This window comes from Nycticebus coucang, chromosome 6, assembly GCF_027406575.1.
Source record: "Nycticebus coucang isolate mNycCou1 chromosome 6, mNycCou1.pri, whole genome shotgun sequence".
Lineage (NCBI taxonomy): Eukaryota > Metazoa > Chordata > Mammalia > Primates > Lorisidae > Nycticebus > Nycticebus coucang.
Window position 1 is genome coordinate 50,648,287 of NC_069785.1, and position 144,179 is coordinate 50,792,465.

Consider the following 144,179-nt stretch of genomic DNA (forward strand, 5'->3'; position numbering starts at 1 on the left):
ACAACCCTATCTAAAAATCGATGGCAGTAGAAATAAAATCATAACCTTTTTCATAAAAATATTAGAGTTCAGAGTGCTTGGTTTCTGTTGATGTCTATCCAACAGAAGTTTCCCATATTTTAAACTTAACAACTATATCATAGTCACAAAGATTAGTTGTATCAATGCAGCCAAAATGAAATGGAATTAAGGCAGTTGTCAAGATAACTCAGGATATCTGTGTGTGTCTCTCTCTCTTTCCCTCTCTTTCTCTATATACATATATAGATAGGTGGCTAGAATGGCCATATCTCTATGAAGAAGCACTTTTCTGCTACTCAAAACAAATCATATCTGCTTCTTCCATTATTAACTATAATATAGGTATATTATTCCAAAGTATCAATGTTTGGAGTGAAAGTTTTGGGGTCCAGACTATGTAAATGTTGATCTCAGTTGTGTCATTCATTCTGTCAAGGAAAAAACTTAATTTTTTACCTCAACTATACCAACTAGTTATCAATATAGATCCCTAATAGATGAAAAACTTATTTTTTATAGATTCATACTATGTTAGGACTGCAGTGGACCTCTGAATTCGCATAACCCTGTTCCCTCATTTTGTAAACATGGGAACTGGAATCCCAACAGGTTCTTCGACTCACTCAAGGTCACACTGATGAGCTCCGGTACAGTGGGAGGGTCTTCAACTTGCTCAAGGTCAGATTGAGGAGCTTCAGCACAGTGTCTAGCTTAATTGCACTATCCAGATATTAGTTGGTCTACATGTGGCCAAACTTTCCAACTGCTTCATTCAATATTTTTTCTCCTTCTGCCTTTTGTCTGATCATATCTAGAAAAGGGGCTAAAGATACATATAGGAGAGAAACTTTGATTCAGTGCCAGCCACTCAAGGGGAAACTTCTCTATATTTTCGCATTAATTCTTTACTTTGACTAAGAATGAAACCAATTTTGATATTGAATGTGAAGAACACCAATTTTATTTGCCATCCTTTAAATCAAAGTACTCATGAGCTTTTCTCTTAGCAGTAAGAGGAAAAGAATAAGATAAAATCATAAATGACTGGTAGATTTGGCCTCTGGAGTTTGTCATACACTGAACACAAACAGTCCTAACAGCAAAGATAGAGAAAGACTAGGCCAGAGAATTTGGGCCCCAGCTCTTTAACCAGCAAACGGGACAGACCAGTGAAGCAGACCAATCAATGCTCTCAGTGGCTTTCGAGTTGATTCTAGTGACATAGACACAGTCTGACTCCAGTGTCATATTTATTTTAATATTGCAGTGAAAAATGCTACTGAACAAAAATGTAATTAAGTCAATATCAAGCAAATTGCTTCTCATTTATTGTAACAAGAGGAACTTTTTTTTTTTTTGGCAAATGGTTCTGTAGTTAGAGAACATGAGGACACATAGAATTAATCTCCCCAATATGAAAATGTTCCCAAGTTATCAAGTTGAAAGGCACATACCACTGCCCCCGCAGTTCATTCAAGTTGTCTTTAGCATGTGAAATTTTAGTTGTGCTTTTAGCTTGTTATCGCTGTCATAGGACCTTAAAAAGTGACATCAGTGCATATGTATAGTTTCTTTTCAGATGGAGCAATTCTCTTCCTATTCTCTGGTTTTTATTTCTGCAGATCAGTTTTTGTTAGTTCTTTGTCTTATAAAGGATTTAGTCCATGATGTGTTCAGAAAGATGCACTTCACAGTTTGTGCTGTATTTTATCCAGAAGGAATGAACATTTGAATTATCTTTGTGTCCTAACACAAAATGGAGTTTCTTGAAATATCAGGGTGATGGTGCTTCAATATCGTCATTTGTTGGAACGCAAAAGTCCCAGATTATGATCTTTTCTCACTGGTTGTTTAAGGTTTACTTCCCTTCCAGAAGAGATGATTGGCAAACTATTATCCATATGGTATCTGATAAGGTGGCCAACATTATCAAATACATGATCCTTGGTCCTCACCTTGAAAAGGAAGTACAAATATATTTAGGTTAAATAATAGTTCTTCTGAAAGATACAAACCATTGACGGGTGTGATTAGATATATCCCTAGATATTTTGGTGAATATAGAAAAGTTACTTTTTAACTCTGTATCCCCCAGTAAATGATTTTCTCATTCTTTTTTTTTTAGACAGAGTCTCACTATGTCGCCCTCAGTAGAGTGCTGTGACATCACAGCTCACAGCAACCTCAAACTCTTGGGCTTAAGTGGTTTTCTTGCCTCAGTCTTCCAAGTGGCTAGGACTACAGGAGCCCACCACAACACCCAGCTATTTTGTTGTTGTTGTTGTAGTAGTTGTCATTTGTTGTTTGGCAGGTCCTGGGCCGGGTTCCAACTGCCAGCCCCGGTGTATGTGGCTGGTGCCCTAGCCACTGAGCTACAGGTGCCGAGCCAGATTTTCTCATTCTTAATTACCATTGTAAAGCAACTATCCCTACAGGTTAGGAAAATAGGAAGCCCTTGTCACTTAATCCAAATTTGTAACCAGCTTTTTTGCAATATTATTGTTTGATATACTCTATCATGTCACCATTTCTATAAATATTTAACTGGTTTATATACAAGTATGAATTGCAAGATTATAATTATCTTCCATTAAGCAGATCACTTCTATGTTACTCTGTCTCTGTAGGAAGGAGGCCCTTCAAGAGAAGCACTACTTCTTGGAAGCTCAACACTCCAGTCTCCTCCAAAAAGCCTTCTCAGACCTTTCTAATAGTCATTCATGTTTTTCCCACAGACTTCCAGTAGCTGATTCACAAATATTCATTGCATGGAGCTTGCTGCTGCATACCAAAGGAATACAATTTTCCCACTCTGCGCCTCCTCCTGTGGAATTTCCTCCCTAGTATTATTGTGTCCTTACCCTATGCATAGTCAGCAGACACATTGCTATCCATCATGGCTCCACCAGCTCACTACCTGCTCAGACCTATGCTCCCGTTTTGAGTGACTGGGAATCATCCCCAGAGGAAAGGCACGCAAGGCAGCACCTTGTTATGATGTAATTCTGCTAGATCTTCTACGAGGGATTGAGTTGTGTCTAGATATTGGTTTTCAATATTAAAAACATATATACACGTATTTATGGAAATAATTCACAGAATTTGAATACAGACTATGAATCACATAACATATATCAATGTTAAATGTCCTGATTTTGATCATGATACTGTGGCTATGTGGGACTGTATCTCTGTCCTTAGGAAATACACATTCAAGGATTTAGAGGAAAAGGGCACGGTGGCTTCAACTTACTCTCAAATGGCTCCGAACCTTGAAGAAGTTTTTTATCTCCTCCATCTTATCCCTCCCCCATCAGACCAATCCTGCCAGTCCCTGTTCTTAATTCCAACTCACCCTCTTTACTTCTCCTGCCTGCATTCTGGTTCAGGCTTTCACTACTTTTTACCTAGAAATCCCTAATTACTTTCTCTGTCCCTGGTCTTCCCCCTCTCTCTACTGATGCTGCATACAAACATCAAATTAATCTTTCTAGTACAGAGATTACAAATTCTGTTTTAGTTTGCTAGGGGATAGAGTGGCTATCTGCAGATCATTCTAAGTATTTTGAATTAAAAATAGAGTTCCTATGAAACTCTAGCTTTGTGACTTCTTTGGAGAGACTCAAATCTGGCCTCACTGGACCTCTGTCCCACTTGGCAGCAACTGGGTGGAGCTGAGTGGTGACTGCCCCTCTTATGCAGGAAACATGCCTTCCAGTCCAACAGAGCCCAATGTACCATGTGCCCACTTCATCTCCCGTTGAGCTTATTCACTTACAGTATCGTCCCAGCCCTGCAGACGTTTGTGGTTGTGAAAAACCCATAGAAAAACAGAATACTCTTCAGTATGGTAAAAAAAAAACACATGAGATCTACTCTCTTAACATATTTCTAAGTGTATAGAAGAGTATTATTAACTGTAAGTACTATACTGCACAGCAAATCTCTAGAATTTCTTCCTCTTGCATGACTGAAAGTCTATACCCATCTAACAGCTACTCTGTATTTTCCCCTCCCCCCTTCCCTAGCAAACACCCTTCTACTTTCTGCTTCCTTGAGTTTGTCTGCTTTAGACACCTCATATATATATGTGAGATGATGCTAGTATTTATTTGCTCTTCATGATGCTGCATTTTCCCCTGAAAACACAGCCTCAAATGACAGGATTTCCTTTCTTATGGTTAAGTAGTATTCCAGTCTATGTGAACACCATATTTTACCTATTCATCCTTTGATGGACCTTTGTTTTCACCTCTTAGCTGTTGTGAATAATGCTATAATAAATACACAAATATTTCTTCAACATCCTGGTTTCAATTCTTTTGGATAATTACCCAGAAGTGATGTAACTAGATCATATGGTAGTTTTATTTTTAATTTTTTGAGGGACCTCCAAACTGTTTCCATACAGCCTGTACAACTTTACATTCCTACTAATGGTACACTCGAGCTCTACTTTCTCCCCATCCTTACAAATACCGGTTATTTTCTGTGCTTTTTTTTTTTTTTATAATGGCCCCATCTTAACTCAGGTATGAGTTTATATCTCACTGTAGTTTTGATTTGCATTTCCCTGGTAATTAATGATGTTAAGCCTCTTTTCATATACCTGTAGGTTATTTGAATGTTTTCTTTAAAGAGATGTCTATTCAAGTCCTTTGCCCATTTTTAAATTGGGTTATCTAGGGGTTTTGCTATCAAATTTCTTGTATATTTTGCATATTAACTCCATATCAGATATACGTTTGCAAATAGTTTCCTCTCATTCATTAGTTTGCCTTTTCCCTCTGTGATTGTTTCCTTTGCTATACAGAAGGCTTTTAGTTTAATGTAGTCCTACCTCTCTAGTTTTGCTTTCATTGCCTGTGTCTTGGGGCATTTTCTAAGAAATCATTGCCAAGGTCAACGTGATGAAGTGTTTTCCCCAACATTGTCTTTTAGGAGGTTTATATTTTCAGATTTTATGTTTAATTCTTTAATACATTTGAGTTGATTTTTGTGTATAGTGGAAGAAAGGGGTCCAACTTCATTCTTTTGCATGTGGATATCCAGTTTTCCTAATGTCCTTAATTGAAAAGACTATCCTTTCTCCATTGTGCAGTGCTGGCATCCTTCTTAAAGATCATTTGCCCGTATATGAGTGGGTTTATTTCTGTGCTCTCTATTCTGTTCTACTGGTCTATCTCTGTCTTTATGCCAGTATGATAGTGTTTTGACGAATATAGCTTTGTAATATGTTTTTTATTTTAATTTTATATTTTAATTAACTTTTAATTAAAATCTTAACTGACTTGGGGGGGTACAATGTGATGATTTGATATACAATGTGGAATGCTTAAATCAAACTGATTAAAATAACCATCACCTCAAAAGAACTAAAAGTAAATTTTAAATGTCATACCACAAAAAATAAGTGAGGTGTAATATGTTTTGGAACCAGAAAGTGTGAGGCTCCTGCTTTGTTCTTTCTCCAGAATGTTTTGGCTATTCAGGGTTCACTGTGATTCCATGTAAATGTTAGGATTGTTGTTTCTGTGTTTATAAAAAATGCCACTGAATTTGATAAGATTACATGGAATCTTTAGATTGCTATGGGTAGCATGAACATTTTAACAATATTAAATCTTCCAATCTATGAACACAAGATTGGTGTTCTTTAATTTCTTCTGTGTCTTCTTTAATTTCTTTCATCAACATGTTGCATTTTTCGATGTACAATTCTTTCACTTCCTTGGTTAAGTCTATTCCTAAATATTTTATTCATCTTGGTGCTAGTACAAGTAAAATTGTTTTGTTAATCTCTTCAGATAGTTCATTGTTGATATATAAAAATGCAACTGATTTTTCTATGTTTTTGTATTTCCTGTCATTTTATTGAATTTGTTTCTTAGTTCTGAAAGTTTTTTTGTGGAGCCTTTAGTATTTTCTACATATAAGATCAAATTATGTACAGAGATCATTTTACTTCTTCCTTTCAAATTTGGATATGTTTTTCTTTTTCTCGCCTTATGACATTACTTTTGGCATTATGTTGACTAAAAGTGGTGAGAGTGGGAATCCTTGTCCTGTTTCTGATCTTTAAGGAAAAGTTTCTAGTTTTTCACCATTGAGTATGATGTCAGCTATGGACTTTTCATATATGGGCTTTATTATAACAGATTCAGGAAATTTCCTTCTATTCCTAGTTGTTTTTAGTGTTTCTCAAAAAAGTAAATTTTGTCAAATGCTTTTCCTGTATCTATGAGATGGTCATGTGATTTGTATTTTTCATTCAATTAATAGGTTATATTACATTGATTGGTTTTTACAATTGGATATTCTTGCATCCCAGAGATAAAGCCTACTTGGTCATGATACTACATATATGATCCTTTTAATATACTACTGAATTTGGTTTTCATTTCTTGTAGTGTTTTTTCCTGGCTTGGTATTAGGACAATGCTGGCCTCATAAAATGAGTTTAAAAGTGTTTCTTCCTCTTCAGTTTTTTGAAAGAATTTGAGAAACATTAGTGCTAATTCTTTAAATATTTGGTAGAATTCACCAGTGACCACCATTTGGTCATGGGCTTTTCTTTTTTGGTAGGTTTTGATTACTGACTCAATCTCCCGACTAGTGATAGACATGTTCATATTTTCTATTTTTTCATGATTCAGCCCTGGTAGGTTATATGTTTTTTTAAAATGTATCCATTTATTCTAGGTTATCCAATTTATTGGCATATAATTGTTCATAGTAGTCTTTTTCATCCTTTTAATTTTGTAACATCTGTAGTGGTGTCTTCCCTTTCATTTCTAGTTGTATTTATTTGAATCTTCTCTCTTACTTTCATTAGTTACCTTACCTAAAGTTTTGTTAATTTTGTTAATCTCCTCAAAAAATAATTCTTAGTGCCATTTTTCTATTTCACTTATTTCTGATTTCACTTATTTTTGTGCTGATCTTATTTCCTTCTTTCTGCTAAATTTCAGCTTAGTTTTTTCTCCACCCCAACCTTTTTTGGTTATTATTTGTGTGGAATGCATTTTTCTCTCCTTTCACTTTCAACCTATGTGTCCGTAAAACAAAAATGAGTCTCTTGTAGATAGCATGTAGTTGCTCTTTTTTTTTTTTTTTTAATGTAAGTGGGATCTTGCTCTATCACCCAGGCTGGAGTTCAGAGGCTAAGTCATAGATCACTGAAGCTTTGAACTCCTGGGCTCTCATGACTCTCTTGCCTCAGTGTCCTGAGTAACGGGGATGTCAGATATACGCCACTACGCCTGGATAAAATCTTATTTTTTCATCCATTTATCCACTCTGTATTTTGACTGGAGAGTTTAATTCATTTACATTTAAAGTAATCATTGATAGGGAAGGACTTACTATTACCATTTTCTTAATTGTTTTCTGTCTTATAGCTTTTTTGTCCTGCTTTTCCTTTCTTGCTCTCTCTCTTTGCACTTAATTCATTTTTTCCTGGTGACATGCTTTGATTCCTTTGTCATTTTTTGGTGTATCTTCTACAAGCATTTTCTTTGTGGTTACCATGAGGCTTAAATAAAATACCTTATAGTTATAACAATCTATTTTAGTCTGATAACAACTTAACTTCAATTGTATGCAAATACTCTATATTTTTATTTCTCCTCCCTCATACTTCATATTATTGATGTCAGAAATTACATTTTTCTGTAATGTATCCATTAAACTATTTTTATAGCCATGCACTGTATAATGATGTTTTGGTCAAAAAAAGACCACATATACAACAGTGATGGCATATAATTATAATAGAATTGAAAAATTCCTATCACCTCGAAATGTTGTTCTAAGGAATTAACCATGGGAGCTGTTGGAACTGGAACAGGAAAGTATAGCTGAAGAGAAGACAAGTGAAAGCTTTTCATTAAAAGAGAAGAGTCATCATACATTATCTCTTATAAGTAAATACATAATAAACATAAAAAGAAAGAAACCAAGCAAACCAGCAGGGACATATTTGTAAAAAGAGTGATACCTCCTGAAGAAGAACTACAGACAGGTCCTTCATGAGTACTCCAGAAGAATCATTGACTCCTTCAGAATAATTTCCAGTCCTGCAAGCTCCATTCATGGTAAGCACCCTAGATAGGGGTACTATTTTTTAACTTTTATTTCATATTTTTACTGTACCTTTTCTACGTTTATAGTCATGAATACTTAACATCTTAACACTGGTTTACAATTACCTGCAGTATTCAGTATAGTAACATGTTGTATGAGCTTCCAGACTAGGAGCAATAGGCTATGGCTTAGATATGTAGTAGGCTATACTATGTAGGTTTGTGTAAGTATATTCTAAAATGATGGAATCATCTAACACTATGTTTCTCAGAACATCCACATCATTAAGTGATGCATGATTATAGTTAGTTTTTATACTTGTGCCTTTTAACCTCTATAACTAGAATTAAAATTTATTTACATACCACTGTTAAGACACTATTACAGAACTATGTATTTGTCTAGATATTTACCTTGACTAGTAAGCATTATACTTTCATATCCTTCTATGTTATTGTTTAGTGTCCTTCTGTTTCAACTTAAAGGAGCCCTTTAACACTTCTTATAAGGCAGGTCTAGTGGTAATAGACTCCTTAGTTTTTGTTTATCTCAGAAAGTCCTACATTTCTCCTTAATTTCTAAGATATAGTTTCACTAGACATAGTATTCTTTCTTCCAGCATTTGGAATATATCAAATTCAAATGAGGGTTATGAGAAACCTGCTGATAGTCTTGTACATGACAAATCTCTTCCTACTGCTTTCAAAATTCTCTTTGACTTTCAACAATTTGATTATAATATGTCTTGGTGTTAATTTCTTTGAGTTCCTCATAGTTGGAGTCCATCTGGCTTGTTGAATCCAGTTCCTCCCCCAATTTGGAAAGTTTGGGGCCATCATAATTATTATTATTTTTATTGAGACAGAGTCTCACTTTGTCACCCTTGGTAGAGTGCTGTGGCATCATAGCTCACAGCAACCTCAAAATCTTGGGCTCAAGCAATTCTCCTTCCTCTGCCTCCCTTGTAGCTGGAACTATAGGCATGGGCCATTATTTTTTAAATAAGTTGTCTGACCCCTTTTTTTCTCTCTCTTCTCTTTGAACTCCTTTAATGCATGTACTAGTCTGACTGACAGTACATTACAAATCTTGTATGCTTTCTTTACTTTTCTTTTTATTCTTTTGTCTGGATAATTTAAAGGTGCTTGGGTTTGCTGATATTTTGGTCTTCTGCTTGATCATGTTTACTGTTGAACTCCTCTAGTAAGCTTTTCTGTTCAATTAAATGATTCTTCAGCTCCAAAATTTTGAGTCTGGTTCTTTTTTATATTTTCCTTCTCTTTGATTTTCCAATTTTTTTCATGGATTATATTCTGGAGTTCATAGAACTTTTTATGATGGCTATTTTGAATTCTTTGTCAGATAACACATATAATTCTGTTTCTTTAGGATCAGCTTCTGAGGATTTATTTTGTTTCTTTGGACTATGTTTCCATGCCTCTTTTTGTCTCATAACTTTGTGTTTCAATGCATACATTTGAAAAACTACCATCTCTCCCATTTCTTATGAACTGGCTTTGTACAATGGAAGTTCCTCACCAGCCTGCCTAACTACAGATTCTGGGGACCTATAAAACCTTTTCTGGGAAAGGTGACTTCTTTGGATCTATGTATTCAATTTTTCAGTTAGAAATGTTTGCTAATTTTTCAGGAGCTTGTAATCTCTTGCTCCCTCTGTGTTACTGCAAGTTCTCTGGTTCTACAGGAGCAAGTCACCCCACTCGCCTTTGTTCTCAGTGGCCACCAAGCATCCAAGGTACAACAGTTTCCCATCAGTTCCTAAAGTCATCCAAGACAGATACCAGCCCATCAGGCAACCCTCCAGAAATCCAAAATTCTAGGTGCACACTGCACTCCTCTCCCTCCTTCTTAGGGAGAAGTTTCAATTTATGCACTTTTCTCCTGATTGCCAGCTGCAGCAAGCTACCTTGTATTCTTCTTTTTCTCAAAGGCTCGTAGGCATCCAAACTAAGCTGGTTCCACCAGTACTCCATGTGAGGCAAGATAAAAACCAGTCCCTAGGTATCCCGCTGAAAATCCAAAACATAGATCAATGCTCCTCCCTACTTTTCCCCACCCTTCATGGGAAAAGTTATGAGATAGGGCATTCTGTCCTGGCACCAGGCTATGCTGAATGGAAAAGGGGCTGTTGCAGGTACAGTGAAATTTCTCTTCTTACCCAATTCAACAGAACTGTTCTCAGTTTTATGTTCACCTAAGGAACTATAACTTCTTAAATGGATTCTGTAATTCTCATAAATGGATTTTGGTCCATCTATAGTTGTTAATTGGTATTTCTGTGGGGGAATGAAGGCTTGGGTTTCCTATTTTGGCACCTTACTGATGTTACCACTCACATGGGCTTCAATTGCATCATCTTTCTTCTCCAAAACTGCCAATGTCTCTCCACTGTCCAGCAAATTAGACATTTTGGTCTATATTCCACCTTACATGATAGCTCTAACCTACCTTTCCAGGGTCATTTTCTACCTGCAGGCATCCTCTTCCCTGCCATAAAATCTTCTGTAGACTTAATACCATTCCATTATTATCTGCTCCAGTGGTTCCTTTCCTCTACTTCTAATATCCTCCTTTTGAAATTCTGCCTTCTATCAAGGTTCACCTTACATGTCAGAACCTACAATAGATTTTCTCAGTTTACCTCAACCAAAATTACCTCTCTATCCTGAAAAACACCATATGCTTTGGTTTAATCGTTCTTTTCTCCTTCAGCCTTACATTATAATTATTTAAGCACCTGGGGTTTTTTGTTTTTGTTTTTGTTTTTGAGACAGAGCCTCAAGCTGTCATCCTGGGTAGAGTGCTGTGGCATCGCAGCTCACAGCAACCTCCAATTCCTGGGCTTAAGTGATTCTTGCCTCAGCCTCCCAAGTAGCTGGGACTACAGGCACCTGCCCAGTTATTTTTTGGTTATAGTTGTCATTGTTGTTTAACAGGCCCAGGCTGGATTCGAACCTGCCAGCTCTGGAGTATGTGGCTGGCACCTTAGCCACTTGAGCTATAGGCGCCCAGCCTTAAGCACCTGTTTTATGAAATTATAAGCACTCTGAGAGTAAGTATTATGCATCTAATACTGTTCAATAGTCAAGTGTAAATCCCTATACTTCCATGTAGTTGGTATTCATTTAATTCACTGAATTGAATTGAGAAGAGCAGAAAGAAGCTTTCTTCTTCTTGATACTCCAGGGTGGCCTCCCACTATGACCCCATTCACCAGCTTCTATTTAGCATGTACAATACATGCTAAAAGCAGATTCAAGAAAAAATAAATGCTTATCCTTGAACACCATATAATACCAAGTTTTGGATGTTATTCAGAGGATCCTTAATAGAACCACAATCTGTGAAACCTATAATGAAAAGTCAATGATACCTTGCCTTCAGGATCCACCAGGAGGAGATGTTTGGCCTGTCCTCCCTGTAGTCCACTCAGCACAAATTGGCCAGGGGATGTTGTACTCTCTCGAACCAAAAAGTCCCCATCTTTTACCAGGAGGCTCTCTGCTGCCTTCCTGCTCAGCTTGCCATGGTAGCACTCTTCATTCCGCAGCTGCTGCTCAATGTGTGGCAAAGAATGTGAGCTGGCAGTCTGGGCTGTGGCACCCGGCTGGACTGTTTCTGGTGGCTCTGAAGTTGGAACATAAAGAGAGACAGTGCCAAGTTACCTTCTCTTCCATCCATTCATTCATTCACCCAGCAAATAACACTTGAGGTCCTACTGTGTGCCAGACACTGTTTAAATAATACTGCTTCTGGAATAAATGAGGTTTTTGTTTTAAGAAATCCCCTAATTTAATGGTACATCTAAACATTGCCTTTGGCTTCTGTTACCAAGAAAGTTTTGCCCAGGTGCAGGAGTTTTTCTTTCAGAGGAGAAATGTAACCAACCCATGAGAACTGCTTTTATAACTGCTGAGAGAGATTCTTTATGTCCCAGGGGCTGTTTGTTAAAAAGAAAGAGGCTTATGCTGTATCTGGATTACAGACAACTCCTACATTTCCAAACTCTTTGAAAATAGCGATGGTAACTTTGGGCTGTTTGTACTTTTAGCATTTAGCTCTTTCTGTTGTTTTGGTTTTTTGCTTTTTAAAAAAATATCAAATTACTAATGTGCTTCTAGACATACTTCTTGCCAGAAATTTCAAAGCTTTGCTCAACCTCCTCATTCCTATTAAATGACCACTCTGTTGTTTGTGTCATTCACCTGCTTGGACAAAACAGAGTAGATGAGGTAAAAGAAGACAAATCAACAGGAAGGCACAGATTCAGGCAGCTCCCCAAAGCTCTGCCGAAGTGTTGTCCACTGAGAAGGAGAAGATATACCTAGTTAGTGCTAAATAGTGCTGTTGGTACTGACAGTTATAAAAATTATTGTATAGCTCCCGTGTATTGGGTGTAACGTGATGCTATTTGCACATGAACTTTATGGCCACACTGTATGGGTGGCTACCTTTTAGACTGGCAAGGAAATGGATTTGTAGAAAAGTAAAGTGGCTTACTCAAACACACACTGCTAATATGTTATAAATCTGGAATTCGAGCTGAGGTCTATCTTACTCCAAAGCCAAGGTTCTTAATCACTGAACACAAAGTCTCTTGCTTTGGATGTGAAAATCTCTTACTTTTCAAAACCAATCTAGCTACTTTATTTCTGTAGTACCCACAAAGGTCCCTAGTATATAGCAAGGCTATCAGAGTGATATAGAGCAGTGAGTTTCAACTGGTGTGCCATGGCACATGGGCATGCTGTGAAAATTTTTAGAGATCATTAATTAAATTATTTTCAGAAGAAGTTCAAAGCACAGTAAGTACATCCTTTTTTTTTACTCTTTTCTTGATCAACATAATTGAACTGTGCCAGGGAAGTTTAACTATCGGATCAAGTGTGCCATGAGATTAAAAAGGTTGAGAAATGCTGATGTAAAGCATCTCCAGAAGTAAAAACATGAAATTCTTATGTATGAATCCAGGTAAAACTGTATGTTTAATCATCCCTATCTATTAGAGAAATGCAGATCAAAACCACCCTGAGATACCATCTAACCCCAGCGAGAATGGCCCACATCACAAAATCTCAAAACTGCAGATGCTGGTGTGGATGTGGAGAGAAGGGAACACTTTTACACTGCTGGTGGGACTGCAAACTAATACAACCTTTTTGGGAAAGAAGTATGGAGAACCCTCAAAGCACTCAAGCTAGTCCTCTTATTTGATCCTGCAATCCCATTACTGGGCATCTACCCAGAAGGAAAAAAATCCTTTTATCATAAGGACACTTGCACTAGACTGTTTTTTGCAGCTCAATTTACAATCGCCAAAATGTGGAAACAGCCTAAATGCCCACCAACCCAGAAATGGATTAACAAGCTGTGGTATATGTACACCATGGAATACTATTCAGCCATTAAAAAAAAATGGAGACTTTACAGCCTTTGTATTAACCTGGATGGAAGTGGAACACATTATTCTTAGTAAAGCATCACAAGAATGGAGAAGCATGAATCCTATGTACTCAATTTTGATATGAGGACACTTAATGACAATTAAGGACACAGTAGGGGTGGGGAAAGTGGAGAGTAGAGAGAGAAAGAAGGAGGGAGGGGTGGAGTAAGGAAGAGCAGAGAGAGAGAAGGAGGGAGGTGGGTGGGGCCTTGATGTGTACCATACCTTTTAGGGGCCAGACACGATTGCAAGAGGAACTTTGCCTAACAAATGCAATCAGTGTAACCTGGTTTCTTGTACTGTCGATGAATCCCCAACAATAAAAAACAAAACAAAACTGTATGTTTAATATGGCAATGTACCAGGAAAATAACCACTGGAAACTAGTCTTTGTCTTTTTAAATGTAAAGCTTCTTTTACATAGAAATCATGGCTTGGCGCCTGTAGCTCAGCAGTTAGAGCACCAGCCACATACACAGGGCTGGCAGGTTCAAACCCAGCCTGGGCCAGCTAAACAACAATGACAGCTACAACAACAACAAAAATAGCCAGGCATTATAGTGGGCACCTGTAGTCCCAGCTACTTGGGGGGCTGAGGCAAGAGAATCACTTAAGCCCAAGCATTTGAGGTTGCTGTGGGCTATGATGCCACAGCATTCTACTGAGGGCAACATAGTAAGACTCTGTCTCAAAAAAAAAAAAAAAAAAGAAATCAACCTTCATCTTTACTAATGGAAGGGAGTGTTTACATATCTTTATACAAGGATCTCACAAATAAAAAATTCTCTTGACTCTTGAGTTTTATAACTTATACATGATCAGCCCATGAAGTCCTTGGTGTAGGCCATAATTCAGTTATCCTATCTGAATTTCTTCTATGAGCATTTGTATATTTTTGAATTAAAAAAAACCCTGTCTATAGGATAATATGTATACAAATGTCAAGATAGCCACATAACTAAGGGTATAGTCAGAACTATGTAAACTTGTGAGAAGAGCATCAGGTTTTGGGAATAGGCCCCAGTTTTCTGAATCCTCTCCTTTTCTCCCTACAACATGTTGCAATGACTCCAGCTCCTATTCAAGAGAACTGTTAGTACAGTCAGTTCTTATTCATAATAGTTAATGTTTCATAAAGTTGCCACCAACAATGAATTAGTGAAAACTGAACTTTTGCCCCTTTGGAATATGGAGGGGTAGGTTCGTACAAGCCTCAGGTCATAGCATTTTCATCAATCAGTTAACTTATAACCTTGTTTTATGTGAGATTCTGCTTAAGGACATCTTGTTAGGCCGGGTGTGGTGGCTCACACCTGTAATGCTAGCATTCTGGGAGGCCGAGGCAGGTGGATTGCCTGAGCTCAGGAGTTTGAGACCAGCTTGAACAAAGCGAGAACCCCCATCTCTACTAAAAATAAAAAAATTAGCTGGGCATTGTGGCAGGCACCTGTAGTCCTAGCTACTTGGGACGCTGAGGTAAGAAGATTGCTTGAGCCCAGAAGTTTGAGGTTGCTGTGACCTGTGATGCCAGGGCACTCTAGCCTGGGGCAACAAAGTGAGACTGTATCTCAAAACAAAATAAAATAAAATAAAAAGACATCTTGTTTAGTATATATTGTTAATTCACTAATACAACTCACAGCTAATAACAATCTAACTCATGCCTAATCAATGTTTGTTTAACACACATACAGGGTGTCCATAAAGTTCATATACAATTAAAAACTGCATACTATTTTAAATTGCACATGAACTTTACAGCCACCCTGTATTTTCTCCATAAGGCACACCTCAGACTTCCTGTACTTAGAAACACTAGAGAGCACTGTGGCAATTTGTTTGAGGGACACTTTAACCAGTGAAATCACCAACAAACAGGAAAAAAAAGTGGCACTAAATAGACCACAAAAGTACACTTGTGTACAGTATGAAAGCTGAGAGCTAAAACAAGAAGGTGTGACCTCCGCTAGGAACATGTAGTGGGTGTGTACTCAAATTTTTTGTTTCTCTGGGCATGTCTGTGAATGACCACCAAAAGCACCATGAGTACTGATTTCAGGGTTACAACTAAATTTTAACAAGTAAGCTAATTTTGAAGTATAGAATCCATGAAGAATTTCTTTGCATTATTGAGAAGAAAAAATATGCTTACTTCTGCAAAGTATCTGAAAAGTTGGTAGGAAAGATGTCAACATAAAATGCTAAGCATAAGTGAAAGGTTAGGATAGTACCCAGAGAAAAATTATTTGTTATGAAGGAAGAATTAAATGTCTAGTAAGACATATTATAAAAGCATAGCAATTGGCATGCAGTAAAAGTACACTGGTTTAAAATAGGCAAGTGGCCCAGTCGAAAAACTATAATAAATATCCTAGAAGCAGATTCACATATATAGGAGGAGCCTAGTTTAATAGAGAGTGGTATTAGAAAAAAGAGGAGATAATTTAATCAATAGCATCTGGAAAATGGACTTATGTGGATAAGTTAGACCCCTTAATTCACATAAAAAGGTCAAGTGAAATAAATATCTTGTTACGGAAATAAAGATAAAGAAGAGAAAATTTAATGCAAAGCAAGTAGAAGGAAAACATAATCAAGATAAAAATGGCAGTAAATTAAATAGAAAACAAAAAACAATAGCCCAGGTATGGTGGCTCATGCCTATAATCCCAGCAATTTGGAAGATCAAGGCAGGAGTATCACTTGAAGCCAGGAGTTTGAAACCAGCCTGGGCAACATAGTGAGACCCCATCTCTACCCAACACAAACTAAAGAGAGAGAGAGAGAGAGAAATTAAACCTAAATCTGGGTACTTTGGAAAGATCAGTAAAGTCAATAAACCTAATAGAGGGCTTATCAAGTAAAAATGAGAAAACTATCCATAAAGCAAAGAGAGAAGGGATATCACTACAGATCATTCTGGCAATAAAAGGACGATAAAGATATATTGTGGAAAATTTCACGTGGAACTTACACTAAGTGAATAAAGTAAAATACTAGTAATTTTTTTAGAAAATCATATTGCCAAAGAAATCACAGTCCCTTCTTATCTATGGCCTTTGTCCCTTGAAGCAAACTCATAACTTCTCATGTTCACATCAAGGGGAAATAAGCTCTAAAAATGGTGACTCTGCAAGAAGGGAACATTCTCCAACAGCTACTTTAACTGTGCACACAGAAAACAGTCTGGGCCCATAGATGACAACAGATAGCAAATTCTTCTCATTAAGCTGACCGAGGGTCTAAGAAACCATTTGCTCTCCTTCCAGCTCAGGGAGCTTCACAATCACTGCCTCTCAGGACCTGGTTATCACTGCGGACCACTGACTGCTGCCTCCTGCTGTTTCCTTCTTTCCCTCTGCACAAGTGAGTTTATATTGCAATTATTTTCTTCCTCTTCCACTATTGATTTTGTGTGTGGAGGGTGGCAGACAACTTGGAAGATCCTAAGGATGGCTGTCTTGTCTGGGATACTATAATTGTACGGCGTATTGACCGTGTCTCCTGGGGAGAGGGCAAACGAGTGCTATGTACAGAGAAGAGCTCATGAATATTTGAGTGGCAGAAAGGTGTTCTATGATAGAAATAGTTAGCTTGTTTACCAATATCAAGCCTTCCTTTCGCTGCACTCTTGAGCTCCTAACATTTAGCTGGCCATGAACTATAAGAACTTTTATATCCTCCCTTGCAGTGAGGTACGGCCACATGTCTAAGTTTCACTACCGGCAGGTGGCAAATGATGTCTGTCACTTCTGGGTCAGATCCTTCAAAGAAATATATGTATGTGTGTGTATAATATGCACTTCTCTTACCTTTCTCTTTTACCACATCACACATGTGCTGGTGAGAGTCCAAGCAACCACATGGGACCAAAGATGAAAGAGAGATGTTGAGAATGGCAAAGCTGCCCTATCAGTCCAGTCCCACCAATCTTTGAGCTACTAAGTAAAAGAAACAAACTGGTTCTTTTTTAAACTAAACTATTTTGGGGAGTTTGTTATGGCAGCTAAGACTAAAAGTATTATAATAATACATCAATAAAAAACGAGATAGCGCCAGCACCAATGATTTTCTTCGGACGGGAATAAAGACTGTGTCAAATGCTTCTTGTGTGGGCAGTGTGCCAGGATGAGCTGAGGAGCCCCAGGGGCACGCTGGACAGACGGCAGGTTAGTAACTCTGGATTTGCTTTGATATGGTTTTGTTTGGTTATACTGAGCTAATCAGCAAGGTTTTATCTGGATAAGAGAGGTTAAGTATCCCTAAAGAGGCTAAAGAGGATTTCTGAGGGAGGAAGGAAGAAAATAGGAGGAATCATTAGGGGTGAAAGGGTAAGAGTACATTTAAGATATTTTATCTTAAAAGTATGTATAAAGTTGTCCTTACTCCAACTCTTCATTACATTTTCTTAAATCAACATTATTTATGCTTTTGGAGTTGGACTTAATTTTTTATTTTTTTAGAGGGAAAAATAACAGGCTGAACTTAACCCCAAGGGGGCAGCAGAAGCCCAGGGAGGTTATGGTACGTTAAATCCTAGTAGGAAATAGAGAGAGAGAGAGAACCAGAGGCCAAAATTATTAAACATGTTTCCATCAAAGCAGGGAGATGAAAAAAAGGGTGAAGAAAGAAGGCTAAAGTCAGGTGAAATATTTATTTTCAACTAATGATAAGAATTTTGTTACGTGTTAATTTTACCTCTTCGTATTATTGAATTGTCTATGGTGAAAGGTAAAGTTTCTTTGCTTGAGTCATAAAAACTTTCAACTTTAAAATCTTGATTATAAAGGAACTGGAGTTGTAAATCAAGGAATACTTAATGCCAGAGATTACCTAATTTGGGCCACCCACGAAGTAAGTTTTCTAATAATATGTTGTGGCTCTGAAAAGTTCGAGAAATGAAAGGTATCAAGTATATACTCTTATATTGTTAATTTTAAAACCTTGGGTCCAGAAACTTGATTTTTCCAAAAGCCATCCCTATAACTAATGTTACCTACCCACACAGGATAGTTCACATTGAACAGTGGAGTAGGATTATCCATTGAACAGCTGAACCTGAATTCACATTATACCCACTTGTCCATTGCCCAATATGCCCTCTCAGGGGGACACAGAGACGCACTGCCCAGATCCCCCTTTAAGGAAGAACCAGTTGCCCCATGTGTCAGCAGTTGGCCTCCAGCTGACCAACCCTTTGGGCTCTGCCTCAGTTTCCCTAGGGCTTGTCCTCACTAGGGTGGCCCACGTCCAAAGAGAGACATAAGTAGGGCTGGAGAGGCTGTAAGTGGGATTGGCAGAGGCTTTGTCAGGCCGGTGTTGTAGTCCCACTTCCCTCTCTGTACCATCCTGCTTCCTCCCACTTGCTTCCTGATACTGGTCCCCATAAAGACACTGCATGCCAAACTCCATCTTAGTGTCTATTCCCAGAGACCCCAACTCGGTTGAATTGGGTGCCAAGAATGATCATAGAAAGTCTGCAAAAAGAAGGGACACTTGGCTGACAATGAGGACCTTTGCTCCTTCATCTTGAGAGTTAAGGTAATCTGGTACCCAAGCTAAACAAAATCTCCTTTTAAATTTCGTCGCACCATTATAGCTGTACTAGCTAGAAAGTTGCCTTTGGAAGTTCTGTAGAAACTTCCTGAGACAGTGAAAGGTCTTTCTCAGTGACCGACTCTCCATCTTGGGAGCAAACCAGATTTGACACCAAGCCAGTTTCTCAACCCAACAAGATTCAACATGCTATGAAAAGCATTTTTTGTTTATTTATTTTTCAGCTGATTATAGGCTTTGGCGTTGTTTTGTTTTTATTTATTTGTTTCTATTCATGTGTTTCCCCCTGGAAGCAATTCAACAGAAAGAAAAATGTTTGCCTTACTGTATTTTACCCACAGTATCTGGACAAGGAAAGGAACCATCTTATTTAGTACTTTATAGATGACTTATTAATGAGTTTTCAAATGAATAAAATTAATGCCATCAGAGCAGAAATAGTGGCCATTGTTGTTACTCATGCAAATTATCTTCAAGCTTTGTCAGCCCTTCCTTCAGCAAAAGCACATAGAGAAACCAAAAGTTGGGAGTAAATTTAAAGTACTTGAAAGGATTTTTCCAAACCAATATGCCCAAACCTTGAAACCCTGAACATCTTCACATTTCTAATCTATATTAACTACAGTGAGGGGTTGAGGTAAAGAAAGGAAACTTCTCATGCCCTAAAAATGGCCAGAAAACAGCCTTCTTTAAAGACAAGAGACAGTGTAGTGAGTTAAATAGTGGTCCCCAAAAGACAAATTGATGTCCTAATCTCTGGCATGTGAGAATGTGCCCTAATTTGGCAAAATGGTCTTTGCAGATGTAATTAAATTAAGGATCTTGAGAAGAGATGAATTTCATCTCATCTAATCATCTCTCACCCTAAATCTGGTGACTCTCGTCCTGTAGGAGAAAGGAGAGGGAGACTTGAGACACAGAGACCCAGGGGAAGGTGACACGAGAGCGGAAGCCGAGATTGCACTGGCGTGTCTGCAAAGGACAATAAAATTGCCAGCGGCCACCGGAAGTTAGGAAAAAGTATGAATGAATTCTCCCCCAGATCTTCCAGAAGAAGCCAACCCTGCCAACACCTTGATTTTGAACTTCTGGCTTCCAGAACTGTGAGACAATAAATTTCTGTTGTTGTAAAATGCCCAGTCCGTGGTGATAGGGTACAACAGCCCTGATAAACTACTATAGTTGAGTTGCTACTTACTTCCGTAGTGCCACGGGCTCCCCAGGGGCTGAGCAGAGCTTTGATTTCGAGCAGAGCCCAGGATACTTTGAAGGGCCTGCGTATTAATGTAGCAGGGGTCGTCAAAGAGATCTGCTCGACACACAGCATGCTTCATCGATGAGGCGTCTCGCTGGGACTGCACCCCTCTCTCATGGGCATTACCTGCAGTGATTAGTAGTGATCAAAGCATCATGTCTTTGCTTTGTAAATAGTGGCTCAAATAATGTTGGAGATTAGAATTGACAGGTAGCTAAAAGGCAGGCTCACTCTATATAAGAACTGAACATCGACTTCCAGGTTTTACCTATAAAATCAAGATAATCACCACTCTGAGGGAAAGCCACCATCTCATTGAGCGCCCCATCCTTCAGCTAACCCACTGCTTCAACAGTAGGTAGGACAAGCAGCAACATCCAAAAGACGAAATGTCCACGGAAGAAAAAGGACTGATTATCTCAGCAAACAGCAGGGACCCACACCCAGCACTGCTCAAAGCGGTAGCCAGGAAATCAGGAAAACACATGTATCCTATTCAATTTGAGTATCTATTGTTAAACTCCTTTTCAAAAAAACAATTAATTTAAAAGTCTTACTTTCTGTGGATTAAATTCATTTAGAAATAAATGAATAAAATAAATAAAATTCTTAAGTGTGAAAAGTCTGGCTTCTCTGTGCCCCAAATTTTTTCTTGCCCAGTTCAGCTTTACACTGATTACTGATGTTTAATTCAGTTATTCAATAGGCACAACTCAACCCTCAGGTTACATCCTCCTCCCCTCTTAATCTATCCTCTCCCTATCCATTCTATTCTAAGTATTTGATCAAAATGATCTTTTCAAAACTGCAAATCTGGGGCCAGGAACGGTGGTTCACACCTGTGATTCTAGCACTAGGGGAGGCCAAGACTTGAGGATCAATTGAGCTCAGCAGCTTGAGACCATCCTGAGCAAGAGTGAAACTTCCTCTCTAATAAAAACAGAAAAATTAGCTGGGTGTGGTGGCAGGTACCTATAGTCCCAGCTACTCAGGAGGCTGAGGCAAGAGAATTGCTTGAACCCAGGAGTTTGAGGTTGCTGTGAGATGGGCCTATGCCATGGCACTCTAACCTGGGCAACAGAGTGAGACTCCCCCTCCACAACACCCGCCACAAATCTGATCCTATTTCTCAGAGATTTAAAAACCTTTCAATTGTCTCCCATGCTGCAGGCCCTGCTCTGTTTACTGTAGAGTTCCCTTCTACTCTCTCTCCTCCCTAGTCTCTGCCTAGGGTCACATTGGCCTTGCCATATGATGTCCACCAAAAGGCCATCTCCTCCTATTGACACACTTTTCCCTCTCCCTTTCCATCACTCTCATCCTTCAGATGTCAGTTGAAACATCTCTTTCTTCAGGAGAGCCTTCCTTGACCTTCCTGAATAGATTAGGTCTTTCTGCTTTGCTAGCGGTTTCCACTTAACCTTCAAAACCCTTATCACAATAATTTTATCCTTTATGTTATTTTTATTTAGTATCTGGATGCATCTAGACTGCATCTTCCATACAGGCAGGGATCCTGTCTGCCTTGCTCACAACGGCAACCACTGTACACGCCTGGCACATAATATTAGGATATCAACAAATAGTTACTGAATGAACCATATTTCACTACCTGATGGCATGACATACTCTGTACCTTTCAAGGGTTCTGTCCTAAGAGTGCCAGCATAGAACAGTTTTGCTTTACTGTTTAAACAAGTACGTTTATAGTTTTAGCCAAATATGCTACTTGATCAGCATGAGGCTGCATGAGAAGTGGTGACCTTCCATTGCCTTATGGAGAAACACTTCTACAGTCCTTCTGCTTCAGTCATGAAACTGCCCTGATGTGGTCCAAGAAGAACCCACCTCACAGTGCATTTCACAGCATGGTGAACTCGCAGTATGGAAACCTAAGTGTTCACCAAGGAGGGGGAGCCTGTTAGAAGACCACCTGCTCCTCCTTTAGTTCTTGTCTATTTGTCACCTGTTGAGTGTCAGCCTGCCATGTGTCACACTCCATACGTGGGGTAGACTGAAAGAGGACTCCTTTCTACAGAGGGAGGGGTTAACAGGACACTTTGTTTGTTTTGTGCATTTTGCAACATACAAGGCAGTTTCCATTTGCTTAGTTAAGTGGATTTATAAGTTGCATTATCTAGTTTAAACTAAACTTACTTTCAGGAATGGAAAGTGGCTGAAAAATCCCTGCAAAGAAACTAAGGATCAAAGATACTTCCTTTACCCTGAGTAAAAGCTCCTCCTCAGTTGCATTAAGGGCTTATAAACAAGGATGACCTAATCCAGTCAGAGCTTGGGGACCCCTAAAAGTTAAAACTGTCAAGATTTAAATCTAGATTTACATCTATTTTGTCAATAGATGCTCTAAATGGATACTAGGCCTTGAGATACGATCTAATTCAGCTGTTGTAATTAGCAAGACTTTAAAAAAAATTTATTCATCACCAACTCTAACTTTAAAATTTCGACATTTGTGTGTTTTATATACGCATAATATATTAGTATTGTATTCATATGTAACTTACATATGATTGAACAATCATTTATTTAGGAGAGCCTGCTCTTAAAAAAGGCACTGAAAATGCAACAAAAGTGATCAAAAGTGATTGCAAGTGGCTAAGAGGTCAGCTACTCCCATGGATGTGAGTTCAAACTCCTGTGGTATCTCTTAGTATCCATTAATTAACTTCTCTAAGACTCAGTTTTCACATATGTAAAATGTGGGTGCCTAGATTAAAATACAATTGTGAGAATTAAGTGAAATAATGTTACTGAGACACTGAGCAGAGGACCTGCCTTTAGTTGACATTTAATACATTGTTCTCATTGGTGCTCAGTTGTTCATCTACACATGATGCTTTTCTTTTACTGAAATACCCACCTCTTCTTTTCTTTACTGAACTCCTATTTGCCTTGAAGATTCTGTTCTGAAACCATGTCCTTCAGGAAGCCTTCCCCCGAGTCCTTCCCTCCTGGTTGGGTAAGATGCCAGTCCACGATCAACTGTAACTATATGTTTACTTGTTTGCCTTCCCCCTTGAGTCCTTGAAAAGAGACTCTCACCCATTTATTTGCGTAGCTTCTGCATCTTTAGTGTGTTCTGTAAAGCCCGTGTTTAAAGAAAAATGTCTGTTAGCTGAATGAACAAAGGACTGCCTGTCTACCCAGTTTTCTTTCTTAGTGTATTTGACTCCACCATGTTCTAAAGGCTAAATTAACACTTATCACAGGACGTGACTCAGCTGCCCTTCACAAAGCCTTAAGCTGAACTCACCACCTCGAGTGCATCGTCCCACAGGATTACACACAAGCTTTGGGGTCTATCCCAGTCTCTCTCGAAAATTGACATCGCTTTTTTTCAAATGCAGACAGTCCACCCCATACCCAAATTTGAAATCATTCCAGGCTAAGGTGTATGGTTGATGTGATCTTAGCCACATTTCCCAGGCATTATGTATTCCAAAAATTCTTTGAGCCAAGTATTACTCTGAGAATCTATCCAAACTGCCTAAGAAAAAAACTGTGTCAGAAAATAAATACATGAAGTGTGTAGATACTGTAAGTAACAAAGTTTTTAAGCACAAGCCCTTAGGGTTTACGGAAATTTAAAGTCTTTTTGATTAAAAAAAAATCAACATTTCCATTTTCACTTGAAGTGATAAATACAATTAACTCCTTCAACAACCAGAAGCCTATTTCAGTATTTATGATATACCAGAAATCAAGTTTTAAGTCAATATTTGAATAAATAAATGCCTTTGGAGGAAAAAAGCCAATCTTCACTGAAAATATTTGTCTAGGTGCCTCTCAAATGCTGACATATGAATCTCTGTGAAAAGTCATACAAACTGTATTTGCTATTCTGGCAACTGTGAGTGATTTGCTCATTGGTCAAGAATTTCAGATCACTTTTAAGACAGAGATATGCCCAAATAGTCATAGGCAGGTTCCAAGGTTCTAGATATCTAAAGATAAAAAGAACATTGTAGGGCGGCGCCTGTGGCTCAAGGAGTAGGGCACTGACCCCATATGCTGGAGGTGGTGGGTTCAAACCTGGCCCTGGCCAAAAAAAAAAAGCTGCAAAGAAAAAAAAAAAAGGAACATTGTAGTAGGAAACTCCCACTTGCCACAGTGGGAGAGGTCTCACTCACAGTGGCCCCAGTGGATGGGTTGACTCCTATCCCACCAAGGTGTTAATGGCTAAGGTTTGGGGAGATGGCTTCTGAGCTTTCTGGTTCCACTGGGGAACTCAGAATCTACTTCTTTATGAAAACAATGATGTAACTCAATGATTTACAGGGGGAAGAAAGTAGCTGCAGGACTTTTGTCTACTACAAATACCCTTAGCTCAGTGGTTAAGGCACTGACCACATACACCAAGGGTGGTGGGTTCGAACCCAGCCTGGGCCTGCTAAACATCAATGACAACTGCAACAACAACAACAAAAAAAATAGCCAGGCATTGTGGTGGGCACCTGTAGTCTCAGCTACCTGGGAGGCTGAGGCAAGAGAATCACTTAAGCCAAAGACTTTGAGGTCGCTGTGAGCTGTGACTCCAGAGCACTCTACCGAGGGTGAATAGTGAGATTATGTCTCAAAAAAAAAAAAAAATACAAACACCATTTCTTACGTCCCCAAGATTCTGAAAGGTTTCCAGTTACTCATTACCACAGAGTCACTGTTAAGAAAGGTAGTGGGCCACAAAATTTCCTACTGTCTAAGAGTTAACCATTATGGCTAAAACTAATTCTATTTAGAAAAAAACAAGAATCAACAAAACTTTTATTACAAGAGTTTGGATCTGCTTATGGAGATGTAGGGCACATACATGCTATGTAAGAACAAGGCATTATATGTATATTGTTTTAAAGAAGAAGTAAAACCAAGAGAAGCAGAAACAATAAACTGAATTCTATGATGACGACAGTCAAGAAAAGTGAATGAGGTTGAAATGATATCTCCTTATATCCACTAATTTCTTTATAAATTTATGCTTAGGGGAGAGGTTGCTTTTAAAATATATTTCAAAAATCAAGTTGAGAGTTCTTGGGAAAGAAAAGAAGGGAAACCACGCTCCTTTCTCCATTGGTAACTTTGTGATTTAGCCCGTTCAACATAATTCTAGAAATGTCAAGAATTTTCACGTAGCAAGTTCCCCTCAGAAGCTGGATGACTGAGGACAGAAGACATGGGTATAAAAACTGCTTAATGGGGGGAGAACAGATAAGCTGGAAAGGGAGGTATCTGGACAGGGCTGAAAATGCTGGAGTTTCTTGGGACTCTGTCATTGATTCAAGACCCCTCTTCCTCTCTTTGCCCTACGCTCTCTCTGTGCTAATGATCTGGGAACAGCTCCTGGAACATTTAGTTCTGGTGCTCATTTATTTTCTCTCTCTCCCTATCTATTTTTCCTGTCTTTCTCCCTCTCCTTCTGCCACCCTCCCTTCCTTCCTCACCTCACTCTTTGGGACTAGGTAATTTCCACTCATCCCTCAGGTCTTGGTTTGGGTGTCACTTCCTTAGAGAAAGCCTCTACAACCCTCCCACCCCCAGATTAACTTAGGTTTCCCTATTTTTTGTTCTTGTAACATGTAGGGCTTTGAAACACTCATCACATTTGTTTAAGGTATAAATTTCTGGTTGAATTGCAAATTAAATGAGTGCCACCTGGGTCTCCATCCCTTGCACCCAGCACTGTGCCTGGCCCATGGGAAGTTCTCAATAGCCGTTGAGTGAACTGTTAAATATATAAAGAATATATGGCCAGTTGTGGTGGCTCATGCCTATAATCCCAGCACTCTGGGAGGCTGAGGTGGGTGGATTGATAAGCTTAGGAGTTCGAGGCCAGTCTGAGCAATAGTGGGATCCAATCTCTAAAAATAGCCAGGTGTTGTGGTGGGCATCTGGAGTCCCAGCTACCCAGGAGGCTGAGAATCGCTTGAGCCCAAGAGTTGGAGGTTGCTGTGACCTGTGATGCCACAGCACTCTACCGAGGGCGATAAAGTGAGACTCTGTCTCAAAAAATAAAATAAAATAAATGAAGAATACATGAATGAGATAAAAAGGGCATAAAGGAAATTCCAAGTGAGCTTCAGCACAGGGAGAAAATGGTTACAATAAGGCAGAGCATATGTGGTATGTTCCTGACTACTAATCCTTAGGTTAGGAATTTCCAGGGTGATGGAAAAAAGGGAGGAAGGAATTACACCTCTTAGAGAGGGTAGTTTTTAAAAGGGAGTCAAACTGACCACTAATTTAATTTGTTTAGTCATATTATTAAGAATTAATTTGGAATTTTAAAAAACTTCAAAGAAAGGCATGGAATTTTATTTTATTTATTTTTTATTTTTTTGAGACAGAGCCTCAAGCTGTCATCCTGGGTAGAGTGCCGTGGTGTCACAGCTTACACCAACCTCCAACTCTTGGGCTTATGCAATTCTCTTGCCTCAGCCCCCCAAGTAGCTGAGACTACAGGTGTCTGCCATAATGCCTGGCTATTTTTTGGTTGTAGTTGTCATTGTTGTTTGGCAGGCCTGGGTTGGATTCGAACCCACCAGCACTGGTGTATGTGGATGGTGCCTTAGCCATTTGAGCTACAGGTACCAAGCCTGGAATTTTAATTTTTATCAAAAGAAGCCTTTTTTTGTTTGTTTTTTGTTTGTTTGGTTGGGGTTTTTTTTTGAGACAGAGTCTCAAGCTGTCACCCTGCATAGAGTGCTGTGGTGTCACAGCTCACAGCAACCTCAAACTCTAGGGCTTAAGCGATTCTCTTGCCTCAGCCTCCCAAGTAACTGGGACTACAGGTGCCTGCCACAACACCTGGCTATTTTTTTCTTTTGTTGCCAGGTTTGAAACCGCCAGCCTCAGTGTATATGGCCAGTGCCCTACCCACTAAGCTATGGGTGCTGCCAGAAGCCATGTTTCTAAAGAATTTAAAATACTACCTTAGCTCACAATTCCATTTTACAAGGTAGAGGAGGGTGGTAATCACAACTATACCAGAAATAACAAATCCTCATGTATTCCCCACTGTATAAAAAATAATAAAATTAATTCATTGGCACAATTCCACAAGAAACATAGGATTATCCTTGGAAGGGACTACCTTGTAGGTGACAAGTTTCTACTAATTTGAGTCCTCAAATATGGTTACCCAACTCTGTTCTCCACTGAATAATTTATACTGTTCAGTCATCTCCCCATCTAAAAACTTTCTTTCCCAAAGAAATAAATACTTTCAACAACTCGTAAGAACACAATGACTAACTGGCAGTATAACTTGTTTTCATTAAAATATATTTCCAACCTGCTATCTTATATGCACTATAGTTGCATTGTGGAAAACTTTTGCCTAACATCAACGATCACATACATTAACAAAACATTTAATACCCCGGCAAGTGTGGGCTGGAAAGGCTCCTAATTGACACACTCATATTTTGACTAATCCTTTTGTTCCATTTGCCAAGCTGGAATAAATGTTTTATCTTAATCCTAACGGATATGACAGGCATCAATTTTCACATTAGTTTACTGTCTGATCTTCTTTGAAGTGGAACTCCCTTGAGTTTGGAACAGAGAAAGCACCTTTCCCGGAGGAGAGCTTTGATGACGTCAAAGCAGGAAAAGACTCCATAAAGCAAAACCATCACCATGGGGGATCACATAGAGAGAGGGAAAACCACGAGCCGTCCGAGGGACACACTTGCAGCCTTCTGGGACTCTCTTGGAGGCCTGAAGCAAAGGATTATATATTTACTTATACACACCTGACTTCCCCAGGAAGTATTTAAGAGCAAGGGCCATGCAAGACCACAGGGGTTAGAAGGAAAAAGGCGGATGGCAGATGGGGAAGAACATTGGACCTACCTGTCGCCTTGCTTTGCTCTAAACAGTTCTCGTATACGCTGCTATGCTTGGAGTTTCCAGGCTGTACAAACAACAAATTGTGAAACATTTATAAACATGCTACACATTCACAAACTTTTTAAAAAATACTAATAATGCTCCCAGAAGAATACAGCAGACAATTTCACTTTCTGACACAGGAAATATCTGACAGCTAAGAAAAGGAAACTGTGATTTGGGGTGAGGAGAGTATACTTTTTTCATTGCTTTGTAGCTACAGAGGTGGGTCTGATTGGGCTGGGGGTTCCTAAAGGCTGCCAGTGTCCTGTGTCCTGAGGGTTACTGCCTCTGCTTGGGAGGTCACATTCCAGGACACCATCCAAGACTAGCCAGAAAGTAATTTCCAAGACATCAGTATAAACACTGACCATGTAGCCAACAACTTTTCTCTACTTTGAATTGGCAGATTGGAGCCCCACTCTACTGAGGTTTGTGCCAAACTCACTTCTCATCCTTAAGAATCTCATCCAATCAAAAGGCTTCAATCATCCCTATCTAGATAGCTCTTTTCAGCATTGGAATGGGGATTTTCTGATGCCTTTGAGAAGGGCAATGCTTTTAGGAAGACTAATCTGGCAGTACTGTGCTGGTGGGCTTGGGGAGATGTGATTGGGGACTGGAAAGAAGCTTTCACAATCATTGAGGCAAGTGAAGGCCAGAATGTAGAAAGGTGCAGCTGAAGTGGAAAAGTTCTGGGTACATTCAAAGGATATTTTCATACCAGAATCCTAGCTCTTGAGATTGAGTTGATATGAGCCCCAAAGTGTAATAAAAACAAAGGATTGTGGCAGAGTGGTAGTGCCACTCATAAACATGAACAAATCTCGAGAGGAATCGAGTTTGGAGTCAGGGAGAAAATGCTGAGTTCAACCTTGATATAAATGAACAGTGTAAGGCAACGTGGCATTCAGCTGACAAGACTGATAAGGGCTGAAGACAGAGATGAGGGAGGAAGTGTATACACTGGTGGTGTACCAGGGACAAGGCAAGGGCTGAGAGCAGAGCCTGGGAGAGTGCTTACGTGGTGGTAAGGGAGATCGTGGGTTTTCAGGGGAGGATATGGAAGAAAATTTGACTTGAAAAGAAAAGATGCGACTTTCTTCAAAATTTAGATCAATAGATGATAATTGGCTACATACGTGATAGAGCAAATATAGTAAAACGTTAATTGTAGAATCTACATGGCAAGTATGTGAGTGTTCACGCTATAATTCTTTCAACTATTTCATATGTTTGAAAATATTCATAATCAAATGTTAGAAAACATGAAAAAAAAAAAAGCAGCACCTAGAGACACAGAAAGAGAATGACAAGATGGAAATCTTCTGGGAGATGACAGGGGAGGTCTCAAAAAAGAAGAGATAGCCAACAGGTGTCAAATGCTGTAGACAGATGAAGAAGATTGTGGAATGAAATAGATTTAGCAATTAGACCGTGGGTGACCATCGCAAAAGTAATTTCTATCAAGTTGTCAAGCAGAATTCAATCTTATACGTATAGTGCAGATGTTAAAGAAACAGTGCTTTCTAGAAGTCCCCCTGATGAGAAGGTGGGACATTATTACTTCTGTTAGGGAGTCCAAGTTTATTTGCATGCAGAAGGAAAAGAACTGATAGAGAAAAAAGACGGAGACAAAGGTTAAAGGACAAAACAAGGGCACAGAGTTGGCAGGAAGGGACTGGATCAGGAGCCCAGGGAAAATAGTTTTGGAGACAGTTGCTAAGGAAGAGAAGCAAGGAGAAGGTAGGAAGACTTGGAGAGGGGAAAGGGTGAAGTTGAGGATAACATGTTGGATTGCCCTAGCCTTCCCAATGAAGTGAGAAGTGAGGTCATCTACTGAGGCTGCCATTGGAGGATTAGGGGTAAAAATAATCTAGTACAAGCTCCAACAATGATTCACTCGCTGGCCCTGTATTTGAAGAAGATGGGACTTTTTCTAAACCAGCATTTAGAAATGCTCAAATTAAGCACTCTGGTGATAAGGGCAGAATCGCGTTGCTGGTTCTAATACAATGAAACATTACTTACCAAATAACACAATTTTTCACACCGTAAGGGGCAGTACGACATTTTTTCTGTAGCTTGAACTTTGATCCGCATGTCTGAAACACCACCTGCAGGTGGCTGCTTCCCTGGAATTTCATTGTAATACTCGTGATCTTCTCTCTCCTCAGCTCGGCCATCAACATGCACCTCCTCCTCCCTGGAAGGGGAAAAAAGAACCCCCAAGAGGTTGGGCAGGAACCATGCAAATCATACTGAAAACTCTGCATTCATGTTTTAAACTTATGGCTATGTGTAAGTGATGTCAACCATCTGGATAGAAGTGACCACATGGCTGAGTTGTTTATCTTTCTGTAGACAAAGTGGGGCAAGGCAACGAGAGTGCCTTGGGTGATGCTTTTGTGTTTACCCTCATTGATACATAGTAATAATAATAAATAGGGTGGCACCTGTGGCTCAAGGAGTAGGGCGCCGGTCACATATGCCGGAGGTGGTGGGTTCAAACCCAGCTCCGGCCAAAAACCACACACAAAAAATAATAATAACAATAATAATAATAATAATAATAATAAATAATGAACTTACTAAGTACAAGGCATTTTGAACATAAGATCATAAAAATACAAAGTATCCTTGGCTATCTCCAGCATGCTTTAATTGTTCCATTTGGAAATGTTTTGCTTAGAGAAAATTTAGATATTTTTATTTGGGTAGAGGCCTGGCCCGATTATTAAACCAAGATGAAAAAAACAGAAGTGCTATCGCCAGCTATCTTGTCTGCACAAATCTGAAGGAGTATATGGGATTAATAAAGAAATATTAGGACCATATGTGGCAAGGGGGTAGATTTATATAAATACATAATTGTTTTTAAAATTGAAACAGGGCAAACAAACAGACTTTTCTTCCCAATTGAAATTAGTAAAAAATTCTTATAAAAAAATAAATCAAGTCTTTTTGAATGAGGCTGATTCTACTGACAACTCACACAGTTTCCCTGGGTTTATCATGTCAACAAAATGCACTAAGCTATAAGCACCATCCTGGGAAAAGTTCAGCATCAGAGGCTTCTGGTAACACTTCTCCTTTGCTATCCTAGACCACCTCATAAAGGAAGCTCTCCAAACCCAGTGTTTGTTGATACACAAAGTGACAGATCAAGGGAAAATGCATTTTAAAATGCTCAAGAGGTCCGCTTCTCAGGCATGAACGGTGGGAGCCAGAGGCATCACTGCTGTCCACACTCGGTGAGGCTGGAGAAACCTGAAAGGGTTCAGCTTTCATTGCGGACTTCATGTGCCTGAGTGAGAACAACCAGATTCTTGGGCTACGTCCTGTTCTACTCCTGCTACAGTTTAGTTGGAGCTGATCTATTTCCATTGCAAGCAAGCAAACTAACAAAAGTTCCTGCCATGGGGTGGTGCCTGTGGCTCAAAGGAGTAGGGCGCCAGCCCCATAGGCCGGAGGTGGTCAAACCCAGCCCTGGCCAAAAAAAAAAAAAAATTCCTGCCATGGACATTTGAATTTTGTCTTTGTTCTTTGTTCTTGACTTTTTCTTTTTCACCAATATGTAAGGGTTCTGGAGTTGAAACAAACCTGAGAAATTTGTTGGTGTTTATTATTTTATGATTCCACTTAATTAATTCATAGCCCTGTGTAACATTAGAGAAACAGGGCTGATCCCTTCTTTAGTGTCTCCTTTAATCTTATTACAAAGCAAAAGGAAATAGCTGAATAAATAGGAATAGAGGAAAAATATTACTATTATTCTATACTGAAATTGTGGCTACTTGTAAGAAAGAATTAATCATTTTTAAAATGCCATATTCATTTTTAAAATATATATAGCAAGTCAAGTAATTATAGAGCTCTTGGCTGACCTTTCACAAGAAGTATTCAAGGAAGGGTTTTTCAAGTACTGTTTAAACCGAAGTTCAAAAGCCTGCCCTATGGTACTTATGACGTCTTGGGCCATTCCATTGCGGCATTCCAATATGTGACAGGCTGCAGGAAGACATACAAAAAAATCATAATAACTTTTCAGCAAGAGAAAATTATATAAAGTCAAAATACTTCCAGAACTCTCTTTAATTCTGAAATGGTATAAAGAATACCTCATATATCATATGAATCAAAGGGAAAAAACATTCAAGTGTTATATCTTAATATCTCAAAACACTTACAAATTCTAGTCTCAAGGCAGGTATTTGGGGACCACATTTTTATAAAAGTAGACAGATCTTGGCTACTAAAATGACAACTATTTAGAGCTAGCTCTCAAATTCAATACAGGAAATGCTTACAGCAGCAATCTGATGGGAAAATGAGGTTTGAGGTCTTTACGCAGTATGTTACAGAAGATGGAAAGGAGACTTCCCAAACCGCCCCTTCCCAAAAGTGGGGAATGTGTTGCTGATAAAGACAGAGGCTTTGGAATATCTTCCCCGCTAGCCACTCCTTTGCCCTGTCATTGTTACCTACCATAAAGTAATGACAAGTATGGCAATCCTCATCTTCCAATTCCACTAATGAGCTATCTCCAATAAGCAGCAAAATTAAGGTTTGGCGACCATGTCATTATCAGAAGATATTTAAGTTTTTATTAGATACTTTCTCTGAGAAGCAGTTTTTTACACACAAAATAAACAAGTGGGAGGTCTGGCAGGCAGCTGACAGAATACTTCAATTAAATGAATTTAACAAACTTGCTGGTGCTACATACAACAGGAGCTTGTGTTTAGGGACTATAAATTATCTCCCCACTATATGTGTATATATATGTGTGTATATACATAAGAATGTTGCAGAAATTGTCAGCTCTTCTCTGAGAATAGCAGAGAAAAAAGGCCATGGGTTTAAGGGAGTGCATGAGTGCATGGAAAATTAGATGAATTCCAGAAAAGCATCTTGGGTCTTGGAAGTCTGAAAACAACACTGGAACACATTACAAAAAGGGATATCAGAGGAGAGATATATAGCTGTTTTTGTGAAATAGTTTAACTCTGTTAACTTAAAAGAATGATTTTATGCTTTGCATTGTCTTACAAAGAATTGGTATTTATTTTAAGTAAAAGGCAATTCATTCAAATCCAGTAGAATTGGTAGAGCTGATAACAGCCAGGTTATAATAGAATCTGTAACAGTGTTTCTTAACCTTTCATTGGTAATCATCTCAAGGAATCTCTGATATTCTCATTCCTGAAGTAATCTGACTTTTATTTAAAGGATTTTAAATGTGAACACTTCTAGAAGGTATATGTGTGTGTACACACGTGTGTGCAATGGTGGCATGGTGGTATTATTAAACAATGCTAAGATGTCAGATTTCCAAAAGAAGTATTTCTTGTTCTTTTTTTTTTTTGTAGAGACAGAGTCTCACTTTATGGCCCTCGGTAGAGTGCCGTGGCCTCACACAGCTCATAGCAACCTCCAACTCCTGGGCTTAAGCGATTCTCTTGCCTCAGCCTCCCAAGTAGCTGGGACTACAGGTGCCCGCCACAACGCCCGGCTATTTTTTTTTGGTTGCAGTTTGGCCGGGGCCGGGCTTGAACCCGCCACCCTCGGTATATGGGGCCGGCACCCTACCCACCGAGCCACAGGCGCCGCCCGTATTTCTTGTTCTTATCAGGTTGTCTCTTTCAAGTACAACTTGGATCCTGAAACAGATTTAAGAGCTAATTCCAATTTAGAAACACAACTAAGAATATCTAATCTATTAATTTATATCTTGTCTAGCAAAGGAAAATATTTGGTCTTTAGACTGTTATTTTGTGTTATCCTTATTTTTTCCTCTACTGTAGCTTAACACAGTGACCAACACGTGGAATGTGCTCTAAAAATGTTTGTTGAATGAATAAATACTGACTTCCCCGAATCATTAATATTTTTACTGTACAAAAATGTCTTTGTTTGTTTGTTTGTTTGTTTGTTTGTTTTGAAGTGAGACCTGCAGTGAGTCCCTACAGTGGGTCACATTCTTACAGACATGACTAATATAAATTATTGCTTTGATCATTTGTGGAAATAGTCTCCTTCCTAATCAGGCCTCATTTCCTAGGACCTACAAAGCACCCTTGGAGATGCACTCTCCAGTTGAGCCAAGAGAAGTTGTGTTACATTATAAGAAAAGGTAATTCACTTGAATTCCTTTGTTTTTAATCTCATAAATTCCTAGTCCAATTAAAAATTAAGTCAAAATCAGAAATCATATCAAAATGGAGGTAACATTTTCATGATTTTCTTTTTTCTTAGGGTTAAGGAGACATTGAGAGATAAAGATGAGGAAGATAATGAAAGAGGCAGGAGATTCAAGCAGGCATAAATGAACTGTACTTCCAATAGAGGGATAAGAGAAAAAGGACATTTAAGAGAACTCTGGGAAAAGATTCACATCTGAGTTCAAGTGCCAGTTACTGTGTGACCCTGAAAACGTCAAGGTATGTGGGCACACTGGAGTGAATGAATCAATCAAACCCATCAACCAGTTTCTACCACTTTTAGCATACTCCTATAAGATGCTTTATTTACTTTTCTAATTCTATTACTTTGGCTTCTTGGTCTTGTTCATGGGCCATGTTACTTTTTTCTCTCTCTCTTTTTTCTTTTTTAAAGAGACAGAGTCTCACTAGTTGCTCAACCTGAACCCAAACTCAAACTACTGGTCTCAAGCGATCATCCTGCTTCAGGCTTGTGAGTAGCTGGGACTACAGATACCTGCCACAACCTTGGATAATTTTTCTATTTTTAGCAGAGCTGAGATCTTGCCCTTGCTCAGGCTGGTCTCAAACTCAAGCAATCCTCCTGCCTCGGCCTCCCAGAGTGCTAGGATTACAGGTGTGAGCCACCACGCCCAGCTTGAGAAGATTAAACAGAAAGAAAAGAAAAAAACAGTGATGCCTGTCTTTCCAGGGAAGAAGCAACACTGAACAAATAGGCTAACACTGTGCAGATGTTCTGCTCAGTCTCACCACCTTCAAGAAACACTCATAATAATTGTATTGTTGACACTCACAGATATGCTGCTCTGTGGAAATGGTCTTTTTTAGGTTAGTTATGGCCCAAGATAGAGGTGAGCCTTGAATCACATATAAATATACTCATTTCCCAGCATTAGACCCATCTCCAAAATCTCAGCCAAGAATTTCCCCATCTTCAGCTAATGGGATGGAAGTAAATCAACTACCTGTACAACTCGTTCCAAAGAAGAGTGTGAATTTTCAGTGATATGATAACTCTGCCATCGAGGCTGGAACTTTTGTTTCCATGTCTGGAATCAGATGCAGATCTGGGTTCTTTTCATCCCACCTCATAGCCAGTTATACCCCTGGGTATCAGACACTATGTTAAGCAAGATTTAAACGAATCTGAGATTCATACTTCTTTCGTCTTTTTAATTTGGGTCTTTTTAATTTTCTAACTGAGTGTTCATCGATAATAGGATGAGAACTATTCCTAAAGGATAACAGGTCCTTCTTTATTCGCTTTATATTTGTGTTTAACAGGTTTTTTTGTTTGTTTTTTTGCTTTTGTTAGAAAACTAGAAATTCAAAGTTCAGGTTCTCAGGTCTACCACCAGGTGGTGCTGTGGGATCAAAGCAGGGCGTCCTCCACATTCCAGGAAGAAACAAGCTCCCAGAAGCAAGTCAGTTATCAATCAGTCCACCATTAACTAATGCCACCAGGCAGTAGAGCGGGTACTTTATAATCATAAACATAAATATAAGTAAGTGGATTCTTTTCAAATGGTTTATAGGGTTTTAAGAAAAGAAAAAACTTTGTTCAGAAACTCAGAACCCTGGCCTTCCTATATCCAGGTGGTTCAGGTTAACAGTGACCTCCTCACAGACTAGATTCAGAGAAAATATTCAAATCTTCCTGGAGTTCTACACATCTGGAGTTAAGAGAATATGGATTTCCTCACTTCCAGCAATTACAGAGGAGGCAGGCTGTATTAGTCACTAAGCAAACTCAAAACACTCTTTACTGGAACCTACCTTTTCTAGAGAAAAGGCCTTTTATAAAATGAATTCACTATCGGGTCCTAGCCAAGAAAAGTGGCAACCGCCCTGATTTGAATGCAGTAATGCTGAAAGTGAATCGGGCACACTTGAGACAGAGGCAACATTCAGGATTATCAGCATGGAGCCTGGTCTCCTCTGCCTGTCACTCCTGATAGCCAAACTCTCCTCATCCCTGCAATCTGGGGATTTAACCGTCCTTTTCAAGTCCACAGAAATTATACTTTCCAGGGTACCACTGGACTGAATGGCATTTTCCCACCTTCATTCCCCTTAACTCTTTTTCAGTGTTTACTGTCTGAGATGTCTCCTCCAGGAGAAAACTTTATCCTTCTTAGGTAATACTTAACTCCTGACTTCCCCCTTTCCTCCTGACTGTCCAGGACTGTCCTCCACTCCCTGAAATCCTTAGCCCCCTTCTTTCTGGGTTCTGCTAAGAAGCTGCAGTTCTTCCAAGCCTGCACTTGTAGGCCCACAGCCTGCCTCCCTCTCCCCTTCACCCTCTTACTCTCAGACTCTCTCTCCTGTCTGCCATTTTTCCCTGGATGAACCAAAATCATTAGGTAATTCTATAACATTATCTTTCTGGTTTCACTATTTTTTATTGGATTTAGAACTTTTTTTCTTTTTATAACAGTAATAAATATTCATTGTAAGAATTTTAGATAAATAAAAAAGCACCAAGAAGAAATAAAAATTACATAAAATCTCATTATCCAGGAATAACTACTATGAACATTTTGGCATGTGTTTTAATAATGTTTTTCTCTGTATATCTACCTCATTCCCAACAAAATTATCTAGAATCATACCATACACCAGGGCTGGGGAACCTGGGACCTTAGAATCACAAGTGGCTTGAGTGCAGCCTTTGGCTGAATCCAAATGTTAATAAAGGGATTTGTTCTGTGAAGTTTGGGTTGGGGTGAGGGGTCACACTTGGGGATATGGAGGGCCACATGTGCCCTTGAGGCTGAAATGCTTCATAAACTGATATTTGTGCTAATAGCCTTGTGACTATTTTCCCGATGTCACTGATTCTTCTACAACACTAATTTTAATTGCTGCATGATTGTACATTCTATGGATTCATTTACATGATTTAATATTTGTGAATATTGGATTTATTTGTGCTACTATATAAATGATATATGATCTATATTGCTTAATCTTTGTGCATGTCCTGATTATTTCTCAGAAGTAAAATTGCTGGTTCAAAGGTATTTATATTTTTAAGACTTTTAATAAAAATTATCAAACTGCTTTCCAAAATATTTGAATCTATGCTCTTATCAGGAGTGTTGAAGAGAAACCTACTACTCCATACTACATTTTATCTTTTTTGACGTTTGAAATGTGAAGACAAAATATACTGTTTCATTATAATTTGTATGTCTTTGCTAGTGAGACTAAGCTTGTTTTATTTTTCACATGTTTCTTGGTGCCTGTAAGGTTCTTTTATAAAAGCATGTTCAGAACCTGGAATCAGTCTATCCACTTACTGGATGGGTAACCTTAGGAAAACCACCTTACATTCCAGTATTTTCTTCTATAAAAAAGAAATAATATCATTACCTACCTCCTAGTTGTTGTGTTGACAATGACTGGCATATGATGATTGTGCAGTAAATGACAGATATTTTTCCTTGCCCTATTTTTCTATTGGATTGTTTGCCTTTTTTCTATTTATAAAATACTTGCCCCTTCAGTGGAGTATCATTCCAAATCACACAGGGAAATAATACCAATAGCTACCATTTACTAGGTACTTACTATAAGCCAAACACTGAGATATTTGTGTTACATACAATATCTCATTAAATCCTCAGGAACATCTGATTCCTATTTCTTCAACAACTCTCATATCTAAATAGTCATCAAATACTAGTAGTTCACAAATTTGGTCCAAACTATCCCTTTGTCTTCTAATGCCATTTAAGACATTAAGACCTCCACTCAGGACTAATACGATGTCTTCCGAATTATACTCCACAATTCCAGATTGCTTTTCTGCCATCCAACATCACTTTTACAGACACTATGGCCAAAAACTTATCACTTTATAATTTCAGCAGGATGACAGTAACCAGAATAATTTTAATAAGGCTCAAAGTCTTCGATGGCTCCTAGTGACCTCCTGGCCAGCATTCAAAGCCCTCCACAATCTGCTTCTGGCCTCTCTTTTTGGCCATGAATCCTCTACTTCTTTGCTTCCCCTTCCCTGCAACCCCACATTTCCATGACACTCACATGTTCAAACACAGCTCTCAGCTCTCATTACACTGTCTTTCCCCCACACCTTTATTCACTCATCCCACACTTCCTAACTGAGGTCTCTTCTCCAGGCACCCCTCCTTCTCTGTGCACATCTGATGGGTTACGTTTATCCCTCCCACTAAATGATGAGTCCATGGTATTACCTCTTTGTCAGTACTTTGAGTTGGGGGGCTCAGGTGAAGGGTAAATATTTAACACCAGAGGGGTGTGCAATCCAGGGGCATGTTGAGAACACAGTGGCTTCTCACAGAGATTATTATAACCAAGATAAAAAAGAGAAGGGACAGGAAAAAGAGGAGTAAGTGGTGAGAAGATGCTAACTTTAGAATACCCTGTTTCTAAGTTACCTGTTTGCTCGGATTGTCCTATTTCCTAAAGATGAGATGATGGACTAAAGACAATTACTCATTCCGTATGTTATCTCAGTTATTCATCCCAACACCACCAGGAAGTAAATGTTATTATTCCCACTTAAAAGACAAAGAAACTGAGGTTTGTAGATGTGGAACAATCTGCCTAATGTCACACAGTCAGATGGTGGAAGAATCATGATCCAACCCAGTCTTTCTGACTCCTGCCCTGATCTTATTTTCTACATATAGGCTGATGACTAAAGAAAAACAGACTCTGAAAGCTCTATTTGGACTGTTTCTATCCCACCAATACCTCATAGCCTCAGTTCTCATGAGTGTCTTCCCAAAATTCCCATGCCAGGACACCCATGAATTCCTACAAGCAGCTCGGCTCTGACAGACTACTCAGGTACCACACCAGGGCCTTTCAAAGTGAACGCGATGCATCATTTTCTCTGCCTCTCCTGTTAAGGAAGAGATTTGCAAGCACATGGACCCTTCCTGTCCATTTCCCTTGGCAACCACATTAATCTTTGAACTCATCACCATTTATTCAAGAGCAATGACACGTCTAGAGATAATCAGGCACTGATGGCTAAGTCACTAAACATCTAGATTTCCCGATATATTTTTTTCTTCCTTTTACCCTGCACCCCAAATAGTAAGCAGTTAAGCTTCAGGGAAATCCCAGCAGGGATTAAAAGAAGTTGCTCTTTCCTGGTATCTTTTGTTGAGCTGTGTTCCCACACCAGCTCTGCACCCTCGCCAGTTCCTGTCTCTTATACCCACTCTTCGATCACTATCTACTCTTCATTGTGTAGTTCATGTTGACTTTAAGGGCATTTCATAGTGCTCATCTCCCTCTCCATCCCTTCCATCTTACTGCATCTTCTTTTGGCAAGCATGCACTGGGCATCTCTTGCGTGCCCGGCTCTGTGCCAGCAGCTGGTCCTCATCATTTCATTCCTGACAATCACAATAGCTTCCAAATGGAGCTCCTCCCTTAACTTTCTCCAAGAATACGTCCACTACATCCTGCTGCCAAATCATTGTCTGAACTCTGCTTTTTCGAATAGTACTCTCCACTCGTTTGCCCACAGGATCAAGTCCCTACTTACTAGCTCTCCACTTCCTGCCTTCTAGATGTTTTTAGACCTTTTCCTTCTTCCATGTATATTGTACAGTGTGTGCTATTCATTTTCTCCCCAGCATGCCATGTGCACATCCACCTCCGTGTCTTACACAGAATTTCCAAATCCTACTCCATGTTCACTTAATGAATGTTCTGGGGCAAACTCCACACCTGGGGTGGCAGAGGATGCTGCCCATTCAATAGCTTCTAGTTAAGAAGAAGAACCAACCTAACATCCCTAAGACAAATCTGAATGTCCCAGAGTTAGGAATGAGAAGCGATACTAAGCATATCTAGAGAGGTCTAAACACCCAAGCAACCTCAAGCCCATGACTCAAAGTGCAAATGGGAGATGAGTTTCCCAGGAAACCTTGCTAAATCCTGGGAAAAGAATTCCAGTCAGCTCATTCTTCCATTCCCTCTGTTGGTCAACAAAATAGTTTTTGAGCATCGCCTATGTGCTAGCCACTGTGATGAGTGCAAGAGGACAACAGTGAATAAAAGAAACAGGTGCCTGCCCTCATGGAACTTTTAGCCTAATAGAAAGGATATATTAAACACATCAACAAATGCAAGGAGTAAATAAGATAATAAACTTGTGGAATAGGTGTTAATGAGAGAAGAGAAATAAAAGCTTTATGATGAGAGCAGAATGGGATATGCTCCTGGAAATAGGAGGTGCTATCAGACAAAGAATGTCTCTCTGAAGAAGAGATATTTAAGCTGAAATCCAAAAGATAAAAAGAAGCCAAATGTTCAGAGTGACATTCCAGGTTCTTGAACACTAAGTACAAAGGCTCAGAAGACACGCACGTACGTGCGCACACACACACGCACATGCCAAGGCCAATGCAGGTCATGAACTTCACTCCTTTGAGTCTTTGGTCTACTAGGGATGGGCACCCAATGCCTTCTACCACAACCAAAACAGCTCCTTTTGAGTATACAAACAAATAAGCCTTTGGTTTGTGGATCTCAAATGATTTAAATTCCACCTATATATTTTTTCTACTTTACTCTGCTATTTATTTTCAATATTTCTAGAATCCAATATAGCACTCTAGTGATAGTCACCACTCTGCATTTTGAAAACCACTTTTCATTGCTTTTGTATCAGCTCTTAAGAAAACTAGAAGTTGCTTTCCATACCTCGTTGATTAACTGGATCTTTAGCTACGTAGGCAACATAGTCTGTGGTATCCTATAAAAAAGGGAAAATGATTGCATTTAAAATGAATAAATTGCACTGTTGAAAGAGAAGAGCACGCTTAGGACATGATATTGAGGCAATGACTTAAACATGAATGTTTATATTTAAAAAGAAAAGGAAAGCATTGTAAAAGGAAATGTAAACAAATATATGCTATAAAGCTTAACAATTATACAGTCCACAGTCTCTCCCCCTGGGAGAAAGAAACTGAAGATTAGAAATTTAGAGGCAGGGTATGTCACTAAGGAGAAAAAGATAATGTAGATAGGAAATATATTAGGACATATTCTGTTGTTGTTGTTGCAGCAACTGTCATTGTTGCTTTAGATGACCTGGGTTGGGTTCGAACACGCCAACCTCGGTATATGTGGCTGGCGCCCCACCCACCTACTGAGCTACGGGCACCACCCAGGACATATTCTTTAAAAAATAGCTATGCAAAGGAGATACTGGATTATGAAGGCATTATTAAAATTAAGGATGAATACAAAGTTTTAAATTGATGTTCCCTAAGTGTTATGTGAAATTTTGCAGCTAACATCTAGGTCATTCTGTTGTGGTAGGGAAGGAGCTATTTCCTATTCGTACAGTGATGCGCATTCTCAAATATAAATTCAACTTCCAAAAAAAAAAAAGCTATGCACTATGACTCTTCCTGTGTCAAAAATTGAAGTATTAGGGATTATGCAATCACATGTGTCACAAACTAGGATGTGGCATCTTGATTTCTGTCCAAACAGATACACTATGTACATCAGAAAATAAGTTGACTAGAGAGATGCTTTGGGATTTTTAGTTATTAGCTTGTTTGTGTGCAGTGTAAGTTAAGAAACAATGAAACAAAAAATACAAGGCATTTCTTTGATCAATATATAGACAGGAAAAAGGCTTTTTTGTTTTTGAGGCAGACTCTCAGTTTGTTGCCCTCAGTAGAGTTCTGTGATGTCATAGCTCACAGCAACCTCAAACTCTCAGGCTCAAGTGATCCTCCCGCCTCAGCCTCCTGAGTAGCTGGGACTACAGGTGCCCGCCACAATGCCCAACTAACTGGGAGCAAGAGGTCAGAAGCTGAGTAGCTGGGACTTATTTAACCTCTCTAAGGTTTAACCTCTCTAGTTTTTAGTGACAGGATCTCACTCTTCTTCAGGCTGGTCTCCAACTCAGAAAAGCCATTTAAAAAAAAAAAAAAAGAACTCATGAAAAACTTAAGTTCAAAAAGAGATGCACTCCTGACTTTGTGAAAACAAACAAAAATGGCACTTGGTAATTCCAGTCTTTATTGAAAACAGTAAGCTGATGAATGATAAGATTTTAATAATTAAAGATGCTTTTTGTTAACTCAGTTCTCAGGGAAAAAAACACACACGTAATGCCATTTGCTGATTAGAAGTATGACTCTCTAGAGGGAAGACGCAGCCCACTGGCAGGACTAAAAGCCCATGTTTGTAATACCCTCAAGAACAATCACTTAAATAACCCACAATGAATCATACAGGAAGCATTTCTCAGGGTCAGCATAACTCGTCTTAGGTCATTTTTTAAACAATAGCACACACCTAAATAAATTTCTCTTGCACAAAATGAAAAAAGTTTGAAATATATTTTAAATAAGTAAGACTGTATCTGTGGGCTTTGTTTCGTATTAATTTAGAATAAAAGATTGTAAGGTTGAAGAGGTGAGCTGTTTGGTGGAGGTATCATGTGGGGAAGAGGACACGGGACATCTCCAGACCTGCTTCCTCACCTTCAAAACAGTCTCTGACATTCTTATAGTTCTAAAATCCTATGCAGATATTTGAGAGATTGTATGGAAGTACAGGAAATATTTTTAAATATATTTAATCTTTGGCATACACTGCGTTTTTACACGGAGAAAGCAGATAGAGCCACAGAAGCATTGCCAACTGTCTTCAGTGCTGACAAAAGGAAGGCATGTGAACTGCTTTTGAGAAGACAGTAAAGATGAGGGCGAGCAAAGGCCAGGGAGAGAGGAAGAATACTCATTATTTAGGAAATTTTGGAGCAAGTCTGGTAGAAGGAAGATTGTCACATTGGGGCATCGAGACTCAGAACTCAGCTTCTGACCTCTTGCTCCCAGTTAGTTGGAAAGCTGTCAGCTGTCTCAGTGAGCATGTATTAGTGACAATGGGGGAGCCACCTCTTCTGACTGTGTGCTAGGATGTGCTGGCACTTGCATGGATTCACTTCATTTTCATGGCAGTAGGGATCATCCCTCATTTGCATATGAGGACCCTGAAGCTTAGAGAGGTTAAATAAGTCAAGTCTTCTTGACTCCAAGGCCTGACACTGCACCATCGTTCTTCCTGGACATGAGGGTTAAACTTCACTGAGATAACTTCTAATGCCAAGGCTTACAGTGGCTCCATATTTCTATTTTAAATTCAAATCAGTAGGCTTTCTCTCCAGCTGCAGAGACTGCATGGGTCCCACTCAATTCAGCAGGTCCAAACGTTTCCAGAGGGGCTACAGATTCTTTGCTGTTTGTTTTTGGTAGGAGCAGTTTGGGGGGAGTTTCAAGAACTAAAGATTCATGAAGACAGTATGAAAAGAATTAAGATTCTGGAGAACAATAATAGAAATCACACAGGGCTCTGGGCGTGGTGGCTCACACCTGTAATCCCAGCACTTGGGAGGCCGAAGCAGGTGAATTGCCTGAGCTCACAGGTTCAAGATCAGCCTGAGCCAGAGCAAGACCCCATTTCTAAAACATAGCCAGGCATTATAGCAGGCGCCTGTCTTAGGTACTTGTGAGGCTGAGGCAAGAGAATTACTGAAGCCCAAGAGTTTGAAGTCGCTGCGAGCTGTGATGGAACAGCACTCTAATAAGGGCAACAAAGTAAAATCTGCCTCAAAAAATATATAAATAAATAGGAAAAGGAATCACACAGGGCCTTGGCTAGGGTAAATGAGTATTTGAACACCACTCCTAAAATGATGGCATCTCTTAAAAATTAAAAAGGAAAAAATTGAGAGCAAGCACTAATAATTATTTTTCACACTATACTTACAGAGTCTCTTTAAATCTCTTAAGTATTTGAGCTCCTCCATGGATGACCAAGCTATAATAGGTTAGGAAGGAAAGAGATAATGCCTATGTTTTTCAGCCTAGAGACAGTTGATTCTCTCTGCTATCCAACCTTTGGTGTAAATGTTGAGGCCGGACAGCAAGGCTGGGTGGATTGGAGTCCAGATCCACTACCGGGTTCACAAAGCAGAGACTACTAAGCACTGTACACCCTGCATAACCCTGAATCCACAATTTGCCATCTCCAGAGATTTTTAGGGAAAAGGTGGAGCTCTTAAAATTTGGTTTACTTTTAAATTGTAGCATCATGGCACTATATTAGTATAGTCATTTGAAAATAATCACATCCAAAGCTAAAATGACAAGGAGACAGTGAAGCCTAAAGGGAAAACTGAGTATCCATTAAAAAAGAAAAAACAAGCAATGATTTGAAATTAAAGGCTGCTTTTCTTCCCTATGCCTCAAAGACATTGGGAAGGCAGCTTGTCTTGGCTTGACATCTTAAATACTTTGAGTTAAATACGTTGGTAGCCAGTGTGAAGACAAGTAGTTATTAAAATATTTTTAAGAATGAGCCAATTTAAATAGCATTTAGCTGTATATTTTAGCTAAGTGGAGGAATTTGCTTACATGTTTTAGAAGTCAGTAAATGAAGCAATGATTATACAAAGCAACTTCCAAACTATTTCTCCTTAGGATATGAAATTGTATTTTTCCCTTTTAAATATTTAGCATAGAGGTTAAAACAAATAGAAACTCTGCAGTGACACCAGCTGCCAGTTTGAGTTGTGTGTTAACCACCGTCCATACCACTCTTGGGTTTCTGGGTTATGTATCTATCATTTATGACCCAAAATTTTATTCCTCAATTAAAAGTGAGAAAGTAAATGTCATGGGTAGAAAAAAAATATCAACTGTTAAACTGAATTTTATTGTCTCATTTCCAAAGGCCATAATTTTTAATTATTAATATAATCTTTATTAATGCTTTGCAGAAGAGAAGGTTATAGATTATAGGTGAGAACAAGGTCCGCGTATGTTCCCCATATGTTTTCTTGATGTTACTGATGTTTAATCATTATGAAAATTGTACTCTGCCCTCTTTTAACCTTCCATATGTTTACAGGTACAAGAAAAAGACTCATAATGTCACAGATGAGCAAAATTATCTTTCTACTCCCTCAGTTTAAACAAATTTATTTTTTGTTCAATCCTAGGCCCCCTAGCTTCAGTGCCCCTCTCCTGTTGCCCTAGTCCAGGGAAGATGTGGTAGAAAGTCAAGGTAAATAGTCATGCCTCACTGCAAAGCAGCCTTGGAGATAGAGTTCTGCATAATTTGTGGGCAGTGAGCACTATGTGGTCTCTCAGTAGGAAGAAACTACAAGTTCTCACTGCCCAGCTCAGTGTTCCCTCCATGAGTTTCTGCAAACCTGATTGCTCATTCTAAATTAGACTTAAATTGCCTTAGTTGATGTACCAAGTCCAACTGGGTAGTACAGTCTGCCTGGAACTCTGTGCTGAGAATTCTGAGAGGGGACTGGGAGCACATGTATGGCATGCTTGCTTTCTATGACTTAGATACATACTATTATCAAAAAGAAGTTTATCAGGTGAGAGCTCCCTGACTAACAACACAATGGAGTATTATTAGCACATCTACTAATCCAAATCTTTTAAAATTCATTGACAGGAAATATTTTGTCCAAACCAAAATTTTGATTACCTGGTGCATGTAGCTATTCAGAAATTACAATAATACTTTCAGAAAAGGGATGTAGTGGCTAATATGCTTTACATGGAAGTTATTTAACTCTTATTCAAAGAATGTTTATGATCTATACTTACAGGATCCCCTCCAGAGGCAAATGAAATAGACTGCATATGATGATTTGCAATAATCTGAAAAACATAAATAAAGTAAATGTGTATGCTGCTATAAATTATTATTCTTATGTATATATAGTCTAATAGTAATAGACACACATTTGTTTTGCTTTTGTCTGCTCAACATCCCTTCAGAAACCACCCTACCCATATTCTATAATAATATTATTTAATCCATCAGGTTCAGGAGAGTTTGCCCATCTCACTGCCCCTCCTCACCCAGGTGGACACATGATTCTGGTCTAGCTAATAAAGAAAATACCATCATCTCTATGGATACAGTAGAGGCAATCAGTGTCTCTTATGAGGAACTAAGATGAATATTAGGAGAAAAAGCATATCTCTCTCTGCCATTAAAGACCACGTAAGCCCAAAGCTTCTGGGGGCCATCTTTTGCTGCCTTTGGGGAAAATCTGCTAGAATATGAAGCTAGAATGTGAGCTAAAAATGGAAAAGAAAAATTGGCAACATTTATTCTATCACTTTAACCAATATGTTTCACGCTCTCCCTTTATATTTTTTTCCTATTTATTTATCTTTGCATATGTTAATTTCAATTTGGTTGCTGTCATATACCACCAAAAGTATCCTAACACACTAAAACTTCCAATAGGAGGTAAGAATAGTCAAGTAAACTGCATTAATTAGCCAGGATAATTGTCTCTTCTACTTGGGATTCTAGATTTGCTTGTTTAGGAAACCACAGCATATATCTGTCATACTGTTTTTAAGTTCCTTGAAATACCAATTATGCACCTGCTAACTAATCCTATTTTCAGAAATGTGCAACAGAATCTACTAAATTGCTTATATAAGATGACCAAGCAAGTCTACTCTGAGATGTATGAGATGTACACCCAACAGAATTGTGTAAAAATGTGCAACAAAAGATATTCTCAAGAAAGACAATATCTGCCTTGTATATAATGGTGCTAAATTGGAAACAATTCCAACAATGATTACGGTGATATTCAAACAGCAGCATACTACACAGCAATAACTTGTTTGTGTAGTCAAAAAAGCCAAACACAAAGAATGAAATCTGTATAACTTTCAAAAACAGTCAAAATAATTCTATTGTATTTTAAATTAGGATAGTGGTTACTCTGGGCCATACGGAGAAGCAGCAAATGGTTTTCTGGGTTGCAGCAAATAGCATTTTTTAGATTTGGGTAGTGGATATACAACTAAGTTCATTTTGTGACAACCAAGCTACACACTATTTATATAATTTTATATATTTATATTTCAATAAAAACAAAATCAACATACAAAGATGGATGTCATTCTCATATACCAGCACTAGCCAATTAGATACTGTATTGGGGAAGGTACAATTTATAAGACTATCTAAATATAACACTATTGACAATTAAAATCATGTAACAATATTTTTGGAAAACTTCCATGAGAAGTTATAAATAAGGCCAGTTGTGGTGGCTCATGCCTATAATTCTAGCACTCTGGGAGGCCAAGGTGGGTGGATTGCTTGAGGTCAGGAGTTCCAGACCAACCTGAGCAAGAGCTAGACTCTATCTGTTCTAAAGATGGAAAAATTAGCCAGGCCCACGGTGGCATATGCCTGTGGTCCTAGCTACTCTCAAGGCTGAGGTAAGTGGATCACTTGAGCCCAGGTGTTTAAGGTTGCTGGGCAATGGAATGAGACTCTGTCTCAAAAAAAAAAAAAAAGTGAGCCCTGAACAAGTAGAAAGATAGGTATCACCTTTATGGATGAGAAAATAATATTATAAAGATGTCAATTCTCCCCAAAATTCATCTATAAATTCCATGCAATTCCAATAAAAAGGATACCAATGTCATTCATGGGAATTTTCAAGCTGCTTCTAAAATTCATATGAAAGAATAAATGTGCAAAAAGGGCTAAAGAAATTTTGAAAAAAACAGATGGGTAAAATTTCATTTATTTATCAGACAGCCAGACATAAAAGTATATTGAAGATTCTTCTAAAATTCATACAGAAGAATAAATGACTAAGAAGAGCTAAGGCAATTTTTTAAAGAACAAAGTCAAGATTTTCCTTATCAGATAGCAAAACATAAAACTACAGAAATTCATAAGAATACAAAGTTTAAAAACAGACTCATGTATTCATGTACTTTTAGTCTATGATAAATGCAGCACCAAACAGAAAAAAGGACAGGTGATCTAATTAATGCAGTTGGCTGATGTAGATATGGTATGGAAAACATAAATAAATCCTGTTCTCATACTATTTATATAAATGTTTGCTCCATAAAAAACCTATAAAAATTAGAAGACATAACAATATTATCTGTGCTCTTTGAAGTAGGAAAATCCATTTTAATCTCCAGAAAGAGGCTGCCAGGAAAAAATTCAAATTTGATTACATAAAAACTAATAAAAAAACTTTTGCATAAGACCCCTTAAATAGGATAAACAACAAGAGGCAGGGAGAATATGTAATATGAAAAACAAAGAATTCATATACAGAGGGTATAAGGAATTCCTACTGATCACCAAGAAACTCAAAATAAGACCAGTTAATTTACAGGAATACAAATATTAAGTAAACATATTAAAGGATTAATCAATCTCCAAGAAATGAAAGCTATGGAAAATAAAACAAGATACCATAAAACTGATAAAAAATCATTAAAGTTCAGCAAAATCATATGTTGGTATTGGTATTCTAACACTGCTGGCTAGAGCTTAAATTTGTACAGCAAATTTGGAGAGCAATCTAAACTAAAGCATGCATACCCTACGATTCCACCTTTCCACTTCTAGATATTTATTCTAGAAAAATACTTGGACATGTGACTGTTCCTTTACGCAGTTTATAATATCAAAAAACTAGAAATTATGTGTCCATGGTTAGGTCAACTGTAGTATATCTACATAAATGAAATTATATATATATAATATATGCTCTATATAATAATTTATGTATTGCTGAGGCTTTTTTAAAAGTTGAAGACAGTTACATAAAAATGTTTAAAAAACACAAAATAGTATTTTGGCAAAAGTACACAAACATCCATGTAAATGAAAACAAAAAAGACTTAAAGAATATAAACCAAATTGATAATAATGGGAAGTTACCTTCTGGGAAAAGAAATGAGATCAAATTATTTCTTTACTATATAACTTTTCTTTAAAAAATGGATAATATGCCTGTTAAAGGTTTGTGAATTTAACCTTTTTTTAATGACAAGAACAAAAGAGCAGAATGGGTTGGTTCTTCAGATGTGCTTGTGGATACTGCCTGTTTTGGACATGAGGAAATCTAAGATCTCGGCGCACAGATAATTTATGAGAACCTCGGACAGACGCGATTGCCTGCGGGGAGAGAAGGGGGAGGAGCGTTAAGCGGAGTTAAGGAGCTCACATAAGATAGTTTCCAGCACATAGAACGATAAGCAGCAGTACAGGTTAGTAACGAATGGGCTACGTTACGCTGTCGCATGAAGAATCTCTGGGTGTACAGCCCACATCTACCGAAACGTAGCCCACCAAGCCACTCTGACATCAAAGCGCAGGCGCCCCCGCCACAGAGGACCGCCGAGCGGGAGGCGGTGCCTGGGGGCGCGCGTGCGCGCAGCCTTTGCGCAGGCGCACAACCGCCCGGCGGCGTAGCTCCGTATCTTCTTGCAGAAAGCGCTTTCTCAGAGGTAGAGCAGTTTGTTTTGCACAATGTCGGAAATGGCTGAGCTGTGCGAACTGTACGAAGAGTGCAATGACCTGCAAATGGATGTGATGCTCGGCGAGGGTGACCTTCCGCAGATGGAGGTAGGCGGCGGGAGCCGAGACCCATCCCTGCGTCCCTCCCGCAGCGGGGCCCCGCTGCAGCTTGAGGAGGAAGGCCCGATGGAGGAGGAGGCGGCTCAGCCAATGGCGGCGCCAGCGGGGAAGCGGGGCCTGCCTAACTGGCCCAGCCCTGGGGAGCAGCCAGGCCAGTTCGCGGGCCCAGACTTCGAGAGTGAGGACGAGGGCGAGGAATTCGATGACTGGGAGGACGACTACGACTATCCGGAGGAGGAGCAGCTGAGTGGTGCCGGCTACAGAGTCTCGGCGGCCCTTGAAGAAGCCAACAAGATGTTCCTGAGATCATCCAGAGCCAGAGAAGCAGCTCTGGATGGAGGGTTTCAGATGCATTATGAGAAGACCCCGTTCGACCAGTTGGCTTTTATCGAAGAGCTTTTTTCACTTATGGTTGTTAATCGTCTGACCGAAGAACTCGGCTGTGATGAAATTATTGATAGAGAGTAGTTAAATGCTGTTAAAAGAGGAGGAAACTACCTGAGGAGAGACCCAGCTTGCCACTATCTTTTTGGGTTCATTCCATATAGTCCTGTGCCAATGAAAAACTTGATCTTCAAAAAAAACCAGAGTTTTTGTTTTTCAGAATAGAAGACAATAGGACAGTGACTGTACAGTTGTGAAAAAGGAAGAGAATCATGAAAGAAAAAGAATCTTAGGACTGTTGTCTGTTCTCAAGAATGTCTTGAAACACCTGTGACTTTGACTCTGTTACTGATTCAGATTATTTTCCTTGCATTGGGGAAAACATCTTTCATATTTGTTTCGCAGTAAAGGTGGTTTTGCAAGAGTAAGTCATGACCAGACTACCAATACAAGAGCCCACTGATGTTAATTAATGAGAAAAACACTTATGCAAATAGGACACAAGATATCTGAGTTTTTTGGACTGAACGCCTGTTAAGAAAACTTTGAAAATTCCCCTTTGTGATCTACTCAAGACCTTTAGCAAAAGCAAAATTTTCAACCCAAGATTGAGTATGCTTCCTTCAAGGATGAGTAAACTAAGAAACATGTATTATGTATGTTAAATATCTTAAAATGTGTTTCCAAGAGCATCTGAAATTTTGTAGTTGATCGTTTGTAAAGATACTGTGATCTATAATTTAAGAAAATCCATTGTCATGCCTTTTTGAAAGTCAAAAATAAGATATCCTTAAAGTTTCCAATCTACACATTGAAATATAAGTGAAAGTACAAAGAAAAACTATTTCTAATACCCATGTATACTAGAGAAGTTTTGTTTTGCTTGCTTTTTTTCATTTAAGTTGACCAGTGAAGACTTTAGTTGAACTTCATATTGTAAGAACTGTTAGTGAAAATTGTCAAGTAAAAGGAAGGCCCTATATGTAAAAAGACTTAATGAACAATTATGCTGTCAACCTTTAAAAGTTTTAAGCCTGCCCAGAAATTTCTCACTATTCCTCTGTCTCCTCCTCTAATTAATCTTGTTTTTTGTTATGCACCAGCATTGGAGATAATAAAGTTTCTTGTTCTGTGTAATTTGTTTGGCTAATGATATTGCATATACACTTTCTTTGTATACTGCTTTCAATTGTGTGTATTACAGCCACTTGATAATTTAAACTTAACCAGTATTTATAAGGGGAAATGATCCAGCTTCTAGTAACTTGATTTACAAATTAATTTCTGGAAATTAAACTTAGTAAATTAAGTTACTGGCTACAAGAACTTGGCAACCTAGGAAAACCAGCCCTATTAATGAGCATGTTGCTGTGGTTATTTTATTAAGATGCTGAAGTTGTATCACATCAGAAGGCTGTGTGCAGCAACATGAGTATATCAGCAGGCTTATCATGATGAGTTAAAAAGGTTGCAGATGTCTCTGCTCCATTAAGGCAGTAAATGACATATCTAATGCAACAGGTCCTTATTTTACAGCCATCCTGCCTTTTGGTAGTGGTGGAGGGAGGGACTCTGTAAAAGATAGGACTGTGGCAAGTAAGGATGATTATAATTGCTGAAATACTAGCTCAGTTGGGAGGGAGAGATGGAGAAAAGACTAGATAGAAAGTAAAATGTTGGCTCTAAGCATCTTAATCATAGCACCTCTCCCTTGTCTCACCTCTGCTTTGCTTTCTCAAAATAGCTTGTAGCTGCAGTCCCCTGAGTGGATAGATAATTAATTGCATGTGCAATGGAAAATAACTACTCTTAGGGGCAGGGGGAATGCAGTGCACAATAAACTGGCTAGTTGTGATTACCTCCAGATAAAAATGCAGGAAAGATAAATGCAGAAAAAATCTGAGGTTTACAAACTGGGAGGTTGTCATTCTGTTCCTCTCTGAAACTGAAGCAGGGAGAAAGGATAAAAACCACACCCTGTTGGATTAGAAGGATCATCTTGGGGAGAAAAACCTGGGCTATGTAACTGACTCGGATGGTTTGATGGTCTTGAAAATAGGCGGTAAGCTAAGAGAACCAAAATTAGTGTTTATATTTACTGAAGACAGAATGCTGTAACATTTTAACACTCTTTAGCTGTGGAAAATCACTATTTCTTTCGATTGTTAACATTTACCACAGACTGGAACCAGACCTACTTGACTGAAATTTGGGCTCCACTTACTAGCTCAGTAGCTAGGTAAATTACTTAATCTCTGTGGTTCAGGTTCTAAACTGAAATGGGTATAACTGGATGTACCTTACAAATTATGAGGATTAAATGATGGGGTGTGTGTGGGGGGGGGGGTGTCTTCATTAAAGGAACTAAAGGAGTCCTGGGGAAATTCTAATACAGATTTTGCAACAAGGAAAGGAAATGAGTGGGGATAGGGAATTTAAAGAAGCTTATAAACACTGTGATTTGGGAGAGTTCTTCAGGTATATCACATACCATATGTCATTAATGTTTGTTTAGATTACATATCCTACATTGGCTGCCTTCAGGCCACAGATTTATATGGCTCATGCTTCTAATTTTAATTTTTAAATTAGAAACCAACATCTTAATATAGAGATGGCAACTAAAAAAATCCAGATGTTCCCTTTTTTTTTTTTTTTTTACAAAAGTGGAAGATCTGGCTGCCCTTAACCTGCATGGCAAAAAGCATCTGATTTACATTTAGACGGGGAACAGTTGGCAGGTTCCCTGATGTTGTCTCCCCAACACAGGCTGAGTAGGATTTACCACTTACCACTGGGCTTGCACCATTGTTTTCTCTTGTACCTGGATGGTTGTGTTACCTGTCTGGCCTCTTGATATTTGAAGTTACCTCCCTTAGTGGAGACTAAAAGGTGTCTCCAAGTTCTTTGTCTTTTGCCTTACCTGTTACCTTTTCTGAATTCAGTAGCTGTTAAGAGTTGGTGATGGTTTTAGAAATGAGTAAAGAATTAATGGGAATGGGAACTACTGAGACTGACATTTTTGCTTAAGGCCCTAAAATTCTAAGGTGTGTCAATAAAGGCTGTTGCTTGGATTTTAAAACAAAGAATATACAGAAACTCCCATAACTTTCCAAAAAAAGTGTTTTCCTCACCCCAAATATGGTAATTTTTAAAACTTACAAGCATTGTGTATTTGCTATTTTATTTCTGCCTCTGGGGATCTATGAAATGTTTTCTAGAAGTTAATTGTTATATTCTTAATCTCCATGACTGAAGATAAAAGTGAACTATCTGACCCATAAATGCTGTCATCTCTCAATATATCTTAAACTTGAACCTGTTAATATTTTCAGACCAAAATATATCTTAGTAGTGAGAGTGGAGGGTGGCCTGTTTTTGTATTTATCTTAAAACTTCTAGGGATAACTTTCCTTAAGGAGTTAATTCATAAAAGTCTTTCTTCCTGCTACGTCCACCAGGTTGCTCTGCTGCCTTTTTCCCTTTCAGTTGTCCTTTTCATGGAATACATAAAGCTGCTTGAGTTGGCACCTTCCGTGTGCCATATCTTTTCCCCTTATCCCCCAGTCATTTCACCCAGGCCTACAGAAGAGCTCAAAATAATTACTAAAAAGCAGTCTTTGGATCTGAAATCAGTTATGTCCTAACTTCAGTCCTTGCTCAATCAGTGGGTTGAGTACAATCCCATTCCACCCCCAGTGCGGAAAAGATGTGTGTTACTCTCACAGCACATCATTGCTATAGCTGCTGATAGGGAAAGCCATCCACTGGCCCTACTCTTTTCTGCCTGAAAGATTATGGAGGTGTAGTGATACCACCTCTAACTGCTATGCCCTGAAAAGGGGCAGTAGAAGAGAAAGAGAGGCTGAGAACAAACCATGTCCCACCACATACACCATAATAACCCTATTCTTCATTAATTTCCCATTCACTTCAGGCACACTATGGAAAGGGCCATTTAAAAAAATTATTACAAAAGGTTATCAACATGATGGCTCCAGTTTTGCCTACTCTTCCTCTTTTACAAACCTCTGAGATAATTCAAGGACTCCTCACCCAGGGAGATCTCATAATTGAAAGCATTGAGCTGTGTGGTGCCATCCACATAGGTAAAAACTAGAAACAAATTTTACATCTACAGATGTCTTGAGATCAAAGCATCTGAATGACTGAATATTTCACCATGCACCTAGATGTGTTGTATCTTCTAAGTGCAGCCCAAAATATTACACCATTATTACGCCAGTGTTATCACCGTCTTGAATAATCTATCAGGACCCAATTAAACTGTAATTATTTTAAACTGTTCCATATTAAGTATTTTCCCTCCAAGTGTTTTATGCTACTGCGTAAACAATGTATTTTATCCTTTTTTTAATTTAGAAAATAAAACAGCCCTCAAAACCTATACTCATAATTTTCTAATTTGTTTTTTATAATATACTTTCTCTGCTAAGTACTGAGGATGTGAAAAGTTCTCTGAGAAGGAATGTTGGAGTGAAAAATAATAATAGATACCATGTGACCAGCACTTGCTAAGAAATGTAGATCCATTATCTCATTTAATTCTCTAAATACCCCTGTGAGCCACTATTAAATCCATTCTCTTAGAAACCCTATAAATAAGCTCAGCGCCTGTGGCTCAAGTGGCTAAGGCGCCAGCCACATACACCTGAGCTGGTGGGTTCAAATCCAGCCCGGGCCCGCCAAACAACAATGACGGCTGCAACCAAAAAAATAGCCGGGCGTTGTGGCAGGCGCCTGTAGTCCCTCCCAGCTACTTGGGAGGCGGAGGCAGGAGAATCGCTTGAGCCCAGGAGTTGGAGGTTGCTGTGAGTTGTGATGCCACAGCACTCTACCCAGGGTAACAGCTTGAGGCTCTGTCTCATAAAAAAAAAAAAAAAAAGAAAGAAAGAAAAGAAAAGCAACCCTATAAATAGGTACTATAATTCTCATTTCACTGATGAGGAAAACTGAAGCTCACTGTAATAGGGTAACTTGCTAGTAAGTGGCAAAGCCAGCTTTTCAACCCATATGTAATCTCAGCCTTTTAGTGTATTTATGTGCACATTAAACCTTTCTTGGGGCCTTGCTTAATAGTACTCTATGTAATAAAATCTTAAATACATGCATGTGAAGACCCTTGAACCATTACATATAGACAAAGAGAAAAATCAGACTCTAACACATAAAAATAACCGGATAAAGGAATGTAGTTGAAAAAATGAAAAGAAATCAGTGCCCTATCTTAGGTAACTATTAGCCCAATGCCTGTATATCTTTTACATTTGCTTCAGCAATGCTGTTCTTTGAGAAACAAGGTTCACAATGAAAGCTCAGGCACATCATATTATTATAAATTGTCAAGGAAGAAAAAGTTGTTTATACAGTAATATTTTAGCTTCTCGGCCGCAAGAGTTGGAAGAAAATGTTTTCTGCTTACATTTCAGTGAGCTAGAACATTAACCCTAATATCACCTTTTCCTGTTGTCCCTCCTCTGCCCCCAGCTCAACATACAGTCTGTCAGTTCTGATAATGGAGTGGCTTTCCCTTTGGGGAGGGTTGGTGACACTAACCAAGAGATAGCTCTGGGATATGTGTTGCCAGATGGTATTCACTATGTTATTTGCACCACAGTTTTTTATACAAAGCCAATTAGTTAGTGGGAAGTATATAGATGGTTATAAGCCTCAGTGATGGGTTAGAAATGCTGTTGTTCTATTATTGTTATGCATAAATCTTGGGCAAATTTTTTCCCTTGGGCCTTATTACATTTTAGGCATACTCTGAAACTTTATTCTCTTTCTTATCCCCAGACTTCTCTAGAAAAACAGATGATATGTTAAAACTATACATGCCATTCATGATCTTACCTGTTGGTTGTCAAGATTCATCAATACCAGGCTGCATGTTGAGATGGTCAGTTTTATATTCATTCCCGAAAACTGAAGATTACTTTTGCCAAGGACTGTTGATAGGCACTTAACTGGAGGCTTTAAAAATAAATTCAAAAAAACACTGTTATGAGTTTTGCTACAGGAATGTTAATGTTTTTTAAATGTTAAAAAAGGGTTAAAGCCCATAGTCTTCCTTTCTATTTTACTTAAATCAAATGAGATGCAATGATTTTTTTGTTTAATAAGAAAACTTTAAAATAATTTTAACACAGCAAATTCTTCAGTAAGTGGTAACATTTGGGCCCTCAGCTTTTCTCATACACTTCCTATTCTGTAAGTGCTGGGAGTGGGGAAATGCTTCATGTAAACAAATTCCTGTGAAAACGGAAAAAGTTGATAATCCACTGAAGTCAATACCACTGAAGGCTTTGGTGAGCAATTTCCAACCAAGTAATTGCTTCCTTCCCTGAAGCCATCCCTGTTCCTCCCTCACCTTTTCCTCCCTAGAGTTAAAAAGTCCCTCTACCAGTCCAATCTTTACCTTCAGACAACCACAATGCCTGAAATTCTATCAGCAGCTACTCTTCAAGGTTAAATAATTATTTTTGGAAGGTCTCTCCCTATTGCTAAATTGAACAAAGATTACTAGGGAAAGGTTAGCCCATTCCACACTAGCTCATTACTAAAGATGGCTTACCAAAATTTACTAATAGAAATTTAGAGGAAGATTCTGGGGAAAGGGACATGTTTTGATAAAAGTTGAAATTCTGGACTAAGCATTTCTCAAGAAGTAGGGTCTGGGTTAGGTGAAGAATCACAAACATAAGGGGTGCCCAAGACTTAAAAAGCGCTGGGGTCATAAGTGGGGGAAAAGTACCATCAGAGGATTGAAAATTCGGACTTTTTCTCAGGCAGACTGAAGTGTCACTTAACAGCTGAATGTTCTCAGACAAAGAACATTCCTAAGACTCAATATCCTTTCATGTAAAAAGGGGAAAAAACAGTAGCCACTTCACAAGGGCTGTTACTAAAAGTAAATTAGATAATTGGAGATCATTTAGCCCAGTATTTGGCTACATGAGACTTGTTATTATCAATATTATTATTATTATTATTATTTTGGTCCTTTTCAACACTAAGATTCTAAAAGACGGTTTGAGAGATTATTTATTTGTTTATGTATTTATTTTAGAGACAGGGTCTCACTCTGTCACCCAGGCTGGAGTGCAGTGGTGCAATCACAGCTCACGGTAACCTCAAACTCCAGGCTCAAGTAATCTTCCTATCTCAGCCTACCAAGTAGCTGGAACTACAGGCGCTCACTACTATGCCTGGATAATTTTTCTTGTTTTGTTTGTGGTGTCTGGGTCTTGCTACATTGCACAGGCTGGTCTGCAACTCCTGGCCTTAAGCAATCATCCCACCTCATCCTCACAAAATGCTGGGGTTATAGGTGTGAGCCATTGTGCCCTGCTGAGAGATTTAAATACTGTGGTGGATGGGTGTGGCATGGATTAGATCTTGAAATCCTCTACTGGAAAGTAGACCAGTTGAGGATGGAAAATAAATGATTCCTCAGCATATGAATTAATACTTTGAGGCAACTGATGCAAATATAATTTGTTTCGTTCATACTTTGGCTTATTTATACATGTATTACTCTCCTTCGATTCATTTAACACCAAACTGTTAAAAATACATTATTAAAATTGAATGTATGGTTTTATTTTCAATGGCAAGTACAACCTAGTACAAACAATACATCTAAGGAACCTCAAACATTGTAGGTGTCACCTGTCATGAGGTTGACTCTTCGTCTACTTTCTCTGCTCTTCACATGATTCTTGGCAAGACAAGCCACACAATTCAGGAGTTTTGTATTCTCCACAGTGACTGTGTTATTAAACACAGCAAGTCATTCATTTATTTTCTAGAGTTTCTTTTCCATGCTGGTTTTAAAAAAATTATTATTAAATACCAATTAAATAATTAAACTATCAAATTGAAAAGAACTTTGTCATTGTGAAGAACTCTTGCATATATCACCTTCATTTTGTCCTCACAATAACCTTAATCTCTGAGAAACGCCCTAACAGTATTTACTGTTTAGGATAAAGTCTTTCATTCCATTATTATGAATGACCTAAAATTTAAAGGACCCAGAGAATAGAAATCACAGCACAGTGGAAATCTCACAGGACTGGCTGTGAGGCAACTTGTGTTCAAGTCCCAGGTGGGTCTAATCAGTGTGTGTGTGGCGGGGGAACCTTAGGAAACGCCTAGAGGCCCTCTCGGTGTCTTTATTTACAAAAAAGGAATAGTAACATCACTTCCACCCTTCCACCTCCAGCCATGAGAGATTGTGGAAGAATTCAGGAATAAAGTGTATGGAAATGCATAGTATACAGTGTAGTGCTAACAAACTGTAATGATTACGATTACTACTTTTTAAATGACTTATGCTACAGGATTTCTCCTTTGAGGAAGAGGGAGGGGAGGAGCCACAGGCCCTGGCCTTTGGGAAAGGTCATGACAGGTGTGGTAGAGGAAGGTCACAGAAAGAAGAGATTGAGGATGGGATACTTCCAACTTTTACTAAAGAGTGGAGGCAGGCAGCAGAGAGGTGAGTATCCACATGTTACAAATGAGAACACTCTTAGATAGCTAGACATTAATCGGCCAGAGCTGAGTCTAATTTATTGGTACTGACATGCCAGAATGGCTCTTCTGACTGCATACCACAGTCTCTGGGGAACCTCCAGTTTTTTTGGTTATTCATTAACTTTTAGACTTCAAAACTCACGGGATATAGCACAATCCTAAGCACTCCAAACTGCCTACAATGCAACAGCCCACAGGCCTACTAGAATCACGTGGATGTCCTGATCATATTCAACTGGCCTTAGTTTTTGGCTCCTTTACCCCAAGGGAGATGCTAGGCAGAGAGACAGATAACATCTGGTTAAGAGTGTGGACCCCAGAGCCAGACTGCCTGGGTGTGGCCTGGCTCCTCCTCACACTGACTGGTCACTGGGCAAGTTAACCCTTCAGGAACTCGGCTTTCTCATCTGTGAAACAGGAGCAGATAGAAAGACCAGCGTCTAGGATTTTTGCCATGATTAACAAAGTACAAAAACAACAAAGTACAAAGTACCAAAATTTGTGGGATACAGTGAATGCTAAGAGGGACATTTATAGCTTTACATTAAAAAAGGAGAAAAATATGAAATGCAAAACCTAACTCTAGGAAATAGAAAAAGAACACACCTAAACCCAAAGCTAGAAGGAAGGAAATAATAAAGATTAGAGCAGACATAAAGAAAAAGAGAATAGTAAAACAATAGAGAAAGTCAATTAAACCAAAAGTTGATTCTTCAAAAAGATTAATAAAACTAACAAACCTTTAGCTGGACTGAGAAAAAAGAAAAGAGAGAGAGAGAGAGAAGACTAACATTACCAAAGCCAGACATGAAAATGGGGACATTTTTTCTGTTTTTCTTTACAAGGGTACTTTCTGGATCTATGATAGCCAGGTTTGTTTTGTTTTATTTGGGGGTGTGGAATCCCCATTCCTGAAATGAGAAATCTTAAATGAATGAGCCTGTTTGTTGAGAACATTCTGTTGAAGTGTCCATTCACAGAGATTACGGGAAGGAAGAGGCTAGAGGCTGCTTTGGAGTCATGGGTTCTGCCAAAGAACCTTGTAATTGGATGTCCGTAATAGAATTCAATGGCCATTTTTCAGAATTTTCCATACCATGTGGCTCCTCTGAGTCACTCTGGTGACACTGGGCTCAGCTCTATATAAATGATGAAGAATGATGACCAAAAAATGAGGCAGGGTGGTATAGAATTAGAGGACTAATGTGGGGCTCTGACGACCTGGCCTACAGCTGGCTCTCATATCAAAGCAAATACCATTTCTTCCCTTGGACTCAGTTTAGCAGCTGGCAAATGAGAGGGTTGGACCAGAAGATCTCTAAAATTCCCTTCCTTTTTAAATGGTCTACATTTCTGTGATGTATATAGGTATTTTAAGAGCCTTTGCACCCCTGCTTTGTACTTTTTAAGAGCCTTTAGGTGCAAAGGTTCTTAAAACATTCCACGGTTAATAGCTTAATAGCAATAACACCAGCTACCATTAATGTAGAAAGCTTAATATATGCCAGACACTGTTATTCAGTTTGTAGACATCACTTCATTTAATTCTCACATAACTCTATAAGGTAAGTGCTGCTTTCTCCCACTTTACAGATGAAAAAACCAAGGATTTGAAAGGTGAAGTGACTTGTCCAAGATCACACTGTTAGGAGGTGGCAGGGGCAGTATTTCAATCCTACTCTATCCAACATCCCAACTTTAGTTTCTTTCAGTATGGAAAGCTTCTCTTCTCATGTGTTACTACCTCACCTAACGTTACACTATCCATGCTTACATTTGAAAATAGACTAGGAAATCTAAAAAGTCTAAAATGTTAAAATGTGCAATACATACATTGTAAAATATTGAAATTGGAAGACATCAAACAAGTCATCTGGTTCCATTCTCTAACTTGATAGGAATAAGAACAGAGATTCAGAAAGATGAAGTATGGTGCTCAAACGTAAAAGGAGAGCTAGTCCTGGCACCTGCTGCTTCTGACCCGAAGCCCAGGCACTTTCTCCACCTGCCATTGAAGCATCACCAAGTCAGACAGTGTCAGGGAACTCAGAGAAATTTGAGGGACAAAAGCAACTTTGTGTGCAGCCTAGAGATCATCTAATAAAGCCCAGGCTGGACTCAGGGTCATATGGTGGCATAAACCCACAATTATTTTGATACTATCTTTGCTATAGTTAGGGAAACGTAAAACAAGAAAGCCATGTCAATATTTACCTTTCTCTTTTTAATGGCTCCGTTTGCCCCAGGGACGGCTTCACACAGGCGACTTATTGCTTCCCTACAGAACAGAAACCATAAAAAGGCTTAGCATACTATGTACACACAACAAGTGTTCAAGAAATGTTAGAAATTCCCACGCCCAGAATGTGTGCACACATAATGGTGAGTCTTACATAACCTGCCAGCCCCACAGGAGAAAACAATCCTTCTGCAGCTCAAACCCAGGAAAACTCAGCAACATGCTAATACTGAAAAACTGCTACACAATGCGTAGTCCTACTATTCACTTTATTTCTCATCTTCCTTGGATTTTCAGATTTGACCTTTTTGTTGTGTTGTGATTTTTTTTTTTTTTTTTTTTTTGTTAGAGACAGAGTTTCACTTTATGGCCCTCGGTAGAGTGCCGTGGCCTCACACAGCTCACAGCAATCTCCAACTCCTGGGCTTAAGCGATTCTCTTGCCTCAGCCTCCCGAGTAGCTGGGACTACAGGCGCCCACCACAATGCCCGGCTATTTTTTGGTTGCAGTTTGGCTGGGGCTGGGGCTGGGCCTGAACCCACCACCCTCGGTATATGGGGCCGGCGCCCTACGGACTGAGCCACAGGCGCCGCCCCTGTGTTGTGATATTTAAGCAGAAAGGAGGGGGCAGACTTTTTTGTTGTCTGGTAATGTTTCTCGGTTTTACCTTTAGCAACATCCTCTCTGCAGTGTTATGAATAAAATGCTTCATAGTATCTCAGCACTAAAGACAATTAAATACAAAAGAACTTGACACTGGAGGAAGTTTAAAAGGATGGGGAGAACATTGAACTTCCAGGTAATCTCCAATGGAGCCTTATTGACTAAGTTACTGCTACAAGCCATTGAGCTTTCATGTAATTTCACAGAAGAAAAGAAAATCAATATCAAATTTCCTCCTTTACTTATTTTTCTGCTCTTACTATATATCGCGCTTCCTGAGAGAAAGGCACCACTAAAATAAGCAGTTGCTCCTTAATGGAAGTGGTGAAGGAACCGGCGCCCTCCTCTCCAGAAATGCAGTTATAACTAAAAGCTTTTGTCTCTGGGACTCTCAGCATTCATAACAGCCCAAGCTTTCACTCTGTGTAATCTGAACCTGAGCCTTGTGCTTTTCAACACATATTAAACTTTTCACAAGGCAAATGGAAATCTCCAAGCTCCTTCTCAGATCCCCCAGAGATCCTTGTTTAAATTAATAACTAGATTTCCATGCACACACAAACACACACAATGCAACACTGTATTATAGCTTTATATATACATGTATTTTATTTGTATTATTTTCTATGAGATTTTTTCTTAATTCCTGATAGAATGGAGCAGTCAGAGAGAGGAATGAAGACCCATTTAAAAAAATCTATAGCTAGGGGCGGCGCCTGTGGCTCAGTGGGTAAGGCACCGGCCCCATATACCGAGGGTGGCGGGTTCAAACCCGCCGCTGGCTGAACTGCAACCAAAAAATAGCTGGGCGTTGTGGCGGGCGCCTGTAGTCCCAGCTACTCGGGAGGCTGAGGCAAGAGAATCGCTGAAGCCCAGGAGTTGGAGGTTGCTGTGAGCTGTGTGATGCCACGGCACTCTACCAAGGGCCTTAAAGTGAGACTCTGTCTCTACCAAAAAAAAAAAAAAAAATCTATAGCTAGGATATCTTGCAATGCACAGCAATGTTTTCCTAAAGACACTTTGGGAAGATAAGCAGAATTCCCAAAGATTCTAGGCCACATTTGGGACTTACAAATGTTTGAGGTGAGATCCTTTGTTTGCCTGTGTAAATGAAACTCTTCTCCAAAGCATTACCTTCTTGGATTAATTACCTGCAACCAAAGAACAGGATGGATCTTCGGTTTAATAATGCTTCTCAGGATTTCATATTTATTGTTTCTCTAGGATTCCAACCTTTGTTCTTTGGAGTGAAATAAAACGATAACACAGAGGGTTGGATGCTCTTGTTTTTTTTGTTGATTGATGTTTTGAATCATCTTAATGATTATTCAATAATTGTTAAGATGCATATAATTAATTCAAATTGGCCTCTGATGCTATCAAAATAACTAGTCCAGGCACCTCAGTGTTTTGACAGAATTTAATACGGAGGTATTATTAAAAAAAAGGTAGATCCTTCACTCCAGGAGAGCCCTCTGAGTGTTTTAGTCTAAAAAGCTTCCTTGAAATGGTTTGAAATAAAAGTAGAAACAAAGATGGGCACTGGTGAGTATAATAACAATTATTATTAGAATTTTTTAATTGTTTTTTTTATATAGCACCTTGTTATTTTTACAAAGTGCTTTCCCAGGCATTGTTTGCTTAATTTTCACGCCCATTATCAATGACTACTAACAAAAAGTAACATAATGAACTTAAATAGAAGGGAATACTTCAGAGCATGAAAACCTCTCAGAAAGGTTTTAAAAAGATGAACTTTCCTGGCAGAGTTGGGATCGGAAATCCCAGACAGCAGAGAGAACACAGGCAAAGATACCAAAGCAAAAAGTATCATGTCATGAGGGGCAAAAAGTTATAAGTGCTTTGATATTGTTGGGGCATGAAGTGGAGCAGAGCAAGAGTAAGTTCAGAGATGAGATTAGAGCCTAAAAACTTTCTCTCCCTTCTTTATATCTATCTTTTTTGTTGTTGTTAAATCATAGCTATGTACATTAGTGCAATCAAGGGTTGCACTATGTACAATGTGCTGGTTTCATATACAATCTGAAGTACTCTCATCAAACTGTTCAATGTACCCTTCATGGCATTTTCTTAGTTATTGTATGTAGACATTTGTGTTCTGCCTTTAGTAAGTTTCGCCTGTACCCATTCTAAGATGCACTGTAGGTGTGGCCCCACCCAGTATCCTCCCTCCACCCTAACCCCCCCCTTCCCCTTCCTTGGCCCTTTCCCCATATTCTTGTGCTATAGTTGGGTTATAGCCTTCATGTGAAAGCTATAAATTAGCTTCATAGTAGGGCTGAGTACATTGGATACTTTTTCTTCCATTCCTGAGATACTTTGCTAAGAAGAATATGTTCCAGCTCCATCTATGTAAACATGAAAGAGGTAAAGTCTCCATCTTTCTTTAAGGTTGCATAATATTCCATGGTATACATGTACCACGATTTGCTAGTCCATTCGTGGGTCGATGGGCACTTGGGCTTCTTCCATGACTTAGCAATTGTGAATTGGGCTGCAATAAACATTCTGGTACAGATGTCTTTGTTATATTGTGATTTTTGGTCTTCTGGGTATATACCTAGTAAAGGAATTATAGAATCGAATGGCAGGTCTATTTTTAGGTCCCTAAGTATTCTCCAAACATCCTTCCAGAAGGAACGTATTAGTGTGCATTCCCACCAGCACTCCTCCATCTTTATAACCACTAAATCCAGATTTAATTTTCAGTTTTTTTGGTAGATACACCTATTTCTATTCCCAAAAGTTTCCTAGAGAAAAACAATCTTGACCAGGTTTAGCACTGCTTTCACATTCAGAATCCCTGCTTTTAGGATGACACAACTTGCTATGGAAGAAGCCCACGTTTTAATGAAAGAGCAGCTCCTCTTCTTGAGCACTCTATGGTCAGACCCAGAAGTATCCATCTTGGGTATGTCATTTCATTTAGTCATAACAATGTCATTTCAAGGTAGTGTTTTATCCCTATTTAACAAATGAGAAAACTAAAGGTCAAAGAATTTAAATAACTGCCTCCAAATAAGTCAGTTGATAGTGGGAGACACACAATGCAAATCCAGTTCTGACTTCAAAACACATAAGCTCCAGGGAGAAATAATTTTGCCTGGTGGATGTAAAGTAGGGTGTCCTGGGATCTAGGGACCAGCAGTACACATAGGCTGTCCTTCCCTTGCTCTCTCCCCCATCACAATGAGGGTGCGTCCCTGTCTATGACAAAGGTATCTTGCTCTGTAAGCCTATATCTTGCTTTCACTCTGTAAACCTATCTTTCTCTTCCTCAATAAACTTTGTTTCACGTTTGCCTTACCTTCAGGTGTCTGGTCATTTGTCGACCTAGAGCACTCTAAGAATGAAGGACCCAGACAGTGGCACTAAACCCAGACATTTTAGTAGACAGGCAGCCACCTTGAAACTAAGTTGTGTATAAAATACAAAAGTTCGGCTTTACTTGCTAAAACTTTACTCGCTCTTTTCAATTATTTTGGTGACTACTTTGAACCACAAGCACTCTGCTCTAACCCTTACATCACCATGGCTGGGGTCAACAACCAAAGGAAAGGGCAAAGTGGCAGGGTCAGCTCTGGGGGGGCTCACTTGGTCCCCTTCCCATCCCTTTGCTTTCAATACCTTTGCTGTTACCCAAAGCCTGGCAATATGCCTACAGGGACAAGCTTGCATGTGTGTGCCCTCACTCACCCAGAGCTTCAAAGTCAGGTGAGGCACCTTAGACTTTACAAAGCCTGAAAATCTCTTGACATCCAAATCTGCTCAAAAGAAAAAAGGGAAAAATTTGTGCTTATGAACTTGCTTTTGGATTTGAGACTTTAAAATGAGCCATGAGTCTTTCTCCAATAAAAACCCTATTTCTACAAGCCTTTCTGTTCAATTTTAGAGGGTCCATCCCCCCACCCCAATCCCCCAGAAAACATTCAGTGGACCTCTTAAGAATCAGAGATCCCAGGTTAAGGATAACCTCTTTAAAATAACCACTTTAAAATAACCTCTCAAATTCTGCTTTCTTTGCTGATATCAGTGTTAGCAAATCTCCCGAAATCTCAGCCAGGGACAACAGATACATGCCTGCATTTTGTTGCTTTTCTTCACAAAGATCTTTTCTTCCCCGACTACTGAGACCAAGAAATTAACTGTAACATTTTCAAGAACAAATAGTACTTTCAGTGCTTTCTGGGAGTCTCAGCCACACCCTCTGGCCTAAAGCAGTTGACTTTACAAATGCTGAGGAAAAACAAAACAGAGTTGAGAGTGAGTTCTCCCATCCTCCCAAGCAGCTGCATTCCTGCAGAACCCTTTTGGAGCTAACTGTCCATGAAGCTTTCTCCAGCTCGCAAACATTTGACAAGTGTCCTCTCTTAGAGGAGCAGAATTTCTGGACTTTAAATGGCTAAAGATTTCCATCCTGGTACTAGAAAGAGGGAGAAACGGACCCAAAGCACCAACAGTGGCCACTTTGTTTATTGTTTCGCCACATGAGAGGGAAGGGGAGAACTGGGCTGATGTAAGAGAAGGAGAATGCAGTTGAAGATTTGCTTTAAAGCATCTAAACCCTGCCTACACCATAAGACCAAAAAAAGATATTTTGTCTGTCTTAACAGAGCCCAAACTAATCATCCAAACAAAGACACCTTTCTTCACTAGCCCTCCCCACCACAGTACTTAAATTATAATTTTTCTGTGGCTTTAACCCTTCAACAGTTAAACTCTGGAGGCCACATTACCTAACTTGAGCTCTCTCTCTCTCTTTAAAATTTGGAAGGCAATATCACAATCTAAAACAAAGGGGAACATTTAATGGGGGAGGGGCTGTGGAGCAGATTTTTTTTTTTCTAGTGAATGTCAAAACGCAGTTCTTCAGTAAATAGGAAAGCCAGCAATGAGCAACATGAAACCAGGCAAAGGGCCCAGTTGGAAGGATTAAAGGCAACGGTCCCCACAAGTCTCCCCAGTCTCAGTCCCCCCAGCACACACACACACACACACACACACACACACACACACACACACACACACACACACAGAGTGAAGGAGTAGTTTCAGTTTTGTCCAGGCAAACAGAATAAGAGAATAAATTTATAAAAAAAAAGAGAGAGAATAAAGAAAGAAAGAAAGAAAGAAAGAAAAGACAATAAATAAAATTGTAATCACAGCAAGAGATTGAGGCTAAACAAATTTATCTGCATTTCCCAAAGGACTTTCATTTACTTTTCTTTTTTTGTTTATTATTTTTATTTTTTTATTGTTAAATCATAGCTGTGTACATTTGTGCAATCAAGGGGTACGATGTGCTGGTTTCATATACAATCTGAAATATTCTCATCAAACTGTTCAACGTAGCCTTCATGGCATTTTCTTAGTTATTGTATGTAGACATTTGTATTCTGCCTTTAGTAAGTTTCGCCTGTACCCATTCTAAGATGCACCGTAGGTGTGACCCCACTCATTACCCTCCCTCTACCTTAACCTCCCCCCTCCCTTCCCCTTCCTTGGCCCTTTCCCCATAGTCTTGTGCTATAGTTGGGTTATAGCCTTCATGTGAAAGCTATAAATTAGCTTCATAGTAGGGGTGAGTACCTTGCATACTTTTTCTTCCATTCCTGACTGCTTAAAGAAATCAGTTAACAAAGTCTAAGGGACAAGCCGAATGTCTCCAATAGCCTTCATATTATGAATGAAGAATCCCATGAGTGATTCAGACTCCACATCAGTGTGGTATTATGTTGTTCCGATTGTGTAGTACCATCTTTTTTGGAAATCTTTGCCTTTGGGACATCAAGGCTCAGTGATCTATGGGTTCAATTTTGTTCAGCTTGGTGAAATTAAAGACATCCAAGAATTTGTGAAAGCCCTCAGACAGGGCACTTTAGAACATGAGCCTGCCTCCATGGTGATAAGCACACAATGAATGCAGTCAATGCCCGTAGACTAGTTGAAAACAGAAAGCTTCAAACTCCCTTTGTGCTATTATCAAGGGGCATCACCCATGCACTCTAGGAGGGTAGACTTGGCTGGTAAAGTATATCCTTTCACTTTAAAAACAGACACCTCAGGTCCCAGGTTGGTCAAATAAAGCCTTTCAGCACTGCCCACAGACTTTACCCCCACCCTGATTTAGCACAACACTCTGTTCACCTGAATTATATTTAAAATCTGATTCTAAAGTACATTTGCTATCCGACCCAGCTCAGCAGTCACAGGACATGAGTTGTTCTGTCTACTCTTGTGATTCTGCCCTTTGGCTGTGATGCAAATGTGGACACATTAATTACACTGGACTGAAGTGAAAGACCATTCTGTCAGAGTATCACATCTCCCCCTCAAGTTTCCATAATTAACAGAAATGAAATGCTGATTTTCTCCTGTCTCCACAATGATTTCCTATAATAGGATCAAGTATCTCAAAATTTAAACACCTACGCCCACACACTGACAGCTTCTAGACTTGGAAAGTAGTTAAAATTTGCAAAAATGACAATAGAGAAACAGAGTTGGTTTCGTACAAAATACACTGGAATTTTTACATCTAAAAGCTTGTCCTTCTTTACTCTGGGATACAATGGGCTTCTTTCAAACAACCCTGCTTTAAACAAAATACTCAAAATATTGTGAAAGTGTGTCTTTGGAATTAAAGAGTATACTGGTACACGATGTGGTCACTTAAGAATAAAAACTCGTTTTCTAAACTTATTTTTAAATTTACTTTTTATTTGTATATATTCATGGGGTACAAGTGCAGTTTTTCTACACTGATATATTGCATTGCAGTGAAGTCATTGAAGCAATGCACACAACGTTGTATCCACCAAGCAACCTCCCCTCATTCTCCCCTTCCCCCTACCTCTCTGAGTCTCTACTGTCTGTCATTCCACACTTTGTTTCCAGGTACATATGTTATTTAGCTCCCACTTATAAGTTAGAACGTGGAGTATTTGTTTTTCCCATGTCTGAGTTCTTTCACTTAAAAAAATGGCCTCCAGTTCCCTCCATGTTGCTGTGAAAAACATGATTTCATTGTTTATTATGACTGAATAGTATTCCATTGTGTATAGATACCACAGTTTCTCTATCCAGCCTCTATTGATGGACACTTACATTGATTTTGTACCTTTGCTATTATGAATAGTATGGTGATAAATATAAGAGTACATGTATCTTTTTTACATATTGATTTCTTTTCCTTGGGGTAAATACCCAGTAATGAGATTGCTGGATCATCTGATAGTTCAATTTTTACTTATTTGAAAAATATCCATACTGTTTTCCATAAAGACTGCACTAATTTACATTCCCACCAACAGTGTAGCAGAGGTCCCTTTTCTATGCATCCTTTCCAATACCTGTTATTTTTTTTTGCATTTTTAGTAACAGCCATTCTGATTGGAATAAGATATCTGATTGTGGTCTTAATTGGCTTTTCTCTAATGATTAGTGATGTTGAACATTTTTTTTCATATGCCTGGTGGTCATTTGTTTGTCTTCTTTTGAAAAATGTCTGTGCACATCCTTAACCCATTTTTTAATGGGATTATTTACTTTTTGTTGTTGAGTTGTTTGAGTTCCTTATAAATTCTGAATATTAGTTCCCAGATGTATGGTTTGCAAATATTTTCTCCCATTCTGCAGGTTGTCTGTTCACTCTGTTGAATACTTCCTTTGCTGTGCAGAAGCTTGGCAGTTTATAAAGTCACATTTGTCTATGTTCTGTTTTTCATTATTGTTGTCTGTGCTGTTGAGGTTTTAGTCACGAATCTTCTGCCTAGACCAAAGTCCAGAAAAGTTTTACCTAACTTTTCTTCTAGTATTTTTATAGTTTCAGCTCTTACATTCAATTCTACAATCCATCTTGAGTTGATTCTTGTATGTGGTGAAAGATAAGGGTCCAGTTTCATTCTTACACATGTGGTAACCCAATTTTCCCAGCACTGTTTTTTGAAATAAATAGTCTTTCCCCCCAGTGTATGTTCTGGTCATTTTTGTTAACTTTGCCAAAGGTGAGTTGGCTGTAAGGATGTGGGTTTATTTCTGGGTTTTCTATTCTGTTTCGCTGATCTAGGTCAGTGATGTGATCTAGGTCTATTTTTATACCAATACCATGTTGTTTTGGTTACTTTAACCCTGGTAGTATAATTTGAACTCAGGCAATGTGGTGCTTCGAAAGCTCGTTTTATTAAAAAACAAAACAGATCAAACATAATTATCCATGCTTTCACCCCATTTTACTCTAATGGTGTGAATCTACTTTCAAAAATTAGTCTTATCTTTGAAGAAGATTTGGTACTTTTAAGATATTTAATACAGTTTGTCATAGAGGTGTCTATAATATTAAGACAGCAATTGATGTAATGCCTATAACTCTGGTTCTTATAAAGGCCACCTGGCATTTATGCTACAGATTTTATCTGGGAAGTCCATTTATGTGTGCCTGTGTGCCCTCCATCCATTCTAGAATGAATGGATAACTGGCCTGGCCAGTTAAGTTCCCCATGGCAAGTAATGGTAGGACAACTTTGTTCCTCACATCTGCCAGTAAGCCATAACCATTTAGGTAAGTGGTTATTAAACTTCCGTGTTCTTAAGAATCTACTGGGTGCTGGTTAAAATGTAGATTTCTAAGGTTGTTCCTAGAGATTTTGATTTTATAAGAATGGGGCAGGTATAGAAATCTGCAGTTTAACAAGCCTCCCCTATGAGAGAGTTCCTGGGTCACACAGCTCATTAAACCTTCTATTTGAATTCATAGCACTGGCTGACTGGTTCTGTGCTCTACAGCTTCAACTCGCTGGGTGCGTTACTGTATGCTAAGGAACAGGCCTCCTGTTCCTCCAGGCTATACTGGCTGTATATTTGATGATACGCCATCTTAGGGAAAATTTGCTTTCAATGTAGTCACTCTAAGTACTGGGATAGACATTTGGTAAAATCTTCTCTTCCCCTCTCTGTCTTTATCCCTACTTCCTCATAGGGAAGGGTTTTAACCAGAGGGCATCTGGAGGCTCTGGACATCTTGCTCACACTACCCCTTGCACACAAAGGTGGTAAGATAGTGGCCTGAATTCTCTTTTCGTCTGGCAAACTGGCAGCAGAGGCCTAGTCCATGTACCCCTCAAAGTACATTCATGCTTTCGGCAGTGATTCCCAGCCTTGGCTGCACATTGGACAAACACTGGGAACATTACCAACTACTGAAGACTGAGTCTCACTCCAGTGATTCTGATTTAATTGGTGTAGGATGGGGACTGGGGATTGGGAGTTTTAAAAGTTTTCCGCTCTGTTTCCAACAGAGCTGAGGTTGAAAATCATTCTATAGCAGCAGTTGGCAAACCTTTTCTGAAAAGGGTCAGATAGGAAATATTTTAGGCTCTGTGGTTGGATGGTCTCTGTCACAACTACTCAACTCTGCTATGGTAGCTTAAAAAGCAGCCATAGATAGTACACAGACGCAGGGTGTGATTCTGTGCCAATAATACATATGGACACTGAAATCTGAATTCCATTCCATACAGTTTTCACATGTCACCAAATGTTCTTTTCTTTTTTTTAATATTTCCCCCAACAATTTTGAAAGATCAAAACCATTCTCACCGGCAAGATGGCAAAATCAAAATCACATAGTAGAAAAAAATAATCAGGTAGTAGGCTGCACTTTGTCTGTAGACTGTGGTCCACTGACCCTTGCTCTAGAACAGGGTGGGGAACATTTTCATGTTGGGAGAGTGCATCAATTTAGCTATAATCAAACAAGGCTGTGTTCAAGAAACTTCAATCAGATACACTTAAAAATGTACATTATTTTGTAAAAATCTGACTGCTGTACTTAGTAATTAAAAAATGAAAACTATTTGTTGATTTTAAAGTTAACTAACCTTTTAATGACTTCGCTGTGTCTGCTTTTTGTTGGAAAACATGTGAGTATTTGGTTGCAGCATGGCGGTCTGCAGTTTCAGTTGATCCTCTAGATGAGTATAAGCCAATTGTGACCTTACGGGCATCTTGATTTGGGTTAGGTAGAATGTAGATTCGCAGCAATACATATTTGAAAAGCAAGAAAACATTTTCAAGCATGTTGCCAAAGGTGTGAATATTCTACTGCATTTTCTACATTTCAGTTGGATCTTCCTTAGCATAAAACAATGACTTTAAAATGTCATCTACTAAGAGCTTGTTCAATTCCATCATAGCTCTTTACATGCCTCACTGATATCAACTAGGCTGAAATACTAATTTGAGTGTGATGTCACGATTGTCAAAGTCAGTGAAACTTTCCTTGTATTCTCCAATTAATAGGTCTAAAACACCTTGTATTCTTCAAATGATTAAAATCCTGCTCATCTATGACCTTTGCTAATTGGGGGAAATGTTCATTCAAAATTTTCATTTGAAGAAGTGTTTTGAAGAAAAAGCTTTTCTTAAAATTCTTGTATTTTTTTTGCCACATGTGATACATAGACTTAGTTTTACCTTGCAAAAAAATATTCGAGGCATTTTGATTTGACATGACATCGCACAGAAATGCTGCATTCCTACAAAAACTTTCTTTCAGTAATTCACATTGCCGAGTTTGTTGTTCAGAAAATGTAACATCTGTTCTTGCAGAGATAAAATTTTGGCTAATACCTGTCCCTACAATAGCCAACGCACCTTGGAATGATATCCACACCAAATACCTCACCATTTAACTTTAGCATGTTATGAAACTGAAGACACCATGTTGCATTTGCACAAATACGGTTAACAATACTTATAACTTGTTGCAGGTATAAAACCTGGGCTGAGTCAGTAGTATTTCCACGTGGACTGAGTAGTATCTCTACATCATTGAAACAAAACATGACTCTGGTCTCCCTATATAAACCCCTCCAGGACAGAGGTACTCATTCCCCCAGTTCCACTGCTAATGGGTCACAACTGAGTTCCTTCCGCAGAAATTGTCCTGTCCTGAGAGGAATTGCCTTGGCCATGCATATGTCCCCCCCAAGGCAGCAGGCATGCCATGACTTGACTGGTTAATATGGGGTTCCAAGTACTGGTCCCCTTACCCCAATATGGGACAATTTGGAAGCAGCAGAACTGCCCATGGGATCTGCAGGGGCCTTCTCTGTGACTCCATCACTGTTCAGCATGTCCCCCTGCCTGGCCCCGAGTCCTTCACTCCCTCGGGTGTTGATCTGGAGAGTCCTCCCAGTTAACCTTCTACACTCAACTCTTCATCTCAGAATCTATTTCTAGATCCAGTCTAGAACCTGTGAACAAGTCACTGGAAGCCTTATGCCACCTCACATTTGCATAGACGCTTAACTAGATAATGGCTTTCCTTTTTAAGAATCTGTGCTGTCACAGACGATGATAAAAAAATCATTTTCAGAGAATTGCTCGTAAGTGACACAGATGATCTGGATCAAAAAGACTCAGCCTCTTATTGTTGAAATATACACTATGTGAAAATACCAATTTCCCAGAATAAGTACAGCACCATAGCTACAACTCAATCACACGTCATTATTAAAGGGGACAGAGCTGTGCACTTATTCTAGGAGGCATTTCTCAGCTTTCCTAGGGAGAATACCAACAGGAAACGGAACAAATCTGCCTGGCAGGTAGACAAATGAAACAATTGCTGCATTTCTTGTGGCCATGAAGATCTCTTTTCATCAGTGAAAGGGCTTTTTCTAGACAAGATTACTTTTTAATGAAGTTTGGGTGCCTCCCCTCTAGCTCACTCGAAAAGGAGCTGTATCATTCATTTTTCTGGCTACTTAGGATGTAGCAGAATTAAAACCCACTGCTCTAGCATTCCCCAATATTCCCATTTTCCTTTCTTAAAAACAAACACAAAACTATAAAAGTTTCTGGATGCTTTTTGGGTTTTCTGGGGGGGGGGAGTCACTTGCTGAAAAATAAAGGGTTTTCATGTGATCCTTGGTCCAACTGGAGACCTCATTTTGAAATCACTGGATAGGCTTCCCTTGCACCTGTGGGTGTCAAAGTGTGGTCCCAAAACTAGCAGCATCAGCATCACCTGGGAACTTATTACACATGCAAATTCTTTTTTTGTTTGTTTTGAGACAGAATCTCACTCTGTTGCCCCAGGCTAGAGTTCTATGGCCATTAGCCTAGCTCACAGCAACCTCAAACTCCTGGGCTCAAATCATCCTCCTGCCTCAGCCTCCTGAGTAGGTGTGACTATGTGCTCCCACCATGACACCAGCTATTTTTTTTTCTATGTTTAGTAGAGGCAGAGTCTCACTTTTACTCACACTGGTCTCAGACCCCTGAGCACAAGGGATCCATCCTTCTGCCTTGGCCTCCCAAAGTGCTAGGATTACCGGGTGAGCCACTTGAGCCTGGCCAACATGCAAATTCTTGATTCCCAAACTCTGGGAGAGGGCTCCAACATTCTTTGTTTTTGTTTGGTTCTTTTTTTAAAGGTGGAATCTCACTATGTTGCCCATTCTGAAACACAGTGGCTATTCACACATGTGGTCATGGCACACTGCAGCCTCAAACCCCTGGGCTCAAGCAGTCATCCCTCCTCAGGTTCCCAAGTCACTAGAATGACAAGCAAGCACCACTGCTCCTGACCAACACATGTTTTAAAAGCCCTTGCATACTAACGTTTGAGAACTACTGTCTTAATATTTTTTTCTTCCTAATAGAAATCAGAAAAGGACATGAAAGTGTCCACTCCAACAGATTTATGAGTGTCTTCATGACATTCTTCCAGCGAGAACTCACAAACAAGAAACCTGGCCTCTTAAACCCAAGCCAAATTCCAACATAAGGATTAAACAGTTCCTTAACCTGTCACTTCTGCCTTTCAGCATTTTCTCAAGATTTTTTCCTTAAAATTCTCTGACTTTGATGCATGATGCACAAGAGACAGGTAGATCTGGTTTCCAGTCTCCCCACTATTGCTTGAATTGCTTAATTTCTCTAAATTTCAGTAATCTCTTGCATAAAAGAGGATTGATAGTATTATCTATTTTATAAAAGTTCAATTTTGGATGATGACAATGTTGATAATAGTAGCCATTAGTTAATAATAAAATGCTCTGTCGATTGCTTCCTAATATTTGAAAACTATGTTTGATCCATTTCACTAGAAAGTAGTTGAAGTTCAGCCGGTTCCATGTGATTGAGAAATCCTTTTCTTCATTCAGGGGTCCTCAAACTTTTTAAACAGGGGGCCAGTTCACTGTCCCTCAGACCATTGGAGGGCCGGACTATAGTTTAAAAAAAAAAACTATGAACAAATTCCTATGCACACTGCACATATCTTATTTTGAAGTAAAAAAACAAAACAGGAACAAATACAGGCCTGCGGGCTGCAGTTTAAGGACGCCTGACAACTTCTTGGATCTCAAGGCTGTTCTGAACCAAACTGAAGTCTTTGGTAAATTTGGTGAGTTTAATTTTACTCTTTTCTTCAAAAATATACCTTGATGATGTGTATATGCCAAACACTACTGTGGAGCCAGGGATTTGACCCAATGGTCTAAGAGCGTCCTAATTTGGCCTAGTACAGGGTGTCAGATCCTATGTTTTAGATCAGGCGTCCTCAAACTGTGGCCCGCGGGCCACATGAAGAGGTGTGAATTGTATTTGTTCCCATTCTGTTTTTTATTTCAAAATAAGATATGTGCAGTGTGCATAGGAATTTGTTCATAGTTTTTTTTTTTTTTAAATTATAGTCCGGCCCTCCCACAGTCTGAGGAACAGTGAATTGGCCCCCTGTTTAAAAAGTTTAAGGACGCCTGTTTTAGATTCTATAAGATTTTTCTGACTTTTCTGCTTTTTGCTGACAAGGAGTGACAGTGGTGCCTTCAAGACCTCCGGATCATCTCAAGATCTGTGATCTAGGCCTCAGAAGCTGAGAAACCTCTCCAATATTCAGTAAATATTTATCAACCCAATTATGTCCCAGATATTGTGGCTCTGAAACCGACTAGCCCCATGAACTAGGCTTCCAGGTAACATTTTCAAGCCCAAAGATGATGAATGGCAGAGCCCTTATGATTGGTCCACTGAAACCTTAGGGGACCCAATCCTACCCAGCCCAGACACCCTGGGGAACACTCTGAGCTTTCTCAGAAGCTGCCATATACCTGTAGCAGCCTCCAGGAACAATGATTTACTCAAATGGTAAAATGATTCAGACGAAAGGCTGGTCAGAATTTTCAAAATCAAAATTAGAAGCCCAGTCTTAAGGGAAAACAAAAGGATCCACTAGAATGTATTCTCATTTGACTCTGGTTGGTAAGGATGGTATGGAAGGCCTGGGAAGAAATCACTGGAGAAAGCTATTTCATTCAGTGGTCAGAGCTAAAAACACTGGAGTCTCTCTCACCTTCACAGGCTTTAACATTCATGTGTCTTGGTCTCTGAACTAACTTGTTTCTTCAAACACTTGAGGTTATCCACTACCATCCATTCATAGGCATGGACAAATATGTAGCTAGTCTCACTTAGGTGGCTGATCAAGGGTGTGTGTTTGTGTAATAATATCCACACATCTGTAAGTTTCTATACATTTATATGGATGAATTAGCAGGTCTTGCTTTTAGCTGAAATATAATTTTAGCTAAACCACTTCATAAAGTAGATCATATTTTCCATGGGGGAAAAAAATGCTATAATTGGGAGCTTCATTCCTGACCAAGGACTCCTCAGCAAATGAAATATAAATACTGTCAACAGCTTGTCACAGAACAAAAACTGTGACCATTGTGTAAACCTCTATAAATATCTGACACAAAAACAATGCCCTGATCCCTACAAAAGGGGGCGTAAGTATATGCAGTACTTACACATGAGCCTCAAGGTTTCTAGAAATATCCAACCATCATGTAAAAATACAGCCCAACGAACTATGTTCTAAATTTAACACATTGCTGTAATGGCATTAAAGATTTGACTTACAATTTTGCAAACATTAAATTTTAATGAAGCATTTTGGTTTTTTTTTTAGTATTTTTTTTAGTATTGCTTTGTTTTAATGAAGCATTTTAGTTTCTTTTTTCAGTATCTTTTTTTAGTATCGTTTTTGTAAAGTGTCCAAAGAAATTGACAATTTTTTCATTTCTTTTTGAGGTGAATATCTATTTATTACTGAATCTACTACCTTCATTTTATAAGCCTCCTTTCCCCTCCAGATTCCATCTTCTTCCTCCACATCCTCATCCTCTTCCCCTTCTTCCTAGCCACTCCTCCTTCCAACTCGTGAGTACCACAGAACTACCATATTGCCGCCACACACCACTGTCCTGGTCCAAGGATTAGGCCCTTACCGCCGTATTTCCTGGGAATTTAATATTTTGAAACTGAGAGACCCAGAGATGTCATCCCTCTGCTGAGGCCTCGGGAGCCCTGGCCCCTGTCCCCTGTTGGCTCGATTAGCCATTGCCCCCTCCATTCCATGAGCTGCCTCACGATCCTTTCAAGAAATTTCCCTTTTTGTTTAAGCTAGGAAGTCATTTTACTTTAAGCTAGGAAGTCATTTTGTATTTTAAGTACAAAATGTTACTTAAAGCCCAGAAGGTTCTTAATAAATATACCCATGGCAAGTATATGCACTTAACATTATTCCTTCCACCTTAAAGCTCAGACCAAAGTCTGAGATTTAATGACCTAGAAAATGTGCATAATAATGTTACATAATATGTATGAATTACGAATACATATTCAATGTAATATAATAATGAATATGTTACCAATCAGTATGTACCATACATTCCCATTTTAGGTTTTACATCTGATAAGAAAAGCCACACATCAAACTTTTACTATTGGTTATCACCAATGATTTGTCTGTTTTTTTTTTTCCTTTCTTTTATCCTACTTACCAATTTCCATAATAAGCCAGACTTACTTTTTATATTCAGAAAAAAAGGGGAAAAAATTTAAGAATTAGATGTTGCCCAGAGTATTGACATCATTAGCAATGATGATGATCATGGTAATTTGGTGATTTTTAAAGACTACTCAGGCCTGCTTTTATTCCCTTAATTGTATCCCGTATTAGACCATTTACAGCTGCAAAAGCAGTTTGTTAGTTTGGAACCAAAGCAGCATCCCTAGGAAACGTTAAGTGCCACAGGAAAAGGATTTGGAGTGAGAGTATCTGGATTTGAGCACTAGCAAAAGAGCTGTGTGGTCTTAGGATGGTCATTTGCCTTCTCCGGGCATCAATTTTCCCTGTTTTGAAAAGGGTAACAAGAGAACCTGAAGGCAAAAGCTCTGTACAGTGCTAACAAATACTGGCTGCTAGGAGCTCCTTTTCCGTCTTGTTCCACCACTCCTCTAAGAAATTACAAGAGGCCACTACTAAATTCTCTTTGCCATGGGACCTGCTAGAAACTCAAGCCCTAAAGCCTCAGTTATCCTCCACTTACTGGCTTTCTACCCTTTTTTTTACAAAATAAAGTTAATTTATATAATGTTGAATATTCTGTACTTCTGAAATATACTCATGTAATAACATACTTTAAAAAAATGTAACAAAAAAATGTAACAAATATACACACTGTAAAATTTACCATTTTAACCATTTTTAATGTTCTTTTCAGTAGCATTAAGCATACTGACATTGTTATACAACTACCACCATCACCCATCTCCGGGATTTTTTTATCCTTTTCAACTGAAGCTCCAGAAGCATTAAACAATAATTCCCCCACTCTGCCCTCCCATCTCCTGGCAACTACCATTCTACCTTCTGTCTTTGAGTTTACTACTGTAGGTCTCCCCTATAAGTGGAATCATACAGTATGACTGTATATCTTCTTCAGAGAAGCATCTATTCAAGTCCTTTGCTGATTTTTAAAATAGGGTCCTTTGTTGTTGAGTTGTAAGGATGCTTTGTATATTCTGGATGTTCACCCCTTATAAAATACTCCATTTTCAAATATTTTTTCCCATTCTGTGGGTTGACTTAGCAGCGAAACTTCTTGACCTCACACTTGTTAAACAAAATAGCAGCTGTTCATCTGCTGTGTGAAAGGCATTGTACTAATGACTGAGCAAAACAGGCAACTGACTTTCATGCCCTCTCTCATTGCATTTGAGTCTGCCATGCTATCAGAACCCTTCCCAATTGATTGTAAACAGATTTTTTTTTTAATTACTAGATCTTTGAAGACTTCCAAAAGGAATTTAGTTGACTATCTGAATTATCCCAAATGTCTGAGAAGTGAGATCTTAGTCTCAAATGGGTTGTGAAGAACTGGGGAGTGGTGAGACACGAGACCAGAAGTGGTCAACTGTCCACACACTCACACACATAGAACAGCAAGCATCCAGCCAGGGGTTCTGGACATCTGCACACGTGTGAAGGAAACATCTCCACCTACACCAGGGCTTGCCTAAGAGAGATCAATGTTACGTCTTATTGTACCAGCTGATAAATGTCATGAACCTTGACCCTGGGACACCAGACCTTTACTGGGGTTAATATCCCTTCCTGACCAACAAACAGTAAAACCTGTTTTAACCAACTGCGTACATTCCATCTTAGCTACAGTGCTAGTTCTCAATGCTTAGCACAATCACCATGAACTAGAACTGAAAAGCCCCTAATTTTTTTCTCCTTAGCACTCTTTCCAGTAAACTTCACTGGGGAGGGTTCTCCCACCTAGCAAATTAATAGATTTGACCTTTATCCCCCTCTCTGGGGTCTTTATTTTACATGCCAAGAAGCTACATTCCTACTCCTGATTCTGTGGTCTCATTCCCAAGTCAACACAGAATCCATACAACATACGCTGTTCAACGACTTCAAGTTTTAGTGGAGACACACACACTTCCCATGTGTAGCCGTAACCAATCCGGTCCCTGCAATCCTCAGGAAATTTAGATAAATGCAAGTCTGTTTTCAAACAAGCACATCTTAATTTGGCTACCTAATATACATATATCTGACCTCTACATAAAATGTTCTCCTACTGGTCACATTTCTTCGAAACCACATGCATAGGTCTTTATATAAACGTTCAGCAGCATCTTGGATCTGCTTTGCAACTGACGGTTGCTCACACACACCCAAAAGAAATAAGCATTTGTTGCTAAAGAACTTCCTGTAATGTCTTATTGAAGGCAAAGAATCAAAATGTCTAAGATAGTGAATTAAATTTGCAGAATCACTGCTCAAGAGCAATAACATTACAAACAGGAAATTAGTCCAATTACAATATCCTCTGAATTATGATCTCTGCTTCTTTGTTGTTTTACTTTGTAACAAACCAACCAATACCCTGCTTACTGTCTATAGCAACAGCTAAAAAAAAAAAAAAAAAAAAAAAAGCAGCACTACTCAGGGGTTCCCCACCCCACCCCTAATGGCATGGCATAGATAAAGCACAGTGTGTAGCTAGAGATCAGCTAGAGAAAACCAATGGACAGCACCTGTCACCCATTCTTTAATAGCTCTCCATTTTCTTTCATAGACCCTCCAAAATGGAAATCACACCAAGGAGCCAAACTTAGTCCAAGCTGCTGCTTCCCAGCTGAGCCCTGAGTCGGGCATGGGCAGCTCCTGTGCTGCCTGCCTCACTGTTAGCCTAGTGGATTTTGTTACCACTTATGAATTATGAAGGTAAGGCACCAAATACTGTGATAGAAGAGTGTCCTCCTAAGACAATGAGCTGGTGGTCCCTCCTGCCAACAGTGTGCCCTGCCCCTTGGGGCAAATGATGTACTGTGGCAATAAACTAAATGTCCTCTCTACGATTTCCTTGGGGATCAAAATACAAAGTTTTGTTCTTCAGGGTCGAAGGCCAAGCCCTGTCCCACCAGCCCCACGTGTGGGTTTACCCTGATGTGCCTATTCCTCCTTCTGTGTCAGAGCAGGTTCCTCGCTAGACACCAAGGAGGAGGCATCCTTGGGGGGAGAGGGAAGATTTAGAATGATGTGGATGGTACTCACCAGAGGGAAGCTGGGTTTTGGATTTTAGCAACCAGACTTGTGTGTGTGTTTATGTGTTTGCATCCCCCCACCGCCACCCCAAATTAGGTCAGGGTCTTTTATTTTCTTTAACTTTGTTTTTAAAACCACAAGAAGATTTTTATGAGAAAGAACATCTGCATCATTCTTAGTGTGAGTTTCTCTTTCCCCCTTCTCTTATGTCCTTTTGATACTGTTCCAGACACTTTGAAGACAACTGTGGCAATGAGCCTTTGTTTCCTAATGATCTTGTTTCTCTTTCCTGTTGGGAAAAACCTCCTCCTTTGCCCTTTTGCATGAATAGTCCCTTACTAAAAATTGAGATCTGGTCCAGAATCAGTCAAGGGGATGAATGCCTGAGTGAGAATTAGCGGAGAAACAACAGTAAAAGCCACTCAAGGGGCTCCCCCAGGGACTAAGTCAAGGTGGAGAAGTGTGATGAGAGCTATGAGAGGGATGCAGTCCAAGCGACTGCTGAGAAAGTAAACGGCCTCTTGCCTTTTTCTTTCTTCCTGCTCTTATTTGAGCACTTTCTGTGTTCTCAGTCTGTGGATTCAGCCCCTAAACAGTTGGCAGAAAGGTCTCTCACAAAGACAAGAATTCTACTTTATCTTTCTACCGTTTCAAAATGTTGACCCCACTGGTGTATATTAATCATAATACTTCCTTTATTACCAGGAATTTTATGTTGTCATGTCCCTATTATTTGGAACATAGAAATGGTGAGATGTTTACCATGGATGGGACATTAGCCTCTGATTGCTGCGTATGCGTAGCAGCAATTAGTTATGTTAATTTGTCTGCATCCACACTTGTGTGATCTTACGTGCGCTGGTACATGTCTGGAGATAGCTGTGATCACACAAAATAAAGTTCTTCCTTTTTGAATCCTAATTTGTCCACTGAAACTTCTTTCTTGAATTAAAAAGGACCATGAGCTAAATGAAGAAACTTTACGAATACATGAAATTTTAAAATAGAAAAAATTGAAAACCGATTCATGATAATATTCAGGACAATTGGTAATAAAACAACTTGAATAACAGCGATTGAACATCAAAAATACAGAGAAGCTGAAGGAAGAAAGGAGAGAGAGAAAAAGGGAAAACTGAAAGAGAAGTAAGAAGAATAAAAATTTGGGTGAGCCCATAGCTTAGTGGGTAGGGCGCCGGCCACATACACCGAGGCTGTCAGGTTTGAACCCAGTCAGCTAAAACAATAATGACAACTGCAAAAAAAAGAAAAAAAAAAAAAAGAAATAGCCGAGTGTTGTGGCGGGCACCTATAGTCCCAGCTACTTAGGAGGCTGAGGCAAGAGAATCGCTTAAGCCCAAGAGTTTGAGGTTGCTCTGAGCTGTGAAGCCAGGGCACTCTACCGTGCTTCTTTTGAGACTCTGTCTCAAAATAAATAAATAAATAAATAAATAAAGAGTAAAAATTTGGGAAGCAGGGTGGGAAATAGGCTGGAGGGAAAGTGAGCCACGTACTTATCCTGGTCATACAACAACAATGTAATCATCTCTGGGGCAGTAACACTCACTTCGCTTTGAGATACACACTTTATTGAAAGTGCCCATCCAATATCAAGGTCAAAGGAGGGCCTAAAGTTCCCATACTCAAACAAAATACTCCATCTAGTTATGAAAACAGATGTGGAGAAAGGAGCTCTTGTGTTTTAACACCCAAACTTATATCTACTTGTAGACTCTCCCACAGGACCTAAAGTTTCAAAGAAGATTTTAAGGATCACCCTTTGTTTTTATGTGAGGTCCTAGGGAAAAATATGAAAATAATTTTGTTGCATACCAAATTTTATTTCAAATGCCAGCAAGGAGTTCACTACTTAAAGGAACCCAAAGGTGAATTCTGCAATGATAATTTTTCTGGGTTCAGTAAATTTAGATTTTGCTAATTCCTTAAGGTAAGAGATAACCTATTTTATATCTTTTCTCTTGTATCTAACATTTTGGTAGTTTTTCTCCTCCTCCTTTCAGGTAGAGGGGTCCCAGGTCTGCTGCTACATGCAACGAGTTCCAAGACACAGCATTTCAAACTCTACAAGCCCCAGGGAAATGGTTCAGGAAGTTAGGAAGGGTGGCCTAGAGCATGTAATTCTGAAGCAAGGAGACTGATATTTGCCCTTGACATATGGAAGTCAACTCCGCTGTTTTCAAGCCCTGCCATGGACAAGGTCCTCAGACCACTAGTCTCTGGAGTCTTTTGACTTCAGGTAGGGCAGTGGAAATTCCTTTGTCCTGTACCACCCATTCCAGGCACTTGGCTTATCAGCCCTCTTTCTCCCATCTGTATGAAGCCTGCTCAGGATTGAAGGAAGGGTTTTCTCCAGATTAAGAATCATCAACATAAAAGAAAGCCCGAACTATGTCCAAAGTGGGCTCATAGGGTAGGAAGTAATCTAGAAACCATGTCTCCTGAAGGATAATTGAAGGGGCTGAGAATGTAAAAGAGTAGACTTAAGGTGGAAAAGAAATCTTGTAGCCTCCTCCAAATACTAGAAGTGTAGGCAGGCGAAGCTGTGCATTTATTCAATAAATATCCACTGAGTCTCTGCCATTGGCCAGCAACTGAGGTAGGTATTGAGAGTATTTCATTTCTTTGACTCCAGAGGGAACACCAAGGGTGAAGAGAAGTTTGGAAAGACAGATTTGAATGCATCATCAGCCAAAGAGTCCAAATCCACATTTCCTCAAGTACATTCCATGGAACCCTAGGAATACATGGGATAGTCATTTATATTGTATGAAAAAAGAATTCTGGACACATTTTTTGGACGCATTTTCTAGGCCTAGAATTCCATGCGATGAGCATTAGGAAAAGTTGTTTACTCTTCACAATGAGAAAATTCACCTTCAGAACAGGGGTCTACAACCATGGGTCCAGATAGGCACTGGGGCTTGCACCTGAGACACATTTGGCACCACATACAACAGAGGCCTCCATCTTCATTCTAAACTGCTTGTGTCAATCCAGTCCTCCCACCTCAATCTCCCTCACCTCAAAATTTCTCCAGTTACCAGTATCAGCACTCTCTTGTTCTTCTTTCTATCCTCACTGTGAATTTGACTTTAATGAACCGTACCCTGTGTTTCTGCTCCTAACTTGAGCTCTGCATAATAAGGATTCTGGTTTCTTCCCCTAAGTTTATGGGAGCCACCCTGGGGAAGGCTCCTCCGGTTCAATTCTTCCATCCAGTTCACTGTACGTAGAGGAAAGAGACCCAGACAAGGAATAGGTAGGTTCTCATGTCAAGGATGGTACAAATGGGGAGAGCTTGGGCTTTCCCATGTCAAAAGTTCTTGCCTGGTCTTGTTTTTGACTATCTCCTTGACAGGTCTGAGATTCTGCAATGTCATATTTCCAGGCATAATTTTAAATACTTTTGGTATCTGGGAAGCAGATATTTGGGTAGACTGTATCATCTTCTTAGTCCTCATATGAAACACAGATGCTCTGCCACATAATTGGGAAATCCTTCACATGCTAGATAAAAGCTACTCATCCAAGGTCAATGGGCTATGTCCTACCTCCTAGCCATATGAATAAAAAACCCATAATAACTTTGAAGACTTACACGAAATTCCTGTAAAAGAAAAGATTGTGACTTTAAACTATAGTCCTCAAAGCCCCTTCCATTTGGGGGGCTCTTACCTTGTAACTTGGGTTCTCATTCCAAAATCCAGTGACCTCATTGATTGCAGCACTTCAATACAGCCCATGTACTAGAATAAGAAAAAAAAAAAGAACAAGTAGGAAAAACATACCACGAATCCATCTCTTCGCTTCATAGCGACTTTCTGGGAAGCACCTTAAATCAGCTCCTGACATTAAGTTATATTTGCACACTCTGCCTGCCATTGACATTTCTTTGATTCAGTTATAAGACATCAGCTAAGTCCAAGCTATAATATCAAGATTGCAGGTAACAAAGATGCATGTGGATTCAGTGGTGTTTAAGAACACGGGTTCTGGGGCCAGACCACGTGAATTTGCATCCTGGCTCTGCTGCTTCTTGGTTACAGAGCCTCAGCAAGTTATTCAGCTTTTCTGCATCACAGTTTTGTCTTTGGTAAAGTGGGGATACAGTTAGAATCATTATAAGAGCTAAATTATTTCATACATATAAAGCTTTTAGAATCATGCTTGGTAGATACAAATGCCCAAATATTAGAGGAAACACAAATAAACATGGGATAAATAACACAGGAATGTCAGATCTTCTATGGAGATACAACAAGCATACAAATGCACCTGATACAGAACTGGGTAATAGAAGATCTCAGAATCTTTTGCAGGATGATTTAAATATTAAGGGGATTCAAGAAAAGAAAAAAGTCATGTGCCACAGCAGTAATCAGTAAGATGAGCTTGAACATGGACTACTGGAAAAGGAGTCATGGCTGGTAAAGCTAAAAGACAGTTTATATTTCATGTGGCAGCAGTGAGGAGCCATGTCAGAATGCTAGCAGGAGGGCGCTGTGACCAGATCAGTGCTCGAGGAGGCTGTAAGTCAGAAGCACCATGAAGATGAGTTAATAGTGAGGAATAAGTTAGGATGATCCCGTCGAGAGGGAAGTAATGTCAACCCACACTGAGGAGGGATGGTGGCAATAGGAAGGAAGGGACAGATTCAAGTGACATCACGGAAATAGATATTACAGGATTCGGCAGTTGATTTGACATAGAGAATAAGAGAGAGGGATGAGTCAGGGATGACTCACTCAGACGTTTCCAGCCAGGGTAGCAGAGGGAACAGTGATGCCATCCAGAGAAACAGGAAAGCCAGGAGAGGGACAATAATGAATCGATTTGGGACCCGTTGACTGCAAGACACTGGTGGGGTATCCAGGAAATAACAAGCTGACAGCTAAAAATTGGATTCTGGGATCCTAGAGAGGAGCTAAGCCTAGGAAACAGACTCAGTAGTCTCTGTGTGGCTTTGGTAGGTGAGGCTGTGGGAGTAAATTCTCCTAGCAGAGCCTTAGCTGACTAGGGGAGCGTTTCTCTGAGCATTGCTTTAAAATTGTTACTAGAGCCCAGTGGTCTGATTGAAAGTGATCTGTCCGCTCCTTGGAAATGATATGCTTCCTGTTTAGCTTTCCTCTGGAAGTCTTCCAGCCTCTCTCTGCTGGCAAATGGCAAAAGCCCTGTGGAAAGATAGTAGGGGCTGGGGTGGGGGCGCCTCCCAAACACTTCTGGTGGTACTTCTGAGAAGATTGTGCAGCATCCTAAGCAGAGAGGTGTTGCCTGGAGCCTGGTGTTGGGAGAGCACAGCTGGCTGGGACAACAGCTCGGTCATTTCCAGCCAGATTCCCATTAGTCACACTCAGCCACACTCCTTGTGGGGTCTCTAGTACTGATACAAGAAACTAGTACTGATACAAGAAACATTTTGGGTACGTTTTCCTGTCCCAATCGCTCTTAACGTCCTATAGTTTGGCTACTACAGGGAAGTAAGTGATGTCCAGAGATTTCTCTTCAATAAACCATATTGGAAATGGAAGCTAGATTTAAGGGATATGTTAGAAAGCCCATCTCAGAGCACAGTGCAGTGGCTCATGCCTATAATCCTAGCACTCTGCACTCTGGGAGGCGGAGGTGGATGGATTGCTTGAGCTCACAGATTCAAGAGCAGCCTGAGCTAGAGCAAGAGCCCATCTCTAAAAATAGCCGGGTGTTATGGCAGGTGCCTGTAGTCCCATATACTTGGGCAGCTGAGGCAAGAGAATCCCTTGAGCCCAAGAGTTTGAGGTTGCTGTGAGCTGTAATACCACAGCACTCTACCGAGGGTGACAAAATGAGACTCTGTCTCAAAGAAAAAGAAAGAAGGAAGGAAAAAAGGGAAAACAGGAAAAAAGGAAGGAAGGGAGTGAGGGAAAGGAAAGAAGGAAGGAAAAAGGTCCATCTCAGAATTTTCACGCAAGGAGATTCCACGGGTCCAAGATGTCCATCTGGGTGGAGAGAGAAGTCCATTTGCATGTCCCCACTGGTGCTCCAGCCTCTCCTGCAGCTGGTGCTGCACCTTCCCCACTAGTTCCTGCACCCGGCCCTAGTTTGCGAGCAGGTATGGCCACACTTCTGGTCCCCCCAGGAAGCCTTGTTGTGCAGAGATGGGTGCCATCTTTCCCTCAGCTGTAAATCACTGATTTATGACAAGGGAACACCAACTAGTCCTTCAGTGCACACTTTCCTTAAAGGTCACCAAGCACCTACAATTTTTTCATACCTTGCCACAGTGACTTTTCACAAGTATGTATCAGATCATGCTACTCCATGGCTTAAAGCCTCTGGCATCTATTGTCAAAACAAATGTGCTACTATAAACCCTAGATGCTGTGTTTTCCAGCCCCTGATTGCCCCTGGGACCTATCGTGTCACCTCCCTTGCACTGTGCTGCCACTGGGCCTCCTTCCTCTTCCTCAGATACACGCAGCCCTCTTCAGACAGGCACTTCTTGCCCGAGGCTCCCTCTACCTGCTCTGCAGCACAACTCCTTTGCCCCAGAGGCCCCTCCTGCCACCCTTCAGCACAGCCACTACTTGTCACCTTCAGTCACTGAAAGGTTACGGGGCTCACTTGTTAATTTGTTTGCCTGTTTTTATTCCCTGTAAGTGCTGTAAGAATAAAGACCACAATCTCCACCACATTCCCTGGAGCAGGGCCAGGGACCTGGTGGGCACCCAGTAAACACTGGTGGAGGGACCTGGTGGGCACCCAGTAAACACTGGTGGAGAGAATGAATAAAGCATCTAGTGTTCAACTCCACTGAACCTTCCAACGAGCAGAGCGAGGGAGATGGATGGGGGAATTGAAGGAGGTGAAGGCACAGCCAGCTGAACAGCCTGGGGACAAATGAGGGGTACAGGAGCCCTGAGGACTCAGGACTCGGCACTGCAGGCCAGATCAAAGCCTTGGGAAGGCTTCTAGATTGCTCGGCAGTTTACTTAATCTCTGTAATTTTTGTTATTTCCCAGTTTAGAGATTGGTGGCAAAGGACCTCGATAGGGGGCTGTTTTAGTGAGGTGAGAAGTTGGAGAGGAAGTGCCTTGCTTCTCAGGCAGTCTGTGAGATGGGGATGGGGACAGCCCTGAGTAACGGAGTTGATGGTGGGAACTTTAAAAGGAGAATAGGCTAGGCCGGGTGTGGTGGCTCACACCTGTAATTCCAGCACTCGTGAGGCTGAGGCGGGTGGATTGCCTGAGTTTATAGGTTCAAGACTAGCCTGAGCCAGAATGAGACTCCGTCTCTAAAAATAGCCAGGCGCCGGTAGTCCCAGCTACTTGGGAGGCTGAGGCAAGAGGATTACTTGAGCCCAAGAGTTCGAGGTTGCTATGAACTATGATGCCACAGCGCTCTACCGAGGGTGACAAAGTAAGACTCTGTCTCCAAAAAAAAAAAGGGAAAAAGGAGAGTAGGCTGCATGTCTGAACAGGAGAGCAATAGAGAGACACCTGAGCCAGCTGGGGCACAGATGCTCCAGGACTAATCAGGTGCAAGACCTCTGGTGAGGGAGAATGTCAAAGTGGGAGCTATTCTCAGTCCCATTAAATGAATTACCAATGGGAGGATTTGGGTTATCAGTGATAAGAGGGATGTTTAGTGTCTTACGGTGAGAAGGAGAGAGAGAGAGAGGGAAGGATTCCTCCAAGGTTTTGTTCTTAACCTCACTTCACGGGAATAACCACCTTCTCTGCTGCCTTCCAGGGTGGCCCCCACCTTGCTTTGGGCTTCTCTCCTTTCATGTAAACCTCTGTTTTGTTTTATACATTTACAGCAATGACACAGATGACACTTCTGCCAGCCTCACAACGATACAAAAGAAGCATCTGAGGAAATATGAGTCGTGGCCTGAGATGATGGGCAGTGAGTACAACTCCCCTTCCACCCTGGGCTCTGCTGAGGATAGCCACAACTGATTTTTGCTGGTTACCCCACAGCCAGGAATGAAGCTTCTCACTGACCCACATAATCCACTCCCCTTGGAAACCTTTGCTTTGAGGAAGCAGGGAGGGGACAGTGTAGCAAGATAATCTGCCCACTTCTTTGTTGAGATGTTTGATGACTGCCTAGGCAGATGATGGCTGAATACCAAGGCCTGAGGGAGAAATGTAGTTTGTTAAGTATAAACTGGGGATGACAATACCTCATGTTCACTTAACAAACACAAATCTGCAGACGACATAGTCTCAAGAAAATCAGCCCCATAAAGACAGGACAACCTTGGAGAGAGATGACTTCTCTCACAGGGTCACTATTGACTCCACTTAATAGAGGAGATTAAAGCCTATTAAACGTCTGGGCCTGGCTTAGTTTCACTTATTCACTGACACTGGAGCAAGGTTTATTCTAGAGTCCGCAGTCCCATGCTAGAACCCTGTGTAACAGAAAAGGCAACGAGGTTCTCCCACACACCCTTCCTTTGGTCTACCCAGGCAGGTGGTGACAGCAGATGTGAATCTAAGCTGCTCTGATGACTGCAGGAGGTGGCATATGAGACAGAAGACAGTCCCTAATTCCCAACTGTGTGGCGAGCAGGGGACACTGAAGCTCTTTATTTAGAGGTACACGGGGCTGGTGGGGCTGGTGGGAAAGTGGCAAGCTCAGCAGCGTTCAGACAACCTTCCCATTCAGCAGGAGAAAGTTCACCTAACTCCTGCTCCCTCCTCCTCCGTGCCCCCAGGCAGTCATAATATTTCTGTACTGTCTGAGCTTCACCCACTTAATCCCAGGCAGAGCAAACAGCCTCTTCATGGTGATGTGTGTCTTGGCCTTTGCGTTCCAGAGAAGAAATCACTGGGGGTTTCAAAGAAAAGCTGTGATAGCTAGCTTAAGGGAACATCTCATCCCAACTCTCTTAAGGAATGATGACTTTAAGCACATTACCTAAAGAAAAAAATAGATCTATTCTTATATCCTCAGAAAGACTGTCCATAGGACCACTGCTAATGGTGGTTGCCTTCGGAAATGGGAGCAGCAGCTTTTTACTTTACCTTTTAGACTGTCTGTGTTTTAAAATATAAGTGTATAGTAATATTTCAGAGTTTAAACATTAAATAAGCACAACTAACTTACCACTTGACTTCTAGGAACCACACTTTGTTAATCAGGGGTAAATGCACTTTTATCAAAGGCTTCCTTAGAATGCTCTTGGCTCTGTGCTAGGAGTAGGGGAGACTATCGCTCAAGATAAGTTTAAGGCATACGACCTCCACTTGATACATTTATAATAGAAAGAGTGAAAAAACAGGGAAGAACTATTAAACGTGGAAGAACAGTATATAATCAGTATATAAACAGTCAGCAGTATATAATCAGATTATGAGAGTCTCACCTTCATGCAGAAAATGTTCAATAATTTCAAGGCCACTGACATGGCAAGAAGACACTGCAGGATCTTTCTGCCTCCTTTAACTAATGTTCAGTCTTCCCAGTTCGCTCCAGGGAGTGGTTTTTATTCTCCTGATCACTTGTCCGGGACATCTGCATGGCTGGCCTCCACCCAACCCTTTTCTTTTCCTCTGAACCTAAATGTTTCCTTGGAACATTTTCTCCCCTCCTCTTTCTCTTCCACCTATTCCTTCTCAGTCTCCTTTGCTGATTCCTTATTTTTTTCCCCATCTTTTCTTAAACCATGGCTTCTTCTCTTCTCAGCCTATGTCACTGTCTCTCAGTCCTGACTGTACATTAGAATCACTAGGGGAGCTTCAAAAATAGTCTGATTCCCGGGTTCTGCTCTTCTGGCACGGATACTCCTCCACCTTCGGGCCCCTGTCTTGACGGTACACGCATTTCCAACCCAAGCTCTGTCCTACCTCCAGATCAGCATAAGCACACGAATATTCTACTTGCATCTCAAATTTAATACATCCAAAGTATTTCTTTATTTACATTTCTTGTGTCAACCAATAGCATCACTATCTACCTAGTGACATAAACCAGAAAACTCAATTCCTCCCTTTCTTTCAAATCCTTCTCATCCAGCTGGAAGCCAAGCCCCATGCTTCCAGTCTCCACACCATTCTCACAACTTCCCTGGTTTCTTCTCTCAGTGCTTCATCCTGGCCCACCATGGACTGTCCCAGCTTAGGCACATACTGCCTCTCAGTTGTAATACAGGGGTCTCACATCACATGCATGTTCAATGTACGTGAGTTTAACTGTATTCATTTTGGCAGGTGAAAAGCAAGAGTTCAGTCCCTTCGTTCATCCCTTCAGTCTTTCCATCCTACTTCCCAAACTAGACTTTGACCTCAGCTTCCCAGAGAAAGGGAATCTCCCTGTAAATGGAAACAGGAATATAAGACAAATTCTGACCCTCGGTGGTCCAGATGCATGAGTGTTGGAGATTTCAAGGCTTGCCAGGGTATTTTTTATTTTACCTGAGTTTCACTATAGCACTGACTTAAAAATATAACCCTCACAAAGATGGGTGTCCCTGGTATCCCACTCTTCAGATCTGTCTTTCCCGGTGCAGCCAGCCTGGGATTGCTCCAGCCTCTAATCCCCACATTCACGTGTAAAACACTTACAGGTTGTCCTTAAAGGACAGCTTCTCAAACTTTAGAGAACTTCAGAATCACCAGGGAAACTTAAATAGCAGATTTTTAGAAGCACATTCCTGGGCTCTGAAAGCTTCTTCTCCAGCAAGTCTGCAAAACTGCGTTTTAACAGACAGTTGGGTCATTCTGCAAAAGCTGGTCAAAGAATCCCATTTTAGAGAAAACACCAAAAGTTCCTCAGGAAAAGATCCAGCCTTCTGAGCATGGTGAACAGGGCCTCTGATTATCAGTGCCCTGGTGAACTCTTTACACTTTCACCCCTCTCTTACCCTCTCCTCTTACACGCTTGTCATTTGTCTGAACTTACCAAGTTGTTTCAAGATTCAGAACAACCCCTTCTTCAGCTCTTTCCTCTTGAAATGTCCTTTTTATCTAAGTCCATCTGTCTAACTAAGGCCTACTCGTCCTTCACAACGAAATGTAAAGTCACTTCTATGAAAACTCTTCTCCCCTTTCCCTTTCTTACCTGCAGTCTTGACCACTCCCTTCTCTGTGTCTTATTCTACACACTGTATGAACTTCCAGCCACTCCTTTATACTTGCCCACATGGCACTTCTTGGTCAATATGTCTGCATCTCTTTCACTGTAGGAATGGTGTCTGTTTCTTCTTTGCATCCCATGTATAAAGCCTGGTTCAACAGTATTCTTGAGATAAGCAAGTAAGATAGGGCCTGAGGTAACTTTTGAGAAAGGATAGAAGGTGTATATTTTTAAAAAATCATATTTTAACATGAGTTAGGTAATTTTATTATTTTTTGAGACAGAAGCTTACTCTGTCACCTGGGATATAGTGCAGTAGTGTCATCATAGCTCACTGTGACCTCCAACTCCTGGGCTCAAGCCATTCTCCTGACTCAGCCTCCCAATTAGCTGGGATGACAGGTGTGCACAACCACACCTAAATAGTTTTTTCTATTTTTAGTAGAGATGGCGTCTCATTCTTGCTCAGGCTGGTCTTGAACTCCAGATCTAAAGCAATCCTCCCCTGCTAGGATTACAAATGTGAGCCACTGCACCTAGCCAAGTTAGGTAATATTAACCCCTTTCCCATTGAATCTCATCTAGCTTAGATTTCCCAAAAGAATAATCATAAAGGTCAAAATCAATGCTTAATAATAAAGATATTAATGAGTGAAGTAAGCCAAATATAAGAAAGTAGCCAGACTAGGGCACATTTGGAGATATATGGCTACACAAAGGACGACCAAACTACTCACTCTGGTCCCTTGTGCCATTTGGGAAATCAGATCCTAGGATTTTTCAAAAGAAGTCAGAAATCAGACTGTATTTGTAAATTTCCTTAATTTTAAACCCAAAAGTCACAATGAGCAATCCAAAATGAAATTAAGAAAATAATTTTGCTTACAGTAGAATCAAAAAGAATGAAATAATTTATAAATAATTTGACAAATGCAAAACATACACTTTGAAGACTCCAAAATATTTTTGAAAGAAATTCAAGAAAAGCTAAATAAACAGAGAGACATACATGATCATAGAACCAAAGACTTACCATTGTTAAGGTAGTAATACTCCCCAAATTGATGTACAGATTCAACACAACTCCTACCAAAAATCCAGATGGCTTCTTTGCAGAAATTGACAAACTGATCCTAAAACTTACGTGGATATTCAAGGGACCCAGAATAGACAAAACAATCTTGAAAAAGAACGAACTTAGAGAACTATCATGTCCCAGTTTCAAAACTGGTCTGCCCAGCCATGTAGTCAAGACAGTGTAATACTAGCATATTACGGAATAGAATGGAGACACCAAAAATAAACCCTCACATTTACTGTCAATTGATTTTTGACAATGATGCCAAAACAATTCAATGGGGTAATGATAATCTTTTCAACAAAGGGTTTTAGGGCAACTGGTATTTGCATATAAAAGAATAAATTTGGACCTCTACCTTATACCGTATGCAAAAATAAACTCACTCAAAATGGATGCAAGACTTTAAATATAAGAGCTAAAATTTTAAAACTCTTTTAAAAAGAAAAACAGGCATTGGGGTGGGGAACCTGCAGCCTCACAGTCACATGTGGCCTTTCAGATCCCGAAGTATCAGTCCTTGACCAAATCCAAACTTCACAGAACAAATCCCTTCATTAAAAGGATTTGTTCAGTAAAATTTGGATTCATTCATAAGACCACACTCAAAGATCCAGGCGACCTTATAACCCAACAATAAAAAGACAAATAAGCTAATTTTAAAATGGGCAAAATAAGTTATACAAATGGCCAATAAGCACATGAAAAAGGAAGTCTCAAAATACCACATGTTGAATGATTGCATTTATGTGAAATGTCCAAAACATTTAAATCTGTAGAGCTAGTAAGCAGGGCTGGAGTGGTTGGGGGAATGAGATATGACTACTAAATGGTACAGGGTTTCTTTGGGGGTTGATGAATAGTATGTTTTAAAATTGGTGATGATTGCACAACTTTGTGAATATATTAAAAATGATTGAATTATATACTTTAAATGGGTAAATTTATGGCATGTAAGTTGCAGATCATAAAGCAATTACCAAGAAATAATAACAACAAAAAGTGGTCAAACAAGCCAGGTCTGTAATGTATGACCCTTGATGTAAACTATTCAGGAAATACGTATGAGTGGATAAATAATGAATAAATGAGTGCAGCATCAGAAATTATTGCAGTTGTTTGAAATCTTCCCCAGGCTTGAGTCAGAGTTCATTGCTCTTCCTCTGGGCTCCCAGAGCTTCTTGGTCACACCCCAGCTTGTGCTCACCCAGTGGTGCTGCAATTTATCTATGTCAATGTCTATGCCCCTTGCTGGACTATGGGCTTCTCAAGGACAAGGAGTGAGTCTTAGTCATCATTATTCTAGCACCTCTTACAGTGCAATAAATGATTTATTCGAATGAACTTGCCAAGAAATGATGTTCAGGAAGTCTCAAAATAACCTGCATCCTAACTGGACCATCTGTAATGTGTTCCTTCTTAAAGGAACCATTAAAATATATCACCAGTTAAAATAATTCTGAAGTTAAGCTGGTCAAAGCCCTCCTTGTACAAGATTTGAGTTGGAGAGCAAATCATGTGAGAGGGGAATGGAAAATCCTTCCCCCTTTTATGCAATACCAATCAAATGAAAACCTGGACAGACAGGTGGTGGGGGTGGGGAAATATCTTCTTCTGGAATGGGGACAAGTGTAGAGGGAGATTGTTGAGACAGCCAGAGAGGGGGGTTGCCTGGAACACACCATTAAAGAAGAGGCACGAGTGGTCTTGGCAAACACTGACTTTTTCAAAGTGATCTTATAGTACCTTTGAAACTCCCAGCCAAGAGCACAAAGCTGTCAACACTTACCCTTTCTTTACCATTCTCTGACCTCCTATATTTGCTTTTCTGCAATAAGATTTTCAGCTTATTATGTATTTGTTTATTTGTTGTTTCAAATATTATGTATTTGTTTGTTTGTTGTTTCCCCTACCACAAGGGTAGCAGCAAAGAACAGGAACTATACTATGTGTATTCTTACACCCAGACTACTGCCTGGCATGTTGCAGCCCCTCAGAATACATTTTGATTGATTAAATTAAACACATTTTAAAAAATCCAAACATTGGAGATCCAAGATGGAGTCCGCAAGAGGCTGATGAAGGAGCTTGAAGAAATCCGCAAATGTGGAATGAAAAACTTCCTGTAACATCCAGGTTGATGAAGCTAATTTATTGACTTGGGCAAGGGTTTATCATTCCTGACAGCCCTCCATATGATAAGGGGGTCTTCAGAATCGAAATCAACTTTCCGGCAGAGTACCCATTCAAGCCACTGAAGATCACCTTTAAAACAAAGATTTATCACCCGAACATCAATGAAAATGGGCAGGTCTGTCTGCCAGTCATTAGGGCTGAAAACTGGAAGCCAGCAACCAAAACCAACCAAGTAATCCAGTCCCTCATAGCACTGTTGAACGACCCCCAGCCTGAGCACCCACTGTGGGCTGACCTCGCTGAAGAATACTCTAAGGACTGTAAAAAATTCTGTAAGAATGCTGAAGAGTTTACAAAGAAATATGAGGAAAAAGCAACCTGTGGACTAAAATCTGCCACGATTGATTCCAGCAAGTGTTAGCAGAGACCCTGAGCCGTTCATTCAGATACCCCACAAAGCAGGACTCTCTGGAAAACTGACACAAGCCACCGCCTGGCGTTCGCTTGTGGCAGTTACTAACTTTCTACAGTTTTCTTAATCAAAAGTGGTCTAGGTAACCTATAAAGAAAGGATTAAAAATTTAAGATGTTCTAAAAAAAAATAAAAAATCTGAACATTGACCCTACTGAAAGCTCCTCCTCTGCTCCAGATTTAAAATCATGAAAACCTGGATTTGTTCATTCAGTCGCAACTGGGAGCTTGACAATGAGGAAATTTCAACCATGTGAGTCCTAGTGTTTACAAAAATAGACTCTTCAAAAAGTAAGTTGTGTGTTCTGCTTGTCCTTCCCAAAGGAAGATCTCTCTTTCCAAGGCTCCTGTCCAAGCCAAGAGGCAGGGCTGAAGAGTGAGCAAACCCCCTCCTTCCATGCCCTCTCCCTGCTAAGTGATTCCCCACAATATCCACCCACTAAGATTCCATTCCTGGTCCCCTTAAACCAGGCTAATAACATCTTCAGTGTAATCTCCCTGTGAACTTTAGAATTAAATGAGTTTTAAGTTGATTCCAAAGAAAACGTTGTCTTTGACAGTGGGCAACCCAGGATCCTGCAAATAGAGTGTCTCGAATGCCAGATACACAATGAAGATATTGGTGTGGTGGCACTTTGGTGACGCACTAATATACTGGGAAATGGGCTGCTTACAATTGTCTAAAGAAACATTTCAATTCATCTGAAAATAATCACTAGTCATCTGTGGGCAAGGAAAATATGACAACTATCCACACCCCGGGAGGCAGCTATGTAGTGTCTCATTCCAACAGTCCTACTCCCATTGAAAATCCCTTATACATGGGGATTGTTTTGAACTGGGAGAGGTTTCATCTCTGTCTACAGACCTGAGCACAAAGTCACCCAGCTTGAAGTCATCCCATGACAAATATCACATGGCAGCATTTGGAGGGCTGTGGCTTCTCTTACGAAGGACTTTGCATCCATGTGTTTGAACCAGAGTGGCCCTTTCTGGCACTGGACAAAGTCATCCCACGTGATCATGTGCTTTTGCATGGATAGAGATGTTATATACTCTGTCTAGTTTCACAAATGTCATCTCATTTTATCCTCACAACGAAACTGTGATGGGATCTGATAGGTGGATGATCCCCTTTTACAGAAGGACAAACTGATTCTCAGAGAGGCTCTGTGCTCTGCTCAAGAGCCAGAGGGCTGATTAATGGAGAAGGAACCAAATTGGTTGTTTAAAGCGGCTCTGTTTTATGTTACCTCTCTGACCTGAAAAATTTACCACCTAGGGAAGACTCCAATCCCTGCTTCTATTAAAAAAAAAAAATACAAGATGGTACACAATGAAATTGGGCATGAATTTCACAAAGTCAAAGGTGTTTTATCCTATCCATGAGGCATCTGATGATTGCACTTCTCCCAGGGAACCTGGGTCAGGTAGGGAAAGTCTCCCTGTGATGCTTACTTTCCTATAATACCATAATGGGTAATAGTCTAGGACGATACTTGAAATGAAAATGTATTTAGGAAACTGAAAACTTCTGGATTAAATGTACTACATTGTGTCTCTCCTCCAGCCACCCGTCTGAATACACACATACACACACAGCTCAATCCTGAAGAGAAAGAGGAGTGGTAAGGCCAGACATCCTCTGTTGGTAGCAAATGTTTTTATATTCTCTAATAACTTACAGTGACTTGAAGGAAGATTGCTGTCTCCACCACCTAAGACAGTGAGTGTTGTGCTCATTTTCACCCCATGCCAATCACTCTTTGTATCTTGGAAAACAGGAATGGCATTGTTCAAAGGTGAATTCTCCTTGACCAAAATATCCTCAATGTGCTCTTTGTAGAAACTCCTTGGGGCCTTGTATCTTATATTCTATTTTAATGTTGTTATTAAAATTCAGAAGTTGCAACCAATAGTTTTAACCCAAGTGCTCTGTGGGAAACAGCAAATGTTGCCACCCAAGCTCCTAAGAGATTTTTATCACTATGTAGGCCTCGTCTTAGGAGATCAGGAATGCTATTCTCTGTGGTTCTTGGAGAAAGTCTCTAACCTGGTAGGACTGGTTCCCCACAATGAAGGAATTGAAATACTGGTTTGCAAAAGCTAGCCTTGCTTGGGGTAAGTTGCTTTGGTAATAGCAATTGACTGCTTTCTCCTGATGGACACAGGGAAATCCCAAGTCGTGTTGAAGCCTTAATACATTCAGAAGAGAAGAAGCCTTAACAGTGCTACCTATAGGAAAAACAACCGAATAATTGATCCCAGCAGCAGTTTAACCAGACAGAGACCTCTGGTTAAAAGGGCAAGCTTTTTCTTATTCCCTGGAAGTCCCTCATCCCTCTGAACACTATATTCCTCTATTTTCATTTACCTACTTCTCCCATTCCTTTCTGTGGCAGCCATTAGCACCATTCCACAAATATTTCCAGCTTTTAACCTACCCAGCACTTAGTGCAAATCTCCTACCCCTTTGAATTTGGGTGTGGCTCCCGATTTGGCCAGTGACATCACTGTGAGAGTGAATTTGTCATGTCTCCTTTCTCTTATAATTGGGGAAGCGCAGACATGGAGCCAACCTCAACCCAGGTGGCTGAGTGAGAATGCCAGAGAGCAGAATTCCCCCAGCCAATGTGCTATGGGCCAGGGCACGAGCAACGCGTAAACCTTTTTTGCCTAAGCCACCAGAGTGCTAGAATTACTCATTAACACAGAATGACCTGTCCTGTCCTGATGGGGACAGTGACCCTGAGAGAGGAGAAGAAATAGTGTAGGCTCTGACAGACAGGCCTGGGTTTGAATCTCAGCTTTGCATGTTAGCTGTGAAACTTTCAGAAATAACATTAATTTCCGAAGCCTCCATCTCCTCATCTATAAAACAGGGACAATAATTGATCTGTTTCATATGGTCATGGTGAGGGTCCAATAAGGTGATGCATGTGTGGTGCTCAGCACAGTGGCTGGCAGGTGGAAGGAACTCAGTGCTACACTGGGGTGACCATGCTGCTCTTCCTGGTTGCCTTCAGCTCCACCTGCCTTAGTTTGGGTGGCTACTAAATAAACTCAACGATTGTGAAGGGACCTCGATTAAGGTTGCTCTTTATGGGAGTGTGGTGAACACAGATACACAGGGTGATAGTATCAGAGGGGAAGTAAGGGTGAAAGGCATGAAAGGCAAGCAATGAGAGGGTGGAGGAGGGATGTGCAGGCATGTGCAAGAGGTAAAGGTAAGAATAAGGAGTGTTCAGAAAACACCAAGTACTTCCATGTGATTAACATCCCAAGGGATGGCTGGGCCCAGCGACAGGGGCTACATTACATTAATTATCCAATGCACTCTCCACCCACACAATTCATTGAGCTCTTGGAGGGCAGAAGCTGCTTCCTATTTATCTATCTCCAGCACAGGCTGTGGTGCATAGTAGGATGTCAATAAATGTTTGTTTAATGTCTGAGGATTATAACCAAACTTCAGGCCACCCTAATTTAAGTGTGACACCAATTTCTCCTCATTCTTCCGTAGGTTTCCGAACTACACTTCCACTCAGCCCACTTCTCAGACCCAAATAAATAAAAGCTAAAAATATAGCCCAGGTCATGAATCATAAATGAGATGTAAAAGCAGTGACTCACAGAAGTTAATCTGCTTCCCAGGAGAGTCTTGCTGAAATGTCCTTTGCTCTGAAAGGTTAGGCAAAAAGCCAGCACCACTGCTGCACAGATATAGCTACTGCAATTCCCAGGTCTGCCACTGGGACCTCATCTGGAATGCCAAGGCCCCCAGGCAGCCCTTCTGCATCCCATTGTGGGGCAGCAGAGGGATGTGCCCAGACACAGATGCTAAAAATGACACTCAAGAAAGTAGCATAGGGTCCTGTCCGTTGTCTCAAGGGCCCAATGTGTCCACCATCTTGTTGGCTATGGCCTTAATATGGTCAGTGCTATAACTAAGCAATGCCTTTGAGGTATGGTTTAGTAAATGGCCTACCAATTATATTTTATATTCTTGTCTAATTAAGTTGGCAACATAATCTAACCTATTAGTGACAGTGGGTGGTCTCTCCGGCCACACTGTAACACACTAAAAATGAAACATCTTCAGATTTTTATGACTTTATCTCTCAATTCCAAGCACCTCAAAAAAAATTAAACAATTATACCCTATACTCCAAAATCACACAAATCTGACTCAGCCTTGAATACCCAGGACCTAGAGTTTTGACTGAATTAAATATTCATTGGAGGCAAACACAATGCCTCATGCCTATAATCCTAGCACAATGGGAGGTGAAGGCAGGTAGATTGCTTGAGCGCAGGAGTTTGAGGCCAGCCTTAGCAAGAGTGAGACCCCATCTGTACTAAAAATAGGAAAAAAAAAAAAAACCTAGCTGAGTGTGGTGGTACTATGTGGGGGGCTGAGGCAAGAGGACTGCTTGAGCTCAAGAGTTTGAGGTTACTGTGAGCTATGATGGTGCTACGGCATTCTACCCAGGAGAACAGACTAAGACTCTGTCTCAAATAAATAAATAAATACTAATTGGAGGAACTCTGTGCATTCACAAATGAGAACATTTGCACGAACTACCATAAAGTAGGTGAACAGCAGCTCCATCAAATGCTCTTTTCTGTTCCCTTTCCCCATCCAGCAGCATCTACACTCATCCCCTTTTAAAGACTCAAATACCTTATAATTTTGCTCCTTCCCCCTGCTTATCTTATTAAATCCTGCTGTCAGCAAATAACCTGCAGCTCAATTAAGAACTATGGGTACCACTTAATTGTTAGGAAAAGACCAATTGGAAAAGGCCAAAATATGTCATCAGTTGCCATGCTTAGTCAAACTTGATGCCCCCAGCAGAAGCATCAGTATCACAGTGTTTTCAATCTTCTCAGGCCTCTAGGACTTCACCACATCCTGTGAGTGGTCATGTTTGGGTCCATGGTGGCCAAAGCACCTCACTGACATCCCCCTCCCTCCAAGTCCCAGGGCTGAAGTCAGACATGAATGCCAGTGTTCCCCTGTGCTGACACCATGATGAGATTAGCCATGGTAAGAAGCTGCCCCATGGTGCTGTACTACTTTTCAGCTTTTACAATTTCTCTGAAAACCCAGCAGTCAACAATATGCCCTTGCAGAATTGTAGCCCAGATGTGAATCATCTCTCATTATACTTCTTTGTACATGAAACACAAGAGTTTTCCGTAACTCAAGTCGGTGAATTCTGACTCCTGATAATGCGACTAAAAGAATACTAGAGCTTGAAGGGACCTTAGATCTTATTCATATTCCAACTCTTCTACTTTTCATAGAAAAAAAAATTAGTTTATCTGATGTCACTCAGCATTTAGAAGGCAGGCAGAAAAGAGTCCACTGAAGACACAAAACAAAAGTCAGGAACAAACCAGGAGAACTAGACGCAAACACGCATCCAGCTCTTCATGGAGGAAGAGATTGTTAAGTGAATTCAGGGCAGGGAAGAGAGACAATTGGCTAAGGGGCTGGAAAATGCCCACGAGAGTCTGTGAAGCTAGTGAATGATGCCCCATGATTATATCAATGTACACAGCTATGATTCAATAAAAAAGAAAATGCCCACGAGAATCTGGTAACTATTGGCTTCACCCTTGGCTTTTGTGTAGCAATCTCAGTAGAGTAGAAAAACTGGAAGCCAGACAGCATGCAATTTAGAATTGAATACAGAAGTGAGGAAGCAAACCACTGAACATAATGGTTTTGATTTGGTTTTGTTGTCAGAAATTTATGTTTTAACAAAAGAGGAAAGATAAGCTAAGCGGAGGAGGTTATTTTTAAGAATGGGACAGATTTTAGCATGTTCATGTGATAGAAAGGGTAACAGTAGCAGGAGAGCGGAGAGATAATGGTGAGATTACGGTGCCTGGGAAGGCAAGAATGGAGATTATCCGTGAAAATGTGTAATGCTTGATTCAAATAAGATATTTTAAAATGACTCAGATTCTCCCAAGCACCCAAGTCAAGCAACTTCCATAGGTAGAAGACATATTTTCTCTCTTCAGATGTCTGAATACCTTTGGAGAAATCTCAAATATTCTTATAAATGATCAGGAGCAAGCCTAAGTTTGTATGAGTGGAAATGTTCCAATGGTAGACAACAACACATTTTTTAAGACTTATAAAATATTTGTTTTGGAAGAGACTATTTGCCCCAATTCCCTTATTTTCAAAGCACTATGTGACTTGAACAAGGTCATCCAGCATGACAAAACTTAAAGCCAGCACATAAATGTTCTAAGCTGTTTACTCTAACATAGACATCAAATTCCCATCAAATTGTAACACAGACTTGTGAATCAAACACAAATAATGCCCTTGTATTACTTGAATTGATGCCTTTAGAATGCAACTTAAATGGGACCTTAGATTGAGTGTGTTTATTTTACAGTTTGTATTCCTTAAAAAAAAAACCCTCAGCATTTTTAGCTGAAGAGAAAGGGTGTTTTCCTTTAAAGTCCAGTAGCATGAGTCGATTATCAATCAATTATTATTATTAATTATTGGTTATTATTAACCAATTATTATTACTTTAAGTAATGACTTCCTAGAAGGAGACACCATTCAACAGAGTCATCAAAAAGACAGGAATACTGAAGTACGATTCTAGGGGCAGGGAGAGGGTGGTTGGTTACAGCTCATGAGACGTCTAGTTCAGGGTTGAGGTTCTCAGGGATGTCAAGCAGCTTCTCTCCCTCTCTAGTTACAGACTATACTCCAAACCTCTATCCGCGCCTGAATAGCCCTGATCAATGGCATTCATGAGCACACCAACAGGAACCAAGAGGAGTAGGTAATACCAAAGGGCTCTAAGCCAGCCATTCCTATAATACCCAAGAGGGTGTGTTTATAGCATCACTCTCTCTAACATTCTTCTGAAATCCCATATTCTCCAGAAAGTCCTCTGATCCTGCCCCTGAAGAACTGAGATGAACAATTCAACCACTACCAAAAATCATAGTTTTCAACAATATTTGTGTGTGTGAGTGAAGAGCATCCCAAATCCACTTCCTTAGCAAATATTCAGTATGTAATACGATACTATTAATTATAGTTCTCAGGTTGCACATTTGAACTCTAGACCTGTTCATCCCACGTAACTGCAAGTTTGTACTCTTTGCCCTATACTTTCCCATTTCCTTTCTCTCCTGCCCCTGGTAACCACTGTTCTACTCTCTGCTTCTCCACATTGACATCATTAGAGTCCACATATAAGTGAGTATTTTTTTTCTATGCCTGGCTTATTTCACTTACCATAAATGTCTTCTAGGCTCCTCCATGCTGTCACAAATGGCAGGACCCTCTTTTTTTTAAGGCTGAATAATAAATATTATGCTGGCATATATACCACAATTTCTTTATCCATCCTTCCATCAGTGGACACTTGGTTATTTCCATATCTTGGCTATTGTGAATAATGCTGCAATGAACATGGAAATGCAGATATCTCTACAAGGTGCTGATTTCATTTTCTTTGGGTGTATACTCAGTGAAAGGACTGTTGGGTTATATGGCAGTTCTATTTTTAATTTTGTTAGATACCTCCATTATGTTCTCCATAATAGTTTTGCCAATTTACACTCCCCACATTGTGTAAGAGTTCCTTTTTCTTCACACCCTCACCAATACTTGTTATCCCTTGTCTTCTCTATGACAGCCACGCTAGTAGGTATGAGATGACATCTCATTGTGGTTTTGATTTGCATTTCTCTGATGAGTGGTGATGTTGAGCACCTTTCTATATAGCTGTTGGCCATTTTTATGTTTTCTTTGGAAGAATGTCCATTCATCCTTTTCAACAATCTAAGCCTACAAACTTAGTAGTAGTCTAGGGACGGGCCTTGTGAGTCTCTCAACGTATGCTCTGTCTGTAACAGTGTGTGGTGAAGACCTAGGAGGCCAGGGCAGACACTCTGGGTTTCCTACCTATATCTTTTAACCTTTTCTCTTTCCTCCTTTTCCCCTTACTAACAGAATCCCCAATGTATCCAGCTTAAAAACAAACATTGTTTGGCCTCTCTTGAAGCCAAGAGACCAATGAGGTGGAAATGGGTAAAACTTTAGGAAAAAATATTTACAAGGGGGCTAACTCAGCCAACAGGTGAACTATTTGTCCTTGGTCTTCCTTCTTTCTGTTGCTGTGCTGCAATCCTGAGCAGGAATGAGGATGGAAGCCATGTGTTAAGAAAGGCCAGATAGACAGAAGGGGCTTGGGTTATTGATGACTGTAGATCACCATGAAAGCCTGGCCTACTTAATCAATGGACTTTTCCTATATAACTAACAAAGTAAACCTCTGTCTTATTTAAACTCTGGTCTTTTGAGCTTTTGTAATGACCTAATCCAAAGTGATAAGAGGAGTTTTTAACTTGTGCTTTGCAGACTGTAGCTAAGGAGTCATGGTTCTGCAGACGCATTCCTACCAAAGGAGGGCTCTACAAAAAGGTTTCTTACTAGAATCAGTTCATCAGCTCTTAAATAGACTTTCCTATAGGCCAATGAAAGCATTAATCTCCATTGATTGAAAGTAGAGTCTTTACAAAATAACATCTTAACTGAAAGTCTTACATCTAACTACTTCAAATGTCCTAAGCATGGCTGAGAATATAAAAATAAGTGCCCAAAGACATTTAAAAATACTACTAAGTCAACACTAAAACTTTGGCTTGTGGTTTTCTTTTAGGTGAGCACCTTGGTCTGTCTTGATCTAGATAATAGTTGTAATAAGTTTTCTTCTCCAGAACCCAAGAACTCAAATTGAAATGTTAGACTCTCTGTCAAAAGCAAAAACTAAAAGCTGATTGATTGAACAGAAGGAATGTGAAATATTATAAAAATATAGATGTATACACTCATAAAGCTCAGCCATTTGGGGACACAGAGTTCAGGGGCAACAGATTTATTGCATTCCACACACCCCTGCCGGCATGCATGGTCCTAGAACAGCACCATGACTGTTAGAAGGAAGGCTCCATTTTCACTAGAAGAAAAAGGAGGTTGAATTCCAATCAGCATTCACTTCTAGTTATACACCCAAGAAAAGTTGAAAACACATATCCATGCAAAAGGTTACATGGGAATGTTCATTACAGCATTACTCATACTCGCCCCAAAGTAGAAGCACCCACAGGTCTATCGACTGCTGACTGAATAAGCAAAATGTGTATTTCCATACAATGGAATATCATTCAGCAATGCAAAGAAATGAAGTTCTGATGTGTGCTACTACATGGATGAACCTTGAAAATGTGACACTCAATGAAAGGAACCAGACACAAAGAACCATGTATGGGATGATTTCATTTACATTCGTCTCTAGAAGAGCAAATTCTCAGGTACAGAAAGCAGGTAGTGGCTGCCAGGAACTATGCAGGGAGCCTAGGGAGTGACTGCTAATGGGGACAGGGCTTCTGTGGGGGTGAGGAAAGGTTGTAAAACTAACCATTGGAGAAGGTTGCGCGATTCTCCCGATATACTAAAAACTCCTGAATTGTACAGTTAAAGAGTGAATTTTATGGAACATGAATTATATCTCAATAAAACTGTTATAAAAAATAAACTATAGATCTAGAAAAAAACTGGCATTTTCCTCTTAAATGTTTTTAACAGGTATCAACCATCTATGAAGAGAAAGAAGCATATAATCTTCATTACCAAAGGATTTTCACACAAAATACTAAGTTTTTATTAGATTAACTTCTAAAGGGAAAAGCTTCAATTATCTGAAAAATTCAGGAATTGCTTAGTGATGTTAATTCAATGAATTTTACTGTCAGGATTCCTGCTGGTGTCAATGACAGTGTCTGCTGGGGATCTTATGCCAATGAAACAGCCCCACTCCTTTTAACTCACTTCACTGGTTGGGTAATGACTCACAAGAGTTTCTGCTTTTTCTCAGTGTGTGTAGGAAGCATTAACTCACTAGCAGGTGAGCCACATCAAGTCTTTCTGGAAGTCAGCAGGGTATAAATCATAAATAAACATATTACCCAGGAGTATGCACGTTATGCTTCCTGGAGGCCTCCGGGATCAATATTCATTGCTCGCCCAGGCCCAGGGCCTCTCACAGTGATGCCGACATCCTTCCTCATCCTTCCGCCTCCGTCTGCCTCCCACCCCCTTCCTCTCCTCCTTCACTTCCTCCTCCTTTTCATACGTGATAGCCTAGTTAGGAAATGCTTAACATTTTCTGAAAGGAGATTTGGAGATTTATCACACATTCCAGGCCAGAATCGCTTTCATTTGTTTCAAGTTATGACTTTCCCTGGATGGCCCTTCCCGGGTCTTTACATACCATCTTCCTTGCTCTCTGGGCGAAACATTCAGAACATTTCCTCCCCAAAACATTCCTATCATTGGACGGGGCACTGTGATACAGTGCCTGCAGTTTAGCCTTTATTTTCAAAGAACTTTGCAACAAATTGCTGCCTGTCATAATAGATAAAGAATTTAAGATTTAGTGTTGCAATACAGAATACAAATGTCTACATACAATAACTAAGAAAACGCCATGAAGGCTACGTTGAACAGTTTGATGAGAATATTTCAGATTGTATATGAAACCAGCACATTGTACCCCTTGATTGCACTAATGTACACAGCTATGATTTAACAATAATAAATAAATAAATAAAGATTCCACTGTAATTTATAGATTATGTGTCACTCTTCCTCTTTGGCTTGAAAAGGGCATGCAAATTTTAAAATCATTTTTGAATCTTGAAAGTTAAACATTTTTTTCCCAAATGACATCTATTTTAATGCACATGGTTTAAAACATGAGCTTTTGATATAAAATAAAGATCGTGTGAAAAGAAAAATAGCAAAAAAAAAACAAGATTTAGTGTTGAACAAAGGTTTCTTTAAGTGAACAGCTTCTGTCTGCTCTAAATGGATTAACATATTTTTTTAATATCACCTCTGTATTTGAAGGGGTTGAGAAGAGATAGTTGGAATAACTCAGGTCCTAAGAGTCCAGCACTATGCAGACAGGAAGTGTCATCTCCCATGTGCTGTATATAATGTACATACTGGGGGATTTGTGGGGGGGCTGGGGGTGCAGTTAGAGCCATTCTGAAAAGTTTTAGGCATTGCAAACATTCAGTACTTCGAGATATTTTATTTGCAAATCAAAAACTCCTCAAGTATCTCTTCATCTGGCCAAAATAAGCATCTTTAACGTCATTTCAGAAACGAGCAACAAAAACAACAAAAAAAATCAGCATAAAACAGATCAGTGTCTGGCTGGGTTCTCCAGGCCCTGCTCCTCCCCAGTTTTGTCTCTTAATGAGTAATGACTAGAAAGGTGACCCATTCCCCAAGAGCTAAGACATGGGGCTGCTACTGGGAAGTCAGCCAGGTGCCCAGATCTCCCAGTCAGAGACAGAAAAGCATGTCGCAGATGAGCACACACGGTATGATCTTCATCTACATCAACCATGACGTCTGTGTGGGTATATCAACACACAGGGGCTCGGGAAAAAGTCTGAAAGAATATAAAACAAACTGTTAACAGTGGCAATTACCCTAAAAAAGGACTTTCACTTTTTACCTTCTGTATTACTTGCATTTTTCCTAAAATGAACATGTATTACTTTTGATAGTTCAGAAAATACGTTAACAAAAAAAAAAATTGTAAACAAAATGAACTCAAAAAGTCAATCCTCATAGCTTGGCCTTCCTTTTTCTTGTCTATTTAAAAAAAATACATGTAAAAGAACAATCTCATTCATTCACTGGGATCCTGGAGACCTTTGTTCCCTTAAAATATATCCGCTTGGTTGGGTTAAGAATTTTGGGTTTTGCTAGAGTGTATCTCTAATAGTTAATGTCATCACCCATGAGAAAGATACAATTTTTTCCAAATGACAAACAAAAGCTATTGAGAAGAAATTCCATCTGCCTTTGTGACAACCATTATTCTAATTTGTTTAATGTTTATAAAATCCTAACGAAATGTAAAGGGCACCCTATAAGATGCAGGTTGTTATTAAGGAAAACAAAAACCAAGGCATGTTCACTTAGTCTTCAGCTGGTAAAAACATTTGACAACAGTGGAGGGAATGCAAAACTCGTACGTTTTCTACTTTCTTTGTAAAGGGAAAGGTTATAGACGAGTTTCTAAATAGAAACATCCCCAGAGATAACCTTCTAGTTGTTGATTTAGTTTCTCCTGAATACAGGGTCTTGGATAGAATTCTGCACAGGCAGTCATGGTATCTGTTGCATTCCTAGTTGTGTTTTTTATTTTCTAGGTTGCCTTGGGATACTCTCTCTATAGTATTTTTCCTGAACAGTAACCATTTCACGATTAAGTACAATAGTACTGCTCTTCAAGGGCACAATGTTAAATTTACTAGAACAGAAAATTAAATGTTAAACAGGTTCATTAATTACAACTATGCAGCAATGGTGCATAAGTAATGACAAAAATCAGAAATCCATTGTGAGACATATCAACAAAGCATGTTGCTGAATTGTTAACACAAAATTCAATATCATGAACTGGTGACTGATCTCCATCGTCTGACCACAACTTGCTGCAGCCAGCAGGCTACTAGTGAGTCCACACTTTCTGGAGTGACAACTTGAATCGTGGGCTTACCCAGATTCCTGCTGTATTTGTGCCACACTTGTGTATAGCAATTAGAATTGCTATTGAAATTGCATCATCTAAGTAGATTTTAAACACACAAATAAAATATGACTGTTGATTTTTAAAAGGTAGTTATTCTATGAAAATTGAGTCAAAAGCTTTGGAAAGACCTTATGAAGGCAAGTTGCTTTTAAAAATAATGTTAAATTTCATAAAGAAATGGCATAGGTTTGAGATGATGGATATGCCAACTACTCTGATAAGCCTCTGGCGTGTGTGTATCAACACATCAGTACGTGCCCCATAAATATATACAAGCATTGTATGTCAATTAACAATAAAATATAACATTTAAAAAGAAAAAAATAAAAATAAAAATAATGTTAAATTAGAGGTAGATAAAACTACTCGAAAAGACATGTTTAAAAAAAATGAAACAGTTCCTATACCCAGATTTCTTTGAAGATGACTCTAAGAGCTCATTCCTCTAAAGAAATTGAAAGGAGGAATGTAGATGAGGCACTATGGGTGGAATTTATGCAAGAACAACGAAATATGAGTCATTGTGTCTATGAAATTCAGAGAAAGGGCCCTGACCACAATGCAAAAGCTCATTTATATAAGTTTAAGTGTCAAAAGTATATACATAACATTCTTATTTTCCTTCTACAATGACAAGTCTCCATAGTATCAGAGAAGAGCCCGTCTACAATATAAGAAGAGGAAACACGTCTTCTTTACTACCTTAAGAAAACCACATAGGGTGGCACTTGTGGCTCAAGGAGCAGGGCGCCGGCCCCATATGCTGGAGGTGGTGGGTTCAAACCTAGCCCCAGCCAAAAAGCTGCAAAAAATAAAAATAAAAATAAAGAAAACCACATAAAATTTCTGTGCCTTGGTGAAACAGTTGTCCAATAAGGACACTTAATTGCTTGGCTTGAGCCACAAAGTGCACACCAGGCTAGATGTTCTCCCTCACTCTGCCTCCCTGCTGGCACCTCCCTCTTGTCTAAATGACTCTGCCTGCCACCCTGCGCTCAACACATTAGAAACTGACCTTCTTATGGTCCTGCCCAATACTGCTTCTCCTTCCGTGGTCCCATGTCTTTCTTCTCCCATACCCGACGGTAGGCCACCTACCTGAGGCCAGGCTGGTTGAATTCTACCCTCTTCCTTTGCCCTCTGCATCAAATTATTCTTCTATAATATCTCTACTTCTTTACTGCATTGCCTCTATCAAGACCCTTATATGCATAGTTCTCACCTTGATGATTGCTATAATCACCTCCTAAAGGGCTTCCCCTGTTCCACTCACTCCCTCCTCTAGCACAAATAAATCCTCTTGCCTTTGCTCAACTGCCACAGCTCCTTAACCTGATGTTTAAGATCTGCTTAAAGCTGGCTCAAATCTCAGTATAATTATCCACCAGTCTTTTTTCAAGTGGCCTCTTCTCTAGCCGAGCTAAAATCAGTCCTCTCTCTTGTACACAAGCTGTGTTCCTTGTCCACAACCCCTCCACCTGGAATGCTCTTTTAAAATACATATATATTCCCTGTGGTTAAATTTCTATTCAATCTTTAGAGACCACTTCAAACTCCAACTCCCTGGGAAGCTTTCCCTGGGAGCTAGGAGACATTTCCTCCTCTCAGAGTTCACTGCACCAATGTGTCTGACCATGCCGTAGGCACGTATCATTTTCCACCTTGTATTATGATGACCCATCTCCTGGTTTCAAATGAAAGCTACAACAGCAGAGTTTGCCAATCTGTGCTTCAGAGAATACTAGTTCCAGGAGAAGCTGATCAAAGAAATTTTAAAATATCATATATGATGGTCCCCACATTAGAAACTGTAATAGGGACAGAAGACAATGGGTACATGTGAGGAGTGCCACACAGCTGGGGTGGGCAGGACTTGATGAGGGAAGGCTGGTGGTGGGGCAGGGCAGGGAGTAGCTAGGAATGGCCTCTGGATTTCTGACTTGGACAATGGGGAGTCCTAGTCCTCAAGTGTGTGAGAGGAGACAGTGGTGGTGTGGTCAGGGACGATTGAAGTTAATGTCCTAAAGGACAGGGGTAGTAGAAAGACTGATGGCCAGACTCTGTGGATGTCTCAGTTCTCACCTGTCTTGAATGCCTCGTGGGTTTGGGTGTAGCTTTGACCAACTTCTCTCTCCATGAAATGCTCCCCTTCCCTCCCTAGATGACTTGTCCTCTCTCGATCACCCTTTTCACGCTGCTCAAACTTCTCCTCCCCCTCCGTGGGATCCCCAAATTCTAAATTCTGTTCTACGTCCCCCACCCCTTTGGCAGGCTTGTCCTTGCCATGGGCCCCAGTGACCGTGGCAACAACCACAGTTTCTCCTCGGTCCTAACTATTCTACTTTCTACTGGAGATTTCCACCTAGATCCTTTGAGCGCAACACATGCAAATGGGACTCATCCCTAACCCTATACTTTTTCTGCCCCTCATTTTCCTGCCTATTGCAATCACTCAGACTCCCCACTTCCAAGTAGGCAAGAAGCCAGCTGATTCTTCCTCCCGGGGTGTCCCAGCTTCTCCTTCATTCCAGTACCTCTGTTCTCACTCTGCTTCTAGTCTGGTCTCCCTCCTCTCCGATCCTCTCTGAGCAGCATAGCTCCCTAAAGCACACCTCTGCATTTGTTAGTCCCCCCCTTTTTTTCTGGACCTCCGCCTCAGCTAGTCTAGTCTAATAAGTCCAGAATGGGGCAGGGAATCTACGTTTTTTAAAAGTGTGTTTTCACTGAAATAGGTGGTCCTCAGCAAAGTTTAGGAAATACTACAATGAAGAGCCAGTGAAGTAAATAAACAGCTTTCCAAAATGCAAATGCTTTTCACTCGGCTGCCCTGAGGGCATGGGGGCTGACCAGTAGAGGAATTCTTGGCGCCTTTAGAGAGTAAAGCAGGCCTTCTCTGGTGGGCACCATAAGGAAAGACTTGGGTAAGAAAGTTCCACCAGGGTGGCACAGCTGACCAGGAGAAAGTATGCCAAAGGGACATGGCACAACATCAAAATCAAATTTAGTCTATTATAATTTTTTTTCCCAAAAGCATCCCTAAACCTTTGAAAGTCCATTCTCCCGGGCCAGGCACGATGGCTCACACCTGTAACCCTAGCACTCTGGGAGACCAAGGCAGGTGGAGTGCTTATTCAAGTTCAAGACTAGCCTGAGCAAGAAGAAGACCCCGTCTCTATTAAAAATAGAAAAATTAGCCAGATGTTGCAGTGGGCACCTGTAGTCCCAGCTACTTGGGAGGCCGAGACAAGAGGATCACTTGAGCCCAGGAGTTTGAGGTTGCTATGAGCTGTCACACACCAAGACACTCTATAGCCTGAAGCAACAGAGTGAGACACTGTCTCAGAAAAAAAAAAAAAAAAAAGAAAGAAAGAAAGTCCATTCTTCTCCCTCCACCTGGGACCTAGTGTGAGAGAGGCTCTGTGCTAAGCTCTTCACATATATTTTCTCATTTCACCCTCTCCCTAACCATATGAGAAAGCTTACCAAGCACTATTGCTCTGGGAAATTTCATTGCCCCAAAGAACTAAAGTACAAACTAACCCTTGACCCACACCACTTTGCAAAATAGGGACAGCCTGTACTAATCCTGGAGTTTTTCTGCCTTCAAAAACTCTTTGCAACATTGTCAGGCAAGGAAAGGCTTTCTAGGTTGAGAATGAAGGATCCCGTCTGTTGGGCCTACCCCAGCCCTTGGTACTGCTTGTACTTTGCATAAAAGAAAAATGCCCAACATGTTTGTCCAAGAAGAAGGTGTTCACAGCTTCTCTCTCAGGTGAGAGAGAACAGTGAAAGACAGAGGAGTTAGAGACGTCTTCACAGTCACATGCCACAGATGGGACACAGAACTAGCCACCTTCAGGGGCACACAAGTGATATACCCAAGGGAAGCTGGGCAGGAGGGAGGTGGGGCAGACTGGACTCCCAAGCTGGGGGCACCACTTAGATTGCTGCCTGGGTGATGGAACTGTCCTATCCAGTTCAGGGTTGGTTCAATCCCATCCATGTGATGACATGGTACTGCCTTTAGAGTAATATAAACATGAAAGTGAAGAGGAAGGCACATTGGGAAAATGACCCCAAGATTTGTAGAAGATGAATGAAATCATGGAGGCCAGGTCATGAAGCCCTGGTCCAACATGACCACCTACCATCCAGAGGGGCCTCCGTAGACAAAAGGGTGAAATTGGCAAAGCCAATGCTCTTTGGGCATTCCATGCTCACTTTTTTCTTCTCACTGTTACTTTAAGGCAATTTTCCTATTAGAAAAACATTTTCATTATGGTCTTTTTAAAAAGCACACCCAGCATTTCCATCAAGTAGAGACATCTAGCAAAGTATATTTGGTTCAGGGAGTGACAGATGTTGAAGGAAGAGGGGTAGAAAACAGAATGCTGTACATAGAAATGGGGGCTCTTGCCTGGATTCCCCACTCAGTAGTTGTGCAGTCTGGGGCATGTCTGAGCCTCAGCTTCCTCCACTGTGACATCAAGAGCTTGGACTCACTGATCTCTAAGACTCCTTCTTGCAGCTAATGCTCTGGTGTCCAGGGACATGGGAGGACTAAAGGGATCATGGGGCACATGAAGGTCTCAAGAGAATGACAGGAAAACAGGTCAAACCTGCCAGGATTTTCCTAAGTTCTAGAAGAATCTACTTCTACATCTATCCAGTAAAGAAACCGGAAGGAAAATGTAACACCCTCAATGCCAAGTTGTCAATTTCAGTTGAAATTATTTTTTTCCTCCCACCTATATCACCTCCCTCTTAACTGCCAATAACTTAGAAAAAAGGGAAATTCAGAGAGGCAGAAAGCATCTCCCTCAGCTGTGAGTACCAAACCACAACTCCAAGCTCCAGCTTTGTTGTACATACACAATGGGACTATCTCTCCAGGGAGATACAAATCACCCTTTCTCCAGGTAGGAGTTACTATATTGTCTATACGTGTAGCAGGGCCTTTTTCTCTTACACTTTTGTCCAGAGAGAATAGAGGATTAACTCTTACTGCTCCTGCCGTCGTCACGTTGGACACCCAGTCCCAGTCTGGTCTGGCTGGCTAGACCACATGAGCAATGCCACGCTCCTAGGATCCCAGCCACCAGCACTCACCTCTTCCAATCCTGGCCTGTCCTCTGGACCAGCCCTCCCTCCATGCTTCCCTGCAATCCTACACTTGGGTGGTATTCCACAACCTGTCTCCTCTCCACATATACCGCCTCCACCCATGCCAGTATAACACCCTTCTTTCTGCCTTCTTGGTGAACAGCTCAGTGCTAGTGAGAAGGTGCTAAAGTAGAAGCTAAAACACCCTGAAGGACATTCTTTCTCTGCTATCACAAAGATGCTAAAAATTATTTCCTTCAGGAAATGCTTTCTAACCAGAAACAATCCTAATAGTAAGGGATTTCAGACAGGTAGAAGACCTGGAATCTCAGAATGGTAGACAGCATTTTGTTCAGACTTCTCATTTTAAAAAATAAGGCCCAGAGAGGTTAAGTGACTCCTTCAAGATCACACATCTGGCTAGTGTAGGAGCCCTTATTTTAACCCAGGTCTTCTAACTCCCAGACTTCTCTTTTTTGTATGGAAAAACTACTTGTATAGCCGGGCGTTGTGGCGGGCGCCACAGTCCCAGCTACTCAAGAGGCTGAGGCAAGAGAATCACCTGAGTCCAGGAGTTGGAGATTGCTGTGAGCTGCGTGATGCCATACCACTCTACTGAGGGTGATAAAATGAGACTCTGACTACCAAAAAAAAAGAAAGAAAGAAAGAAAAACTACTTGAGATTGATATAACATTGTGGTACTGTGGTCTACATCTAGTCTAGACAACAGATAATTGACAACTAGTAGCTTACTGGTTGAACAATAAGAGGCAATATTAGATGGGGGAGGATGGATGGGAAGAGTATGCTGTGCCAATTTCAAATTCACACAAATTCATATGTACACTCAAAGGTGCTGAAGGAAGGCCTATGTAAGCAAACATACTGCAATAAATGCTCTTAGGGACTGTTATGGGTTGAATTATGTCCCCCCAAAAGACATCCTGAAGTCTTAACTCCAGAATCTTTGAGTGTGACCTTATCTGGAAAGAGGGTCTTTGCAGATATAATCAAGTTCAGATGAGGGTGGGCCCTGATCCAGTAACTGATGTTCTTCTCAGAGGGAGTTTGGCAGTGTACACACAGGGAGAATACTGCGACAAAGCAGAGGCAGAGATAAGAGTGACACATCTCCAAGCCAAGGATCACCAAGAATTGCTGGCAACCGCCAGAAACTGTAGGAGGAAAGAAGGACTCCTCCCCTAGAGCTTTTAGAGAGAGCGTGGCCCTGTTGATACCTTGATTTCAGACTCTAGCCTCTACAGCTATAAGAGAATAGATTTCTGTTGTTGGAAGCTACCCAGGTTGGGGTACTTGTGACCACGACCACAGGAAGCTAAAAAGTCTGGAGAAACATCTGGGCTGGTCTGACATGAGGATACTGAAATCATGCAAATGGATGCAACGGGCAAGGCCTGCGGGTTGGCCCTTTAGAGAAACTGTCCTGTTCAGTGTGGTGCTTCATCACTCTCCTCCACCCCCCAATTCCCAGACTGCCTTTCTTGCTGGGAGGTAAGTGAGACGGTGGGAAAGGAGGGGTGCTACAGTTAGAGAGACTTGGATGGGAATCCCCAGCCTGCTGCTTGGTCGTTGTGAAGTGCACCTTAGATCACAAACTCCTGGGGCTGCAGTGTCCTCACCCACGGCATACAGCCTTCCTCAGAGTTCTATTGTGGGAACCACTGTGGCTGCCTGCTAAAGCTCTGTCAGCATGAATTTCTTTGCCTCTGTTGTATTAAGCCTTTGAACCAAGCTGGGGCTGAGAAAGAAAACTAACATTTCAGACACCTCCCACTTAGAGAGAGGAGCTGTCAGTCATTAAATACCAGCACTGTGGGGGGGACTCTCAAGGACATCCTAGCCAATTCTCTCATTTTATTTATTTATTTTTTAATAAAATAAAAATTTTATTAATCTCACTTTATTGCCCTCAGTAGAGTGCCATGGCGTCACAGCTCACAGCAACCTCCAACTCCTGGGCTTAGGCGATTCTCTTGCCTCAGCCTCCTGAGTAGCTGGGACTACAGGTGCCTGCCACAACACAAACAATTATTTTGTTGCAGTTTTTCCGGGGCCGGGTTTGAACCCACCACCCTCAGTATATGTAGACATGAAAGCACCAATCATGTTGTGTATTTTCCACACTCACCAGACAGTGTCGAGGACCTGGGAGACTCGTATGTGAATGTCTGACCAAGGATGAAGTGACTTGGAAGATCTCATAAAGAAATATGACTTAGTCTGATGGTGGGAACAAAGTCACCATTTGACACCATTTAATGGGCTCCACCCACCTCACCACTTTGCCCAGACTGGAATCCGACTGTTCAATTCCTGATTCAGTATCTGTCAAAGAATGCTTTGCTAGGTCACCTTCCCCCAGAGACCTTCAGAGAGTTTCAAGTCTGAGTTGGAAGAAGAGTTGTTCAAAAATAGGTTCTCAGAATTCATGAAGTGTTTTCAACTGTATAACTGATTCTACATCATAAAATCAAAAGAAGAGTCATGTTAACCCAAAGTCCACTCTAACTGAAGCAGATAGAAAATATAGTCTCTATTGCAAAGAGAAAAGATGCAAGAAAAAAATAAAGAGTAACTATAATGATGCCCTTCTTTATTCCCACCCAAGCTATGGCCTTTTTCACTTACCCTACTTCATTGCTCTCTGTAATACTTAATACCATCTGAAATATTATATTTACTTGTTTCTGCATTTATTCAATTAGGACCTATCTCTACTCACTAGAATGTTCCACAAGGGCTCAGATCTGGTCTGTTTTACTTCTTGGTGTCTGGAATTGATCGGTTTTATTCATTGATGCATAGTGCCTAGAACAGTTTCTGCTGCATCAATGGTTTACAGTACAGATTTGCTAAATAAATGAGTGAGTAAATTAGCAAATAAGTTTGGGCAAGGAGAGAAGCAGTTGTATGACATGGATAAGGAGGTAGAATATGGGGCCACATTTTTTCCTGCAAAATTTGTCCCTACATCCACTAGCCCTAGGCCACAGGAACTGTTGTAAAGGGTCATGGCATTAGGAAGGTTGAGAACCACTGCCCTAGACCAACTTGCCAGTAAGACCATCTCTCTTACCTCTCTACCTCTGAATCCATTATCACCAAGCAAGCTTTGATTTAAATTTATCTACTTGCTTTTTTCTACAGGTGGGAATATAGGGATCACTTGGTATGATATTTTCCAATGTAGATTAATAGGCTGACATTTCATTTTTTAAATTTGGTTCAGATCTCAAAAGAATTCTGAGGAACCGAACGTCAACCAGGATGGAAACCTGTGTTGAAGAGAGCTGAGAACAGCACACAGGAGACTTGAGTTCCAGATCTCACTTTGCTTTTGACTCACCTGTGTGGCCTTAAAAAAAATCACTTCTCTGGGGTTCAGGCTCCCCATAAAGGCATCGACCTTGATAACTTTTGAGTCCTTTCCATCGTTCAAAGTTAGAACTCTAGAAAAATCAATAAAGTAAGTTCTTCCATGTATTTTAACTCTGTAAGAGAATAGCTATTGGCAATCCTGTATGGTTCATTTGGGTTATGGGGTCAGTACTTTTCCTGGGGTCTGTTTTTGGCACCATGAAAAGACAGATGGTGTCCTCATCAAAAATCTAAAATGCCAGCAGAGGCACTCCCCAGGGAACGTGGAGACCACACAGCAACTCTTGTCATGTTTAAAATGGTACAGGCCTATGGGTGTGGGGAGGAGCTGGAGGTACAAGAAAAAGGAAAGGTGAGGCTGAAGATAGAGGATGTGCAGGCCACGGGAAGGCAGGTGCGGAGAGCACGGGACTGGAGAGTCACTGCTTCCCCCGTGAGGACCTGGCACACACCTCCACTTGCCAAATGAGAACGTGCCCGTGAACTTTGAGTAGACACATGAAAGTGTCTCCACTCTGAGCCACTTCAGCATGGGGAAGGACAAGAGCTGAGTGTTCTGTATATTTATCTTTTATCTTCTGTAGAAGTCTTAGTTACCCATTGGACAACACTGACCCTGCTCTCTCTGTAACCCTTCCAGCATTTATTAGTAGGCCTTCCTTGAGATCCTAATTTTGTGTTTGTGGTAACAGTTATTGAACTAGCTCTCCAGTTTATACCTTCTGATCAGACTTTTCACCTGAGTGCTAGTCTTATATGACTGCCCACCACGTTAGCATCTGGTAGACATCATCACTTTAAATTTGGTATGTCAAAAGCCAACGTAAAATGGGTCCCCTTCCTAATTCACTCTGTTTCTGCCATTGGCATCACTAATGTCATTCTGAGACTTTCATTTGGAAGGTATTTTTGGTCCTCACAACTCCCTGTCAAAAATCATCTGTAGCCTCCATAAACAATTAACAGACTCATCAGTCTATCCACTGCTCAACCATTCTTCACTATTCCATTATTATTTGCATTGTGATCTGAAATCATCTGATCAATCACCCAAGGTTGTTGAGGCTTCTCTCACAGCCTCTTGAATTCATCTTCTTTCTCTCCTCCCCACCTTAATCCATGTTCCTGCCCCTCATGTCTAACCCCCAAAAGTATCTTTCTCACTGGCCTCCCAGTCACTCCAAGCCATGGCAAATAAAACAACAGATTGGCCTTTCTAAAACTACTTGCATCAAGTCATGGTTTGCCTAAAAATCTAGGAGGGTTCTCATTTACCAATCAGTGTTTATAACCTCCTCATCTAGCATTTGGGAGCTTGGGTCACTGCTCCCTCGTCCCCAAACTGCACACGATCTGTCACCCACTACCCTCCAGGAGTCCCTTGCCCTTTCAGTTCCACCCAGCAATTCTCCTCTGAAGCCCAGACGGTGACTTTGCCTCTGTCCTTGCCCTACCTGGACTCTCCTTACTGCCAATCCAGACCTGGTATTTCTTCCAAGATGCACCTTCTCCTGAAGGTTCCTCACATAAATGAATCCCAGACCTCAGAAATCCTTCCCTTTTTCTGAATTCCCTCAGCATTTTCAGAGTATTTTCCTCTCATTATTTCATATGCATTTGTTGATCTCCTCGATTGAAATCTGAGCTCTAGAAGGGCAGAGGTCAAATCTTCATTTACCCAGATTTTGACTGGGCAAGGACAGATGGAAGGCCAGTTCGTTTTGCACATAGCTGGCAGACAAGGCCTACATGCTGCAGTGTGGGCAGTGAAGGCAATAAACATGCACCAGAGAGCTGAGACCAGCTATAGCACTAGGTTAGAGAGACTTAGCCATGTTTTGAGAAGTGTTTTTTAATGCTGAATTAAATTTTTAAAAAACAATTCAAGTCTTTACACCTCCATTATATTCATCCAAAATAGGATGGCCAATATATCCTACCAAGACTCAATTACTAATCAGCTTTGAGGTCCTTGACTCCTCCTGGTCAGAATGCTTGGTCTAGTGGGGACAGTGAAATCAACTGTCTCTATCAGATGTTGTCACTATGTCTGGTAACTACCTACAGGTTAACATCAGTTCATGCCCCTGGAACCAAAGGTTGTCTGACTTTCGGTACATGTAGGGAAATCTGTGAATCCAGCTCCACTCCCCCTGGGTCCAGTTGCACAATGTCTTGTCCAGACCTACAGCTCAGACACGTAATGGGCAGCCCTTTGCAGAAAGCAAAGAAGATGCCTCTTTCCCCAGGAGCTCTCAGGAGCCCGAGAGGGAAACGGACTTACCCTCACACAGTAGTTCATGCCTATCCCCAACAGGTGCTGCAGAAAGTGTCTGTCCGGCCTGCTCCTGGGGGGCGGCTCCCCAGGGCCGGGGAGCGGGCACGTGTTGGGGCTTGAGGCGTTCGCCCCCCTGTGCCCCACCCGGTCTGGCTGCGGGGAAGGTGCCGACTCAATCCTGCTTAGGCTGGTTTCGGGGGAAGCGGGGCCGCTGGGAGCCGGGTCCTGGCTTTCCTGGAGCTTCAGCCGCGGCACCTCTTTGGTGCCCAGGCAGAAGTTTTTCAGACTCAGCAAAGTGGCTGGGTTGGCCAGCTTCATGCTCGCCATGCGGGGGATCAGGGTGCACAGTGGGGTGGGGCTCTCCTGGGATGGCAAGGGGGCATCTTCAGCCGGCAGGGGAGGTGCCAGGGTGGGGTAGGGAGGCTGCTGTGAGCTCTTGTTGCCGCCCGAGCCTCCAGGGCTGCCCTCGTCCAAGGACGTGCTGGACTCGTTCCGAAAGCGGCTGTATTTGGCCCTGTGCAGCATCCCGGGGTGTCCGAAGAGTCCTACATACAGCACGAGTCCTGCCAGGCTGTCCTGGCCGCGTTCTCGCATAGCCTTGGCAGCCCCGGCACAGGATACAGTGGCATAAATCGCCTCCTGGTCCAGTAGGTAAACGGTTCGGACCCCAAACGCCTCCGCGCCCGCGCACCTCCAGGCGGCCCCCTCTCCTACTCCGCCTTCGCGCTCGCCCGCCGGCTCCGGCCGCTCAAGGGTGACAGCCCCGGGAGGAAAGCGCCTCCCGGCTCTGATTTCAGCCCCTCCCTGCCCAGGCAGCCGCGCCGCTCTTCTCGCCCGGGTTCCTTGCTGGGGGAGCCTGGACCCGGACTCCGGAGGCGGGGGTCGTTCACAGCCCACTCTCAGGCACAAAACCCGGCGAGCACCCGGCCCAGCCGTCCTGCCGCATCCTCGCAGGAGCCCGGTAGAAATACTGAGCGCCCTCCACCCCACGAGCCTTCCCTTCTGCACACAGCAACTTTCAAACCTGCCCCTTTCGGCTCCCACAGGGCGGGGCAAGGACTGGCCTATTAACCCTTTATTTGTTCCAGTGATTGTTCATTTTTAAAGGAAAAAAGAAATGTCTGTATGAGCCAAAGGTCCTTCTGCCGGGGTCCGTCGATTCTGCGGGCTGCCTTCCCTTGGAAGAGGTTTGCCTCCTGCCCGGTTCTGGGCCCGGCCGGGAGTGCTAGAGACGCGCGCTGCTCCGCCTTGTCTCGCTGAGCAGCGATCGGTCGGTGCTCCTCAGATTCCCCTCCCGGCCTGCCCACCCTCCTCAGAGCTTCCCTCCCTCCGCGACTCCTCTGCGAGCTTTTTTCGGAAGCTCATTCGCCGCCCAAGGCTGAGATGTGCAGGATGATGCACACAGTGTTGAAATTTTTATGAATGAACTTGGCCGAATGAATTTCTCTCTGTGTGCAAGCTAATAAATCTGTGAATGAAGCTGAGAAGAGCTGTAATTGACTGACGGTCTCAGAGGTGCTGGGTTTTTATCCAATCAGGCGGCAGCTTGATGACTCAAGCGCCATAAATACACTAAACTAGTAGCCGGGAGAAATAAAGCAAGGGGGAGAGAAGGGAGATTTTATTTCATGCTGTCGGATGAATGGGTTAAAAGGAAAGGCAGTCTTTGCTACACATCTTCAGTAAGATGGAGAGCAGCAGATTAAAAGATTTATTTTCTTGCTTGTTGAGGTGGCCGGGAAGCCAAGCAGAAGAGCTAAAAATTAGATCCATTCTTCCAGGGATATTAGGACATATGGTTCACAACTCCAGTGGGAAGCTATGATGCATTTTTCTTAGAAACATAGTTCTTTTTTATTGATTGTTGGTTCCATCTTCCGTCTGGTGCAACTTCCTGTACCTATCAAATGCATTCTGAAGACATGATGACAACCGCAGAGGCTTAGCACACAGGAAGCCAAACCCGGAGCTGAGGAAAAAAATGGCAGGTTCTTTAGGAATGGAGAAGGGGGAGCTGCTGAAACACCAGGGATGGGGGGTGTAGGGTGAGGTGGAAATTACATACAGGAAGAGTTAAGAAAATCTCAGGGGGAGGTTGCATTTCTCTGTGGGCCACAGCTCTGGCATCTGAAATTATTCATTAATTCAAAAATTAAAACAAACTGCCAACCAAGGGAATCAGGGATGTCACCTTCATTATCTTATTGACCCCAGGCTGCATTAAGCTCATGTGTATTCCTGACTTTGGTAGCCTGAGCTTTCTTGGGATCCAAAGACAGGTTCTGAATGAAATGGTTGAGAGTGACCATTGGAAAAGGCATCATCCTTGCCAGCTTCTGCTCCCCCAAGGAAATAACGCACCATTCACAGCCTGTCTGTCAAACTTGTTTGGGTGTGTTTTTCTCTGGGAAGGCCTTTCCACAGTTCATAAATTTTCCTTCAACACAACCTCCCCCACATCTCCTCTTGGCAAAACCAAGGGAGTGGCTAAGTCAGCTGGACCGGGTATCACTGGAGCTGAGAGTGAAATAACCAATTTGACACCTCTTACTCCTCATTCCTTTTTCTTTCTTCCCCTTGACTCTCTTACCCTCCCCCGACCCTTCCTTGCATATGCTAGGATGACCCTGTGCTGTGCTGCCTTGAGAGAGTTACTTTACCTCTCTGTGTTTAAATTTCCTCATCTACTGGGAGCAGCTACCTAATGGAAATGTGAGGACATAATGGAAGTGTGAGGAGGGTTTAGGAGGTAACACTACTCTCTGGAAAGTCTGGGCCCAATGCCCCACACAGTGCCTGCCTCACTAAGTGCATGTGAGCAGTATAAAGAAAGGCTACGAGAGCAGGGCTGCCTCCCCCGAAGCTTGCACTGTCACGGTGTAGTCTATGACATTCTAGGCAATGAGAAAGAAAAATTAGCACAAAGGATGCCAAGAAAGCTAACATTGTGCAAAGAACCCACTTCCTAACAATTGTAGGGGTTGGAGGAGGTGCGAAAGGACAGGGCCTGCCTGCCTGATGGGACCCCTTACTGAAATCTTCACAAGAGCAATATTAGATCCCTGGGGAGCCAGCTCGCTCAGATAGGTGCCATTCTGCCCTGACTCCAGGGACTCAGACTGTTCTGCATTCCTCAGGAGGAGTAAGTCCTGGGAGGGTTGGGCAGTGGGGACCAAGTGGGACTAGGTCAGGTGAGAAAGCAGTCACAGCCACTGTGGGCTGCTTCTCTGCCCTGTCATTGGGAACCCTAGAGACCCTGGCAGCTTTGCCAGGGCCTTTAATGAGGGTAAAAGAGACCAGAACTGCAACTGGGAAGTGGGGGACAGCCTCTATAAGGCTGGGCAGCTCTCTCAGTCCCAACAGCTCAAGACAAGGCTCATCAACGGTTTGCTTTTCCCCAGGACATTAGAAAACATTCTCTTCAATTTGTAATGATGGAAGTAGTATTAATAAGAGCTACTATTTTGGAACACTTAGAAGTTTACCTACTCATCCTATTATTATAACAATTTCAGAGGTTGGGGTTATGTTCACCACCACTTACAGATAAAGAAACAACTGAGAACAAGTGCATTGGCTTAGCCAAGATCCTGGGGGGACAACAGTTGGACAATGAAGCCTGGATGGCTCCGGCAGTTCAGCCTGATGGCAAAGCCTGTGCTGGTAGCCACTGTACTCTGCTGCCTCCCAGGGGACCAGAGTGCTCAAATCTAGATCACAGAACTATGTTGAAGACCGCAGGCATCCCATTGCTCCCTAGAGATCTGAGAAATGACAATGGGAGGAAAAGCTGGGAATTTCTTCAAGGTTCTAGAACTGTTGGGAAGCCTGAGCCAGCCCGCACAAATTGGCCAGAAAAAGGCCTGGCAGAATATTCTCCTACATGCTGTTTTTCCTGTATCTACCCCTCCACAACTCCCAAGAGAAGGTGTATTTAGCTCAAAGACAATTTCTCAGTTGTGAAAATAATACTACAATAAGATATCTCAGGAAAACTTGGTTAGCTGTGTGCACTTAGCAGCATAATATAGAAAGAACCTTAGCCTGGGAATTATGGAACCAGCTGAGGGATTTTGAGATTGAGACTTAGTTTTCTTCCCTGTATAATGGGCATGATAATAACAAATAATATCTGCTGAGCACTTACTCAGACCATGTCCTAAACTAAGTGCTTCACATTTAAGCCTCCTAGAAACTATGCAGCAAGGGCTATTTATCATTTACGGACTTTTCCAAGTCACATAGCCAGGGAGTCGAACGTCTGGTGTACAACCAAGTGCTGGCTCACTGCAACCCCGTTCCCTTATCCACCGTGATGCAATCCAGTGTGTGCAAGAACCCAACTGCTACACCATACTCACTAAATGTTACTTCTTGCTCCCTTGTCCTCCTTGGAGAGCACCCCTATACAATTCACCCCAAATATCTCAGGAGTAAAAACATGAATTATAAATTAAAAACTCATTATTGTCATCAAAGCATGAGAAATCCAGTAACACTCCTCTTATCATCACCTTTGGAAAACTGCTTAGACCCCTGCAGTGTACCTCCAAGGGCACCTTCTGTGAATCAATGTGTCACCTTCTTAAGGACAGCCTGCTCTGGCTGGGCTTCTTGGGTAGATCAGACGGTTTGAAGGGAAGAGCTGGGTTGTCCTAGAATTAGCCAGGTCCTGCTAGGATTTCTTGGAGAAATGGGAGAGAAAAAGGACCTAGAAAAAAAGTCTCCCTAGCTTCTGAAGATAACTGAAGGTGGAATTTGGGGTGGAGGACGGGTGTGCTAGAGGCTGTGGGGAGCTGGAAACAGAATAAGGCAAAAATAACTCTGGGAGATTGTGGGCTGCTACTTTGGTACAAAGTGGAGAAGGTGGCATCAGAGTGTTATAGTACAAGGACTTTTACTCCTTCCCACCACCATCATGTCTATCACAAAGCAGAATAAAAAAGGAATTTCACAGAGCAATACTCCTGACGAATTTAACAGGATAAGTGAATAAAATGAATAAAAACATTGCTGACGTTCTATTTGGGGAGGAACACCACAAAACAATATTTATATAAAGTTCTTGGCAGAGATCAAAATATCATTTTAAGATTGAGAAAGTGAGATGGTGAAGAAGAGTTGAGTCTCTGAGAGTCATACCTATCTTCACAAAAAATGAAGGCAGGACCATTTCTCTACCAAAAATACAAAAACTAGCCAGCATTGTGGTGCACACCTGTAGTCCCAGCTACTTGAGAAGGCTGAGGCAAGAGGATTTCTTAAGCCCAAGAGTTTGAGGTTGCTGTGAGCTATGATGCTACAGCACTCTACTCAGGATGACAGAGTGAGACTCTTGTCTCAAAAAAAAAAAAAAAAAGAAAGAAAGAAAGAAAGGAAAAGAAATGCACAGGAAAACAGATGTTTTCCTATCTTTTGAAAATGAGATGATATACCTGCAAGTGCTATGTAGAGTTAGACATGCAGATGAAAAATAGATTAATTACTTAGGGTCAAGTTCAATAGCAAATAACCCCCCAATTATAAAAAAGCAGTGGTCTAAATAAACAATTTATCCCTGTGGAGGTAGGAAACCCAGGGCTAGTGTCAGCTCTAAACTATATCCCTAAACTATATTCCTTCTCCTCATAGCACAGAATGGCTGATGGAGCCATGATGGAGCTCCAGCCATTTCATCTGCACTCTAGGCAACAAAATGCATGAAGGCATAAAGAAGAACATACCCTCGCTCATTAAAGAAACACCTTGGAAGCCCCATACAATGTTTCTATTTATATAACATTAGACCCAACTTAGTCATTTGCTATTCCTAACAATAAGAGAAGATAAAGTCTTCATCTGAGAATGAAGAAGTCTTTTGTCTGGGTGCATGTCTACTGCACATAAAATCACAGTTCTGTTACTGGGAAGAAAAGGAAAATGGATATTGTGGTAGACAATAGTCTCTGCTATAGTAATATTTTTAGGAGACCTTCTATTGGAAGGAATTTAAACCTAGCAGAGAATTAAAATGTCATTGGTCAACATGGCCCAATTTTTTCTTTTTGTGCACGTGTGCGCACACATGTGCATACACATACCGAATGCTTGAAAATAACCTATATGTAGAAAGTCACTGCCAGAATAGATGATTGCTTCTCCATAGATGCCAATGGGAGTGGTTGAGCCTCTAGGCCTCTGAAAGATATCAGGTACTTCCAGGGGCCAGCAGCAAGAAGTGACAGGAAGTGCATCAAGGCCACTTCAGATGGCAGTCTAAATATTATAGTTAATTTGGATCAGGAATATCTCATAAGAAGGAATGAATGGGTGTTAGGTGATCAGAGCTCAATAATCAGGAAGTTCTGATTCAGGTTCCTAATTTTAATTGAACTGGCAAGACAGATGACAGAAACAGAGTCCTGGACAGATTGAAATTCTGACACTACGAATTGGCCGATTGAATCCTTATTTCCAACATTCTTTTCCTTTGCCCACCTCCACCAGGAAAAGCTAAATATTCACTTTCTCAGGCTTCCTTGCAACTGCAGATAGTTGGAGCATGTGGCACAGTTCTGGTTTATGAAATGCAGGTGAATGTCTGTCTGATGGGGACTTCTGAGAAAACATCTACTTTTCCTAAAAAAATGATCAGACAAAACTGGAGCCTATCCCCCCTTTTCCCTGTATTCCTGTCTTGAATATGAATAAGACATCTGGAGCTGTAGCGGCCATATTGCAACCATGAGGGGAGATCATCCAAATTATCAAGCCAGTGGTTTGACATCATTGAATCACAAAAATCAGTGACCGCTTCTAGATATGTTGTTGTTTGAGAAAAACAAACTTCTAATTGTACAAGCAGCTCCAGCAGCAATTAGCTGTTACCAATTACTTACAGCCCAAAGTATTACTATTGACAGTGGCAAGAACAGGACTGCAAGATGAGCTAGGCCTCCAGGCATGAGATAGAAGCCCAATTATGAGAAGAAACTATGGGAGTCAGCTGGGAAAAGTCCAAACATAGACCAACCTTGTTTAACTCTGGATGTTGACAGTATAGTAAGCAGACTAAAGGCTCCCAAAGATGTCTATACTCTAATTCCATGAGCATGATAAAAGAAATTTTGCAGATGTGCTTAAGATTATCGACCTTGTGATGAGGGGGTTATTTGACTGGGCCCAATGAAAACACACAAGTCCTAGCTCAGTGCTCATAACACAGTGTTTACAACACCAGCCATATACACCAAGGGTGGGGGGTTCAAACCTGGCCAGGGCCAGCTAAACAACAATGACAATTGCAACAAAAAATAGCCGGGTGTTGTGGTAGGCACCTGTAGTCCCAGCTACTTGGGAGGCTGAGGCAAGGGAATCACTTGGGCCCAGGAATTTAAGGTTGCTGTGAGCTGTAACATCACAGCACTCTACCGAGGGTGACATGTGAGACTCTAACTCAAAACAAAACAAAAACACACAAGTCTTTCAATGCAGAGAACATTTCCCAGCTATGGAAAGATCTAGGAGATTTGATACTAAAAAGAAGGTAGAGAGAGATGAAGTATAGAACAACCCATCCTGCTATTACTTCCTTTGAAGATGGGGGGGAAGAGATCCATGAGCCAAAGATGTTAGGAAGGGCCCTCAGCTGACAGCCAAGAGAGAAACAGGAATCTCAGACCTAGAGCTGTAAAGAATTGAATTTTGCTAACAACCCAAATGAGCAAGAAAACAGATCCTTCCCTAAAGCCTCCGAAAGGAATACAGCCTTGCCAACACCTTGATATTAGCAGGTGACTGGTGAGATCCACATCAAATTTTACACTAGCCCATAGAGCAATAAGATAATAAATTTGTGTTGTGTAAGCTAAAGTCAGTGGTAATTTGTTATGGCAGCAATAGAAAACCAATATAAATTTTGGCACCAGAATTTGGGTAATACTATCACAAATAGAAAATGTGGAGTGGCTTTGTACTGGATGAAAGAATTTTGAGAAGCATAACCCAAAAAGCTCAGATTTTCTTGAGTGGACTGTTAGTAGAAATATGGACAGTAAAGGTGAAGTCTGTGAAGAAACTAAGAAACATGTCACTAGAAACTGGAGGAAAGAAGATTCTTGTTATGTGGTGCCAGAAACCTCAGTAGAATTGTATCCTGCAATTGTGTGGAAAGCAGAATTTGTAAAAGATAAAATTGGACATTTAGCATAGGATATTTCCAAGAAAAATGTTGAAGGTGAGAGCTCAGTTGTTCTTACTGCTTTTAGTAAAATAGCAGAGGAAAGAGATACATTAATGGAAGAACTATTAAAAAAAACCAAGAAACAAAAAAGAAACAGGATTTGATGGCTCTGAAACTTTCACACTTTCTGGCTGGCAAAAGATGCTAAAATTAAAGATTCACTGTCAAGAATGTGTGTACTACAGCAAAAGCCCATGGTGTGGGCTTTCCTCAGAAAGATCAAAAGGTACAAACTCACATAAAAGGCTCTTAGAAGAGATTAAAGATGTGACTTGCAAATACCCTCAATCAAACTAGAGAGTTTGTGTTTTCAGCCATATCAAGAAAAGTTAATCTAGAGATGGAAATACCTAGGAAAGGTCTGTGTCTTTTGTTCAATGAAGTCAATGCCCATGACATAGATGGGAGACCCATAGGTGCCTGAGAATGTTCTATCAGCAGAAATGCTCTACAAAGTGAAAGAAGACTGTCAAACTCCCAAAATTCTATAGGAAGAAAACAGGCTGATAAGATTCTCAGCTGCAAACCTATGCCACCCTTCATAAAAATGGAAAGATAAGGACGCACCCGTAGCGCCGGCCACATACACCTAGGCTGGCAGGTTCAAATCTGGCCCAGGCCAGCTAAAAACAACGACAACCAACCGCAACAACAAAAATAGCTGGGCATTGTGGCGGGCGCCTGTAGTCCCAGCTACTCAGGAGGGAGGCTGAGAGGCAAGAGAATTGCTTAAGCCCAAGAGTTTGAGGCTGCTGTGAGCTGTGATGCCACAGCATTCTACCCAGGGCAATAGCTTGAGGCTCTGTCTCAAAAAAAAAAAAAAAAGGAGAGATAACTCAGAGGGCAGAGGCATGAGCCTAGGGAATAGAGCCATCAGCAAACAAAGTGTAATATTCCTGGAACTTGAAACCTAGCAGAATTAGTCTGGATGGATTTGTAAATTAGTTGAGACCAATGATATTATTTTTGCTTTTCTCCCTTTTTGAAATATAATACCAATAACTGCTATCCCTTGCCTGTCCTACCATTGTATTTTGACAGCAGGTAACTTGTTTTTTCAGTTTCACAGGTCCACAGATGAAGACTACTTTGCCCAGGATGAAATATTCTCAGAAATTCACCTCTATCCAACTTACGTGATTTAGATGATGATATTTGGAACTTTTAAACTGAAGAGATTTAGATAAGATTTTGGATGTGGGGTTGATGCTATAATGAATAGAGGCTTTTGGGGAAACTTGAGATGAGCTGAACGAATTTGTGCGTGTGGGACAGGTGTGAATCTTTGGTGGCCAAAGGATAGGCCGACCTAGGGAAGGCTAAGCTACTACAGTATGTACTGTTTAAGATGCTAAATATTTGGTAATTTTTTATGGTAGCCTAAAAATACTAACACAAACACTTTGTACTACAAGTGAGAGGGAAAGAAGCATCTTACATCCTGATATAAAAAGAATAGGCAGCAAAATAGTAACCTAAATAAATAATAAATAGAAAAAAAGATTTGCTCCATCTGATTCTAGTCTCCCAAATGAATGATATCTTCAGTCTTTCTTGAATCTGACTGGCTCCCAACCAAACTGCTTTTGCAATGCTGAAGTAAGGACATGTGATGGCCCCTGAAGACATAATAACCACCGGGAGAAAGGGTGGAAATTGCTATTTTTCCACCATGAATAGACTAACTGTACTCTCGGCAACCTGGGTAATCTTGTGCTTTCTCCTTTAAATACTGACTATATATATGTATACATATTTTTTTTTTTGCAGTTTTTGGCCGGGGCCAGGTTTGAACCCACCACCTTCGGCATATGGGGCCAGCGTCCTACTCCTTTGAGCCACAGGTGCTGCCCCAATATATTTTTTACTTTGTGAATCAATCTTTCTAAAGCTTGGTCTTCCTTGTGGAACCTCCTTACAACATAAAAAATTTTTCTTTTCAAAATGCTTTTGATTCTGAGTGTTCCTTTCACTCTGTCTGTGTCATTTTGGCAAGTTACTTCACCTCTCTGAGTCCCGGTTCCTCTCCATTTGTATAATGAAGATAACAATATCTATACTATGGGTCACATTTCTGTAATAAATACATGAGTGTGTGACACATAGTGGCCATCACTATGTGTTAGTCATTATTAGACCAGAAGCCTGAGGAAGGAGCAGAACTAACTAGTAGCAAGGCTGACCGGATACTGAGTCCATACAGTCTTATCTAACACATCTTAGACTTTTCCCTAGATTATAATTTTTAAGAGTCCTTATCTTTTAGAGGTACATACAGAAGTATTTAGGGAGGAAGTGATGTGATAATTGAAATTTACTTAACAGAGGAGAAAATGTTGGGGAGAATGGACCACAAACGAAACAAGGTTGGCTATATGTTGGTGATAGTTGAAGCTGGATGATGGATACATGGGAATTAATTACACTTTGTTCTCTATTCTTGTCCATCCAGGAATAATATTGATCCTTCAGGTATGGCATGGAGGTCAAGTAAAAGTACTGCAGAGAGCAGAACTGGAGAGGGACACGTGACAAGGTAGGCCACAGTCCCACACGCAGCTCTACCTGTCAGGCATGTCCACAGAAGGGAAGACAAGGGGGTGGGACGTGACATTTGGGTCAAAGATGTCTGTATTTGCTAATCTTAGGAAGTGTTTCCAGTTTAATCTTCCATTCCTGGAACCGCAACATATAGTTAAAAATTTGCTTTGTCGGCAGCGCCTGTGGCTCAAAGGGGTAGGGCGCAGGCCCCATATGCCAGAGGTGGAGGGTTCAAACCCAGCCCTGGCCAGAAACTGCCAAAAAAAAAAAAAAAAAATTTGCTTTGTCTGTCTGACCCTGCTTGTCTACAACAGTAAAATCAGTATGGATAATAGATATTCTTTGCCAACGTATTACAAATGGAGTGTTCGTGGCTCTGAGAAGCTACGGACTATTCACGGCTGTGTTGGTCAGCACCTCTGCTCATAGCTGCAAAATTGAAGAGGATGTCTTCTGGTGAACCAGACCATTGTTCTCTAGCCAGTGAACAAGTAGGGAGGTTTTCCCAATGATATATTTTTCTTCAAAAATCCATGTTGAAGCCATAAGACATATACATGTCCATAGCCTTTATTTATAAACAAGGCACTTCTAAGCCTCAAATTTTCTTTCTGGTCCAACCTCTCAGTTCCAAATTTAAATTTCTAAAATGTTGAAATTCAGTAGGTCAAAAAAAAACACCTTTCTTCCTTGATATTCTGCTGCTGATTAATGGCACAGCCATCCTTCCATCCAGCCAGCCTTCATCCCAGACCTCTCCCTCTCTTTATGCTCCACAGCTGATCACTGAACAAACCTGTCCATTCTGCCTTTGATTACCTTTGACCTGCCTTTTGATTTTATCCCCAACTTTCCAATAACATACTATAGGTCAAGCTCCAGTCATCTCCCGGAGACTCTCCTCTACTCATCCCATGTATTCTTGTCAGAATTATCTTTCTCTCTAATTCAACAACGTGATCATATCGGTTCCTAGATTAAAACCTTTAATAACTCCTGTGATTTCCAAGATAAAATTTCAATCCTTCAGCATGGCTTGCCAACAACTTCTCTAGTCGTTATTCCTTGTAAATCTTATGTCCAATAAATCATGCTACTGGCCACTGATCAAAGACAATGGAATTATGTAAAACAAACTGAAAGTGTTCCGGTACAACTGTCCTGAGCAGTTTGTCTAATTCTTCCCGAATTCATGCACCTGCATCCTCAACTTCCTCAAATATCATCCCAAATACTGTACTTTTCAACTTCTCAGAATCTGCTCTCAGGTTCTTTATTCACACCAAGTCAAATGGTTGACAGCATTTGAAAGTGGTATTGGTAGTGACCACCTCTGAATAGATTTTATTCAATTCATCAAAGAGGGAATGAACCTGTAGAATGGTAAAGCTGTTTCAAATGCAAAACAGAGGGAAAGTTTATACGGTGTCACCAGGAAAAGTCATTATGAAATAGGTTTGTCAAGTCAGAGATAACACTTAGTTAATATTCTACGGGACAATAAAACCATAACCTTTGGGGTTCTCTTTTCTACTGGACAGAAATTATTTGTCTCTATTCCAGACAAGGTCTACAAGTTAACATGTATCTTCAGAGTCTGAGCCCTTAATTATAGCAAGAAAAAAAGTCGGAACACAGCTACATTTCTCTGGATGATTAAATAATTCTTGGCTGAGCCTATTAAACAATGCTTCAGTATCACATCAACAAGACATGTTGTCTACCTTTTTTGCCTAATTCTCAAGTTTTTCGTAATTTTTAAAAGCATATCAATAAAAGATCAAACTGAAAGAATGTCAGGCATCAATCAATGTATATGTGTAAATGTATTAGAATTCTAATATGTATTTCTGTTCTTAAAATCACCCATAAGGATAACTTTACTGATAAAGCAAATAATGAAATCAGGGAGCAACTTTCCAATATCATCTTATGTCCTCAGTGATTGGGGGATCAAAAATAAAATTTGATCCATTGGATGTACTCTGGTGACCCAAGTCCAGCCAAAACTTTGGAAAGCAAATCAGGCCTATTTTTTGTCAACTATCTCTTGGTAGAATCACAAATGCAACTTGTTACATAGAGGCAATCTGGAATGGGAAAAAAACCATTGGTTCTGGAGCAGAGTTGGATTTTGTTCTTAATGTAATCATTCATCATATAATGGTCTCTCACCTGCAGTGGGTAATCTTAAGTATCAAATGGTCCCCAAACAATTGCTTTTCTGTGAAAAAGTTTTCACTAGTTTATATAGAAATGGTAAAAAAAAAAAAAAAAAAGAATTAAAAGCATGTAGGACAGAGGGGAGGACATCATAGTCAAGTTGCCTTTATATGGTAGGTTTTTATTTTGAGACATCCTTCTCTGTGTGTGTTACAATGTCTTTTCTGTCATGAAGTAATGATAAACAAAAATAGTAGATAGTTTTTAAAGTGGCTTACATGGCCAAATAAAAGTTAGCAACTCTACATCTCTCTCCAAATGATTTTTTATATATTCTGAGAACCATGTAAGAGTGTGTAGATTTTTTTGTGTACTAAAAATATGTGTGCACATGAGCTGTTGTCACTGTAGTCCACCAAAGTGCCACTGCTTATATGGTGATGACCATATTATCCAGCTGCTCCTAAAAGTTCCTGAATAATCCACACTAAAACAATGCTTCCTCCCTGGAGTCTGCCAGGGCCAGGCTCTCACACAGAGAAAACTCAGGGCCCTTGGGGCTGCCTCTGGGGTAAGCCCCAGACTTCTCTTTCAGAAATTTCATTTTATACGACTTTTCACTTCTAGTGGGGAAAGTGAACAGCATGGAAAGACTCTCCCTTTTTAGAGGCTAACTCCCTGGCTTGTGGGTAAATGATTCAAGGGAGGAATGCAGTTTGTTGCAGTGAAGCAGAGACAAGAGAAAAAAGGAGGGTCTGGTGCTCAGATCAGGACCAGCAGAGCTGGAAATGGCCAGGAGGGGGGAATGCAGCAATGCATGGGGGCTGGGGGATCCCAGGACTTCTGTCACAACAAACAGCGCTGGAATAATCCCAGGGAGTCCTATCAACTTCGTGAGCTGACCATACATCCATTAAATCCTTCTTTTAACTTTACATAGATGTACTTCATTTAAAGAGATAAAAATTAAATTCATCTATACCCTAGTTTGACACAATCCTCATTAACATTTTAGCAAGAAAAAACACCGCAGGGTGCTCATTTCCCTGTGCCTAAACATTTTTTTTCAAACAAAAATAACATAATACTGTGTATAGTTTTCCACCTGCTTTTTTTCACTTAAACAAAATACACATATTTTCCCATGTCATTAAAAATGCGATGTTGTAGAAAGAGGGATGGAGGGAGGTGGGTGGGGCCTTGGTGTGTGTCACACTTTATGGGGACAAGACATGATTGCAAGAGGGACTTTACCCAACAATTGCAATCAGTGTAACCTGGCTTATTGTACCCTCAATGAATCCCAACAATAAAAAAAAAAAAATGTGATGTTGTTTTAATGGCTATGTGTACAATTGTGCCATAATTTAACAAATTGTGGGAGAGACATTTAAGTTTCAAGACACACACACACATTAGGACATTAGTGACAGTCCTCCTAGCTAAACCCCTCCATACAAAATGCTACCATGGGCATATGCAGGGTGACCATAAAGTTCGTGTGCAATTTAAAATAGTGTGCAATTTTTAAACTGCACACGAACTTTATGGCCACCCTGTATGTCCATCGAACCATTCTTCCAACTTGTCTGCACGTTTTTAATTTTTTAAATAAGATTTGAGTGGAAAATGTGTCTGGCATATCCCCCGACAGTTGCCTGATTGTCTTCTTAGAACGAGTGCCCAGAAGTAGCGCGGCCGAGGCCAAGGCCAAGGTCTCCGAGAGCCGCAGCCCGCAGCTGCAGAGTTTCCCGGATGAAGCCGGCCGGGCGGGGCTCCTCGCAGGCAGGGGCCGCCCGGCTCGGTGCGCGCGGTCCCGGGGCTGGCGCGGCTGTGCCCCGCTCCGCTGGGCGGCGGGGACTGGCTGGGTCGGGTCCAGGCGTTCGCGCCGCCTCCTGGAAAAGACCAGCGGAGCGCCAGGCCGCCAGGCGCGCAGCTTCAAAGCTGCAGGCGCCCCGAGAAGAAAAGGGCCAGTGTGCGTCCGTGCAACTCCAAAGGCCTTGTCCAGGCACGGCGACTCACGAGGGAGGGTGACAGGACTCTGAATCTGCGCTGTAACAGTGTGGGCAGTCAGGCTCTGGGTACCCCGCTGGGACAATAGCGCCTCAGTGCTGGATGAGAAGGCGGCCGGAGGCTGGTAGAAGTATAAAGGGAAGCTGTGTCTGCGCGGCCCTCAAGTTCACCTTTGTCTTCCCAGTCCAAGTCAAAGGAAGGTTACAGAAGGAGCCCTGCAGGCTCTGCTCCCTCGTCAGGGGGTCTGTCTGGTCGATAGGAAGGGCCAAGTTCTTTCCCCAAGATGCTGGGAATTCAGATGAAAATAGAAATGTGCTGGCCTGGTAGCTGGGACAGCGGTCAGTGTTTATCTGAATAGTCCTCTGGCGGGGGCTGCCAGTACACATTCCTGGAACCAGTGGTCCGGAAGGGGCCCGGGCACCTGTGTTACATGGCGATGTGAATTTGCCCTTGTTGGGGAGTAGGGAGGTGGGAGGGGGGCAAATTTCTTCCCACCACCTGCGAGCTGTCCGGACTCTGTCCCAAGGACAGAGGCCACACTGTACTCTGGCCTGATAAGCTGCCACCCACTGATAAATGGTCATTGGTGGTACATTAAAGGCTGCCATCCTTAAGCTTGTGGAGCTGACACAAGATCAGCTGTCTTGGACCAAATCTCTGAAGACACTTAAGGAGCAAAAACTGCTCTTGGCTGTATTACCTAGGTCATGCACCGGGCTTGCAGCAGAGTGAAGAGTGGCTATGAAGAGGAGCAGTTCACAAGCCCCCAACACACACACATCCAAACAACCCACTCGTCCATCAACTTACTAATCTTTTTCTTATAGAGCAGGGGTGTCTAACCTTTTGGCTTCTCTGGGCTACATTGGAAGAATTGCCTTGGGCCACACATTAAATACACAAATGCTAACAAAAGCTGATGAGCCAAAAAGAAAGATGTGTGCATAATTATCATGGTATTTGCCACCACACAGAAGCCAAAGAAACCTCACATAATAATCCTAATCATGCAGTGGCCCCCTTTCAGAGTCTTTTAAAATTGTCAAGCAGTTCCCAAGTTTGTGATCACTAATATAGAAAATGTACATACTTAATAAAATGTCTTTGCATTTTATTTATTTATTTTTTTGGAGACAGTCTCACTCAGCCACCCTCAGGGTTAGTGCCATGCACAACCTCAAACTCTTGGACTCAAGTGATTCTCTTGCCTCAGTCTCCTGACCACAGGCACTTGCTACAACCCCCGGCTATGTCTTTGCATTAAAAAAAAATTTTTTTTTTAAATAGGAAAAAATAATAATAAATTGCAGAGTCTTTCTCTGCCCCCCCCCCAAAAAAAAACCAAAACATTTTATGGTAAAAGAGAAGTGGGCAACATAAAACTAGTAGGATATTTTGCATTGTATTTGAGAAACTAATGCATCAGTATTTGGTCTGATGGAAATAGTTGGAATTCTCAGTGAGTTATCAAGCTGCCCATCAGATACTTTGGTTCTAATTTTATTCTTAATGTGCTTCATTCTTGAAAATAGTTGTTTGCAAATGTAAGTGCTGCCAAAAATGATGACATGAATAAGGCATGATTATGAAGTGAGGGATATTGGTCTCTGGGAAGACAGGAGCTATAAAAGTCCAGTAAAGAGACATGATCAAATTTTTTTAAGTTGAATGCCAGATGTCCAGGCATTCCATTTGAAAATAGGCAGGTAGGTGGCGCCTATAGCTCAAGTGGCTAAGACTCCAGCCACATACACCAGAGATGGTGGGTTCGAATACGGCCTGGGCCTGCCAAACAATGACAACCACAACCAAAAAATAGCTGAGTGTTGTGGCAGGCACCTGTAGTCCCAGCTACTGGGGAGGCTGAGGCAAGAGAATCACTTAAGCCCAGGAGTTTGAGGTTGCTGTGAGCTGTGAGCCATAGCACTCTACCCAAGGCGACAGCTTGAGGCTCTGTCTCAAAAAAAAAAAAAAGGAAAGAAAATGGACAGGTAACATATTTGTGTTGACTGAAAATGGAGTCATAAAAGTACCAAAATATTGATTACTTTTCCAGATATCTTGAAATCTTGTTTTCAAGTTCTTGTATCAAGTCGAAAAACCAGGCTGCATATTTTTTTCCTGTTCACAGGACTGTGTTTAGCCATGTGTTGAAATGCATAAAATTGTTTGCCTTACTTTGAGTTTGCCATAATTTCAGTTTCATATGGAACACTGTTATGTTATGATTTGAAACATGGTATTGATAAATTGGTTTTCACCTTGAAGATCCATATTTAACTCATTTAAATGAGCTGTTAAATCCACTAAAGAGGCTAAATCTATAAACCAGTTTTCATTGTCAAGTTCTGGCACAAACTTCATTTTTGATACCATAAATAACTTGATAACATGTCATAAATCATAAAATCTTTGCAACATTTGGCCTCGACTTAGCCATCTTACTTTGGAAAAGTAAATGAAGTTGCCACAGTCGGCATCAATACATTGAAGGAATTCCTGGAATTGTTCCTTATGAAGTTCACAGTCTTGACAATTTGCATGACATTATTCATTTTTAAAGCTTTTGTGCATAAATTTTCTTGACGTACTATGCAATGATACTTCATCAAACTTGAGTTTTGTGTGGCAACTGCATTGTCTTCTATTAACTTTACAAGTCCCTCTCTTTCATCTACCATCATCAGGGCACCATCAGTACAAATGTTGACAATGGACAAAGAAAATTGCTTTAACATGTTTTCTACTGCTTCATATAAATCTATTTAGTTGTATCTTTTAATGGCACTAAAGAAGTCATGTAAGCCATTAGAAGTGTTGTCATCAACACCTCTAGTAAATATGGCAAATTGAGCCATATTTGTTGCATCAGTGCTGTCACCCATCTCCAAAGCATAAAATTTAAAATTAGCAGTTTTATTCTCCAAATTTCTTTCTATAGATTTTTCTGTTTCTTCAACTCACCTTACTATAGTCTGGTGCGACAAACTGATTTTAGAAATATCCCCTTTATTCAGGGCAAATTATACCTGCCATGTTTTCCATATGTTGCTTAATAAACTCATCATCAATAAATGTTCATTATGTTTTTGCTTTTAAATATGCTGCCACATTATTAGCTTTTACAATGGAATCCATCTGAGTTGTTTAGAAGACAGATGTTTTTCAGACTTTTTCAGTTCTGCTATTTTGTCCTATGACTATCTTCCCTAGGCATTGAATTTGGCACCACGTTTTTACATATGATGCCTTTACAAATTATAGTCTTTGAAAACAGGCACAAATTCCCTATAAGTTAAACAGAGTACCTTACTTTTTGCCTCAACGAAAAAGTAGTCATCTGTCCACTTTTCCTTGAACAATCTTCCTTCATCCCTAAGTTTTCTTTTGGGGGGTTCTGTTCTCTTTTGAGATGTTGTAGAAGCCATGCTAGGATTAAAAAATAATAGATCAGGGATTATATTTACTTTTCTTATGAAAATTCATTAACAGGAAAACAGGTTTAGGCCCTTCCACATCTAGGCTGCTGATGCAGGGTGAGGCAGAAGACTGATTGTAAACTTCAGCAAGCCAAGTATGAGGCACCACCGAGGTGTGGAAGTACCCTTGATAATCAAATAAGAATGCCTACCCGCCTCCTACATAACATTAAACGTCTACTATTGTAATGATAGGCTGAAATATTATTGAAAATCACTGCCTCGCCAAATCTCCACAAACACATGTAATGTCTGATGGAGTCAGTTCAACTGTCTGTGCTTAGATGATAACACGCTGGAGTTTCACACCGTGTAAAACCGAACCTACACGTGAGTACAAATTGTGAGAGTGTTATGTGTGTTTATTTTACCAGTCATTGTGATACAATGTCGTTGTCTACAAAATTCAAGTTCCAGGATCAGGTAATTGAGTTCCACCAAAAATCACACACACACAAAAAATTCATAATGCTTTAAGTAAGTTTAGGATTGTGTGCTGGGCTGCAGTCATAGCCATCCTGGGCTGCATTAGGCCTGCAGGCCACAGGTTGGACACCCCCATATAGAGAAGCAAGATAGTTTAAAAACCAAAACCAAATAACTAACACAAAAACTTTGAACCCAAAACTTGAATTTCATTCTGGCTTTGCCACTCACTGTCAGTGACTTTAGGCAACTAACTTAACCTTATTCAATTGCCTCCCAGTTTGTAATACCTGGTAATACAGGTACCTGGTAATTACAGGTAAAAGTTCAGATACCTTTATTTGAAAGCCTGCTATTGTGCTTGGAATGTTCACATTTATTTTCTCTTCTAATTCTCATAACAACTCCATAAGTAGATTTCATGGAGTTGCTATGAGAATTAGAAGAGAAAATATGTGAACATTCCAAGCACAATAGCAAGCTTTCAAATAAAGGTATCTAAACTTTTCAAAAGAAGATAGTGTAGTGGCCAACAAATGCATGAAAAAATGCTCAACATAGTTAATCATCAGGGAATTGCAATTGAAACCTCAATGAGATATCACCTAACTGCAGTGAGAATGGCTCATATCAAAAAGTCCCAAAGCAACAGATGTTGGTTTGGATGCAGAGAGAGAGGAACACTCATTCATTGTTGGTGGGACTGCAAACTAGTACAACCTCCGTGAAAAGTAGTATGGAGATATCTCAAAGATCTCAAAGTAGAATTACCATTTGATCCAGCAATCCCACTAGTAGGCATTTACCCAAAGGGGAAAAAAAAAAAAGATGTTTTATCAAAAAAACACTTGCACTTGAATGTTTATAGCAGCACGATTCACAATTGCAAAGATGTGGAAACAACCCAGGTATCCATCAATACGTGAATGGATTAATAAAATGTGGTATATGTATACCATAGAGTACTACTCAGCCATTAAAAAATGGTGATATAGTATCTTTTGTAACAACCTGGATGGAACTGGAGACCATTCTTCTAAGTGAAGTATCATAAAATGAAAAAATAGGGCCTGGCGCAGTGGCTCACGCGTATAATCCTAGCACTGTGGGAGGCAGAGGCAGATGGATTGTCTGAGCTCATGGTTCAAGACCGGCCTGAGCCAGAGCAAGACCCCATCTGTAAAAATAGCCAGGCGTTGTGGCGGGCACCTTTAGTCCCAGACACTTGGGAAGCTGAGGCAAGGGAATCGCTTAAGCCTAAGAGTTTGAGGTTGCTGTGAGCTGTGACACACAGCACTCTATTGAAGGTGACAAAGTGAGACTCTGTCTCAAACAAAACAAAAAGGCAGGGGAACAAACACCACAGGTACTTAGTACTAAATTGGAACTGGTCAATTAACACTTACGTGCACATATGGAAGTAAAACTCAACAGAAATCTATGGTACATTTCAAAACTATTAAGAAATGAGTATAATTGTGATGGATGTGTTACTTAGTTCAATGTAAGCATTTCACATTGTATATCGAAGCATCATAAATGCATCAATGTACAAAGTTATGACCCCCATAAACGCACAAAGTTATGATTTAATAAAAAATAATAAAACCCCCCAGAAATCTAGTAGGGGAGAGGAGTGTGGAGGGGGAGACTTACACCTAATGAGTGTAATGCACATATTCTAGGTGAAGGGCACACTTACAAACATCAACTTAAAATGTACAAATGCAAGTTATGTAATCAAAATGTGTGTACCCCTGTAATTTAATTTTATTAAATTATTTTTATAATTTAATAAATATAATTATTTTAATTTTTATTAAATTAAATAAAATTATTAATTTAAATTTAATTTAAATTTTCTAAATTTAAAGCGATAAATATATAAATAATAAAGTTAGACTTTCCTAGCTTAAAGAAAAGTATCTTTTTGTTTTTTGGGTTTTTTGTAAGTGAATTTAGCAACCAAGTGAAGAAACAAACATGAAAAAATTAAGGTGAAAGTGGTGGTGATAGTACACAAAGTGTTTCACAGAAGGGCAAGTAAACTTGCTAGAAGTGGGCTGTCACTTTAACTTTCAGCTCCCCAGCAGACATGGCAAAGAGAGGAACATGATCATTTTCATAATCCATGGTGCTCACTCGTGAAAACAACTCTGTTTCTAAGGATCACAAGCTATTTCTTTAAAAACGTCTTTTGAAAGTTTTTGTGAAAATAAAACATTGCACTTTTGTAAACACTGGCAATGCTCTTTCTTTAATAACAGAATAAGTTTCACAGGGTTGCTTTTCATAATGCTCCTTAATGATGGCCTAAAGCAGGCGTCCTCAAACTGCGGCCCGTGGGCCACATGAAGTGCTATGAATTGTATTTGTTCCCATTTTGTTTTTTACTTCAAAATAAGATGTGTGCAGTGTGCATAGGAATTTGTTCATAGTTTTTTTTTTTAAACTATAGTCCGGCCCTCCAATGGTCTGAGGGATAGTGAATTGGCCTCCTGTTTAAAAAGTTTGAGGGGCGGCGCCTGTGGCTCAGCGGGTAGGACGCCGGTCCCATATGCCGGAGTTGGCGAGTTCAAACCCAGCCCCGGCCAAATTAAAAAAAAAAAAAAAAAAAAAGTTTGAGGATGCCTGGCCTAAAGTCTATGTGTGACCTAGTAGGGCACTCTTCCGACCACTTCGATAACACCTTCACCACCAGGAACATTGCCCCTTTGATTAACTCTTTACAGTTTCCACCTGCAGGAATTCATTCACTCTCCAATAACCCTGTGACTTGATCAAGGCCCACTGCTAGAAGAAGACAAGAGAGCCAGGATTACAAACCAGATGTTTCCATACCCACACACTTGGCTTCACCAACACTGAGTGATTCACAGGAAACGGTAAGGAGACACAAAGAAGGTAAGAGACCTATCACCTGGTAATGATAACACCTAATGCACCAGAGAAAAGCTGTCAGGAAGTGGAATAACACAGGGCAGCTCAGTCATGGGTGAAGGATTTTAGATAAGATGGTGAGAAAGAAGAGACAGAGATTATGCAGTTAATTGAGGAGAATTTGAAAGAAAGGCTTGAGTAACCCACCTTAGGCTCAGGGCCTTTAGGTGAGGGAGGGTCAAGGTGGAGATTTAGGACATGGGAGCCATATGAGTCTGTCCGGACTGCCATAACAAAATACCACAGACTGGGTGGCTTTAACAACAGAAGTTGATTTTCTCACAGTTCTGGAGGCTGGAAGTTCAGATCAAAGTGCCACAGTTGGTTCCTGGTGAGGCCTCTCTTCCTGACTTACAGACAGCTGCCTTCTTGCTGTGTCCTCATATGACCTTTCCTCTGTGCATGCTTGAAGAGAGGGGATTCTGGTATCTACCACTCTTCTTATAAGGACACCAGTCTTATCAGATCCTTATGCCTTCATTTAATCTTAATTACCTCCTTGAAAGACCTATCTTTAAATACAGTCACACTGGAGGTTAGGGCTTCAACATATGGATGGTGGCGGGGCAGGGGGGGAGGGCGGGGGGGGTTGGTTACACAGTTTGGTCCATAACAGGAGCCAAAGTGGAGTCACTAGAACACAGGGAAAAAGAAAAGTCCAGACCTGCCAGTGAGGGCTAGGGCTTTATTCCATTAAGGCTAATGGGCTGTGGAACATAGCTTGGTTCTCCCTGGAAAAGAATGTAAATAAAGCTAAGAAGGTCTTGGGTACATACTGGGTAGAACCTGGGCAGGGTCTGACAAGGCATCAACATGTGGCATCAGCTCATGTTACTGTAAGGACCACACAAACCAAATCCCCGGCTCAGAAGCAGACAACTTCTGTGCCCTGAGTTGAGTCAGTTAAGTACTCACAGCCTTGGTTTCCTAATCTCTAAAGTGAGGCTAATAATACCTACCCAGTCTGCAACAGAAGGTAGAAAATCGAGGTAGAGTGAGAAGTAGCCATGGTGAGGAGCAACTCCCAATCTTCCCTCAGCCACACCCCTCAACTGCACATGAATATTATGTAAACATTGTAATGCGTACCATCAGCAAAATGAAATAGTGGCTGCAAAGTGCTGAGTGAACTAGCAGTTACCAGGTACACTTGATGTGATGCCTTCAACAACGCTGATAACGTCAGCAATAGAAGCTCTGCTGTTGGCATCTTGACAGTCCAACACTGTCCGTGGCCGTCTGGGTGTGTGAGTACTGCCTGGCCCAGGAGGGCAGTGGGAAGCCCCACAAAAAGACCCCTCTACGATCCTGGGGCTAAAGAGGGACAATTTTTCCTCTCTATTCAATGACATGTCCAACTACTTTCTCCTTCTCTCCTAGTCTCCCCCTTTCTTCCCTCCAACCTCCCTCCCAAATTTAGATGTTGGGGAGGCAAAAGCAGATGGAGATGAGCCTCAAATCCTCTTGACCCAGGTCAGATCCCGGGTCAGGCATATCACCACCTTCTCACTGTCACAGCTGTGACTGAAAGATCAGAGGCTATGAGGTCTGTCCACCCACAAGACCAGAAGCTTGAGAGCTGGTGCTGCCATCTGGCTTCTGCTCTCCCAGGACCCAGCTCAGTGGCTTGGACATAGCAGGGCAAGAGGTGCATTTGAAAGCATGAGGTAATCCCCGAGTGAATGTCACCAGGCTATCATCCTGCTATAATGACTCTATTCCCTGGGGAGCCAGATGACAAGAGGATAATGAGAAGGAAATTGCCATTGATGCCTTTTTCTTGGGAGGTGTTCTCTGAGTCTTGATTTCCTCTTCTGTGAAAAGGGAGTAATGCCCCTGTCCTTATAGGTAGGTTGTGAGCATTAAGTAAGATAGCGCATGTGAAATGCCAAATACAGGGCCTGGCATGCAGTCCCCAGCCCAGGGCCCTCTGCTCACCATTTTCATATCACTGTAATGCTTGCCCTTTCCCTGTGCTGCCTTGGTACCTAGTCTTACTGAAGCATTCTCTTATACTAATGAATTCTAGACTACAATTGTTTAAATTGATTACAATCGCTCTCTACTGAATGTCTATCATGTGCCAGGCATTGTTTTAAGTGCTGTGTATTATTTCCTCTGATCCTCACAACACTGTAGAATTATTCCTATTTACATATGAGAACGCCTGAAGCTCAGGGCAAACTTTGAACCCTAGAATGTCTGACTCCAGAGTCTATGCTCTTACCATTCTTCTGTAATAAATACACATATAAAACACAAAAGTATTTAATATAACATGAACATAAAAATAAATAAAATATTTGTTTCCTTAGCTCTCCTTCTCAGATTTTAATTTGTAAGCATTTTAAGGACCAAGACCTTGCTCACTTCATTTTTTCCTCTGGTACTCAGGATGGTGTCTGGCACATAGTAGGCCTGCAGTAAATAGTAACCATTTATTGGACACACCACATGCTAATCATGTCACAGATACTGTCTCACTTATGTGTTAGAAATTATTACATCCATTTGCCAGATGAGCAAACTAAAGCTCAGAGAGGTTATGTCCCATGTATGTGATCGATGCTAATTCTGTCCTAGATCTGCCTGACACCAGAGTGCAGGTGCTCTTAGCTGTATGATGTAGTGACTCTCTGCTAACCAAAGAAACATTATTGACCTTTTAGAAGGCAGTTCCACTTGTGCAGAAGTGCAAAATACTCATGTTAAAGTGAATAAAAGCTATCTCTCATTTGTATTTATACGCACGCATGCAAACACACATGTATTGATTTCTGAACACATATCTATAGCTGGTGCGCACACAGATGAGCTCTGGAAGGCTGGGTCTCTAGGCAGTTGCCTTTGGGGAGGGGAGCTCAGAAGCAGAGACTTACTTTTCTTTCTTTTTTTTTTTTTTTTTTGTGGTTTTTTGGCCGGGGCTGAGTTTGAACCCGCCACCTCCGGCATATGGGACCGGCGCCCTACTCCTTGAGCCACAGGCACCGCCCGAGACTTACTTTTCATTGTACATCTTTGCATACCTTTTGAATTTTGAACCATGTGAAGGTATCTGTTTGAAAACAATCAATTTTTTTTTCAAAAGACAGCTGTATTTTTGGTGAAATTTTTACTGGATCCAAGAAACTCGGGTTCTGATGTTACCTCTTCTGCTGGATAAATATAGAGAAAAGTCAATTTATTTTCAGTTTCTTCATCCATAAAGTGAACAGCTTCTCTTACCTCTCTCATAGGGTCTCACAACATCATCTATTACTAAAGCATTTTGCAAGTTGTGTCCAGCCCTGAACAAGGATTACATTACTAAATAGAGTCCTTGATCCACCCACTCTAGCAGCCTGAGAACCTTGTAAAAAGAAGCATGGCCTTGAAGAGGATAACTGGCATTT

General features: G+C 40.6%; 2 protein-coding genes and 1 pseudogene across 2 annotated transcripts; 2 read left to right on the top strand and 1 right to left on the bottom strand.

Annotated features, from left to right (window-relative positions):
- Window positions 1-1,255: 1,255 nt before the first annotated feature.
- On the bottom strand, window positions 1,256-119,886 carry SHC4 (SHC adaptor protein 4). The gene is made up of 12 exons (XM_053594039.1): window positions 119,011-119,886; window positions 84,481-84,551; window positions 61,154-61,217; window positions 56,255-56,374; window positions 46,174-46,227; window positions 41,222-41,273; window positions 32,174-32,297; window positions 30,318-30,492; window positions 28,251-28,311; window positions 20,325-20,507; window positions 11,501-11,754; window positions 1,256-1,976 (listed from the first exon to the last, which is right to left on the bottom strand). Exons 1-12 carry the CDS (start codon window positions 119,596-119,598, stop codon window positions 1,821-1,823), a joined length of 1,902 nt encoding a protein of 633 aa, XP_053450014.1. The 5' UTR covers window positions 119,599-119,886; the 3' UTR covers window positions 1,256-1,820.
- EID1 (EP300 interacting inhibitor of differentiation 1) lies at window positions 49,799-50,654 on the top strand. Its single transcript, XM_053594040.1, has one exon. The coding sequence runs from the start codon at window positions 49,889-49,891 to the stop codon at window positions 50,462-50,464; it is 576 nt and encodes a 191-aa protein (XP_053450015.1). The 5' UTR covers window positions 49,799-49,888; the 3' UTR covers window positions 50,465-50,654.
- Window positions 95,023-95,504, top strand: LOC128587671 (ubiquitin-conjugating enzyme E2 L3-like; annotated as a pseudogene).
- Window positions 119,887-144,179: the final 24,293 nt, after the last annotated feature.

Bases quoted from the DNA above. Each gene is read 5' to 3' on its own strand.
- EID1 (XM_053594040.1), top strand. From the start codon at position 49,889: ATGTCGGAAATGGCTGAGCTGTGCGAACTGTACGAAGAGTGCAATGAC.
- SHC4 (XM_053594039.1), bottom strand. From the start codon at position 119,598: ATGCGAGAACGCGGCCAGGACAGCCTGGCAGGACTCGTGCTGTATGTA. The intron at 46,228-56,254 runs GTAAGATCATGA...TATGTTTTTCAG, and splicing joins TGAATCTTGACAACCAACAG to ATTATTGCAAATCATCATAT. The intron at 28,312-30,317 runs GTAAGTAATGTT...TTGTTTGTACAG, and splicing joins GTGAAAAATTGTGTTATTTG to CCTGGAAACTCCAAGCATAG.